The following is a 144179-nucleotide window of genomic DNA, read 5'->3' as shown; positions in this document are numbered from 1 at the left end:
GCATCTCCTGTTGTACTGTCAGTACTTACTTTTCCTTTTGACTTTTCATGCCAGTTTGGTAATTGTGTCAATAATCTTTATTTACTATCAAATATGAAGTTTCAAATTAAATAAACTACAGTAATTAGTGTTATCAGGTAACATAATTTTGATTAGATTGGGAAGATAGAACAGATAAAAATTACTTTAAGTTCAATCTATTCAGTTTTTGGGAGGGGGATCTAAAAATGTTGTGCTCCTAGTATAATTTTTTTCTTCTATAAATTACAAATAACACACTTTCTGATTGTTTTGAATCATTGATGCTACTCAAAATATAGTTCTGTAGTGAACATCTCCTATTCTGGTATTATTGTAATATTACACTGATAAATGAGAAAAAAATCATTGCCTTATGTATATTTATTTATCATATTTGTATTTAACAAATACCACATTATCATAAAAGAATAAATACACAATAAAAAAGATAGAGTGCTTTCAAACATAAGTAAAAAAATGGAATGAAATAAAATTCTGTGTATTAAAATAAACTTTTGCAGTTTTTTTTAAATCACTTAAATATTAAAAGGGTAAGGAAATTAAAAGAAATGAAAATATTTGAAGTTATATGAATACCATTCAATTACAGCAGCTCAGTGCATGCAATATCTCTTTTAAGTGTTCGGTATAACATGATATTGCATGCATCAAGCTGACATACTTGTTTTATTAAATTTATAATTAATTTATAAAAAATTTAAATGTAGAAATTTTAAGAATTTTCCACCGAGTGCTTTTCTCTTCATCACGATGTAAACGAAAATATTTCGGTATACATTAAATTTGATCAAGTCAAGTATAACCAATTTTTTTTATGTATTTTTTTTATGTCCCCTTTTTTAAGTGAGCAAATTTAGGCAAACACTTAGATATATTTGACCAATTGTTAATTTTGCTACATAAATCACGTGTGAATATAAACAGCTGACATCAGCCGTGCAATCTCACTTGTAGTCAAAACATCAAGTCTGCTATATCACAAAATATGGGTATCTCAGAAATACATTGTTTAAATGGAAACTACAAAATACGAAATCTAATATTTGAAGTTATATGTTGAAAACATTTCTATGCTCATTTATTCACTACAAGATATTCATTACCATTAAAAGAGAAAAACAGTAACCCTTAAGTAGCTGTCTTTGTAAGAATCATGGAAAATCTGAAAAAATGTGATACACCCCAAAAATATTTTTATTTTTGTATTTAAGTTGTTTTATGGGTCTATACAATGAAATGTGTAATTATTCATTCAAATCTGCCTGCTCTTACAAGATAATCAACATTGAAAATCCAATGATTCTATTGTATTTGAGTGTCATTTACAGAGTTATCTCCCTTAATTTTGAAATATACAGTGCATTCTATATAACTTTTATCTCCTAAGAACACAGGTTATATGAAAAATTGAATGTTTATTTCTGTATGCTATGGCAATTCAAACAAAATATCAAAAAAAAAAATATGTAGGCTTTTCACCCATGAATCACATTTTACATGATTCTTCGCTGGAGTGCTACTTAAAATCTTCTATTTTGTAAATCTTAAAAGTAACTATCAAGTTTTATTTGCGAAAAGGGGACCTCCAAATGTTGTGTTCCTATGTATAAATTACAAAAAAATACTTTGTCTGTTTTTGATAGTATATACTGTTCAAAATGTAATTCTTTGTCTTCTCCTAAATTCTGGTATTATTGTAATATTACAGACTGGTAAATAAGAAAAGATTAAATGCATTACATATAAATTTGTATTCAACAAATTCAACATAAAAGAAGAAATACACAATAAAAAATGATGGAATGCTTTCAGATTTAAGCATAAAATAAGTCAGAAATTTAACTACATGTACATACTCTTCACAACACTGTTGGCAAGGGACAGTAAATAAATAATTTTCTAGAAACTCAAAATGAGACGTCTGCAAAAAACCCTGACATATGAATCAACAACGAACTATCAGTGAAAGTATTAGAGAATTTTGTAAGTATGTAATAAGTAACATATACACACAACCAAAAAAATTTTAGGGTTTTTTTTATCTGTAAAATTTGATTCCCACAAGTAATTCTGAAAGAAATTTCTGGATCCCCTAGTCGTCTTTGACATATTGGAGGGCATCATACAAAAGCTCATACATTTAAAACTCTTTATAAGACAAAAGGATGACAAAATACAACTATATCAGTGTTAAAAAAACTGAAAAAGACTTGTCATGTGTGTATAAGTAAAATATACTGTGTAAGTAAACTTAACTTTAATGTCCAAATTGAATGATTTACATTACTTTACTCTCAATGTTGGTTTCTTAGAAACAAATTCAAAGTCATGAAATTATTATATTCAAAAGGTTGGTTAATAGTGTAGATTTATACACTTTGTTGTTCATAGATTGTGTTATGTCTAAAAACTGCAGTCAAATTGGAATTCATTGATCAGTGTTGTCTCAGTCCAATGCATCTGATCAGTGTTGTCGCAGGCCAATGCATCTGATCAGTGTTGTCACAGTCCAATGCATCTGATCAGTGTTGTTGCAGTCCAATGCATCTGATCAGTGTTGTCTCAGTCCAATACATCTATCTCTTTAATCTAAAAGGACTTGTTCACCAACAAGGTCAATATGAAAAACAAATTCTCAATTATTTGCATTAATCAGCTGTGTGAAATAAAAACCATATAAGTATATGTACAAATACTGCTACAATTTACAGTTTTTTTTGGGTTTTTTTGGTATTGGTCTTGTTTTCCAATATTGGACCTGTTTGCCAAGAATTGTCCAATCATTGAATTTTAATGGCTTTTAAATTGTAAAATGGACAACTATATATATATTTTTCACCAATTGAGTTAATAAATATGAATATTTGGAACTATAAAAATACTAAAGGATCAAAATTCACAGTGTCAAAATTACATAACAAGTTATTGACAGTTGTACTTTACAAGTTAAAGTCAAGTTGTCAGTACAATCAATCTGTATCTACAATATTATGATATAATAAACAATAAATTTACAACTCAATTAAATTATCAGCATATGAGAAAACTAAAAACAAAAATCATTATTTACCTGCATCAATATAGCCCTTACTTGCCCACCAAACTCATATTGGCTCTGATTATCATGGAATATTGTACATAGATTGAGAAATTGCTTTAAATATCTGATTAACAAATATTTCAAAATGATAAAAGTAATTTAAATAGTTTATAATATTGTGTATATACTGTAAACAAATGTGAGGTGTAACAAAATATGGAATGTAGTTAATGGTCAAAAGAGAACTATCAGTGGTGTAGTCTGGTACAGCAGACACGGCCAGCACTGTACCAATATTTTTCGTTGGTACCCAAAGTTCTCGTCAATTTTTTTTACAAACAGGGTATTTTACCATAGCCCAGAACCCCTGCCAAGGTGTCATTTTAGCCATACCAATCCAGATTGGGATGTGTACACCTGAACTATATATATATTTAATCAATAACTAATGCATATTTTGATTGACAACTTGAAATTACAATAAAAACTGCATTAATGTTTTTTTTCGAATTTTGAAAATACTTCAATTATATTCTGATTACACAATATTGATCTGAATAAGTTTTATATACTGTAAATATGTATACTACCTTTATTCAAGGTACCCTGTAATTATAATATAACAATAATTACAACCTACTACAATGTCACAACCTTGTATACATTTATGGCACTGACTGGAAAATGTTAACACACAGTTCTAAACCACTGCAGTAATTAAGTAGCTGTCTTTGTAAGAACCATGCCAAATCTGAAAAATGTGACACACCCCAAAAAAGCTACATATTTTTTTTTGTAATTTAAGCTGTATTATGGGTCTATATTATGAAATGTGTAATTATTCATTCATATCTGTCTGCTCTTAGGCGATAATAAACGAAAAATCAAACTGACTCTATTGTATCCGAGTGTCATTTACAGAGTTTTCTCCCTTAATTTTGAATTCTACAGTGTTAATTTCTGTTTACTATGGCAATACAAACAAAATATAAAAAATTAAAATATGTGGGCTATTCACCCATGAATCACATTTTGGATGATTCTTAGTTGGAGTGCTACTTAATTACTAAAGTCTAGTACAGTGAACTACTGAAGACTATGAACAGTCACACTTTTTTACAAAACAATTCTAAATTCATGATGTGATAATATTTTTACTAGACAATAGAACCAAAGATCTGTATACAAGAAGATCCATTTTTTAACCTGATAGAAACTATTTTGGATTTACAGTAAATGGAATGAGAAAAGAGGTGAATACAAGATCTCAGAAAGATGAGGATGGATTTTCTTTGAAAGAAAAGAAGTAACTAGATAGGAATGTCTGGATTGATGATAGGAATGTAATGAAGTCCCTGGAGATAAATCAATGAGCTGGGTGGGCTGTAAGCTGTCATCTAGATCCACCTTCTAACTCTAACTCCTCCATATCTACAGCATCACGGTACTCTGTTAATTCCTTAGATATCTTTAACCTAGTATAGTTTGTTCCCAAAGTCAGAAGAAAATTTGTCTGAAAAAAAGAAAATTTGGCTAAAGTTTTTCAAGCGAGTTTCTTTAATAATATTTATACTATTTTTTTAATTGCTGCATAATGGAAAAATGGTTAAAATAATTGGTTAACTATAAAAATCTGTCATGGCTACAACGTACTGATAACACAACTGTGTATATAAATTGTAATAATAGTTTTTAAAGTCTGCCCAAAAAAGGGAATTAATTCTAACACTCTAAACATTAACTAAATTGCCTTTTAAAGGTGGTAAAATTTAAACCCAAAACCAAAAATGAAAATTTCTATTGAAACAGAAAAAAAACCCAGGACACATTATCACAGTGTTTGCACTGATATAAGTGAATGATGCTTTGTAGAGTCAAAACAAAGAAGAATAACTCAGATCAACAAAATACATAATCAATTCTTAATTTGCTGATATCAATAATATAGTATGCATATTTGTTGAAATTAAAAAAATGTGAAAAACAGTTTGTAATTAATATGCTTCAAATCAGACCATCATAAAAAACAGATTTGAGAAAAAATTGTCAGCCATTTTTTTTCTGTAAGAACACCAAAAATACAAAATTTGAAATAAAATTAAAGAACCTCACATACCCCACGCGTCCCAATGTTGGATAGTCAAGTAAATTTGTTTGTAAGAGAAATACAAGTAGAAGGACCCCCATTAAAGAAAGGAATAAGAGTGTTTTTAGGCTTTAGACCTTTATTTTCTAATTAAATTCTGTTACTCAAAATGGTTGTTTCAAACTCCAGACTGTGATTTCTTTGAGTTTTAGTAATCCAAAGTAAATATCATCGTAGCAGAACAAAACGTACACTTGACGTCTAACTTATCATGGTGAACTAATATACCAAAGATCAAGTCATAATCTGCAAGCGTTTAAAAAAAAAAGATAGAGAAACAGTTATTTCTGCGAATTAAGCTGAGTTCAAGACCTGTAATTTTGGTAAAAACCATCAGAGCGGAATCAACTACAAACATGTCTTGTAACTTATCATGGTGAATTTATATACTAAAAATCATGTCAATATCTGCAAGCATTTAGAAAAAAGGTCCAGAAAACTGAAGATGGACCGATGGACGGACAGGTCAAAACTATTATACCCTTCGCAACTTCATTACATGGGGTATAATTATTTATTTGAATAGTTGCACTGAATAGTTGAGGGAAATGTATTATTTCCTAACAGTTGAAAACATGTAAAAATAACCATCGGATATATATAGTGATTTATCTCATTCTAAGCAAGTAATTAAATTAAATTTCTTGAAAGGGGAGATAAAAGTTGGTAGAAATTTAGAAATATATAAAATGAATATTTTTACCATTCCCATGATAATGACAACTGCACCAGCACATGCCACACAGAATAAGGGACCAGCTTCTGCTACCTGAAGAAGTAAAACAACTTTGTTAAGACATTCACAACAAAGAAAACTTATCAAATTAAAAGAAATAGAGGCCAATCATGCTTAGGACTTCAAATAATTCATATTGACATAGTCAAGGGATCACTTTGGGAGTGGTTCATGGGCCACTGGCCCTAAAATGCAAACAAGAGGTTCACGCGAGCCTGAATAGCTCAACTCAGTTACTGGTCAAATTTTTGCCTTTCACAGGCAATAGTTCCTTCAAGGAAATGTCCAACAATTTTGACTCATGAAGACTTGGTAGGACTTGATAAGGAATATTCCATCAATTGAAAGTTTCTTTCAGTCTATTATTGTATTCAAGATATTGGCTAAAAACTGTTTCAAGGGCAATAATTAACAATGGGTTGTCTAACAACTTTGATCAAATGCAGACTTGTGGGCATTATCATGAGTATCATTTTGGAAATGAAAGTTTCTTTCCATCTATCACAATTTTGAAGATATTGACTGAAAATTGTAAAAAAAAGTAATGTTCTACCTTTCAAGGGCAACAACTCTAACAAGGAGACAACTTTGATTCCTTGCAGACTTTGGAATGCCTTACAATAAGGATCATTTAGACATTCGAAAGAAGACTAATGGTTTTGGAGATTTATTAATAAAAAAATCTGACTGACCACTATTTTTAGTAATAGTGGCCATGTTTTTTATGAAGATTCCCCACATTTGATCTATGCAGAACACCATAGGAAACATTCGTATTAAGTTTGGTTCTAACTGGTCTGATAGTTTCCGACGAGAAGATATTTGAAAGAAATAACATTTGGAAAAGGGATAAAACGTCGAAAAACAGCAATAACTCTAACATGGATTAACAAACAAAAACAAAAATTTGACCAGTGACTGATCTTCTCATGCTATACACTTTTACATTTTAAATTTTAGGTTAAAGTTTAGCTTAACCTAACAGTTGTAGAGATATATGGGAAAAACTTCTGTCTGACCCTCTGTTCTTCTTTTCGTAACAGTAACCATGTTTTTCGACACATCAAAAATCCCCACATGAATTTGATACAAAATATCCTAAGAAATATTAACACAGAAATATTGTTCAAATTAATCAAGTAATGTCAGAGGAGAAGATGTTTGAAAGAAAAAACATTAAAAAGAGCTAAATTCATTGAAAAATTGCAATTACTCCAACATAGCTTGACAGATTAAAACAAAAATTTGAATATAGATAGATCTCATCATACTGAACACTTTTACATATTGTCAGAATCTGGCTAAACCTAACAGTTTTGGAGATGATGATGAAAGCCAAGCGATGGAAATAGCTCACAAGGCCTTCAACCAGGCGAGCTAAAAATGGCACATGGAAAATAGGCAGGAACGGGTCAATGGCCCATTTTTTTAATGAAAATAATGTAGTTTTTGAAAAATCTGTTTCAGGGACCATTATGCCTACATCAGGTGACGAATCATTTAAAAAATTTTGGCATAGGTACATAATTTCATGGTGAACATAATATCATCTTCATCAGAATTTTGCTAAATTCAACAGTTTTTGAGGTATTTGCAAAAACTGTATTTTGATCCCTATGTTCTACTTCTAAAAATGATGGCCATGTTTTTTACGGATCAAAAATCCAGATGTTCATTTCGTGCAGGATACCCTACAAATCAGCAAACTAAATTTCATTATATTCTGCACAGTAGTTTCTGAAGAGATTTTTGAAAGCAATAACAGACAGCAAAAATGTCCGAAAAGGGCACTGACTTCAACATGGGTCAACAGATTTTCACCAAAATTTGACAACAGATACATTGTGTAGATATCTCCATACTGAATATTTTTCCAAGTCAGAATTTGGCTAAATCTAATGGTTTTTCAAGATATATGTCTTACCACTGTTTTATTTTTCGTAATGATGGCCATGTTTTTCCATGGATCAAAAATCCAAATATTCATTTTGTGCAGGATACCCTAAGAATCAATCCTACCAACACTCATTGAATTCTTTACAGTAGTATATGAGGAAATGATTTTTAAAAGTAAAAACATCAAAAACAACAAAAATCGTCCAAAGAGGGCAATAACTCCAACACGGGTAGACAGATTTTCACCAAATTTGACCAAAGATAGATCATGCTGAACACTTTAACCCTATCAGAGTTTAGCTAAACCTGATGGTTTGAAAATATATGAGAACAAAATTTGTGCAGGAACAATCACGCTAAGTTTGATCCAAATACATTCAGTAGTTTCAGAGGAGAAGATGTTTGAAAAATTGTTAACAACAACGATGAACACCAAGTGACTGCAATAACTCACATGGCTTACAACCAGGTGAGGTAAAAAGAAAAGTAGATCTAAGCTGGCCCTATATAAGTGGTTAAAATAAATAAAGTAATACCATACCCTATCACACAGTCTCCTAAGTTCTGCTGAGTCACATATTTTCTCTTTCCCAGGAGGGAGCTGTCCTACTGCTAAGTAACTCTGATTTCTATAAATACCTACAATACAATACAGGATCATAGGTTATATTTTTGGCAGTTTAGCTCATGTGTACATCAAAGCAGTAACAGATAATTTTAAAAATAAGATAAATCTGGTAAGAGGAATGTAAATGAGAATAAATGAGAATACTACAAAATAATACCGATAAATTGTTTGAGGTGCATGTCTTTCTGTTGGACAAAACTTAAGCCTCCCAAATGACATCCCAGTTGAACCCCACCATATTAAGAATTTTTATTATATGGACCAAGCATGGGTCTGGAAACGGTCAAAAGTGACGGTCATTGACCGACAAATTTTGCAAATGTCTGACGACCATTTTCCAATATCGAATATAAAAAATTGTCAACCCTTATAAATTTCAGTCTGCATGGTTTTATTAGTATATGAACATCCTGTCTACCTGTCCCCTAATTGTTTATTGGAAATTAATTGACAGGTGCATGTCAAATTCTAACCAATGTGCAGCCACCTGTGACTGTGATTTACCTGTCACTGATTAGTTGATTGCATAATTGAATTAATGGTACACATGCAGCACCATTGCGTAAATGAATTAATTGAAGTGACACGGACAATTTTCATACATTTATTCTCTACATGTTGAGGTACTCCCAAACAGTTAAGAGTGGAGAAACACTCTCAGACCAGCGTGGGGTCTGGGAGTAAGCCAGAGCATCAAAAAAGCAGCCCAACCGCTAGTAGGACAAACTATGTCCGAGTTCTTCCATCAGGTATCCCCAAGGCTGGGCTTTACTACCTCCAACCACTAACAGACATCTACTAACACAATGGCCACAAGGGGCGTTGTGCGAGATCCACAAGGATAGTCAAGACCATATAAACCACCAATGGGTTCTGCTTTCATACATTTATTACTTGATTTATTAAGAAAAAGATTAAGATGTCCATCGGTCATTTTCCCACTGATCTTTCAGAGGTAACGAAAGCACATATGGTGCTGAAACTACAAATCAGTCATAGTTTGTTATTTTTAATTTGCCGATTGAATCTTTTTAACACAGAATTCAACAGCCCATTTAAATCAATAAACAGAATGTATTCAAGATTTTCTTTTATAAATAATCAACTTCTTTTTTTCATCACACAGAAGTTTTTGGCTGTTTGCCGATGAGATGAAAAAGTCAGAGAGATACAACGTTTTGTTTACATGTTGGAATGTCCATGTGTGGTTGAAACCTAACTCGTTTACTTGTTCAGATATTTTATAAAAGACTGAATATGTGATGAAATAACACAAATTCCAATATTTATCTTAAAATAACTACATTTACATTAACAAGTTTTTTATTAAAAGTTTTTCAATCTGAGCAAGACTGACACAGACGTCTGCTGAAGTTTGATAAAATGACTGGCATGGGCTGTCAAAATTTCCGGACCCTTGAGACCAAGTATATATATACAATGTGCTTGCTATTTACAATATACCCAAGTTTGAAAAAAAAATCCTCACCATAATGATTGAGATTGATACAATCACAGGGTCCCGGGGACTGGGTTTGATATTTATTATAAACACTGTTATCACATCGTGATGACACCATCAAGTATGTCACAACTGGTACCATACCTACACCAAGCATACCAATCCATACCAGGTTCAGGAGATATGATATACACATAAACTGAAATATAAAAATAAACATGATGAAATAGTCATCCACCAGCACTACTGATCTAAGAAATGCAAGATTAAGGAGATATAAATTATACACATGATGAAACTACACCACATATTTTTTCTATCAAATTTTATTTATCTATATACAGTGAAACTTCTCCAAACTGGCCACCACTAGGACAAGAAAAAATGGCTGGTCTATAAGGGTAGCCAGTTTTGCGAAAAATAGCAATGCATTCTAAGAGCTGTTTCCATTAATGTGTTCTAAAACCCTACACCTTTTCAGTTTGTTGGTCGAGACACGTTTAATGTCAATTCAGAATTTTTGGCCTTTTATTACATTTCAAAGCCTGCATCATTTGTAAATGATTTGATTTTACAAACGGTACTGCCGACAAAATTATGTTCACGGTTTTGAAAAAAAAGTGTATTTAATAAAGGTCAAAGGGCTATTGATGGTAATTAATTATTTGTATTGTTTTTGTAAATTACCTATCAACAAAGTCTAATAATTTCAACCCTATGTTGTTTTGGCTTGGGTACAGGTCACATTAATTGACAATTAAAAGATCGTACTATTAAATGACCCCAGTTGCCTGACGTGTGTACACACCAATTAACAGCCAACCAGTGACAAAATGTAATGTCTGAATTAAATTTGTTGACAAAACACACAGATTTCAAAGTATATCCGCCAGGACTTCTGAAAACAGCCGGTTTGAAGGGGACTGGTTTTCTGAGGGTCCGGTTTGGATAAATTTCACTGTACAAATATAAAATGTTTTTGCCAGGCATTGCAAATCCAAAACTGTTTCTATCAGGTATATATTGTCAAATTTGCTCATATTCAACTGATTTAAAACAAAGTTTGTGCTTGTAATGTTTTACAAAAGCATAATGAATTAGTCTGAATCAATAGCATGCATAGACCCCTTTTTTCTATGCTAGTACGTTGGAGACAAAAACACTATTTTCTATACATATATTACTTGTACAAATGTACATGTACTTCAACAATAAATGCATAATCAAAAGATTCCTCATACTTACAAATGCTGCTGATACTCTTCCTCCCATAATACACTTATTACCAGAGTAAACATTTTTCCTGGTAGCTCCTGTTGCTAGGAAACCAAAAATCAACAAAACAATGGCAAATATTCCCATGACAACACCAATTACAACAAACACAACCTGAATCACTTCTAACCTGCAATAGAAGAAATGTTTACTCAGATGTTATAAACTGAGAAAAGGTTTCTGTTTTCACAATTCTGTCCTTTAATGCATGGCATGACAGCAAGGGTATAATTTTGTAAGGAGAATCATTCTCTTTAGTTTAATCTATTACACTTAACTGGGTTTAACACCATCCTGCATTTCCTTAAGAAAACTGAAAAAAATATCATAAAAAGTTGGGGTTTTTTATTTGATTTTCTTCTAAAGCAGACAAATGCTTTTACATCTCAATTTTAAAAGGAAAAGATAAAGATAAAAGTGTGTTTAAAAGTTACGAAGGTTTTGGTTTTCCATTTTGTACTCAAGGTGAAATTGAAAAAAAAAAATAGAACAATTAATTAATCAAATCCAAAATAAAAAGTAAAAATTTATACTGTATACTCAGTCAAAATGTAGCAAATATTATGTCATTTTCTTCTCAGGAGTCAAGACTTTCTTTTTTTAATAAAAATGCAATATTGTAAAATAATTTCATATGGATACATTACAAAGTAAAATAATCTTATACATCTAATAAGTTGTAACACCTATCATGCCTATTGATTTGCCTTTCAGTCCATTCTGTGTAATCAGTGACTGTGTTTATGACATTTTTCTCATCATGTCAACCTGGCTCTAAATTCTAAATTACATAAACACTGGAGGTAGAGTCTGAATCTGAATCTATCAGAAAATCTCAACCAGTAAATTTCTCAAGATATTTAAAATTTGAACAGTTTATTTTGCAATATAAAATCTTAAATCTGTTACAATATACGAAAATAAATACATGTACTCAAATTTCCTATCTTGATTTTTGTTAAACTTTAGCATCCAAATTGAATATAATTTTAAAGGAGTATGTTCAGAAAGTATCAAAATCAGACCCAAAAAACAAAATGTTTATATACATGTATATAGTGCATAATGCAATTTTCAAAATTACTAAAACTTTAAGTAAATTTGAAAATTGCATTATGCACTCCATGTAGTTGAATGTGGGCCTTAATTAAAAACAATTTTTTTTTTTATTTCAGTTCATCTAGGTGTTGCATTTAAATTAAAGATGAAAATAAAGCAAAGTAGAAACAACAACGCTACATGTAGCCATATGTCCCCCGCCGCTGTAGAAAGAGTTGAATAACAAATATTTGACACTTGTATAAATAGCAGATTCAAAACTCATGTGCTGCCATAAGTTCATGTGGCTATTCAAGGTTAATGTATCTTAATGAATCAAATTAAGTTAGGTTAAAAATTCTTCATACAACAACAAAAATCTGCAAAAAAAGAACGTGAAAAATGAACAAAGTCCCATAACTCCCAAAAAAATTGACGAATCAAAATAGCAGTGAAGTACAATGAACTACATATGGTGACAAACAATCCTACAAAATTTGGTCAAATTCCATTCAGCAGTTTCTAAGGAGTTGCGTCCACAAGGTGTTCCTATTGCGAATAATGTGAAAAATGAACAAAGTCCCATAACTCCCATAAAAATTGTCGAATCCAAATAGCAGTTAAGTATGATCAACTACATATGGTGACAAACACTCCTACAAAATTTGGTCGAATTCTGTTCAGTGGTTTCTGAGGAGTTGCATCCACAAGGTGTTCCTATTGTGAATAATGTGAAAAATGAACAAAGTCCCATAACTCCAATAAAAATTGTTGAATCACAATAGCGGTTAAGTATGGTGAACTACATATGGTGACAAACAATCCTACAAAATTTTGTCAAATTCCGTTCAGCCGTTTCTGAGGAGTTGCGTCCACAAGCTTCGGACACACAGACGGACGGACACCAGTATTTCTATGTCCCCACTCTGCATTGCGGTGGGGGACAAAAAATGCCAACTTCTAATGAAATCGCTTTTCTAATGAGACCTTTTTAAGTAGAAAATGTAGAGTGAAATTGTCGAAATTCTTATATATATATATATACAAAAAGAGCCTTCAGCATCATTTCAACCAAAGATTTTGTTGTTCAAAGCTTGTGCTAAATGTGTTTTAAGTATAACTTATTTGAAAACTGCACAGAAGCATTACTTTTTTTACCTTAATAAAACTCAATTATGACACAACAGTTTGTATTTTCTGAATAATAGGATTCATATATCATTTAAGCTTTTGAATATGCATACAGGAAATTTCAGAAAGTAAATTGAACCCCTTTAATTTTTTAAGTGTTTTTTTTTTCAGGCATGACAGTCTTTACTTGGGGTAATTATTATTAAACATGAAATATTTCACTTACTGCACTGTTTATTTGTAGAATTTATTGAGCAACATTTTTCTCCTATTTTTAATTCATTATTTTTATTCTTTAAGTGACACCTATTACAGAGGGGAGTCATTTGTTGAAGAAAGGTTTTACCTGTACTAGTTAGTTAATTAGTCACTTCCTGTTGTATATTAGAACCACTAGTGATGCTGTGGAATGGGATCCTGTTAATTACAGGACAATAAGTAATAAATACCTGGGATTGGATGCCAGGTATTTATCAGACTATGTTGTGAGTTGTACTGTAAATATACTCTTACAATTTTAAATACCTTCAGACGACAAGGACAAAATATTTTCATCCGATTTTCACATGATTTTCACCTAAATCAAGCACATAAATTTTGAAATACTCCAAGTACACATGTACGTTAGATTCATGTGAATTGAGCCTTAACATGAATTTCCTATGAAATAATGTGCACTTAACAAGGCCTTCACCAGGATGTGCTATGGATGCAATCACATGAATTTCATATTAAGTTCATGAGAATTTCATGTAAAAGCTCAATTAATTCACATTAGTGTTATGTAATCAATATTTGCAAAAGTAAGTGAATTTTTATGCACTCAATATACTAATACTGCACATACATACCATGGTACATTAAATCCAAATATTTCCTCTAATACTTGTGTAATAATTATCTGTAAAGCTCTGTACAATGTTCCACAGTAAACACTAACACCAAAAAATACCAACAATGCTGAGATTAATGAGGCAAAAGGACAGTTTCCAATCTTCTCACAGGCTGTCAAAACAAACATCAATATAATGTTGGATATATACATAGATAACTATTTTGTTACTTAATGAAACAGCCTATGACATAGTTGACAAGATTTTCACCTTTAGCTCTCTATGTCTCTTCAACTTCAGTTCTATAACATCCATTGTAAATTTGTTACTGAAACCAAGGCCTTCAATAACATGTACATTTAGTACACAGCTATACTATGTACAAATAATTTTGTTTTTCAAATAGGTATAAAATGTACTAATTTTTTTTCAACGACTCGGATGTTTTAAAATTTTGAAAAAGTTTCATATATGAAATTAATTGGTTTACAACAGCTAATTTTAGGGATAATTTATACAAACATGAACAAAATCAATAGTAATATGACAGGGTATGTGATGTTACACCATAACGGCCGAGTGCTTTTTCTTCATACATTTAGAATGTATTGAACATTGTTAGTGGTGAAAGTGTTACTTCAGGAAGTACTCATACTAAGTAAGCCAAAACAATGAACAAAAAAAGTCTAGTTGTGTTGATACAGGGCGAACTGTATAGATGATTGTTGATCACGTGTGAGAGTGAAAATGTGGACAGTTAGTACATTTTTGAGGTGGCCACCGTGGGGTGCTAAAGCTTTGACCCTTTCGAAACAAATTTCTAAGCCATCGACATTTATATACATGTACAAGCATAACTGTTTTTGTTTTGAATGGTAAAAAGAAAGCACTTTCGAAATATATAATTGTTATTTCGGCTATCTTTAACCGATCATGATCTCCTTACCCATTATTCAACGTTTTTTCTGTAGCTAGATTTTTCAATATTTATATCAAGTCTCGGCAATCAGTATTTGAATCATTACACGGGTGTTTAACTTTTCGTATTTCTCGCATATTTACTCATGCTTCCTGTACAGGTGTCGCTGCAATAATTACAGGTATGTTTACCTTTCTAATCAATACTGTGTTACGACGGGTTAATTGAAATCCCCTAACAAAAAACGCTAAAAAGAACAGGATTGCAGGTGTGCTGAGCGAAAATTCAAAAACTTTCATACGATTAGATTTACCTATTTTGTTACTTTCAAAGCTTTTAAACTGAATTAGACGCAGTCTACATCGAACTAAAATTTGTAAATATCTTCACATCCCCCCACAAAAAATGGTTCTCGAGAGTTACTCTGTCCATGGTGTGCATCATATATTCGCGCCAATCGCAATTGCAACTTCTCGGCCAATCTCGTTGATTCCGTGCATTGCCGGGACGGGCCGAGGATGTACCGATTGATATTTGCGCGAAATTTCCACTATACAAATACAAAAGCTTTATTTTAACGTCGATATCACTCTACACGTTGACGTAATCCCAAATAGTTGGAGTGGGTAAACGCTCTCGAACCCACGTGGGGGCTGGGAGTAGGTCAGAGCGTCAACAAAACAGCCCAGCCGCTAGTAGGACATACTCTGACGGAGTTCTTCGGTCAGGTATCCCGAAGGCTGGGCTCCGCTACCTTCTACTACTAACTGGCATTACTAACAGAATCCCCGTAAGGGGCGGTCGTGCGAGATCCGTAAGGATAGTCAAGACCGTAAAAACCCCCAATCATCATAACGTCTATATTTTAAAATAATACAACATAAGTTCCTGGGAGCTTTAAAAATCGACATACATGCACTACAATAAATAACATTTACATCACAAGTACAATACATGGTAACTATCTAATCCTTTTCATGCAAACATACATAAATCATCAGTCAACATATATATAAGGCAAATAGTAGCAAATTAAAGAGCAGCAGTATAAAATAGTCAACAATGTAAAAGCATAAAGCAGAGCTGTTATGAATAGCAAGCAGAACAATTGCATGACCTCCGTTCCATGAGTTTTAGAAGATTCTTAAATTGAGTAAAAGATGATTCTCTACGAAAGTGACCTGACAGGTCTTTCCAGGCTTTTTTGCAGCAAAATATTTAAAGGAGTTTGACCCTTACCTTGATGTTCTGACGCTGGGTAGTTTTGCTGTGTTCTGATATCTGAAATTATATTCATTTCCCTTTATTTCAATTAGGTCATGTAGATATACTGGGTCTGTCCATTTGTTATCTTGAAAGTTTCAATTGCAATATTTCTAATTCTTCGTACTTTCAGTGATGGCATTTTTGATTTTAACAAAAGCTCCTCATATGTGCTAGTATAGTCGTTATAGATGAATTTAAGGGCCCTTTCTTGATTTTTTCCCATTTTACTAGTATTGGCCTCACTACCGAAGTGCCAAGTGACAGGACAATAATTAAAATTGGACAAAATAAAAGAGTGGTAAATTGTGTTGAGGCCTTTTTGCAAATGTTGGCTGTATGAGTATCAAATTTCAACTGGTAATCTATTTGTCACTCCTTAAAGTTTTACTTCATCCTCACATTTTATAGTATTATCACCAAGATCGAAATAAATGTTTTTATTATAAGTTTTTCGGCCAATGGCAAGTGCCTGAAATTTATCAGGGTTTGCTTTCATCTGATTCACTGCAAACCAATCTATCAAATTTAAGCTATCTGACTCCAATTTTGTTTTGACATCATCGATATTGTATTTAGCATAAGAAAGAGTATTGTCATCAGCGTAGTTATAGAAAGAAGAATCCTGAATGAAATAAATAAAATTTAGAAAAATATTAAATAATACCGGGTCTAGAATTGACCCTTGTGACACCCCTTTATAAATTTTCTCCCACTTACTAAATGAGGATCCTAGTTTGACAGATAATCTCGGAGAAGATTAACACCCTTATCTGAAACACCATTTTATCTAGCAGAAGATTACGTGGAAGGCAATCAAATGCTTTGCTTAAACCCATCAAAATTGAAGCTATAAATTTATTATCATCCAATGCTTTATTTCCAGTCTTCCACTATTTTCAATAATGCAGTTTGACAACTATAGCCAGCCCTAAAAGCTTAAAGATAGGGATGGAAAAAAAATGGCTAAAAATTCGGTCAATTGAACATCTATGGCCTTTAAAAAAAAGGAAATATAGGGAAGAATACTTACAGGTCTATAATTAGACTTATCTTGGGCATTATTTTTCTTATAGCATGGCACAACTTGGGCCTCTGTTAGTTTTTCTGGAAATTTAAAAGTTAAAATTATATTTATCAAGTGTGTGATGGGTTGAGCAATGGCTAGTTCAGCAAGTTTTAGCAATTTTTTTTAGGATATACCATCTATGTCTGTTTCTTTCTTAACATTAGCTCTATCTATTTGTTTTTCTACAAAATTACACTCAATTTCTATCAATTTTAACGGTTCAATATCTTCTTTTTGTTTTCGTTTATATTTGTTTTGCTTGGGTGTCGTTCTTCATTGATAACTAACTCTGATCCTATATCCTTTGCCACATTTATGAAAAAGTTGTTAAATTCTGTGGCTACTTGTGCTTGGTCATTAATGATTTGATAATATTCTTCCAGTGTTCTTCCACGTATTCTTCTTCCAGTTTTCTACTGTCCTTTCGCTGTCGAAGATCATACACCGAACGTCTAACATGAATTTACAAAATGATGATGATGTTTGATGATAAAGTTTAAGTTTATTCCATTGTGTAATTGTTTGGGGGAAAGAACGAGTATTTGCAGCTTATTGGTTGCTGTGTCTTGGTCTAATGTCTGATGGAATGAGTAAATTTGATGATGGTATTGCTACACTATTAAGAGTAATTTTTTTAAAGAAAACCAATATGTATCTTAAACGCCTGACTTGTGTAAATGGTATCAATTTAAATTTGATAGCATGTCTATGAAAAACTGGCACTTTATTAAATTTTGCGTGGCATTGTTGATTTTTGAGATAGATAACCTTTCATAATTTGATGATCATAATTATAATCTCCATTATCATAATCCAATTTTGTAAATGAAACTGAGGTGTGCCAGTATGATAACTAAACACTATGTGCTGATTACTATGATGTATTACTCATAATGCAAGTAAAAGCTAAAAAAATGTGACAATTATTTAGTTTGTAAATTAACTGTTGATATTATATGTCATTATATGTGTTCAATCAAAACTGTTGTACGTAAAAAAAAAATTGTATTGTAATCATGCCCTTTATGGACCCTTAATTGGTGAATAAACAATTCTAATGAATTGAAATGTTTTTATTGTCGGTTTTAAAAGGAATTTTAGGCATCTTTTCAATGATAATATACATTGCTGGTGTTGTTTTTGGTTTGGTTTTCCTAGTACTGTGAGACGGTGTCTTCCCATTTATCCAACTTTTGAAAATTGCCTAATCCCATTTATCCAACATTAGTTTTGGGTTAATTAAGGTGTTGTTTGTTAACTACTAATAGGTGTTTTCAGAATAAATGACAAGAAATATGTTCCTGTATGATATTCCAACACAATAGGAAATTATGCTTATATTGATTAATATTTCAAACTTATTGGGAATAAAATTAAATATTTTATTTATGCCAACGTATATGAAAAATGTAGAGACTCTTGGCCTGACAGGGCAATTACAATACAAGCTAGAACAACCCGACTCTCCATCATCATGTACGACGAGTATCAGCACTTCCTCTTGTACCACCACACCAAGTACTAGACGTATGGTTCCATGCACTAGACAACTACCAAATAGACGACACTAAAGTAGCCAGCTTCAACGACTACGTGACAGAACAGTGGGTTGACAGAGAACCAAACCGTTGGAACCACTATTCACTAACATGAAAATTCAAATTAAACAATTGCGAATTCAACAAGGTAGAAATATAATCACTAGATTCACACAGAGAAGAACAAAATACAATATCTTGCAAAAAAAGAAACGGTACTTTACCAAGATCACAATATTGGAGTTCCTGGACACTTGAAAAAATACAACTTCTCCATTAAATGAATATACAAATAGAACAGCTTAATGTAATCATACAAAATTATTACTCTAATGTATTAAAAGTACAAAAAAAAAAAAAAAATCTGAGAAAAGACATAAAAAATCACACTCGATTGTAACTTCGTGTACAATGTTAAAAAGTACAGAAAAAATATCCTGAAAAATATTTATGCTTTATTTAAGAGTAGTCATATTTGAATAGTCACCTAACCCAAGCTCTTAATAAGAAGCTCTTAATTACCTTTAATCTCATTTATCCACCTTTTATTTTTTACCTGTATTACCTGAAATTTCAAAAAGTTGGATAAATCTAGGTTATAGACCACCAATTCAACCAATGAGCATTTGGAACGTAGGCAAAAATAGTCCTACGCAGAAATTACCCCTGTTCCTGATAGTGCTGTGAAAAAAGTTCTCATCGCATTTAAAACATTTAAACAGTTTCTGAAAGGAAAACATTTCTGTACATTTCATAAGTGCATTTTGCTTCTTGTGATGTGAAGCCTAATCTCCATAATGATCTCTAAATATAACACTATCTTGTGAAAACACTGGGCGTTCCCATGCTATTTATAGACTCTTCACTTCCGGTGACCAGTACTGCACTGCAAGTCTGCTAACCCCACATGCCATTCTGAGGATTGTGAGCTGACATATGTAGAATCATGCTGATGTGTATTCCTCTGCAGGTTAAAGTTAAGGTAAAGTCCAGAGAAGCCATTGAATATTGTGAAATTAGCATAGAAGCCTATGGGAAGTGGAATTAGTGGTTTCTAGCCTAAATGGGAAAGAGTAATCAAGGGAACCAAGGTTATAGCGGTAATCAAAAGAATGTAATCCAGGAACGAAGACCAGACATTGGAAAACAGACATACACAACAAAGAACATAAAGTAACTAAAATCATACATACAAAGTAACAAAAGTAAATGAGCAACTAACGAACCCTTTGAGACTCCCAGTTTATGTGGCCTAACTTGAAATCACCGCCAATTATAAAAACTGATTTGGAGTTGAGATTTATTTAAGTGACTCATTAAGTGGCCCAAGTGAGACATCATCGTCTAGATGAGGGCTGCAGTAAGCATGTGCGTAACATTTGCAAGCATTTGGGATTGACAGTTTTGCATATAATTTCACAAATGGTTTGGTGTTTTTTAACTTCAATGGATAAATAATTGTTTGATATGCAATTGAGTACTCCTCCATAGCAAAGACCCTTTTTAGTTGGAGGTCTATCTCTCCAGTATAAAATGTAAAGATTTTTCGATATATATATTCATATGCTGATGTCTTTGGGTCATACCATGTTTCTGTATCAATGATGTCGTGTGGTTGTGTTGTATTTATTAGAATATCAAGTTCTGTTTTTTTTTATTCTTTAATGATTGGAAATTTACATTAATAATTTCCAGCGGTTTTGCGCTATGTTGTTTGTTTGGTTTGGTAAGCAGCTTGTACTTTTTTAGGCAATAAATGATGAGCTGGCTTTTGGTTTACAAGGGTTGCTAATCTGACCGATGGGAAAATGTGCAGCAATCTAGACCTCTTTATTTTTATATTGGTATGAAACTAGATTTTTACAAGGATACAATGGCTACTGCAGAAAAAAAAAGAAACGACTTGAACTTCGTTCTCCCATTTCAGTTTCCGTTACATCTCAGAATAATTCTAGTTTAATTTCAATTCGAGGATTTACCCATCCTCACAGTGACATGGTTCCTGTGTCCATTTGTGTCGATCGGACATCTGAATTCTGCCCTTGGTTTGCGATACCCTTGCTTATTTTGTGATGCGCTTTTAAACTCATCATATTAAATACATATACTGAATCCTCTATATTCTTTTCATTACTTCACAATACAGATTTTCAAATAAAAGTTTTTACTCCAGCTGATGGAAAAATTATTCTGACTCAAAATAAAACATCAGCCCCCAACGTAACCCCCTCGAGGAGGAAACGATCTTCTGTGCCTAAAGATTCTAACGGAAATCCAATTAAAGAATATAATTCAAGAATAAAGGCTGGACAGTGAAAACAGAGAGACACAACAAAGACATGAAATAACCAAAACAACACGTACAAAGAAACAAAAGTAATGACCACCTCGGGCTCAACTAAAAAATGGGAGCATGGACCAGGTGCACCGGTAGGGTAAGCGTCCTCCGCTTTTCCAAAAATCCCGCCGAGTAAAAATAAGGTTGTAAATTATAGGGGTACAGATTCAACTTTTAGTTTGTTGTAGTTGTATGTAAATATACTAAACATGTTATAGTTTCAACGTAATATTATAGGCTTTCTAGAACTACTATGCAAGGTCTCTGTTTTATGACATTGTTATTTCTTTTCACCATTTAAATCAACTGAATTTTAAGAAATTCACTTTGATATCTGATTATGAATTTCTTGTTTTCAAAGTTTTTTATCCTACTTAAATGCATGAAATATTTCCCATGTGAGTAAAGCCACAATCAAGCAGAGGTCGAACCTTGCACAGGCAGGGCAAATATGGACACCGTGCAGTTAGATAAGCATGCAGAGGTAGAACCCTGAACAGATGGGGCAAAAAATGGACACCAAATCAAGCTTGATAGAGCCAGGGGCTTATTTACACTCTCTGATAAAGCTCAGAATTCTGATTGTGATTAAATGCATGTTTGACACAGGATAAGATTTTGACCAGAATGGAAAAGGTCAAATAACAAATGCTTGAAATAAGACTTGTAAATAAAAAAGACTATACGGACAGACTTTACGAATTCTATATAATTATCTTAAAATTTTACTTCTTCAGAATGATAAATAAAAATCAAAATCCAACATCAAAGAATATAAAAGCATTTTTGTGTTATTGTCGGAAGACGAGAAATTGAAGAGTTTTGTATGAATAAATATTGTAAAATCCGAAATATATAAAATCAAAAGAGGCTTACACTAAAATTTCATGAATATAAGATAAACATTTCAATAAAGTGTGTTGAAATTTACAACAAGCATTTTATGTTATTGTGCAAATATTGTGGGTAAAGCTCCACAATCTAAAAACATACAGTCAAAAATATGTTATATTTGAATAGAGAGCTTACATCAATCCATAGTTTCATGAAAATGGGTTCAACCATTATAGATTAATAACCCCATAATTCCTTGGAAGGAATAGTTGCAAGGTTTTTGAGTTATATAAGAAAACAGAAAATCACCCCATTTTGTAAAAACAAAGTCCCATTATTCAAAAATTCATAAAAAATCAAGAGATTTCTCATTAATAGGAAGAAACAATTTACTAAAGCTTCAGGAAAGTTGGTATCAGTATTATGGGTACTGTGAATGAGAAATGGATGGAGGGACAGATGGACACCAGTAAACCACAATATACCACTTCTATAAAGAGGGATTATAAAAAAAAAATGAGTACTTAATGAAAACAATACACAGAAACAAAAACAACTAATATTTTAATCTCATTTCAACTTGTATAGAACTTAGAACTTCATTTGTTCGTTCATGATTTATATACATATACATACTATGATTCAAATGAAGGTCACAATTACTTGGAACACAGGGACAAAGCTTTCATCAAATTTCGCCTCTATTTAAAACATTTAGATTTTGGAACTGAAAATTAAACTTAAAATGCCCTTTCATGCCCTTTCAAAACAGTAACAGCAATGACAGTACAATTTCAAAATCCAAATGAATCATTTAGAAAAAAGGAGGGTCAAACTATTCCCTGTTACCAAGTAAACAAACAAGAAAGTCCTAACAATAGGATTTGAATGGTTAATATGATCATCTGAAATAAAATAAACATTTCAACATTTAACAAAATAAATACTGACAATAAAGTTTGCAGGATGCCAATAATTCTGTGGTGTTTATAATGAAATTTATCAATAAAAAATAACACTATTATGCTCAAGTTTCTTAAATTAGTCTCTGTAGTCACACATCTTAATGTGACCTCAAACTTTGATCACATTTTATCCGTTAAAAAAAGGACAAAACAAATACATAAACAAACATAACTATAGCTTCAACAACATGGTGTATTCAAGGGAGATAATAATATAAAGGTACTCAAGGGAGATAATAACATAAAGTAAATAACAGAAAAATAAAAATAAATAGATATTGAAAGTACACACATTAAATATTTCACCACAAAGCAATAAATAATATGTAATTATATCCTAGAAATGAAGGTTACATTAAAACGGAGGTATTTTTTCATTATTGTAATGTGAAGAAATAGTCATAGATTCTTAAAAACTTAAAAACATGTACATAAAATATAGAAATAAAAGTTTAAAAATAAAATATCTCATATAGACCAACTATATTGCACTATCCCATACACATCAAGGATTTTTATAGTAGAAAAATCCTTATACACATACAATCAAGGCTTGCAGAATTTTGCAATTTTATCTTTATCTGCTATAATTAAAGAAAAAAATACTTGAAATAACTTGGAAATCAGCTTCCTTTAAAAAATATTTCAACTGTTTAGTCATTAGATAAAGCATTTATCACTGCAATTTGATTTTTTTAAGAGATAATGCAAATTTATAAAATCCAGAAAAACTCAACCTGTGAATTTACTTATTCAGAGGTTACATTTTAAGTACAGTGTTTTTTGTTTTTTGTTTTTTTTTTTTAAAGTTAACAAAAACCTCATTACATATTCTATATCATGAAGACATGATTAATACATAAAAATCAAAACTTTTTTATCAAATTTACTTCATGTCTCAAATGAACCCTTTGACCATGATTTTAATAGACCCTTCTATGGTTAATGAGCATGCTTAGTACACACTTCTGCAATGAAAATTTACCCCAAAACCTATCTCTCTGAAGTTTACCTCACATATGCTCATCAACTGTATAACAGTTAACACAAACGGGTCTATTGCCCAAATGTTTTGTCCTGTTCTATGCAGCATTAAATTAATTAATTACATTGAAACAAAAACATTGAGAATGTCGTTCACAATGTATGTATTTTCCGTACAATTATTTACATTAGAGAAACAAAAACCATCATTTAAAAACAAAACAGCTACCCTAATTCAAAATAAACAATTTTGACTATAATGTTTCGGAAAAAAAAAACATTTGAATTTGCTTAATTTTAAGAAAATTACAATTCAATTCAAATAACTTAAACAAGAAGAATATTGTTTTCCATAAAAAAAGCTGACAAAAATAGAAATTTGATTGTTTATTTATTTATCTATAAAATTCAAATTGCTAAATTGTATTACTTGTATCATCTAGCAATCACCATGGAAACTGAAAGACATATTTATCACAATTAACATGATAACAAGAATATAGTAAACTTCCATTATTTGGTGTATTTCACTTCATGTCAAGCACAAATATCATGCAAAAACCTCTTTGAGGCCTTAATTTTTACTTTACTACTCTAATTTCTTTTAAAAATGTTGGATTATCTCCCCTGGAAAAAACGTAAATACCTTGCTGAATTTTGCATTACTGCTTGTTAGATTTAAATGAAGAAACAAAATAGTTTCAGGAGGTAGACCTAGGGTAAGGGACATAACTCTTGAAATCAGAGATAGGTCTGAATCATATTCAATTTCACCAAACCCTATCAAGCTTTCATTTGTAACAGAATGAAATAATTCAAGTTACTTTGATGCTTACATGGGATTAATGTAAAATGCAGAATACAAACGTTCCAATGATTTGTAAGTTTTGTCCCTAATCTTAGATTTACCTCCTTAAATATGATAGTGACTACAACATTTCTACATTGCAGAATTAATTGGATGGATTGTAATTACAATGGTCCAGAAATATTATAATAACTGGGAATAATTTCTGTACAAATTAAAATTCCAAGACCACAAAATAACAGGAAAACACAAATACAGTGAAATATGTGTAAACCAAACCCTGTATAATCCAAATACCTGTCTAAAGCAGACACTTTTCTAAAGTCCCTATATATCATTCTAAATGTACTTTGAACCTTGGAATATTGAACACCTATGTAATCTGAACCAATATTAGGGGCTGATCCAGGATTTTAGATTAGTGGGGACGCATAGTTAAATTTTACCCAAGCAGAGTGAGGCGAAAATTTTTTGAGGTTAAATTTTTGAAATATTCTCCTTGAGTGGGTGCAATGTAGATATCTTTTGTGTTAAAATTAGCGAGATATTAAAGTTTCAACCTAAAACCGCCTACATCTACCCCTGACAACCCATGCTTTGCAAATTTTTGGGGGTCGCACGCCCGCCATGCCCCCGGCTGAATCCGCCCCCTAATATTAAAGTCCAAATGCAGTTCAGTTTAGGCAGGTTTCACTGTAACATCTGCAGTTAGGTTGGTTACAAAACAAAACCAATCATCATGGTACATCATGGAAGGAAACAATTCCAATTCTATGGTCAGCCTACATTACTATGGAAACACACATTCTTTAATTAGTCAGTATGGTACAAACCTATGGATGGACAAAGTAACCACAATACAACCGCTGCCTTTACAGTAAGTACCTAAAATTAGTGAAGTAAAAAACAAGGAGTAACAATCATATACACTGTATACTATAATGACAAATTATGACATAACAGAATGATATTAGACAGCAAACAAATATCACAAAAATGTCACTCTCTTTGATGGTTTTCCATCTGCCGGGTCATCACTGAACAGTTCTGAGAAAAAGTCAAAACTACAAGATGGCTGATCAACAGGATCTAAAATATCATCATGATCATCAGTTGGAACCTGTAGCCGTGACATGGTGTCAATACTATCTGTTCCAAACTTGTCACTGATTTTAGGACTGCCACTACTTTGTTCTGAGTTTAAATCCAGTGATTCACCAAGGCCTTCATCCCCTTTCAGAGTACTGAGACGGAAAACTGATTTGTGGTTATTAGATCTATCCTCTGATATGTGCTTTGTTTGCTCACGTAGTCTCTCCTGTTCGTGAATATGATCCCGCTCCAAATCATATCTGTTTTTCTTATCACTATTCCCTTGGGAATCTGGCCTTTCCTCGACTATTGTGTCAGTGTAGAGTCTGATGGGGGACAAAGGCTTCGGTGACAGAGGCTCGGAGGACGTTATCACAGTAGTAGGGACTGTCATAGAGACGCTAGTAATTGTGTTGTCTTTTTCTTTAATTGTCCCCATAGTAAATGAGCGTTTTAATCTTTCCATTGACATCTGGCTGCGCTTTCTAGATAACCTTCGATCTGAAATGAAGTCATGGTTGAGTTATCAATGTAAAACAAAATTAACACTAACACACCAACAGCATACATGTACAAAGCTCTTAAAGATATCTTAATAACATTTACTATTAAAATCATTCCTGATTACATATCCAAAAATTCTTTTCTTCTTGCATTTTGCTTAATTTGTTTCATTTGTATATTAATTAAATTTTAATTTTTATTCATTTACACTAATTGTGCTAATATTATGAAATTATCATTATCAAACCTAAAATCATGATAATGAATTTGCCACAGCAATACTAAAAGCCAAGTTTTCCCTCTGAGTGCCACTACCATAAGCATACCAAGCTGATGCTTTGTTTCCCTTTATCCACAGCGCATGTCCAAATAAGGGATAAAAAACAAGTAAAACACAACATTAAAAGCACATTGAAAGCTGTGAACAAATTGCAATATGAAGCTAGGTAATGTAAGTTTCAAACACTAATATGCTACATGTGCTTCCATGTTAATACAAAAAAAAAACATGAGGTGGAGAAGGTACTGTTTGGCTCACTCAGCAGGCTCCTGAAGCATGAACTACAAGTAATGTAGCATGTTGTGTATTGATTGGTAATTGCAAAAGTTTGAAAGTTAATGAAAAAGGTGTTTTTTTTTTTTTTTAATTTTTTATAAAGCCCTTACTGGTCTATTGTTTCTAAAGAGAAATTAAATATTCAAATGTAAATCTTATTCCTCTTTTAACTCTATAGATTATTTTGTGCTAACTGTAGGATTGTTATAAGTATGTGGGGAGCATGCTCAATGTACACTTCCAGGAGGAAAATTCTTTACTTCTACCCAAGCCCTACCTCCTGGAGGGGTATATTGAGCATGCCCATAACTTAATACTAAAGGGTATATTAACCTATTAACATCTTTTTCCACAATATGGAAATGGACAAAAAATAAATAAGAAAACATCAACAAAAGATAGAAATAAATGCAGTGTAATGCTTGGATGTCTCCAAATTTTTGTAAAAATTATAAGAAATTCAGAATAATGAATGAAATAATTTTAGACTTTGCATAGTTCAAGTGATGCAAAATCGTTGATAGCAAACTTACATGTAAATAGTGACAGATGAAGTTAAAAAAATGTGATTGAATAAATGTTAGGTCCTTTAAAAAAATATTCATGAAAGTTCCAATTCCAGTTAACAAAAGGCTCTTGAATAGCCTGAATCACTCACCTGGCAAACCATGACCTATTAAATAATTAAGTAAAGGTATCATGCTTTGTTACCATGTTTTACAAAAAATTGCTGGAAAAGAGGAATTGATGAATGCTGTAAGTTCAACTGAGTGCCTAAGGCACTGTAAAATGTTGGAAATACCTTCAAAGTGTTTTTAAAACCTTTGGAAAAAAATTGGGCAGGGTTCCCACTATGCCCTGTTATCCCATCAGGTGGTGAAAGATTAGCCTGCTATACATTCATCAAGAAAGAACATAAAATAGAGTTAAAAATGACTATACAACATTTTCATCATCATTATTCAACTTAGGAGACCATACTATATCAACCATATATTGTTGAAATCAAGCAAATTTGAGGGAAAATGGCAGCCGTTTTAAAAAAAAAGGCCGTTAAGAACAAATTTTCATCATCACCATTCACTATTTAACTAGAATACCATGTTTCCTAGAGAAACCAAAAAGAATTCGAATCCAAGCAACTGGTGAAAATGGCCTAAAATGATATTTCAATACTGCCAGTCAATTCAGAACATCATATTTATCTTATGAGTAGCTTTATCTTCATTATTCTTCTATAGTTGAAGAAAAAATAGCAAAAAAAAAAGTATTTTGATACCTATGTTTTATTTTTAGTAATGACTGCCATGCCAACTAGTGAACATTTTTAAACAATCAGTTTGTGCAGGATACCCTACAAAATAATTATGCTAACTTTCATTAAATTATGTCATATGGTTTCAGAGAAAAACGACAAAAAAAAATCTGTTTTAAGGGACATTACTCCTATATTGGGTGACAAATCATTTGAAAATTTTGGCATAGGTCTGTAATCTGATAGTGCATTATATCTAGTTCTATCAGAATTTTGCTAAATTCAATAGTTTTTGTATTATTTGCAAAAAATATTTTGCCCATTTGTTAGTAACTGCAGGCAGGCTTTTCAAATATTTAAAATAATCAGTTGGGTCAAACAGTTTCAGAGGAGAAGATGTTTGAAAAAATCTAACGACAGATGATGACAGTTGATGACAGATACAAAGTGATGACAATAGCTCACACGGCCTTTAAGAGGTAATTTAAGGCAAACAATATCACTGCACTGCATACCTTTGTAAAACTTTTGTTAAAAAATCAAGTGGCTATCATTTGCAGATGCACATGCTGACTGAACAAAGTGGGGGTGTGCGCAGTGAGGCTTCAGTGATTTTCTTTTATTTCAACCAATTTTTTTCTGAATAACAGGAGGGCACATGCCTGGTGTACCAGGCCTGGATCTGCTCTTGAGTGTATCCTGATTCATGATATGACCTTATTTTACATGAAAATAAAAAGCATGAACAGATACTGTATACGAGATGTAATAGATAGACAGAGAGAACCTGTATACCTCATAGCACATGGATTAATACAATGAGTAGCCATAGAATGTTTTAACATAAAAAAGAGTTACTGCATAAGATCTCAATATTAAATGCCTCACATTAAGGCTATAATGTTTTTTTTAATATTATCTCAACGAACTATAGTTTAACTGCCTTCACTCTGTAATCACAAATGTAAAAAAAACAAGTGAAATGCAGTGAAACAAATATACAATTCCCAAAAATGAATATTAGTAGATGGCAGAATAAAATATCTATAATGGAGAAATATTAGGTACCATAGTCCAATTAATACAAAAGAAAAGGTAAAGGGAAATAGAATACTAAAAGAATGAAGACACATTTTTGTAAAGAAAGTATGAAATTTTATAAGAAAATTTTTTAAAAAATGTATAAAATATTGAAATATCTAGACTATGATTAAAAAAGAAAATCTTACCATTTAATAGGAATTATCTAATCTATAAGATTTCAACACATTTTTCATGTAAATACTAAACATTCTCCTTTCAAGATGAAATGATCATATCAGTAGTAAATATGTTATTTTTGTTAGTACCTTAAGGAGCAACCATTTGATTTCTAAAGGGTCTAGGATAAAATTTTGAGTCCTTTTTTTCAGTGTAATTTCTAATCTGTCTTTTTACTTCTTACTCTATTATCTCCTGGATTTACCCAATAGACCAATCTGGATTTATTTTAACCATTCATCATCGTCTTGATTTGACCGTCCTCTCCACAAAAATCAAATAGTTGCTCCCTTACAGTGAACTTGAAAAGTGAAGTAGCATGATTTCTTTAGAGTATGTAAATTGAAGGTTTCAATTGTGGACTTAAGACAGCCTATTCTACAAGTCAGTGAAGCATGACATTGAATATAATTGTCTTTAGGCCATTCAAAATCAGTGAAGTATGACATTGAATATAATTGTCTTCTGTAGGCCATTCAAAGTTCATTCTCGTTTTTCAGGCCATTACAATTGTATTTGAGAGGGATCATATCTGTTAACCTTTGGAACAATTCACGTGGAAGATTCTCACCATTGACACTGCCTCATGTATCGTGTGGGAGATTATCAGTATTACGTAAAAGCAAATTTTAAATGTAAAAATTCTTTTTAAATATTTTTCACAAAAAATATTTTAAATTTTAACCAAAAACCTCCCACTAATCTTTCATTCTTATGTTGGAGATTCTAAATTTTTAACAGATTTTTTGGGCATCTTTCCCTAATTAGGGAAGGTTAGTTAACAGGTATGAGGATAGTTGTTTCTTTTTAGCTTTTAACTTATTTACTTCTGAACAAATGTGGTGAGAATGCTTTTTATGTTGCTCATTGGCAGGAAAAAATAGAAAGAGGTGCTTTAATATGGTGATATAAATGTATAATGAGACGCACACCTTTGAAAGAGATGAGGTAGGTCCTGAGTAACAAGAAATGACATTTGACGTTTAAGTGTTTCTATTTTAACTTCAATACTTTACAATTTATCGTTGGAAACTAGAACAAAATTAGAAATTGTCAAAATTAATATTAGTTTCTAGATAGAATAGGAAATCTATGTTACTTTACTATATTATGAAGTTGTTGTGATTATGAACATACCAAATTGTTCCACCAAAGTAATTTTTGAACAAAACTTTCAAAGATAGTATAACCCAACATGATGAATATTAATAACAAAGTACCAGGAAAGTTTCCAAGTTTTGGAAAACTTGTTGCAGACTGGTCATTAGCATAATCATATTATAACTCACCCCTACACTGGTAAATCAAATATTCATTGGTAGAACAATATGTTATGGCCAATTTCTGAAGAAATGACTTTGACAAAATGACTGTTAGTAAATGCTGTTGTTAGTAGAAGCTGCTCAATACCTCATTCTTGTGTTATAAAGAGTTGCAATACCAGTATATTAGTGGGACATGGTCAAGGAGAAGGGGGAATGATTAAAACAGCAGAGTTACCTGGGTCAAGGAGAAGGACGGGAACGATTAAAACAGCCGAGTCACCATCTTCAACTCACACAACACTCCGACATTCTACATTTTTTCAGTTTTTAAGTTATCTTGCTATAATTGTGAATGTATACATAAAAAATCTTCCTGTTCAACGATGTTAGAACTGTCAAATTTGTGAAGCAAATTTTTGGTTGTTCCCTCCGCAGGACTAAAACTCGTACCTCTTTGACATCTGTGGCAACACCACCTGCACTAAGTCCAGTGCCCTAGACCACTAGGTGGACTTAGTGCAGGTGGTGTTGCCATAGATGTCATAAAGGTACAAGTTTGAGTCCCACAAAGGGAACCACCAAACATTTGCTTCCCAAATTTGACAGTTCAAACATCGTTAAGTTTACGTTATCTTCCCTGTATCAATTTGATCCAATGGAGCAGTGTAGCGAATAGAGTCGTCACATTCTGAGACGTTCTACATATATATATATATATATATATATATATATATAATTATATGTCATAATATAATTGAATTACCTCCCCTTAAAAAATTGAAATATAACAAAAACTCTCATACTAATTTTATCAAGGTGTAAAACTGTACTTCAGTCTTGAAAATGATTGTAAAATTCAACTCAGTTGTTCAAAGACTGTGTTTACCACAGAATTGAGTTATTTCGCCTTATTTATTACTTATTTACCCTAAGTTGTTTGCCCCTGTATTTTCTTTGAATTGCAAAATAAAATATTTAGCACAATTCTGGAGTTCAAAACATTTAGTTACAACAATTTTACGTATACATAAAGTTATACTTCTAAAACAATATGTAAAACTTCTCGATCTTTCCATTCAACACAATTTTTCATTCAGAAAAAAGCAAAACTATATGTTAAAGTTTACACCAGGTAAAATGACAAAGGGCATACAGGAAATAGGGTGAGATAGCTCACATAGTGAACAAGGTTCAAAGTAAACATTACTCAGATTATATGTATAATTTCCAACATTTCGATAGTATAGTAGGAAATAATTGTATTGATGGCACTAGTGAAATGTTTCACATTTAAAATAAAATTTACTTTCTAGCTGCACTGGGCCATTTGCAATTTATAGAATTGTTTATTTATATAAGCCTATATAGTTAAATGTACAGAGAATACTCATGATTATCATGAGATTGAATTACCTTCCTTAGAAATGCTTATGCAGAAAGCATTTTTTTTTTAAATTAAGGAAACAACAGTAAGAGAAAAAAACAATGAATAGAGTTCTCTCTTTCATCCTAGTTTTGGCTGATAATACTAAAAAATTCACAATTTCAATTGGACTTGCAAGGACAAAAAAGATTATATGCAAATGAAGCATGAAAATATCATTTAGATTATACATGAAAAATGTTAAGCATTGCAGACCTGAGAAGGAAAAAAAAATGACAAAAATAAATGTTTCCGGAAGTGTTAAAGTTGATTCAAACAATTACTACATTTATTTGAATTCAAAAAAATTTTAAAGTCAGGACAGAATGTCAACTTTTTAGAACCTTATTTTTCACATGCAAATGCCCAATTTTTGTAATAATGATTTGTTTTTACAACATGATTTAGCAAAAACAAATCTGTCACTGATTTGTCATCATTTGGAAAATGATATTGCAACTCTTTATCAGCAAAATTGGTAGTTTTGTTATATTCACCTTTTTTCATTTATACTGTTACATGACCACTCCATACCAATCCAATATGGCAATCCACACTCACGGCAAACCCTATAAATACTCAATTGCTGGTTAGTTGACGTTATCATCCTTTAACTGACCACTTTTAAACACACATGAAAAACTACTGTGCGAAAATTTGTGACATTAGAGAATTGTGCAGAAAAAACAACACCAAAGTAAAAAGGAATGAACAATATGACACGAAAACAACATCTTTTATGTACAATATTTTAAAATTTCTATCACAGTTCCATTTCATTTGTTGATTCTATGCAACAAATAATCTCACAAAGGGACATAACTCCACAAGACTGTCTAGCAACAAAGGGAGATAAGCAGTGTAAAAACAAAAAGCTAAGCTATCCAAAATCAGTTTTGATACTGTTGGAAGAATCAAAACTCTCAGAAAAGCTCTCCATTATGCTTTTCCACATTCTCTTCTTCTTACTTGAAGTCTTTCCTTGATTTAAGTTTGGAGTTTTCATTCCATTGTTTTTCAATATTTCTAGCAGTTCATATCTAAATGATGATATATCTTGTTTAATCTCCGATATATCATCCTCGGTTACTCCTTCTCCTCTCATTGGACCCCTCTGCTTCTGCATAATGTATCTTTTCACAAGGTCTTTCATCACAGCCTTAAAAAAGTATTACCGGTACATGCAATATATATATATATGTTAAGGAATTTATTGATACTGTAAATTCAGAAATGTATTTTGTGCATAACTCTTTGCAATGTTTTCATCTTTAGCAGGTTATGCATTATTATTAATTATTATTAACAAAGTAAAATAAATTTCAGTTTTTGGCGGTATTGGCCACGGTTATAATTAAATTATACACTAACAAATAATATAAAACAACACTTGAAATTGAAAAGATGCAAGAACTGTTCAATGTAAATTTAAAGAATTATTTGTTTATTAAACCGGAAGTTGGGTAATCCTGGTATACAGAGATTCCCCGTATCACTGTCAGTTAATGTTGAATAGGTATAATCTGTATTCTTGTTGATAAGGGTAAATTGTCAAATAGATCACTGAATATTTAACCGGAAGTGTCAGAATGAAATGTTGGACCCTGGGGTACAGAGGTCCAGTTATACTGTTTCCACAAAATTATGTCACTGCGCGAAGTACCCTATGGTTGTACTTTGACAATCATCAGCTTTATGATTCCTTTAGATCCCGGGGTGAAGAAGCCCATTTTGCAGTATGAAGTTTAATAATCTTTAGCAAATAGTACGCTTCCAGCTTGAAATCTAGCGTGAAAGAGGAATTATGCTGATTTGATGTCACTAAGGATGCATAAAATTACCAATTCCAAGGTCAATGTGGCATATCAACGCACAATAACGAACCACAAATACCAGCCCTTGTATAACTCAATTTTTGTTTCATAGTACAAAAATTGTATTATTATTTTTAGTTGTTGTTATTTAGGGCTGTTCCAGTAAAACATTTATGAGACAGGGTCAGGTCTCCAAGCAAAGTATAAGGTTTAATACAAAACATCAATAGAGCTTCTATGGGTGGCTCCCCTGGTGAAAAAGTGCCTTTTTCGGGTGGCTCATATCTTTTAATGGAAAAGCCTTTAACAGAAAAATCCTGCATCAAAATATATATTCACAAATCAATTTTGTGAGTTATAATTATTGGGATTTTAAGTCATTCATATCTTACAATGATAAAGAAAACCTTAATATTCTGCAAGATATAAAACCCATTACATTTTCTGTTTTAAGTTTTGTTGCTTTTTGATATGGTTTATTGGCTTTTCACCATTTTAACCCAGTGATGCACGTGATTTTTTAACCACTGGATGGGGATGATGATTTAAATTCTGTCAGAGTTTTCTTGCCATTTAACAGTTCCAAGTTTTCTTCATGGGAGAAACAAATTCTCCTTCCATATTCTGGAGATTTGCAAGATTTCTCCACTCTTGATACTTAAATTTTAGACTTAACCCACATGCTGAGTTTCATGGGTTGAAATCTCAAATACAACTATCGCGAAAGGAGAAATCTTGTAATTCCCTTGAGACTGAAAGAAAATCTATATTTATTCCAATGTGTGGTTTAGATCTCCACCAAAATCAAATGTAGGCTGCTGTTCATTAATGTAACTTTTTATACACACCTGATATCTTATTTCTTTCTCATTTAATTTCTTCACAATTTTCTGTAAAAGAGAAAAAGGAGAAATTTTGAAATTCTCTTTCGTAATGCATATTTGCTTATGTGAATAAATCTTCACATTGAGTTAAGGACATTTTTGTACCATTGAAAACATTATAATCCATGAAACATTAATGTTTCCCATTTTAGCAATACATGCATCATTTATCGTGCGTTTGGTGAGCGCTTCTATGTGTTTTGAACACACAATTACACACAATAAAGGTGTTCATTTCAACCCAAAATATGAATAATCATTTAAACCCACCATATGAGTGTTCGTTTAAATGCACAAAAGGAGAGTTCATTTAATTGCAAGATAAAAACATTTGTTTATTTGGTGAGCATTTTGCATGCATTTAGGTATCATGAGTGTGGGAAACCTTAACGTCTCAAGGCATGTACTATACAGAAGTAAAATCATAAAATATTTTAAAAATAAAATTTAAATGTTTGAACACATTTACCACTATTAGCAATCGTAATTAGTGTTTGACTTGACATGGTCAGACCAATCAGCAACCAGCACTCAAATAAGCCAACATTTGATTGGATACCTAATGCTTGTTGTAAAATAATGCTTACCTTGTTTTGCAAAGACATTTTCCTGCATAGATTGACCATGACATTTACAAAGAAGCCATTTATATTTGTAGACTGTACAGTCTTTCATCTGTGATTGGCTGTTACATTATCACTAACAGAGAAGAGCTAAGGATTTACTGAGACAACTATATAATACAGAAAAACAGCACTTCTGAAGCCATGACAGAAAATATGAAAGCCTATTAGTATGAGATGTGATGTCAGGCACCAAAACTGACATTATTCTGTTTATTGGCAACATCACAGGCAATTTGACGTAATATTGACATTGGAGATATTGCCAATATTTTTTAGTACAATAGCAGTATCCTGAGATAGAAAATATCAGGCAATAGAAAAAAAAGTTAATAAAACACAATACATCTTCTCAGTGAAACTTACCCGTATACTCTGCCAACGATTTCTCTTCTGTTGTTTTGAGCATGTGTACAACAATTTATTTCTAAACCAACTGACTAAGTAGAAAAATGTTTTTGGACTTGGTATGATATTAAACGGACATGGTAATGTCCCACTATCCTCAAAGTAACTCATCCATAGTTTGGACCGGGCAAACTTCCACTCTTCATCTGCCTGGCTCTGGTAAAGGAACATATACCATGGTTAAGTTATTTGCAAAGTGAAATGTCAGATGTCCTTGGCTACAGAAGGAAATAAAATTTTATTGCAATAAGACTTAGATGCAGAACTCTGCTTGATTAACATTTATTAGAATATTTCTTGAACACAAGTTTTCCAATCTCTCCAAAGATTAATCAAACCTTACATGTGTAGGTAATAATGATTTTTCAAGACATTTAACAATTATTGTCTTTTATTCTTAGCTTATATTTGCAGCTGGAACTATTCTTGTAAATACTAGGTGGCAAACTTCAACAACTAAATAGCAGTCATAATCTAGCATTGCTTACAAATGAAGTAAAAATAGGGCATTTATGGGACATTAAATGATACCGTGAAACATTGCAAAAAAAACAACTTAAAATAGCCATAACTTCTGTGTAAATATTTCAATCAAACTGGAATTTATACTTGATCTGTATTAAATGATACTCAAAAACTATAATGTTTGAAAAAGATCCTTCAATGTCTTTTAAGCTGCTACGGTGGGGGGGGAGGTGGGGTGGGGGGGCTGGGGGGGGCATTGCTTTCAATGTGAATCACTGAGTGGTCAAGTAAAATTCTTACTATATTCACAAGCTGAAAACACACCATGTAAAAAATACAAGCAAGGGGCAATTCGAAACCAACACAATTCACCAAAATGCACACAAACACAATCTAAACTTTTGTAACATACTTTTGTCTTTGGTATCATTGACAACTGAGGAACACATAGTAGTACAATATATGCAGAAGATAAGATAATATAACGTTATTCAGAAACAGGACTTGACATGGCATCAATGTATCAAACCATCGCTTGTCAATGTATCAAACCATCGCTTGTCAATGTATCAAACCATAGCTTGTCAATGTATCAAACCATCGCTTGCCAATGTATCGAACCATCGCTTGTCAATGTATCGAACCATCCCTTGTCAATGTATCAAACCATAGCTTGTCAATGTATCAAACCATCGCTTGTCAATGTATCAAACCATTGCTTGTCAATGTATCAAAATGTTGCATGTTTTATTACTGAGTATAATGAAAAATAACAAAGTACAATGAGAATGGATATGGTGAATATGTCAAAGAGACAACAACCTGGGATGAAAAATGTTAGCTCAAGGTCACCAATGGGTCTTCAATTATTAATGAGGAAACACTCACACCACAAGGCAGACTGACAACACTGCTACTAATCCTTTCTTTAGTCAATAGAGTGGACTGGCTGTTGTACCAGTACAGAAAACAGGGGAGGCAATCTAGAGTTGAGAATGGAAACAAGAATTTTGTGCTTCAATCAGCACCTCTCCCTTTAATCCATGAAGCCATAGCATAGCCTACTCTTTCTTAACTCTATAAAGGACTTTAACAAGGAAGAGACAGTGTTCTCTTAATTTATTGTCAATAATTAAATGCATCCTTAATAAGATAGATTCTCTTTGCTTTGAAGATTGATTTATAGCAACTACTGGAGTAAAGCTCAGCAAAAACATAGCAACCCTTCTCATTTGTTTTCATTAAGGATTAAGTTTTTTGTAGAGATTAATTAGGAATGCTCCTATAAATGTATAATGGGAGAGAACACATCTTGACTCACAAAACTGTACTATTGACAAAGGGGATTCAACCCTAGATAGACCCCTTAGTCTGTTCGGTAACAGACCAGTGACAAACCAATTCCATAAAGAATTAATCCTATAGCCAAGTTGATTAACTGACTATTTAAATCTACTACCTAATATAACACAGGTAGGCCATCTTGCCACAAATAACAAAAACATATCAAGCCATTTAAATTCTAAAAGCTGTGAAAGAGGAATAGACTAGGGACGAATCATAACTGGCAGGAAACAATAAAACACTGCAAGCTTAATAGGGACGAATCATAACTGGCAGGAAACAATAAAACACTGCAAGCATAATGCTAAAGAATCAAAACTCACATTTACAGACAAACCAACCGCGACAACAGAACAGAACAGAATGATACAGCCAAAATCCAAACAACAAACCACACGTGCCATGTACTTACATAGATGTTTATGTATGAGCTGCTCATCATAGCGATTAGAAGGTTTAACAACACTATGAAAGCTATAAAACTATAACTGCCAAACATTAATTTGCCGGCGAATTCTGTAAATTTGTGTTTTACTCCTTTTAGTTCAGCATGTAGCAAGTCGACTAATCCATACATTGCCCAATATAAACTCTGTATGATTTCAAACAAACTGAAAAAGATGATAATAAGACAGTACTTACGGAAATATTCTGGTAGGAGTTACTCATCATTGCGATTAACAGATTTAATAATACGATAAATTCTATGAAACTGTAACTCCCAAACATTAACTTCCCAATAAGTTCAGTGATTTCATGTTTTTCCTCTAACTCAGCATGCTCTAAATCCACCAGCCCGTACATAGACCAATATAAAGTCTGTATAATTTCAAACATACTGCAAGAGATGAAAAATTATTCAGTAAACGTGAATTGACTGGTAATAAGTGTCTGAAAGAAATTAGTAGGGTGAACTTGACTGGTAGTAAGTGTCTAAAAGTTTAACTTGACTGGTAAAACAGGGCATATAATGGAACATTAAATGATACCACCCACATTGAGATATCTGGACTCTATAATCACGTTCAAAATTTCCTTAATAGTCAAAAAATATAACTCCAATTCATAAAAAAAAATTGAGTTAAAAGCAAATTAAATGGCTGTAACTTTAGTGAAATTCTTAATTAATCTGTATTTTATGATACTCAATAATCATACAAAGTTTGAAAAAGATCAATAAATTCTACAGTTATCATCTGGAAAAGACAGACAGACAGATGGATGGATGGACATGCAACTTTTTGGAGGGTATCACAAAATACCTCACCATTTCCTGTGGCAGGGTATAAATATAAGGCAATATAGTATCTATTGGATAAATAAGAGTGAACAAAATTCAAATGATAAAATATGATTCTAACAATCCAACAAAAAAATCTCTTCCATGAAACACAATTTCTTGGATTAGTAAATGAAACTATTATTTAAACTTTACATATTAACAAAAACCTCTGAAAAATGAATTGATATTTGTAAATTGCTAAAAATGTTATTGCATTCATCTTGTTCATCTACAATATGATTATTTCAGCTATAACTCTGAGTATTGGGGAATATTTTCAAGACTGAAATTATCCAAAATCAAGACAAGGTCTTTAAAATGCTTAATAATCCAAACATATGTGAAGGAAATTCATTTCTTAGCAGGTAAGGATGTAAATAAAGTATCTTATTTAAGGCTAATAATAATAAGGCTAAAATTTACAAGGCAACAATAAAATGAGATCATATCAGTAGGGGATGGGTATATAGATTAAGGGCAACTTCAAGATTACACAATAAAAACACCATAATCATTATATAGGTCCTTTCATATTGGTTGAGGAGTAGTCTTTGTTCATGAACCAATATATACTTCCATGAGGAAAATACTTCTGTTCTACTCAAAGTCCAACCAAACCTATTATGGATTGATACTTCTGTAGCCTATTGTACTAAATTATGACTGGACTAGGTACATGTATAAGACTATAGAAAGTTTAATTTTAATTAATTTTGGCTGACCTGAAAACAAATATGTACATGTGAATACATCATAATATCAATAAAGTACAATAAAACATATATATTATATACAAAGTGATATTGGATTGTTGGGGGAAAATTCATATCAATTCAAACAATGGCCACCTAGATTTCCTGTGGCGGGAAATCCTACTGTTGATTACTCAACCGTGAACTTAGACAGACAACCAATCAAACAACAATTTGAAATTGAAGTTTATTCCCACGTCAGCATAACTACTTGTTTTAATATGGGATATCAAAACTGTCCTTTGGTTAACACACATTTGGAAGCCAGATAACGTACTTCAATGACTTCATGAAGAGTTTTGGAGGATATTTAAATTTATTTATGATATGAAATATTTAAATGTGCTTTCACTGTAATCATAATTGCCTCTTAATGTTTTTACAGACAATCAATATGACCAAACTGGTTTTGAAATAGAGTTATCTCCCATGAGATGAATTTGTTCGGTTCTAAAAGGATAATTATTAGTAGAGTATAATTATGAAAAAAAAAACACTAGTATACATATCAACATGAAAAATACATTTGAAATTTAGAAATTGATCAAATTCAAATTGAATTCTAATATAAATTGTAGAATTGTAGCAGTTTTTTCATGTTTTTGTTTGTTGCATTTTATTTTTTCAATTTTAATTTGTGGTCATAAAATAAAAGCACACACAGGATAAAAAAATGTTCCTAATATTCATCCTTACATATAGAATGGTTTTCATCTTAAAAGAGAGGACAAACCATAGCTAATCTATTAATAACTTACTTGGCAAAACTTTTGTACTTCCTATCACATGATTCGCTCTTTCCCGATGGGTCAGCTGCACATTCTTGAGCACGCAATGTTGCATAATACCAGTAAAGATGGTTAAGTCCACAGGCAAACGAGAACAAGACTAACATATACACACCACAGAATTTAAGGATGTCTAAAATCATACGCCCAAGTGATATCTGTAATGGTCCTAAATGGGGATTTACGGTAAAAATGTATATGAGCTTCAATGAACTAAATATATTAGCAGCTGCAAAAAGGGCCTCTGCGATTAAATTTGGGTCATAAGCATTCCAGTCCTTCCGCTGTTGTTCGGCTAAGTCCATACGACCCATTTCTATCTCTCTCTGAACCTGAAAATAGGTTATGTTTACAGGTGAGTTAAGAGAAATGCCAGTATATAATGTAGCATTCAACTGAAAATAAACATTGATACTACCCTACATATATGGTCAAAATTTTTAAAAACATATTTATTAAGGACGGTTCACAAGGATGATACAAACAGATGGACATAAGAAAGTGTTTCTTTATACACATTTTAAAGCTAGCTAGTGAAACCAAATATCATGTAATAATATACCTAACATTAGTGGCAAATTTGAAAATGGACTGGTATCACAGTTATATTATCAAGATTGCCCTAGCGAGATCACCTGATATAACCCTGATAAAGTACTTCACCTTTGTTTGCATAATCTAAATCAAGAATCTTTTTTTAAGCTTCTGCTGAACTACAAATATTTCAAGAAAAGCTTATTACCAGAACCTAAATTAAGGAGTAATCAACGGAACCAAGATTCTAGTGGAAATCAAAAGAATGTAGTCAAGGGACAAAGACCAGAGATGGAAAACAAACACAACAAAGAACATAAAATTACCAAAAAAATACATACAAAGTAAATGGGCAACTAGTACTCCACTAAAACCTGGGGGCATGGACCAGGTGTACCAGTAGAGTAAGTGTCCTCTGCTTTTCTAGAAACAATCACTGAATTGCTCATTAAAAGTCAAGTCCAGAGTAGATGAAAGAGGAAAGGAAAACTATGACATGTTGAACAAATCAGTTTTCATGGTGCAGATGCAAATACCTTAACGATCCGTGAGTTCATGATGACAACCATATACGTTTGTAATTTCTGCCGCAACATAACCCTGTTCCAGGATCCTATTTGTAAGAAGTTTGCATGATTCAAAAGTCTGCATAGTAACGGCAAACTCTGGCATAACATATGAGTTGTGGTATGAAAACCATGTACTATTGAAGGGATATTGCCTCAGATGAAAGGGAAGTTGACAATTTGGTATGAAAAGTCATCGTATTTGTCGTATAGTTTGGTCAATAATTTTCCTTGACCACCCATCTCTAAGTGTAGGTCAAGATATGAGGCTGACTTCACAGTGTCTGTAGTATCCTTCATCTCAAGTTCTTTGGGGTAGATGCAATGAATAAAATCCCCGAAACTAGAAATGTTTAATGACAATACTTCATCTATATAACAGAAACTGAGATTAAAGGATCTAACCAAACGATGTCCCTTCTTTTGGATCAGCAAGTAGAGGAGCACAATTTGTTCCCATTGGAATGCTGACCGTTTGTTGAAAAACGTGTCCACCCCACTGGACAATATGTTGTCAATAAAAAATTTCAGTATTTTGAAAACATCTTCTTCTGTATATTTGAAAGATGATTTGAAATTGTTTTTTACAAAGTATGAAGAATCTCTACCAAGAATTACATATTTGCATTTAGGTATACCATGTTTTTTGGAGTAACAACGTGTAATGTTTTTGAGTGGGATTTTAACTGAGTATGGGGAATAGAAGTGTAAAGAGTTGCAAAATCATAGGTTTTAAGGCTGTTGTCTTCTGATAATAATCTTGAATTGAGAGTATCCAGAAGAAATTTTAATTTTTTCAGGTTCCACATTGAATTAATACCACTACAGGAGTAACAAGTGTCATGGTAGGACTGAAGACCCTCTTTAACAGCTGTGAGTATAGAAGTTAAAAGTTTTGAAAGAGGTTTGGTGGTACATTTTGCAGATCCAGCTATGTAGCATTGTTTCTTTGGATTCTTCTGGAATTTAGGAATCCAGTACATAGACAGTAGATCACAATCATCATCTTTGGTAGAGAGACCAAAAGAGGATAGCACAGGTTTATGGTTTTCCACTATCTCTTCTTTGGAGAGTGTGGTAGCAATACAGATCTTATCACTGCTATTATTTTCTATGTCTACCTCTGATAATAAACATTGGATGTAATACTTTTTGCAGACAAAACCAATGATGAAAACAAGATGATTAAAATAAATGCCCCAACTTAGCATACTGTAGTAAGTACATATGTCCTTATCACTTCCATTTCCCAATAAGTAAAAAGAATGACCTTTAACCTATAGAACAGTTTCGGGCAGTAACTATTAGAAAATAGCAGTTTATGTAATAATATTTCCTTGATATATCAGAAAATAGCATGAAAGTAAGCCTCTGGCAAAGCTCAAAGTTTAATTAATGAAGACTTGTTACACAATAACTGAAAAGAGAAGACATTAGAGATTCTCATTTCACAGTTATACAGCTGTTCTGTTGTTTCTCATGCTGATAGTTTATTGGCAAAACATTTTAAAAATTGTGCATTGTTAAAGTAATAAAAATCATACCACTATACGTTACAATATAATTTGTTCTACTTTTCTGATTAAATGAAGTACAGAATGGGATGAGTATTAACAGACTTTAACACACAATCATGTGTCTTTATTACATGTCAGTATGTTATTTTACTTGATATCTATTATCAATGACAGAGATTTTTATTTTTTCTAAATATAAATCTTGCAGCATAAACAGTACATGGAACTATCAATTCCACTACTACTGTTAATTAATCAAATATATTAAAACCATGTTGAACCAAAACTGCCATACATCTTTTTTTTTTAATTTTAAAAACAAAAACACATAAGCTTACATCTTAGTTATAGAGACACATAAGCTTACATCTTAGTTATAGAGACACCTAAACTTACATATTGGCAAAAGAGATACTAAAACTTTTGAGGTTTAAGATCAGTTACCCTAACAAGGATAGAAATAACATTTGAACTCACACAAGTTCAGACATTGATAGTTATGAGTCTTTTCTATAGTAAAATAATACAAAATGCAAGCAGATAAGCTATCATCCCGAGTGTGAAAGTACATATAGTTAAATAATACTAGTACCTGCAAATAAGCTATCATCCGGAGTGTGAAAGTATCTATAGTTAAATAACACTAGTACCTGTAGATAAACTATCATTCCGAGTGTGAAAGTATCTATAGTTAAATAATACTAGTACCTGCAAATAAGCTATCATCCCGAGTGTGAAAGTATCTATAGTTAAATAACACTAGTACCTGTAGATAAACTATCATCCCGAGTGTGAAAGTACCTATAGTTAAATAATACTAGTACCTGTAGATAAACTATCATCCCAAGTGTGAAAGTATCTATAGTAAGATAATTCTAGTACCTGCAAATAAGCTATCATCCCGAGTGTGAAAGTATCTATAGTTAAATAACACTAGTACCTGTAGATAAACTATCATCCTGAGTGTGAAAGTACCTATAGTTAAATAATACTAGTATCTGTAGATAAACTATCATCCCGAGTGTGAAAGTATCTATAGTAAGATAATTCTAGTACCTGCAAATAAGCTATCATCCCGAGTGTGAAAGTATCTATAGTAAAATGGAACTAGTACCTGCAGATAAACTATCATACCAAGTATGAAAGTATCTATAGTTAAATAACACTAGTACCTGCAGATAAGCTATCATCCCGAGTGTGAAAGTATCTATAGTTAAATAATACTAGTACCTGCAGATAAGCTACCATCCCGAGTGTGAAAGTATCTATAGTAAAATAATACTAGTACCTGCAGATAAGCTATAATCCTGAGTGTGAAAGTAGCTATGTAAAGTGAGTTAGTAACAAAATCTAATATATTCCACATGTCATGGACGTACTCATGGGCACCCTCATCCCACAGCTGTTTGATTTCTGTCCATATGTAGCCTAAAACAGTTAAAATAGATTCTGTGTGATAAATATCAATCCAATAAGGTATTTACTTTAATGAATTCATATACTGTGAAAGCACTTTATTTCATGGATATCAATTTTTGTGGACTACACACAAATTGTTGGTTTGTGGATTCTTTAATTTGTGGTTTGACATTTCACACAGTACAAATAAATGGAAAACATGTATTTCATTGAGAATTTTATTTCATTTTTTCAGTCAACAAAAAATCCAAAAAAATTAGACCCCCACTAATTTTAAGTACTTCCACAGAACTTTGGACATATTCTGAAATGAATAAAAACAAATTTGTCACTTAGAAATGCTTACAGTCCAACTGCACTTTATTTTCCCAAGCCAAACTTTTTTTCTGTGTTTATCCTCTCCATATATATTACATAAGTATCTTAAATTCCACTAAGTAAATACCCAGGCCTGCACCACTGAGGGACTTTTAAAATAATTTAATTTAATCCCATGAACAATTAATAAGAACAATGTGTTTCCATAAAATTTATGTCTTCATATTTACAATCTGTTACATTATTTGTAGAATTCCACTGCTCGTTCTCAGGGTAATTATAGAAAAAAGCAGAGACACTGTTTATGTTAACATGCAAAAAAATACACCAAATATCTATGGATTCCCCCCAAAACAGACTGAGAATTCTGCTACAGAAAAGTTTAACAGATGGATGGATGAACAGACTGACAGACAAGGTGATTGTAATATAGCCTCACTTTAATTAGCAGGGTTATAACAAGTTGTTAAACAGTTGGTAATACTACCTGCTACATAGGCCAGAATCATCCACTCTATAATGGTGGCTGGTGCCCCTCGTCTTTCTTGGTAAATCTTGGCATAATCATAATTGGCAGATGATGGGTGTGGAGCATCAGGATTGTTAATGCCAACTCGTTGGGATACTAGAATGAGCAAAACTGAAAAAGAAAAGCAGGTCAAGATTGTAAAACTGACATTAAACTTTTCCTCTCCAATCAATGTTCTTTGTCTGTGATCCCAGTTGTTCTATACAGTCAAATCTTCTTAATAAATTTGAGTTTTCTACATGTTATCTTCAATTGTTGTTTATCAATATTATGGCTAATTTTTTATAAACTTGTACCTAAATATATCAATATTTTAAACTATAATAAAAAAAAAACAGTTTTCATGATCACACTTGAAGCCTTTGAAAACTTCAGTATTTCTACTTCTTCTTTTAATGAAACAAAATACCTCATATCTTTCCATGATGTGACATAATGTAAATGCCTACATCAAAGTAACATTTGATATTAATAGCTCCACCTAATCTCTTACTAAAGTCATATCTTGTTGATTAATGGAGAATACTTTACACTGGGATAATCCCGCTGCTGATGATGGTTTTTATTAGACTTAAGTCTGATTTTACTTTCCTTAGTGATATAAGAGAAAAACTATCTTAGTTTCATGGCTAAGCTGTTACATCAAGTTTCTAAATTTACCAGCCATTTCAAACAAGATGTTATATTTGGTACTACATTTATCTTTTCCAAATATAGCATTGCACAGATTTATTTTAAAGACATCTATTTTTGTTTAATCAAAGCCCTCTACTAATTGATCAGCTGAAACCCATTAAAATTCCCACAAATCATCAGTTCAAAGGTGACAACTATGGGCTTCTTTGATGTCAGTGAAGAGTTATCTCCTCTTAGTTGTCACATCTACAAGGAATAGAAATGATAACACGATTTATCTTGAGATCTTAGCAATTACACAAGAATTTAATGAGTCTTTTATGAAGCCATTAGATATTATGAAACATCAGGAACTGTTAAGAAATCTTTTCAGTATTGATTTCGGTCAGACTTCCAACCTTAGTCCACTATTGAAAGTCTTAATCAACATACCTAAGTAACTTGCTACATCCCATTGTAATAGTAATTCTCTTTAAAATCCAAGGCATGGCAAATTTGTAGTACAAAAGTAAATTCAAGGGTTCTAATTAGCTTTCAAGAGTGATGTGTCTAAGATTTTTTCTAATTTAAAATTAAAATGTCCACTTAAGGAAAATGACAGGTCCTCAATAAACAGTTAGTGTATGAGATGGAAGATTTTGGACTTCACTGATCATAAGTTTAAAAACAAGAACTCAAAGTTCCTGGTTCAGAAATCATGAGCTCTGCACTTTTAACCACTACTAATATGAACACATGAAAATATGTTAGACAGTAATGCATCAAAGATTTTTAATGATCATTTTTGAATAATAAATCTTCTAATCCCCAACAAAGATTCCTAATCATCAATTCAGATCCATACAAAGACCTTTTCTCTTCTTTTAGTGAAATGACTGCACAATATTTGTTTTAAATCTGTGAACATTTTATACAGTATGACCTGAAAGTTTCTGGAGTCTGAACTCTTATTAATCATCCTAAGTGTATATTATGTCATCACATTTTTTTTTAAAAACCTTTTTTTCCAAAAGTAACAAGTATTGTATGAAGTGTATAAGCCATTTATTCCAAACAACATGTAATTTCAGCTTATTTAGTTGTCTAAAAGCAGAAATGATCTGTTGAGGAATGTCAATTTTCACTTAACTATGATACAAATGAACTTGACTGAAATGTTTCTAATTAACTTCTTTGGTGAGAAAATTAAAATATTTCATGTTAGCTGAATGACAGTTAACGACTCCTTGATAGGTTATATAATACTCACCTAAAAAGGTTAAATATGATGCACTGTGACACATGAACTTGATGAAAGGTTTCCGCAGCATGTTGCCAGGGAAACTCTTTGGAGCTATCAGGTAAAAAATGGACAGAATCGGGAAAGATAAACCAATGCTGATTGTTAACATGGTTCGGGAAACTATGTGTGTTCGACGGAATCCTGGAAGACCTTCATACCATAGTGAGGCTAGAAGTTGCTGGCAGTTAGGATGAGCTACAAACTGAAACAAAAAAGAAAAAAAAAGATGCAAATAATTATTTAAATCAAAATAACTTTTTTTAAAGATACTGACTTTCAATTAATTAATATTTTCATAAGCCAATTAAAATAGTTTGCTTTACTAGTATCCCCTAATTAAAAGTTTGTAAAATGAAATTACTTTTCAGCATAGCCACAGTCATAATACATGTACATGTATAGACAATGTATCTCCTAAAATAGCAAGCTATACCATTTATATAAATAAAGAAGTTGGCAAAATAGAAGAAAATATGTGGCAGACTCAATCATAGTAAATGTGGAACAAAATAATAAGCTTTAAAGTGAATAATATAAAAACAGTTTTTAAGCAGGTAGAGAGAAGAGAATAATCAAATTTGATTCAGACAGACAGACAGACACTTAACACCAGGATAATTTTTTATCAACTCATTTCTAAAAAAGGTTTTTTCTACTGACATGTTTATTGTCTTCATATAGTATGTACAAGCTATTGGTTGGTCATTTCAGTACTTTTTACTGGTTTAAAGTAATATAAATATTTTAGTATCGTTCCCTTTTTTTATGTTCAAACTGCAGTTAAGATGTATTTTGCCCCAATATTATTAAGTTTTTTCCAGATGATGTATAGTAATGAACAAGAATGCATTAACATCCTGTTATTCTCTCCATGTTCTAGTCTGTAATGATTCACCAGTCTCCACAAAAATTGTAAAAGGAAGCAAATCTACAATTTTATCGATGGAACAAGCACTTAACGTTGCAGTAATTGAGGCAATGAATGTTTCAGCAAAATTTACTCACCTTTTTCTGTTTATATTTAATGGCAAGTTTTAACCGACTGAGCTTCATCTTGTCTGTGATCGGAGTTTCTATATTAGGTGGTTCCACTGTGTTACATCCGGGATTATTGTCCTGATTGAGAACTATCTCCAATTCTTTTGATCCTCGTGTCTGGTCCAACAGATCAACAGCGAAATCCTGACACTTCTTACACAGATTCTCATACTCATTTTTAAACTCATTTTCCAAGTTACTCAACCTACGTAATTCCCAACTCAGTTCAAATGCTGTCAATATAGGGTCTTTACTAGATAGAGCGATGAGAGACGGACTAGCTAAAGCACGGTACGCATTAATCCTTGACCTAGAATGCCGTAGACAGTCTTCCTGGCTCTCAGTTAAACAGTGTTTACAAGTACAACGTAGATTATGAGGTTTTGGTATTCTATATCCTCGGTCCAATAATAGTTTGATGATTTCATAGTTGTCACGGTGAGCAGCAAGTATAATTGGTGTGATATCAGGTGTGAATGAACTACTGGGAACACTCTGATGTAAAGCCTACAGTAGAAAAAGGAATTATCTTTACATCATATACTGTAAGCATATTTTTTTTTCTGTTATGTGAACATGTTCACTGGTATCAATTTTCACAGTTTCAAAAATGACAAGAGTTAAAAGTGTCAAAAATTATTTTCACAGCTACTATCTTTCGTGTTTTTCTGTCCACAGCGAAAATAGGGAAATTAAGTAATCCCGGAAATTGATTCTTTTACAGTAGTCACAACATATCTTCAACTGGTCATTAACAGCCAATTTTAAAACAAAAAAAAATGCCTGTATTTCATTAAAAAAAATTTTTCGAATTGAGATTTTGCACCATTCTTTGAGGTTTTTTCCCTAAAAACTTAAATTTCAATCTACCTGATTGGACAAAATTTAAACTTTGAAGAATTTGAGGAACATCTCAATTTGAGATTATCTATGAAATTGGGTTTGCCACATGAAGGACCAAGTCATTGCCCCAAGCTGCTTAAATATGATGCACCAAATACTCTTCAGTCAAACTGATATGATACATTTGTATAAAGTATTAACAGCTAAATGTTGAAGAGGATGAAAACCAATGATATCCATAAGCATATTAGAGATAGAAGTTTATATAGTTAGCATATAAAAGAGATAAACCTATTGGGGTCTATTACAAAAAAATCAAGAATATAAATAATTCAACCTCTTGTGATTTTTTACACCATACTTAATGTCAAATTTCTGGACAGTACAATTACTTGTTGTAAGCCTATACCTGTTTAGACCCAAAATAGATTTATCAAATATGACAAACAAAGTTTACAATTAACCCCACAAATCTCTGGAGTCACAATGTCAACAAAAAATAACAAATAGGATGACTCAGTCATGTCAGTAGTTATTAATCATTTTCCAATATAAGTCATGATCTGAGATGAAATTTTAAATGACAGCTTCATGCCCACAGAAACAAGATGTTGCATGCTACATCCTGCTAAAAATATCCCCACTCAACAAATTTTGTAAAATACCTGGAAAGGTGAGACATGGAACAAGTCATCATCATAATACATGTATACCAAATATCCTAGCATTCCCTCCAATAGAAACAGAAAAATTACAAAAATGTCCATCATACTAATAAGTCATATGATAAACAGGAAGTAGATGAGATGAACCTGAAAAGGGGAGACACTGTGTAAGTCATTATTCAAAAGCAATATACCAAAGAAGCTGAGATAACTGCTACTGAAAAGCGTACTAGACAGACTGACTGACTGACTAAGACACTGACAGATGGATGACAAGGTGAATGCAATAAAGCCCCAATTCTAATGAGGGGGGTATAAAGTGTAATGAACAAACAGACTGATGGATGTAAAAGGGAACAGCAATAGAAACCTCATACATGAGAGTGAGAGTACATAAAACATCTACGAATCAATGTATATGATCCTCATAACTCTAAGCCCTACATACCATAATAGAACTACAATGGCTTTATGATCTTACCAGTATGACACATATGATGTACTAGCACAGAGTACCACACTGATATTAGATTAAAATGGATAACAAAGCCAAATTTTATTGAAGAAAGCCTTCAGAAGTAAAGTTTAAGAAGAAGATGCTGGGTCTAAAAGCCATTTTGGAATTAGGTCATATGTATATTTTTTTTAAACTGATCAGATAAATTTGACATGTGCGGAGTTTATAATTTGTTTCAACCAAAATTAAAGGTAGGGAATGAAAAAAATTATTATTTCAGCACATAATGATTATATAATTATTTTACCCAATTTTTTACTAAGGAAATAAGCAAGTCAGAAAATTTATAATAAGCAAGCAACCCAAGGCATTTTGCCACAACTCCTAGTACTTTGCCAGTCATCATCTCTGTACAACCAAGCCAAGCCGTTATCTAGTTATTTCTTTTCTACACTATTCATTTTAATCTCGATTAAATTGATTTCACAAAAAAAATTAATAAAAGTATAATTCTTACTTAAATGATAATCAAATCATTAAATTAGGTGACAATTTACAATTAGTAGCGATCAATTTCTAAATTGCATCTCTTTGAGCTGAAATCCCACAGTATACAATTGGTAAATGAGGAACTGCATGTATTTATCAATATGGGTCTTCCATTCCATAGCGGTAATTAATCTAAACGCCAACCAATATTGACACAGACCAAGATTCATCACCATTTCAATTTACAGAGTGTTAGCAGTGTAATGACCTCCACTGTTTTTCATCATGGCTCCTATTGCAGTGTAGATTTTATCAAGTACCTTTTCAACTGATCTAAAATCAATTACATGTCTAAATCTGATCATATCAGTTTAACACAGGCAGGATGTTGACAGGCTGATATAATCCAATCAACGCCACTATCACACTCCAAGATAGAGTTACAGTATATTGCTTAATGGTTTCCTCAATTATGACCTAATTTGGACCAAGAATGCTGATTTGTGAAACTTCCTTATACAATATTAACAGATTCTGGTTTATAAAATGTGATGCTTCATAAAGCCTTGAGACACTTAGTGGTGGTACACCATAGAAGTCATTCAGTTTACTTGTTATGTCATGGAAAAAAGCAAGTAATTAACAGCCACATCTCTCTTTTTTTCTCAACCATTGAAAGTTAAGTTCAAAACAAGAGCAGATAGTCATATATTAAATACCTTACTGAAAGGAAAAACATTAATTCTATATAAAGGATGGATCAGACTCCTTTATAGATATTGAACTGTGAAAGTACTTATATTCATGGGTAGCAATTTTTCTGGTTTACAAAAAAAAAAAAACAGTTCTTGGATTCTTGAATTTGTGGATTCAACAACTCTTTCATACAAATGAATGGAAAATTTCCATTATGTTGGGTACTGAATTTCATGGATTACCAAATCCACGAAAACCACGAAAATTGGTACCCCAAGATCAGTAATACTTTCACAATACTTCATGATCAAACAGACTTTGTATCATGACAGTCCTATGTTTTTGACTACAAGATACTAGAAACAACACATTAAAACTGAAGCTGTGAGAGAGTTCACTTGGTGATAAGCCCTGTTTACAACATATAAGACCCTTCAGATAAGTTATTTTACTTACCGGTAACTAAAACTATAAACTTTAAAAAATATCTTGTTTTTCCTATTCCCATGCAAAGATTTGGCAGTATTATCTTACTCCTTGTACATAGTCAAATTATGCCTAAACTTCCTGTAAAGTTTCATCAAAATCCATCAAGCACTTACAGGGTATGTTGACCAACTGATAGACATGGTAATTATAATACTTCCCAACCTTTATTTGCCAGTACCGTAAAATGAAATGGAAATGTGTCAATGAGAGTATGGTGTCTTGCTCAGAGCACCCAAGCCTTCATAAAAACCATATATATATCAAAATTTAAAAGATGTCATGAGTGGCAGTTGTAACATGATATTGAGATTCAATTACTCACAGCAAAAATGTTAAAATATGAGCCTTAGCACAAGGCAGGATGAAGGACTGACAATGTAATCAAGGGATAGACAATATGATAAATATAGGATCTACATCATATCAATTCTAATATTCAGACAAAATAAAAAGCTTAGCCAAGTACAGCATGATACAACCAAAGTGGTTGAACCCAGAACAATTCAGGCAAGTGTGGACAAAAAAATAGTTTTAGCATAAAGACTTACAATTTATGATGGACACAACAAATGATTAGGACACTATATCACACAAAATTTAAAATTCAATTAAAAATTTTCAAAATCAGACCAAAAATAAAAAAGTTGATTTTTTCGGTTGTGGCCCTTATACCACTTGCAACTCGAAAACCATAAGAGATATCTGTAAACTGATAGAAAAATGCAGGCAGGGATTTTTATGAGTAATCCAATAAAAAGAAATTTTTGATATCAGACCAAAAATAAAAAAGTTGATTTTTTTAAGAATTGCCCAACTTTACCCCAACAATTTGAAAACAGTTAAAAAAAAACATAAAATCTGCTGATACATTTCTTAACCAGAATTAAATTAGGAACACAATAAAAAAAGAATTATTAAAACTCGAAAAAACAAACCATTCTATTAAAACACCTATTTTTACCCTTTAACTAAATTTGTCAGGGCTACAGAGTCCAAATTTAAATAGGAACCTTCCTTCGGTGAATAGTAAAATCATATCGAAATTTCAGAACAATTGGTTCACCACAACTAAAGTTATTGCACTGACAACTGCACCATTACATCATATGACCCAAATTTTTTGTGGTCATATAGTGATTATTTAAACAGCTAAAATCTTTTTTTTTTCGAAATTTGAATTTTCAATATATGAATTTAGTGGTCCTTTACAGGTTGATACAGGCATGACAAAAAGAATATTGTTCTCTATTGATCATCTTCCATTAAACAAATATGGCCATTAGCAGTACTGGAATACATGTGATAATTTCTGTCTCCCCATTTTAAATGCTGTTATCATTATCTGAAACCAACTGTAATATCAAGCCATCATTTCATCCTTTCTAATAAGGAATCGGTAGTCGACTGATGTACCGAGGTAGGACAGGTCATTGCTCTACAGATTGTCTGTTCCCATCCTTTAAATTAAAACATCGAACAGGCAATTTATAGTTTACATATAAATATTGACTTTTCCCTTTTCCTTCATGAAGAATAAGTAACCATGACAAAAGGAAGATTTTAAATGTCACAAAAGACATCCCTTATATAATGATTTTTTTTTACAGCAAGAAACTTAACACCGTCAGTGTAAGATTTTCTGTACAGTTGAATGGCAGAAGCCAATGAGAAATGTCAGACTTCTTTAACTATTCTGCTAGTGTGATAATCAACTTCAACACCACAAACATTTTAACAAAAAGGCATTTTCTAAATGTCATAGGCACATGGTGGTAAGCAGTGTCGTAATAAGCTTGATCAGTATAAATCTCCATGATACAGAGAAAAACAGGATTATGTCGTTCTGTTTAATGGAGAATGAATTGAGGATACAATACAAATGAAGTGCTTCATTAATATTTCTACATTTATTTCTATAGTGGTAATATCTTTGTTGGGTAACACCAGTGTTTTGTTTTAAGACTAATCAAGGGAACCAAGGTTATAGCGGTAATCAAAAGAATGTAATCCAGGGACAAAGACCAGACATGGAAAACAGACATAAACAACAAAGAACATCAAGTAACTAAGATCATGCATACAAAGCAACAAAAGCAAATGAGCAACTCGGACGCCACTAAAAACTGGGGGCATGGACCAGGCACACAGGTAGGGTAAGCGTCCTCTGTTTTTCTAGAAACACCCGCCAAGTTGCTCATAAAAAGTCAAGTCCGGGGTAGACAAACAAGGAAAGGAAACCTATTACCCGTTGAATAAATCAGTTTTCATGGTGCAGATGGATACACCATAACGATCCACAAGTTCATGATGACAACCATAAAACTTCTGTAGTGATGACTTCAATCTTGTAGCAACGATACAAAAAGTGTGCATGGTTTCAGCAAGCTGTGGCATAATGTATGAGTTGTGATATGACCACTCCATATGCAGTTGCTGAAGGGATGTTGTCACAGATGAAAGGAAAGTTGACAATTCTGAATGAAAAGTCATCATGTTTGTCGTAAAGTTTGGTCAGTAGTTTTCCTTTACCATCGATTTCTAAGTGTAGGTTAAGATATGAGGCTGACCTCACAGTGTCTGTAGTATCCTTTACCTCAAGTACTTTGGAGTAGATGCAATGTATCAAATCTCCAAAATTAGGATTGTTTAAAGATAATATGTCATCTATATAGTGGAAACTGAGATTAAAGGATCTAGTCAAACAATATTCTTTCTTTTGGATCAGATCAGCTATAAAGTCAGCCTCATAAGAGTGAAGCAATAGGTCAGCAAGTAAAGGAGCACAATTTGTTCCCATTAGAATGCCAACCATTTGTTGAAAAACACATCCAACACACAAAACCAATTAAATAAGCTTATAATCAAAGACAAAATTTACTTAAGTTGTTCCTCATGAAATTTATGTCGTGAAAACTTAATATGTTTTGAAACAAGGAACTGAAATCAATAGTTTTAAATATTAAGCAGACTATACATAATCCAATTGTTTTCTGGGATGTTGTGGACCTGCAGTACCTTATTCCTATTGGAATTTATCTTAGGTGCCCCAACTAAAGTTGGTCAAAACAAAAGGAAAAAAAAAACATCTCCAGCACCCAACTGCCATAATATAGGAATAATTGGAACTTTTTACAAAAATAATAATTCAATTTTTAAGGTTTATGTATGAATGAAGCAAGACGTTTTTTAATCTGCAAAAATTAAAATCCCAGCTTGGTCAAAACTGGCAAAATAAAAAATTTGTATGTGTGTATGTGTGAAAAACTGTCCAAATTAGTGTAGAACAATTGCTTATCATTACAATTTTAAACTAAGTCGACCATCATCATTAGATAAAAGCTTGACATTATACTTTAGAAATTTTGGTGTTAAAGGAATAGCTTGTTGTGCAGTCAGCAGGACATGGCAATAGGCAATTTTGATTGGTAAGAAATGTACTGCAATCAATTATTTATTGGGATTTTTATTTTTTAAGATATATTGTGCCATATATTATTTACAATTCATTTTCACAATAATTGTTTGAATTTGCAGAAATCAACATAATTCTGAATGGTTGAAAATGACTTCCAGTGATAACTGACAGCAAGGAATGTTAAAAGTGCTATGAAAAATCCATGAAAAATCATATCAGATGCAAAAGACAAAAAAGAACAATCACTCAACCTAATTTATGAAAGAATTACAATTACCGAATTTTTAAAGTCTGGTAATTGTTTTTAAATAACAATGGCATATCTAAATATACAGTATATATCAATTGATCAGATAAGATTAGAATGGTACATTAGACAAATTCCAGTAATTCTGGGTGATTTCCAAAGTTTAACACTGATTATAAAAACAGTAGCAGGGTTAGGTAGGTTTAGATAGGAACCTAGACTATGTATGTTAGTCTGTTACAGAATTATTATGACAGACACACTTCAGATAGGTCAGATCATTAAGTATAAAGCACATGGTATAAACTAAAGATAATATCTATATATTGTATACATATCAGATAGAATTGAATCAAAAGGATGAAGTCAAATTCTTCATTTGATAAAAAAATAGAAAAAGTATCAGTCACTTGGTTTTTCCTAGTGTATGTAATTCATATTGTTATTTATATCTGTCTCAGCATGTTGGTGGTTCTGAGTTACATTATCTTGGTAGAAATGGCATACTCTAAAAAAGCCTTGATATGGGTTGGTCACCCCAATAAGGTTGGACTGGCCTGGATATTTAGATAGTTAGGATTGTCTAGCTATAGTTCAGATAATAGTGTTGAATTGGTCTGACTATTTTGATAGCTTTGGTTGCCTGAGGATTTTAGTTTTTGCCTTGAACAATCTCTGACAATAACTATATTCATTCGTGCATAAATGTACTGATACCCAACCTTCATACACTATATAAAGCTTCATCCAAGCTCCATAATTGTAAATCATAAACATAAAATACCGGCCTCTTTTATGAAATGGTTGGGACCTTGATCAGTAAACGGTCGTAAGTCGTACAATTTACAACCTTTTATGAAACAATCCCCTGTTTAGGAGCAGTTTATTATGCTTACATGGTACATATGGAGGAACACACAGGTGGCTGGACACACAGGCTGATGGATGTGGTGATTCTGATATGCCCAAAACTTCATTTGAGAGAATATACAAAAGTAATTTAAAGGACAAATTTCTATTCAAGAATATACAAAATACACTTACAGTTATGATAGCTTCAATTGAATTTTAAACTAATTTTTTTCTACACCACTCCCAGGTAAAAGATAATGGCCATACTTTGATGAGGAGTTTCTTTTTCCAGTTAATTCACCTGATTGCCATACTGTTTCCCGATTGGCCAAATACTGATAACTCAGTGGTGTAAAAAAAAAAGAAAAACGGTATCGAAAAATTGAAATAGCGTTCAAAAACTGTATCAAAAATTTGAATTACATACCATGTGTTATTTTCTTGAAAGAAATGTAGAAACATAGAAGTAAAATTTTACTGTGTTGGCTATCTTTATTTAAAAGATAGCACTTGTTTCTCATATAATTAAGATATCAAGGAATAATTTTGTTATGGTAAATCCTGGGTCAAAAGTTCGTTTCTAGTTAATCCATAATTCTATGCCAATAAATCAAACTCAATCAAGCCATGAACTTCATGTAAACAGTCTCCATTAATCATCTACTGCAGGTTGAAAATATACTAGGCAATGAACACTCAGTCATTGCTCATTAAACTGATAGAGGACAAAGTCCAAATAACTGTAATCAATACTTTTTTTAACCTTTGACCTTAGACACTGAGGGCCCAATTTCAGTCTCTGTAATCTTTTGCATCTTTAACAAAAACAAATTTTTAGCTGTTTATAGCTCACATTTTAAAGCTTTAATAATTATTAAGAAAAGTAAATCTTAGTAAAAATAAAAGGTGTGATTATTTCAATATATTCAATTTCATCTTCTTACAGGTTACACATGCCTTATATAGCCTGAGTTGGCAAGATAAACAAAATATATCTATGGAAATGTAAAAATATCATATAATTATTTAAAGTGTGACAGAAATATTGGATAAAAACATTAAAACAGACCTACGTTAACCGTGAGTCAAATATAGGTCATTAAAACAGACCTACGTTAACCGTGAGTCAAATATAGGTCATTAAAACAGACCTACGTTAACAGTGAGTCAAATATAAGTCATTAAAACAGACCTACGTTAACCGTGGGTCAAATATAAGTCATTAAAACAGACCTACGTTAACCGTGAGTCAAATATAAGTCATTAAAACAGACCTACATTAACCGTGAGTCAAATATAGGTCATTCACTGAAAGTTGACGCATTATATTCTAAAATAAAGCAAACTAATTCAAAGCTTCAATTTAAGTTGTAGTCTTGGTAAGAATCATCATATTCTGTAATATGCGATACACCCCCCACCAAAAAAAAAAGCTACACATCTTTATTTTTTGTTATCTAGTTGCTTTATTCATCTATATGATGAAATGTATAATTATTCATTCCAATCTGTTTGCTGTTAGGAGACAATCAACAATGAAAATCTAACAGTACCTATTGTATTTTAGTGTCATTTACCCTTAATTTTGAATTCTACAGTACATTCTAAATAATTTTTATCTCCTAAAAACAAGGGTTAGATGAAAAGCCACATGTAAATTTCTGTTTACTAATGCATTTGAAATAAAATGTAAAAAACAAAAATATGTAGGCTTTCCAACCATGAATCACATTTTGCATGATTCTAAGCTGGAGTGATACTAAAATACTGAGTCACTAAATTAAAAGTTGCAAAGAAAAATGTAATAGTTCTACTTATACAGATGGACAGACAGACAGACACACACATACGTACAGAACTACCAACCCCTTCTCCCCTTCTAGCAGGGACATTATTATACCAATTAGACAAATACTTTTTCAACAAAAATATGACTACCTCTCATAATATACTTAGATTTGTATTTTTTGTAAAAACTGAATTCAACCGAGTTCTTTCTTCAACTGTTTTTTCAAGGAATGTTTATTAGTTGGGCAGCCTTGAGTTCTTGAGTTTACAAGACAAATGGGGGAAAATGACCCACAACCTTTTTTACTTTTCACACACACAGATTTGACAATATACATTTAAAAATAAACATGTTAATTCACTCTTCCATGCTTTTGTTATATCACTTCACTGCATAGCTTTTCCTTCTACTTATCATAGAATTGAAGCAAATATTTATACAGTACCAAGTTCTCCCTTATGGACAAAGACTCTTTAGTTAAACCACTGTTGAATCCTATGTTCCTGTGTCAAAGCATGTAAATTTGCCATTTTTGCTGTCTAACTACTTTCAAAATGAATTATGACCATACAATCAGACCAGAGCATCAATATAGTAGTTCACCCAAAACCAAGGTTCTTTCACCTCTACTAAATAGAGCTTCTAACAGAGTCATACAATGGAGTAGTCCTGAGAGACACAAAAAGGGTATTTAAGACTGTGATAGAAACAATCTATAATTTCATGTCATTCAAACAACTTGTATCTTTCAGTACTATTGGACCACATATATTTGTTTAATGGCTAAATCAGATAACTAATAAGTCCCATCCTTATTAAATGCAATGCTTTCAAAATATTCTGAATAAACAGAAACTGAAGACTTTTGGTAAAAAATATTTTTACTATCTATTCTAAACTTGGACAAAAACAAGTATGTTACACAGTTTTCAACATGTGTTGTTAATTGTAAATATGTGTATATGTATTAAAGAGACAAACAATGATATGAATACATCAACTGAAACTAGGTTTTTGTACTGTTTACAAGTAACACACTGTAAACAAGTCTTATCTTTAAAAAAAAAAGATAGCCAACACAGTAAAATTTGTTCTTTTTACTTATAATTTTCTACATTTCATTCTGGAAATAACTGTGTCGGAAAAAGAATACATGTTACAAGTATTTGTTGGTACATATATGTATGTATAGCATGCAATACCTGTACTTTAACTGTTGTTGCATAATTATAAACTGATCCAAATAGTTCAAACCTTCTTAAGTTTGTAACATGAATATAATCATACATTACACAGCAAAAAAGGGTAAATTATCAGGACTATGAGCTTACGATAGATTCATACCTATTTATCATAAACTAACACAGTACAAAGAACAATTTACAAATTATGTACATCAACAATATAAAAAAATTAAACAGGATTAATTCAGAAGATTTGACATGATGCTCATCTGTTAAGATGCATATTGGGTGTCACGAAAGTACTGTACTAATGGATTGATTGGCAGAAAAAAAGGATTAATGTTCCCTTCAATATTAAAATATATAAAACTTTGTCTCTCGAATACTATTTTCAACTATTTTAAGTCTACATCTACAAATTGTTAGGCAAATTAAAGAATATATTAATATTTGTCATGATGCTGAACTGAAAAAATCCAAGATGGTGGGATGACGCTAGGGTACTAGCGGGGGCTACAGATACAGAAAAAAATATCCATTCTTTCCCTCAAGATAATCAAAACTTGTTCGCAAAAAGTATCTGTAGTGCAGGAATTTTTGTCTACATTAGGGAGTGCTTTCATGCAGTAACCCACCTTATTCAATCAAACTATTTCCCATTTGGCATCCCCTTCAGCTTCAGAAACTTTTCTTCTAAGGTCACGTGAGATATTCATACGCATGAGATAGCCGGTGACTGCAACAGTATTTCACCATGTGATCAACAGTCCGAAGAAACAAGTCATTAAATAGTGCATAAATATTACACGGATTTCTAAATAAAATGGAAGATGCGGAATTTTTCCTTGCTTGCTGTTTGATTAACTATCGATTTCATGGTTATTTTTACTCCTTTCCATTTCATGTTTCACTCTTTTCCATTCATAATAGTATTGATCGCGGATGCACGTGAGTGATACCGCAAATTATGATATTTAGCAAGATTTTCATGTGATGCCTAGGTCAATTTCAGCCACTGTTGTTGCTTCATTGACAAAAAGTGTTTTGTGATATTAGAAATCTAATTTGTAATATTAGAAAATGAATTTGTAATATCAAAAAAACCTTTTTTAATATTAGAAAACACGTACATTTTCTAATATTACAAATTCATTTTCTAACATTACAAATTCCAGATTTAATAATATTATTAAATATCACACATTTTGTAATATTACAAATTGAATTTTTAATATTAGAAAATGAATTTGTAATATTAGAAAATCAGTCACATTTTTCAATATTACAAAATGATTTCCTAATATTAAAAAATTGTTATTGAAATACGATAAATCCATTTTCTAATATTAGAAAATCATTTTCTAATATTTAAAAATAGTTTTTTAATACAAGAAATTCATTTGAATTTCAAATATATAAAAAAAATGATTTTTTAATATTAAAAATGTGTTTTGTGATATCAGAAATCTAATTTGTAATATTAAAAAATGCTCATTTTCATCCACTTTGGCTTGACATATTTCTTTTATGAAATCTTAATTTTGCACAATTCTATTCACAACATTTTCTTGCCTCATTTCGTTCTCTATTTCAAACTCCTTACCTGAATCGACTCCCCCCCAACCCCGTCCCCCTGGTGTAAACATCAATGGCCATATGTTACCACTTTTTAATGAAATTGTGTGCAGAAACCTAGAAACGACTAAGCTACTGTTATCTCTATTAGAAGTACTTATAGTCACCTCAAAACTCATGACAGATTAATGTGTATACTCCACCACAGCATGTGACTGCTCTAAAACCAATTATTTACCTCAGTGTTTGTTGTTTTGTGGTAAAGAAAATAAACTTTATTTCCTATGTAAACATATATAAATGTTCACCTGGTATGATCCTTTGTAGTAATTGACATTTTCAGAATGTTTTAGGTTTACATGCACTTAAGAACCATTAATTCTGATCAGTTCAATTTCAAAGAGGTATCTGCCCAGAAAATTAGTTTCCCACCTATCTAAATGCCAAGTTGAAAAAAATGTGTGAATATTTGCAAGGCAAAGACAAAAGTGTATTGTTCTATGCGAATAATAGAGAAAAAAATTTGCTCTTGAAATTTAAGCATACAGCTAGTAACTAGCCATGATATTAATAATGACATTTAATTCATTCCTAAAGAGAATTATTTCTATTTTATTAGCTAATAATGTCAATTATTCTTTTTGAAAACATGATAATTAAGTACTAGTCCATCTAAACTTCAGACACTGCAATGATAGTCAGAAGAATCATGGTACAAATAACACACCAATAAACAATGTTTTTTTTTGTGTATTTTTAAAATGCTGTATTTTTATGTTACAATAGTCTTTTTCTGTATTCAAATTCGTATTTTTGAGAAAACCATACATTCATCTCACACTAAAATCGACTAAATCAAAGCAAATAAAGAACGATAACTCTTGCAAAGTGCTAATTTTATGTACAATCTACATAAATTTTATCTCAAAACCACAACAACCAAATGAAAAACTAAGACTGGTAACTGATTCTGATTAAGAAATAAAATTCAGTGGGTTTTTGAAATGCACAAATTCATCTTGCCTAACTTTTATAAACATTGGTACTCAACAGAACATTAAAGAAATATATCTGATGTCACTATTTTGTTGTTAGTGGTATAAATTTGATCACTGATATGTCATTACTTTCCACCAGGTATGTCAGATGTAAATATTTTAACATATATATGACAATTAATTTTTCCAATATGTTAGTAAGCTAGTACAATTAATAATAATTTAATTAGATTTGTAATTAAAGCCTTTTGATTGGTTATTTCTCTTCAGGACAATTTGATTAAGATAGTTTATTTTCTATAGATTTACTATGTACTGTGACTGATTAACCTCAAATGGTTTGCATATAATTCCAAAGTCTTTAATGAAGAAACAAATCTTAATTTTGACTTGAATTGTATTTAATGTTTGACCAGGATATGTTTATATAACCAACTTAGGGAGGGTTTAAGTTTCCTTGATTTATGAAGTGTCAACTGCCTCAAAGTTTGTTATTTTGCATAACTCAGTCAAAACTTAAAAACAATCTTCAAATAACCAAACAATATTCTTCTTAAGTATCAGTCTTTCTAAAAATCAGACAGGAGGTGATTCATGCAAGTCAAAAACCCAAGGAATTCACTTTTATTTCTTATTCAGAATCAGTTAAAGACCAAATAACCGTTCACAGTTTTTCATTTGGATGTTGTGCTTTAGAGATAAAATCTATATAGATTGAACATGAAATTAGCACCTTGTAAGAGTTATCGTTCTTGATTTTGTTAAATTTGGATGATTATAGTGGGAGATAAATGTATGATTTTCTAAAAAGTACAGATCTGAATATGGAAAGGACAACTATTACGTAAAAATATAACTAAGTAGATTGAAAAAGCATTGTTTGTTTCGTGGGTTTTTCTTCATCATGAATCACTTTAATATGGATAGTGTCTGAATTTTAAGTGGATTGGTACTTAAACATTGAAGTTTTACTGACAGGTATATAAAGAATATCTTAATGCAGCAATGTTCAGGTGTTATATACTGTGTACTGATCATACTGTATACTGATCATACTGTGTACTGATCATACTGTTTTCAATGTTCAGGTGTTATGTACTGTGTACTGATCATACTGTTTTTCAATGTTTCGGTGTTATATACTGGTATGTGTACTGATCATACTGTTTTTCAATGTTCAGGTGTTATATACTGTGTACTGATCATACTGTTTTTCAATGTTCAGGTGTTATATACTGTGTACTGATCATACTGTTTTTCAATGTTCAGGTGTTATATACTGTCTAATGATCATACTGTTTTTCAATGTTCCGGTGTTATATACTGGTATGTGTACTGATCATACTGTTTTTCAATGTTCAGGTGTTATATACTGTGTACTGTTCATACTGTTTTTTTTCTGTTTTATATATATGATATATTACTGTGTCAATGGATTCATTGTCTTTTATCAGCTTGTCACCCTGGATATTTGATGGAAATACAGTATGTAAGTCTCGTTCTAGTTTCATTTTCTTTACCGGAATTCACGACATAGAACGTATTAAAAACCTTAAACCGATCTGCATTTTATTGTTTACTTGCGGGTACTCCAAACGCTGTATAACAATGCAAAATCTTCTATTTCATATTTTTTTTTGATAACTTTATCATATAGAAACAGATATTAGTAATTTTTTGTCGGTATTTTTTACACAAAAAGATGTTTTGCTCTCAACACTGAACTAAACGCTTTCTAAATGACAAGTCTCCATGCTTTTGAATGGTAGTCTATGACCCATTCTTGTGAAATCACGGGGTCACATGACGAGACTTACATACCCTATAGCTCATCCAATTATGATTTAATAGCATATTTAACATTTTAAAATGGACCAAACCCTGGCAAAAATATAAATGATCTGTTACATTACCTGTCAAAATCTAGACACAATTAGAACTTCCATGCAACTTTCAATGATTCATTATGAAATATTGTGAAAATATTTTAATTTGTGGATACCAATTTTCATGGATTAGCGAAGAAATACTAATTTGTGGATTCTTGAATTCATGATTTTGATATTTTCAGTTCACACATCAATGAAAATTTCCTTTTCATCGGGGACCAAATTACGTGATTTAGTCTATCCACAAAAACCATGAAAATTAGTATCCCATGAACAATAGTACTTTCACAGTAGTGAATTTTGCCAGTGGTTTTTTTTCTATTCTAAACTATTGGCTTCCAAAAACTAAATATTTTGGAAAATGTTGTTTTTATAGTTGAAAATATTCAGTTGTTAGTCAAAACTGCCAATTTTCCTAAATAGAGATATGGCATAAAATCCAATATTATCACTGATACGGCCATCTGCATCTTGCACTGTGGTTTCAATGTTTCCTACATGCACAAAATGTAAAAAAGTTTTGTTAATAAAGTAATTACTGGTATTGATTTAAATATAATTGTATTGATCTGAAGCTTTTCTTCAAAGCCAAATTTGATATAAACCAAATCTACCCTTTTGCCAAATTAAAGTCATTATAGGAGTTAATATTCAAAGACTAACTCCACATATACTGCTTGTAAAACTTTATTTGGTGAGGCTCTCTAAAGACTGACTAAGACCATAAAAATGGCAAACGCTATGGGGAGGCTCTCTAAAGACTGATTCACACCACACAGACTGTAAATAAAACCTGATATACTGAGCCTCTCTAAAGATTAACTTAAACCACATAGACTGCATGCAACACTTGATATGGTGATGCTCTCTAAAGACTGACTGACACCAAGTAGACTCTATGTAAAACTTGATATGGTGATGCTCTCTAAAGACTGACTGACACCAAGTAGACTCTATGTAAAGCTTGATATGGTGATGCTCTCTAAAGACTGACTGACACCAAGTAGACTCTATGTAAAACTTGATATGGTGATGCTCTCTAAAGACTGACTGACACCAAGTAGACTCTATGTAAAGCTTGATATGGTGATGCTCTCTAAAGACTGACTGACACCAAGTAGACTCTATGTAAAGCTTGATATGGTGATGCTCTTTAAAGACTGACTCACACCAAATAGACTCTATGTAAAACTTGATATGGTGATGCTCTCTAAAGACTGACTAACACCACATAATCTGCATGTAACGCTATATATATTGAGCCACTCTAAAGATTGACTGACACCACATAAACTGCATGTAACACTTGATATGGAGAAGGCTTTCTAAAGAAAACATGACAATTGGTAATTATTTTACAGTTTGAAATCACAAGACAGATCGTTACTGCACTTCTAAAGATTCATTAGTTAATTCTTTGACAGCAGAGGAAGTGGTAGCTATAATTGTAAGTTAAATTCCAGGAGTTGTCATTTCATTGTAATCTGTCAGATTATGTTTGACTGTCATTAAGGTTGTTAAAACTTCCAACGCTCAACTTAAGTTTTTTTAATCAAAATCTTAATCAAGGTTTCTAAAATCGATTTCAGGAAGCTTTAAACATGGAAAGTTTTCAATATCAAGACACTTCACCAAATTTACCTTTGAAAGAGTAATCATGGGAACCAAGGTTATAGCGGTAATCAGAAGAATGTAATCCAGGGACAAAGACCAGACATGGAAAACAGACATACACAACAAAGAACACAAAGTAACTAGAATCATACATACAAAGTAACAAAAGCTTATTGTCAGAGTACAGACTGACAAAGGTAAAACAGCAAAAGTCTGAAATCTAACCCTAAAGTATATTGTATATAGTATTTGTAGACTTCTGGAATGACTTAAATGCTTTTGGTAAAATGTAACTGAAAATTTTGTTTTCATGGTGTACCTATTTCAATTTTTTTAAAATTTTTGTACATTTTTAATGTAAAAATTGACCAATACATGTATAATCTCATCCTCTCTGGATCTGCCATCTAATCTAAGTAACTGCATTAAGTTTAGTCTTCAGTTTTTATCACATCTTATATATGCTGTTGTTTATAATTCTGTAATTATAGGCTATGGATCCAATTTGTCCCAAAATTTAAATTGTTTAACAAGGGCATCATGCCCCTTCATTCAATACAACTGACAGCTTGGATGAACCTTTACTTCTGGGAGATCTGTGTTGCTCAATAACTCATTTAAACATTACACAACCTAAAAGATATCTTTGACAAGCTGTACCATGGGAATACAAACTCTTATAACTCATCACTGAGTTATACAACCTATTCTTATCACCTGACAAACTCTGACAGATGGGAGAATTCACACCAAACCATCCCATTGATTTGGTCTGACCCAGCCATGATGAATAAATATACAGTACATCCTTACAGAAATTTGTCTGATTAGAATAGATTTGTTACCAATATTACATACATGACATGAATACTAAGCACAAGACAATAGGTGGAAAAAAGAGAAATTCAAACTAGTTTGAAACATTATAAGGCAATTCATCTTCTTCTTATTTTTCATAAATCAAAAGTGATCTATAATTAGTATATTATCTCTGATGGTCTGCGTTTTGTTTGTTTACTACAAATTAACTATTTTAAAATTTTAGTATAATTTTTTTAAGGTCACTGAATGATTTTGTGGACCAAGCCATATACTCTTTATGATAATATTATGACAAAGTGACATACTGGGTAAGAATAACAGGAAGAGGTACTCTAAAACACCATTTGGACAGTACAGTGAACTTGTTTTAACGAAATCCTGAATAAACCAGAACCCTGTCTAAACCAAACACTGAATAAAACAGAACCCTGTCTAAACCAAACACTGAGTAAACCAGAACACTGTCTAAACCAAACCTTGAATAAACCAGAACACTGTCTAAACCAAACCCTGAATAAACCAGAACACTGTCTAAACCAAACTATTAAGACAGTTCTTTTGTTTAAATTGTAATTCAATTTGAACTTGTGTAATTCCAAACACCTGTCTGAACAGAACACCTGTTTAAACAGAACCCTTGTCTAAACAGAACAACTGTCTAAACTAACCATCTGTCTAAACAGAACACTTGTCTAAACTAAACCCCTGTCTAAACAGAACAACTGTCTAAACCAAACATCTGTCTAAACAGAACAACTGTCTAAACCAAACAACTGTCTAAACAGAATCCCAGTCCTAACAGAAAAACTGTCTAAACCAAATCCCTGTATAAACAGAACAACTGTCTAAACAGAACCCCAGTCCTAACAGAACAACTGTCTAAACCAAACATCTGTCTAGACAGAATAACTGTTTACACAGAACCCTTGTCTAAACAGAATAACTGTCTAAACCAAACATCTGTCTAAACAGAACACCTGTCTAAACTGAAACCCTGTCTATACAGAACACCTGTCTAAACCAAACATCTGTCTAAACAGAACAACTGTCTAAACCAAACAACTGTCTAAACAGAACCCCAGTCCTAACAGAAAAACTGTCTTAACCAAACCCCTGTGTAAACAGAACACCTGTTTAAACAGAACACTTGTCTAAACTGAACCCCTGTTTAAAACTGTCTTAACCAAACCCCTGTGTAAACAGAACACCTGTCTAAACAGAACCCCAGTCCTAACAGAACAACTGTCTAAACCAAACATCTGTCTAGACAGAATAACTGTCTACACAGAACCATTGTCTAAACAGAACAACTGTCTAAACCAAACAACTGTCTAAACAGAACCCCAGTCCTAACAGGAAAACTGTCTTAACCAAACCCCTGTGTAAACAGACCACCTGTCTAAACAGAACAACTGTCTAAACAGAACCCAAGTCCTAACAGAACAACTGTCTAAACCAAACATCTGTCTAGACAGAATAACTGTCTACACAGAACCCTTGTCTAAACAGAACAACTGTCTAAACCAAACATCTGTCTAAACAGAACACCTGTCTAAACTGAACCCATGTCCATACAGAACACCTGTCTAAACAGAACACTTGTCTAAATCAATTATCTGTCTAAACAGAACACTTGTCTAAACAGAACCATTGTCTAAACAGAACAACGGTCTAAACCCACCATCTGTCTAAACAGAACATCTGTCTAAACTGAACCCCTGTCTAAACAGAACTATCTAAACATCTGTCTAAACAGAACAACTGTCTAAACAGAACCCCTGTCCAAACAGAACTGACTAAACCAAACATCTGTCTAAACAGAATAACTGTCTACACAGAACACCTGTCTTAACCAAACACCTGTCTAAACAGAACACCTATCTAAACCAAACATCTGTCTAAACAGAACCCCAGTCTAAACAAACACCTGTCTAAACAAAACACCTGTCTAAACAGAATACTTGTCTAAATGGAACAACTGTCTAAGTAGAACACCTGCTAAACCAAACACCTACCTAAACAGAACAACTGTCTAAACAGAACAATGGTCTAAACCAAACATGTGTCTAAACATCTGTAGTGCTGGTCTTGTATTGTTTTATTTACACCCAATACACAATATGATAAAATGTCTATTGTCTTCTAAACTGTCATGATTCTTTCATAAGTCCAGAAATAAAGGATCAATAGTAACATAATGAGAATTTTACAGAGGAGCATATGACCTTCAATAAGTATACAGGATAAATATGACCTTCAATCACAATCTAATGCATCACTTCTTCAATAAAGTAATCAGGGTAAAAGCTTCAGTCATTTTGTAAATAGGCTTTAAATGCATTTCCATCATTAGTAGTCTGCATCTAAAACTTTTTCAGCTAGAAGACTAAACTGTAAATTTCAAGCATTTTCTAAGAGTCAAATGACAGCAGAGAACAAGTAAAAGTGTAATCAAGGGAACCAGGGTTCTAGCAACCGAAAGAATGTAATCCAGGGACAAATACCAGACAGGGAAAACAGACACACACAACAAAAAACATCAAGTAACTAAAATAATACATACAAAGTAACACAAGTAAATGAGCTACTCAGACTCCACTAAAACTGGGAGCATTTTAAATATAAAATTTGAGACAAAAAATAAAATCAGGGAACAAAGTGTATACAATGGGCAGCTGGTGAGGGAGGGGGTGGGGCTACTGTTAGGGAATAGGGTGAGGCTGCTGGAGAGGGAGGGGTGGGGCTGTTAAATAAAACTACTTGTCTGAGATGTTTTGCAATCATCCAAGGTATACTCTTTCAAAGTTTAAAATTTTAATCTAGTTCAGGATTATAGACAAGCTTTTAATCATATTGGGTTAGGTAATGTCCACACTACCTGATTCTTCTTGGGTATGTGCACACCATAATGTATATAATACTTGAAAAAAGTTGGCAGATCCAGAAATTCTGAAAAGGGGGTTCCCAGCTGGCCTAATGGGGGCCTGCTCCAGTGATTTACAGTTTTCCAAAATAATCAGCCAAATGGTGGTGCCCAGGCCTTTCTGGGCCCTCCTATAGGCTTATGACTGCATTATAGTATGTAAATTATTTACTGTCATGCTCTATCATAATCTCCTGTGATTGTGAGGACATATATGTAAAACTACACCTCTGCCATTCTCAATATTAAAGCCTTTCCGTTTATGCTAATTAGTATAGTACAAACTATATACCTTCCAAGGTTTGTGATGAGTAGTTCTCTTGCCTTCTGAAAAGTATAGTGGGGCCTATATAAGCTAGTGGAGTGATACTTAGTAATTCAGGAAGCAGTTATGTGGAGGAGATAATGTCTTTATCACTGGACTTGTCATTATGATAAATGATAGCCTTGATTTCAACTACTGTTCTATCAAGTTACAACTGTACCAAGTTTACCATTTACTCAGACCGCATGAAGTTTGAAAAAGATGACATTTGCATATAAAATGCAGTTAACTGCAGAACACTTTAAAAGAAAATAAACAAGGTCTCCCATAATTTAATACTAAAAAATGCATGTGAACTATACTATCTCCAAACAATAACATGAATAAAATATTCAGAAAAACTCTATGCTTGACTCAGTGTAATTGTGTGACAATTTATCTGTCACAACACTTAATGAAAACCCAAAGATTCTCAGAAACCTATTATTGACCTGTGGCCATTCAATTACAATGTCCAGAATCTGGTCCAAGTCAGCCTATTAAATAAGACTTCCCCAAGACTGGTCAGCTTTTGATAGTCCATGACAGTCTAGCCATGATAAAAATCCCTTTAATTATAGACATTTCAAACTAACATTAATGGAATCAGAAACAGTTCCAGCTTTTAATTACAATTCATTCTCCTAAAATCCCTTTCAATAATAGATTCCTTACTGTCGCAACAGAATTTTCCATCCACAACATGCGGGTTTATTTTATGTTGTTAAATAAGAAATTTAGAAAGAAACATCATTCAGAACTTGAGGAAACATAAGAATTCTATTTGATTCTAATACTCTCCAAGCTTTAACCATCTCCAGAAACACAATAACAGCAATCTAAAACAAACAATACTAAGAGAACTTGTCAAGAGACAAGTGTACTAATTGGATTAATTTGATCAGAAAATAAGGGCACTTTACAAGAATAGTTTTTATGTTGGAGGCAACTTCTATATGTAACAACCCACTTTCATCAAGTAAAACCACTCTAGTTTCTATATTAGCTATTCACAAAGATAATTTATTTGTTCACAGAAACAGAGCCATTTACTGTCTGAATTTTAAAGTACCATTTTGTGTAAGAATCTGGCAATGAGTTGCACATCATTTTTCTTAATTTGGTGTTTTATGCCTCAAATACATTCCATACATCTGGAAATCAACTGAAAACCTATTTAAATTTACCCTGAAGCATCTTTGACATAGATATTTTTTGACTGCTTGTATAAGCAAAAAGTGCTGGAAAATTTTCCCACCATTTTTCCATTGTACATATCAACTAAATTTGACCCAATCAATATCTTAAAAAGGCAAACCTTACAAACCCTTGAATGGTTATTTCTGGAGATCATGAGGTATAAATACTTAGATAATGCCATAAAATCTCAACATTTTTTCCTTCATGTGCCACACCTTATGCACATTTTGCCTGATTCTTTGACAGACAAGTACTAAATTATTGCTGTTCTAAATTTTAAACTTACAGCAGCATGTAACACAGAATTAGTGGATTGCAGAAGTTTGGAGTGATCTTATATCCTCTATTTCAAGGCATACTTAACTGGAAGTTTGTTCAAAGAATGCTCTTCAAATAAAAGTTTGCTTATTTAGGCATATTGCTTTATCTGCTAAACAATTAACGGTATGCTAAAACCTGAGCATGCTCAACCACTCTTTAAACAAAAAATATTCAACTATTACAAAATAATGGTGTACAGTTATAAATTTCATTCATTTACATACCAAAGGACTATCCAGAAGGAGTTACAAATAAGAGAGTGGGGATTAGGATATTTCAGAGAAGGGGTAATATAAATACATAATAAATCTTACCTCCTCTCCTCTCGTATTTAACTCATGGTTTAGCAATAATTCCACTGCCTCAACATTTTCTTCATTAATTGCCTGAAGTAACGAGTCTCCAACTTCAACATTGTGACTGAGTAACAACTCAATCATTTCTATATTTTCATTTTCTATAGATATGAGTAAGGCGGTACGTCCTAAAGGGTCCACACAGTTAATATTAAGTCCATTGTGTATTGCCACATTTAAAAATTGTCTCGTCGAAGGAATATCACCTCTTTCGACGGCAAGAAGATACTGTTTTTCGTCATTAGTTAAATCCATTTCTTTACGTATGACTCCCATGCCGAGGCTATCCTCTTCCATATCAGTATCTATGTCATTGTTGGCTCGGGATGTCGACATCAAGTTGCGACGGTACTCATAATAAACCTTGTCCATCTTCGGTTCCTGGGTACTGTTGGACAAGTCTGACCTTGAGTCTGACCCTGAGGCTGTTGAGAGCCCCTGAAAATGGAAAATACAAAATATACACAAGAAGACCAATAGAATAAACAATTATAGGGTATCATCATAGCCATGTTTAGATTGTTTAACATCATGTAGTTGGATGTGATATATGGTCAGCAGTTAAGATAGACTATGCGTATTTCAATATATACTTATATACAATGCTTTTATTTGACACATGTGTGCTCATTGAAGTTGTTTGACCAAAATCAGACTGCAGACATGATTTTATGATGCATAAAAAATCAGAAGTCGGTGAAAGTAAGTCCACAATCGAAAAAAAAAACTCTGGAATAAAAATGTTAAATATAAATTGGAAATCATACAAATACACAACAATGCAAAATTAAATCTAAAATTCACAGTTTCTTCCACCAAGATATCTCATTAAACATATAAGAAGCAATCTGCCTTGAATGGAAAGGAACCTCTTATTTTAATTTTATTAACTATTAATACTCATGTCTTCACATAAAATACACAGTGCAAATATAATGGGATGACAAAGGTGACAATGATAGCCAATGCTAGCATAAGTGTCATATTGTACAACTGCTTATGTTTTGTGATCACTTCCTTTGTCATTTGATTCAAGTCTTAAGCAAAAAGTGAATTCAGTCATTGACGCTTCACATTTTTCTATTAGACTGTTTAAAATTTTGGCAACTAAATCATTTTAGCTACTCATAATAATACAGCCTTGTATGACTAGAGATCAGAAAAATTTTAGACAGGAATTCAAATTTCTATTCAAAAGTCCTAGACTTTTTTGCATCAAAAATGAAAGGTCCAATAGTGTAAAGTGAAAGTAAATATAAAGTATGGTGGTCAATGACTTAGGTAATGAAATTTCGATGGTTCTGCAACAGAAATTGAGGGTCCTTTACCTGGCACCACTGCTAATTTGAACTCCTGCTTAAAAGTAAAAGTGTCAACTAAACTTAATAAATTTCAAATCAGTCTGTGGATGATTCAAGGAAAAAAGTCTTACATTTTTACCATTGAACTACATATATTTTCATCTTGATAGTTAATTTAATAAATGTATTCCCCAAGGCTCCCCTAAAAAATATACATAACAAATTACCATAAAGTATTTAATCTATAATTTTGAATCAACCACCTTATTTCTCTTCATTGTAATCCAGATACAATCTTGTACCACCCAAGATATTTTACACTTCACAGTACGAAAACCAATTAAACAGAATTTACATATCCACCCACCATAACTAAAAGATTGAGTTTCACATAAAATAAATTCTAATTCAATGAAAAAATCAATTGAACAGAATATTCAAATGCTCAGAAAACTGTTTCAGTGCAACACTGTTTACATTGCCAATAGCTAAGCACAGATTTTGTCGATGAAAACATGTTACCATGGATGAAAAATAATGATACAAGTTCAAATTGGAATTATAGTGTAAATAGAGTATATATGGGATAAGGATAGTTGGGTTTATCTTGGGCTATGTTTTGGTTTCAGTTACTACTACAGGTGTTTGGTCTCATTAAAGAAGATAAATTTGATGAAACATTCTTTTCAAATCAAGAGAACAAAATTCATAATTGAAATATGTAATAACATGTACAAGTATTGCTCGAATTATACAGGAAACTGATGTATCAGGTTTTTCAATATAATTTCTTCAGACAAAAGCAATTATTTTCCTGGTAACAAAAACAAAACCAGAGGTATATCATTTTAAACCTCAATCTTTATGTTATTTCTATCATATTAAATTTTCCAATTCTTAAGTACAAATAATTTGTTGATAGCAAATTACTCCCTATTTTTTTTCCAGAATTTATGAAGAGACTCTTATGACTGTAAACAAAGTAAGCAGTGAAATTGCCCTTAAAACTATGGGTCCTTTAGATAATCATGGACAAACTGAGTCCCCATGGTAGGCTACATGTTATATTTCCAATTTCCTGCTCTCAGAACTGAATTATTCTAATAATAATCCACAGACAACGTGAGACATATGTTTATAGACACAATCCTAGTTAAAAATGACATTTTCTTGTTACAAATCAATCATAAAGCCATAAATCTTGGTCCATATTTCTTTTTTCAATTTCCTGTTATTAGAATTCAATAATCTTTCAAAAGCTTTCTCATATTAAATTCCTTACAGATTTGAATCTATTAAAGTTTATTTGTAGTATCAGGCAGATTACATTATTAATGTCCCTAGATAAAAAAGTGAAAAAAATACATTCCCTGAAAGTAAGAAGAATAAAGATTCTAACTAAATGGCCAGTGGTTGATTTCACTTTTTTAAATCAGCACATATTGGGATTTATTTTACAAATTTAAGCCTATATCATGATTTATTGGTTACAATTCCTAGAATTTCCTTTTGTCTGAAAAGACTGAAAGGTTGCTGATAAATTTAGATAATTAAGAAAATTACCAGAGAAGTCTGCATTAGATACAAGGTGTTTACTAAGCACTATCTACTTTTTTCAGCAAGCTAATGAAAGTACACAGTGAATGCAGGCAGAACTGTTACAACACACAACAGTTTTGGATTGATCAAACCTCAAACAATAAACAGAGCTTGTGTTATGTATTTTATTATTATAAGGTAAAATGTACTATTTAGCAATATTTTAAAACATGCTTTAATTTTATATTAAAGCATGTTTTTATTCATTAAATTACCATAATAATGGAGAAACAATTTCATTTTGCATTTAATTGGGACTTATATCAAATTTAATATGAAACTTTCCCTACATGCCTCACCTGATATAGGGAGTGTATATCAGACAATATAGTAGTCTATTCTTGATATAAACAATCACCAACAATTACTTATCCCATCAGTACAGTTGCACCTACCAGTAGTGTCACTGCCTTATCAAGGCATATACAAGGATCAAGACCAAGTATTTGAAAATTTAAAATTAAAGAGCTATATGGATTACAGTGTGATACAATTGCAGAATTTGAAATCTATTAACTTGGGGCAAGTGTGCTCACAATATTAGTTTTTGACACAGTAAAGCATAGGGATTTACAGTTCATTATGGACACAACAACTTGTTTGAACACAATAATAATAGGACAAAATTTGAAATTAAAGATGAATTAACATTTGGAGGCATCAACATGGATTTGATGGCTGCATATTGAGTTTACTGGGGATGCAATATAATAAAGAAGAGCCAGTAAATGGATCTGATCTAAATAGACAACAACAACTCTTTGAATAGAATACAGTAACATAAATTCTAATGCAACTGTCAAATATATCACTGAAAACTTTAAAAATAAATACCAGTATGCACATGTGTAAACAATTTCAGACAGCCAATCATAGATTTGAAGTCCTGTTTTATGTTATCCAATAAAATTCCTCATTACAATGAATGTTGCATTAGCATTCTAAAGAAACTTAATATCTTAAACTCAAGCAGTAGTAAATAGTACAACTATCTTGTTTTTCCTGCCTAATCATTATAAAGACCTCTACATCTCCTTACCACACTACTTATAATTACAAGGACACATGACTTGATATTAATTTCCAAATGAATAAGCTATGGAAATAAGTTAATACAATATGACAAGTTTGCTATAGACATTCTCTACTCTGGCATTCTATGAGAATCTTATGCTTTAATAGGTTTCAAAGAAACTCAGATATTACAAACCAGAATTTAATGGATATTTCCCATGTTAGATAAGTCTCTGAGTAAAAGCAATTTTCTCAAATTCTTGAAGTTGGTTTCTAGACCAAATAATTATCCAATGTAACCCCAATTCCCCTAGAAATACAGGCTTTATGGTTAAATAGTATTGGCTTCTATTCCAATGAAATTTATAGCTTTCTTATTCAAAGACTACTTGTTTCTGTGAAACAAGCAAATTTGGAAAAAAACTTAAAACTAATTTGAAAATTTACAGGCATGCATCAAATTTGCAAAAAAGGTACCAGCAACCACAAAAAGTTATAAGTTCTTAAAGTTTTACTCTATCCATAGTATAATTAAGGTAGTAGACTAAGGGTAAAGGACACAACCCTTACAAATCATCGGAACGTTTGTATTCAGCATTTTACATCAATGTCATGTAAGCATCAAAGTAACTTAGATTAATTTCATTCTGTGTCAAATGAAAGCTTGATAGCCTTTGATGAAATTGAATATGATACAAACATATCACTGACTTCATGAGTTATGTCCCTTACCCTAGGTCTACCTTCTTAAGTTATTGTTTAGCAAATATGGAACAATTCAATGCAAAAATTCAAATTTGTATCCAAAACACATACAACCACAAACAGCCATTTAAAACACAGACAAGAAAACCACAGTAACATGTAACATCACATGATTAAAATAATAACTGCAGACCAAAAACGTCAGTGGATGTAGTATATTGCCCCTTTTCGTTAAACAAATGTAAAGACTGATTTCATCAAAGTCACAGTGGAAGTAAAACATTATTTAAGTCAATAATAAAACCTAGATGGTGTACTTAATGAAATAGTTCTCAATACACCAACATATTCAGATTACCACATTCTTTAATACCAGTCTGCATGTTAGACTAACCAAGAATGCTATAATTGCACTTTACATGTAAACATCTTATACCTTATAAACAAACCATTGCTTTTGAAATATAAACAACCCATTTCTCTCTTCCGTCTAATGATCTAACATCAGTGTAACTTCCCAGCTGAATATTTTTAACATGCAACATAACATGTTCGTTTGGTATTTGTATAATGCTGCTTCTGATGTTTGATTCAGTTACCAAATAAAAGCAAGGTCTCAAATGATATATTGTTCTAGTATAGTGCTTTTGATGGTGACAGTATTTGTCTAAGGATGATATATACTCCAACAGAAAGTTTCATTTCAATTTTCAAACCATAATTTTTTTTTTCATTTTTGGATTAAATAACCTTTTTGAAATGTTTCTGTAATCATACAAAATATCAAAACAAAAATACTGAAGCATCATAACAAAAAAACAAAACTTGTAAATAAGAAACAGAGACGATCTACATTATAACACATGTAACCAACAGAACAAAATGTAATTTCATATATAAAACTAAAGATAAGGAAAATAAGACAGCTGCTGAGACTATTCTGGGAAAGAATAATCAAGGGAACCAAGGTTATAGTGGTAATCAAAAGAATGTAATCAAGGGACAAAAACCAGACATGGAAAACAGACATACACAACAAAGAACATAAAGTAATTAAAATCATACATACAAAGTAACAAAAGCATGAATGAGCAACTCAGACTCCACTAAAAACTGGGAGCATGGACCAGATGCACCGGTAGGGTAAGCATCCTCTGGAAACTATCATTCATACCTTTATAAAATGCTTTTGTTGACATTGATACTGACTTGGAGAAAGTAGAAAAATAATGAAAATCATCTACTAGGCATGAATAACTTACAAAACACATATTACAGCACATAAAAAGAACTAAAGCACTTCCTATATCAACTACAACGAACAGTAATATTGATATACAGGTAGAAATCTCCATCTCCTCAGTGTTAACCATGATAGTTCTACTGATATGTTTAGGATAGTCCTTGGTGGTACCACAATGACATTAATTCAGTCAACAACTAATTCACCTCAATTATCTCTCAGCAATTACATCTAGAAACAATGATAACAATAGATATACCATACCCAACCATATAATATTAACATATTTTAAACCTGGTGAAAAAATGGAAGAAAAATATTGAATTTGAAAAAATTTGGTTGGATCTAAATGACAAAATTCCAATAATAAATGCAAAAAAATAATTTCTGAATTTAATGAGTGATTATGATGTAACATTTTCCATACTGTTGGCCAATGTAACAAACCAAGATTTGGATTTCAAACTCCAGAGTTTTTTTTCTATGATAGATATTGGTAAAGGTTTAATAAATGAATCAAATTGCTATGTAATCAATCCCCTGCACATAGGTTATATTCACTATTTCAAGGCTTTTACACCTCTGCCACACTAAGAAAACAGAAGCAGTTTCATGGATTAGTAATGAGTATGGCAGTGCTCATACTTGTTATATTTTTCACATCCAGTATAGCAGATCCTATAACCTTACGTGGGGTGATACTTAATAAAGCGGGAAGTGATAATTGTCCATGTTCAGAGGAGATTGCTATGTAATAAGCTTTTAAGTAGCACTCCAGATAAAAATCATGCAAAATGTGAATCATGGTTGGAAAGCCTACATATTTATATTTTTGATATTTTGTTAAAATGTTATAGAAAACAGAAATTAACATATGGCTTTTCATATAACACTTGTTCTTAGGAGACAAACATTATACAGAATGTACCATAGAATTCAAAATTAAGGGAGATAATTCTGTAAAATTTAATAGAAACTGTTGGATTTTTAGTGTGGATTATCTCCTAAGAGCAGACAGATTGGAATGAATAGTTATATTTTTCATCATATAGACATATAAAGCAACTTAATAACAAAAATTAAAATATGTAGCCTTTTTTGGGGTGTATCACATATTACAAAACTTGCAAGATTCTTACAAGGACTAGTACTTAATTGCATATTTAACAAGATCAGAGACTACAATTATTTCTCTCCCTGACAAAGGCCGAAAGGCCGAAAGTTTGGGCCCATATTCTTTAATATTTTAATGTTTTATTTATATTTTATTTGTATTAAGTTTCTTTTACCTTTTAAACATGGCTACTGTTAACTCATTCATTATTTTCATTTAGAATTATTTCATTCCATTCTGTTATCACTATTTTATCATTTTCCCAGATTTTGAAGAGAATTGATGTGATTAGCAATTTCCTATGACTAAAGACATGCCAGTTAGCATGGACCGTAGGATGGTAGGGTATTGGTTATCAGCCTTGGAGTGTTTAATGACATCATTTGTCTTGGCAGGCCACACACGGAAGAATATTATGCTGTCTATTAAAGTTTCTATTTCTGTCCCTCGTCATTTACTGACATCCAATCAAAACCCAAGTATCTGGCAATTTTCTCAGATTCACAATTTTTATTGCTGTAATGATCAACTACATTGTTATTATTTAGTCCCTTTGAAGCCATGAAGTCAAGAAAATTATCCAACTAGTCCCGATGATAAGAGAGATCATGACTGAACAAGTAGAGAAAAATTCCCTAAAAAGGGAAGGAATTTTATACTGCAATCTTATATGAAATCATTAAAGTAAAACTTTTTTTTAAAGTTAAACCCCTTTCTGAATATTAGATAAAGATATTGTACAATTTTATAAATTAAAACAAGTAAGGTATTTCTTAATTCTATCCTAAATATGACATACTCCTTGACAATACACCCTAAAAAAAAGGAAACTGATGCTAAATACATCCTTACAGAAAAAAATTTTTGAAAAATTAAGCCCTTTTTCATTTTTCTGGATCTCTCCAGTATGTTTCTATACATAGTTATTTCTGGTATTTAAATCTCAGCACTTCACTGTACAACACATTTTTTGCTATGGCAGAAATTGACTAAACAATAAAATAAACTGGCGATAAATAGCTACGATACAATAGTAATAAAATCCCATTAGAGATCAAGTATAACAATGGAAGTATTACAGCAATTCAAGATGTTGTGCCGTATTGAGTATAGCTCTTGCTAAAAACCAATCATTTGTGTTTTATGACTAAAAACAATATATAGTGAGAAGTGAAGCATTTGTTTTTGAATAGGGAAGGTACAGAAGCAATTTTTTATGCCAGCTTTTTTTTAATTATTTACATTTTCACTTTTTTTGTTTTCCATTTTAAGCTCTTGGTAATAGGACAAATTATTCTTTCTGAATTTTTTTCCAATAATTCTGAACTATAAAGCTTAACAGATAACTCATTGTCCTAAGTTCTGATTAAGCTTACTGAATACCCATGTTACAGGGGAGGGTGGGGGACCTCGACAATGAGAAAGTTTCATACTATCGTAAAGTAAGATTACTAATGAAATTTTACTCAACACCCGACTTTAGTTATGTTGAATAATAGAAAAACAAGCTTTAAATTCTAAGCTTGGTTCTATATAACAATAAATCAATTTGAGATAAATACTGTAATCTGATTGGTTAAAATAATTTTGTTATATCTCAATGGATAAAAAAATATTGACATGCCCCTATTCAGTTAAATTCAGAGCTACTTTTCTCATGTTTAAAGATAAAACTATGTTTTAAAATTAATTTATAAGAATTGGCAATAATAAAAATTTTGTCTATTGAAAAATAACAATTTTCCATGTGCTTATTGTTTATTGCGTGAAGTGTTTTATTCAAATTATACTGGTTATTTATATTCAACATCAAAACAAATGATCCTTGACAAGTTTGTTAAGATAAAGCAAGTTGACATTTTGCAATTATTAAATTCTACTAGTTATAAAACCCTTTTCTCTATGATAACTTTAGCATATTTGGCCACTTGATATTTAACAACTGCGGTGGAAATCCTATCAATTGCCCATCTATGACATTGCCAGTTATGGGAAAACGATGTAAGAAGCATCACGTTACTTTTGACCTATCAGATATTCTAGTCAATTCAATACAAAAACCATCCACAAGAACAGTCATTTTTATATCGCTTGTTCATATAACAATATCCCATAGTGTGCGATCACAAAATAATTAGTTGTCCAAGTAGTGGATAAAACAACCAAATCATAGAGAATAGTATTACACAATGTGAACTGGTTTGATGATGTTAAAAAAAAGCCAGATTTTGAATTGCAAGTATAACTTCAAGCATTATTTGGTAAACATTAAATTAGGAAACTACCATCAAACTGTAGGTACCAGTGCTTATAAACCTTACTATACTATTACATTTTCCATAATTAAAGGGAGTTTTTCATCTAAATATTACCTCCATATAAGGTGTAAGTATTTAGAAAGAGATATACTGCCATTTCTACATTAAAAGGGCATAACACATCAAATACAAAATATCTATACAACATACCTCATATCAAGTCCATTTCTAATTCACTAAGTTTACAAAATTCTTTCATAAAGGCCTTCTAAATCATGGTTAATGTAAAATATCCATTTACTAAACATAATTGATGTTGCTGCAGATGACAAACCACTTAAAGATTAATTTGAAATTTATTTTTATCATAAGAAAACTTTAAAAATCTGTTGACCTGCTCCATCACTACAACTTGCTCTCAGCAATGACAATAATATACATCCTCTAATGTTTATAATCAAACCAAAACTGAAGCAAAATTAAAGGGAACCAGTTTAATATATAAAGTTACTTCTTTTAGGGGGGAGCAGTTTACAGGGTTAGGAGCCAAATTCTTTATAACAAACATTCAACTCTGAAAAGATTGGTATCGTTCTAAAAAGAAAAAAAATATACATTTGATTTCTGATTATTCTGTGTTTCAAAACAGGAATAAGACTGAAATTACAAACACATCCTTTATCAAATATTTTAAAAACAATTTCTTATTCATTTTTTTTGTTCATTCCATGAAGTCATATGATGTAATTTTGACGTTAGAAGTCATATTTTTTATCACAGACATGCCTTTGATAACTTCACAACTAAAGTATCTATACAAAACCTACTGTCTGATTTACCAGTTATCTTCAATGTTATCATCACACCACAGTGTGATATAGTGTAATCTTTCTTATTGAAAATAATCAGACAAATAAGGCTCATTTACAATCGTACTGATGTACTCGTATGAGGCTGACTTTATAGCTGATCTGATCCGAAAGAAAGAATATCGTTTGGCTAGATCCTTTAATCTCAGTTTCCGCTATATAGATGACGTATTATCTTTAAACAATCCTAATTTCAGCGATTTGATACATCGCATCTACCCAAAAGAACTTGAGATAAAGGATACTACAGACACTGTGCAGTCAGCCTAATATCTTGACCTACATTTAGAAATCGATGGTAAAGGAAAATTATTGACCAAACTTTACGACAAACGTGATAACTTTTCATTCAAAATTGTCAACTTTCCTTTTATCTGTGGCAACATCCCTTCTGCACCTGCATATAGAGTGTTCATATCACAATTCATACATTATGCCAGAGCTTGCCGAAACTATGCAGAATTTTTGTATCATGCTAGAACTCAAACAAATAGGCTTCTGGAACAGGGTTATGTTGCTACAACATTGAAGTCATCACTACAGAAGTTTTATGGTCGTCATCATGAACTCGTGGATTGCTATGTGGACTTTTTATGAGCAACTCCGCAGGTGTTTCCAGAAAAGCAGAGAACGCCTGCCCTACCAGTGCACCTGGTCCATGCTCCCAGTTTTTAGTGGAGTTGGAGTTGCTCATTTGCTTTTGTTACTTTGTATGTATGATCTTAGTTACTTTATGTTCTTTGTTGTGTATGTCTGTTTTCCATGTCTGGTCTTTGTCCCTGGATTACATTCTTTTGATTACCATTATAACCCTGGTTCCCTTGATTACTCTTTCACCAAAATGCAACAGGTTCAGGAAATACTGACATACATGTACTTACCAAAACACAACAGGTTCTGGAAATACAGACATACATGTACTTACCAAACACAACAGGTTCAGGAAATACAGACATACATGTACTTACCAAAACAAAACAGGTTCAGGGAATATTGACATACATGTACTAACCAAAACACGACAGGTTCAGGAAATATTGACATACATGTACTTACCAAAACTTGACAGATTCAGGAAATACCAACATACATGTACTTATCAAAACACAACAGGTTCAGGAAATATTGACATACATGTACATGGCTGTAACAGTTGGACAATATGGTAAATCAGAAATAATTGGGGGCATAAATTGGGGGCATCTGTACTTTTAAATAAAATAATGTTCAAACTTTAGAAAGTAGTCCCCTTTAAAAAACATTTACCCCCATTACTACATTGAAATTAAAACTGAGATCAATGTTTTATTTTTTCTTTCTAGCAATTCTTTTGAGAAAATATAATATCACAACACTAAAAGCACCAAAACACTTCAGTCATGGATACATTTACCCTCACCTGTATAAAATAAATGTATACAGAAGCAATACTGACAATTACTTTGCATTTGTTAATGTCCCATTAAATAAAGCTAAAAAGCAAAATTTTATTGAATTTTCTAACATGATATTATTTGCAATTTCAATTTATGACAAGAAGTTAACTATGCTTTCTTCATCTAACATTGTACTAACTACAACTTGTGAAGATTTTACACCTTCTGTAACTATTAACAGTTTCTGAGTTAATTAGCTGCAATATCTCAGCACCATGACAAGAAAGTATAAAGGTGTTGAAACTATAATTACCTCAGCATGTGCAGTATGTTGCAGACATGAAAGATGTAGCATATATGCCTCACATGTGTAACATTAAAGGTATAGAACACATGTGTAACATCTTCATTTCATTCTTTTCATTTTGAAAATTAAATTTTATTTACAAACTACTTCAAGTTGAAACAGAATTGTTCTTCACACCTGGCTAAACTTTGCCCTGATATATTAAATTTATGTTATAAATATGACTACAAGGTTTTAGTAGAACAAATTTCATAAACATTTTTTTTTATAAAATCAGGCTGCTTCACACAAGGAATAATGGTGCCACAGTCTCCTGCTGGATTACATTTAAAGAACAGCTACATTTTGTATACAATATGAAAAGAAGATAGTTTTCTATGGTGCTTCATATACATGTATTGTCTTGCTACATTGGTCAGACAATGGGTCATTCTTGGCTTTTTGTCATTTTTTAGAGTAAAATAAAATGCCAAGTATGTATTTCCAGCAAAACAAACCCAGATCACATCAAGAAGGTTGAAATCAGATTTACAGAAAAAAACATCTTACTAAATCTGATAATGAAACAGACTTTCTAACATTAGGGTTCAAGTATCCATCAAGTCTGAGGTAAAATCATTATAACTCTCACAAAACATTTGTATATAAATTTTAATTGCAAAACATTTTAACAAGAAAAGAGAAAATATGCATGTAAAAACATATCAGTAAGTACAAATGTACTAAGGGTGAAATCAATAATTCTACAAGTAAAATCTCTTTCATGTGGCTTTTGCAGGTATTCATAGAGAATGTTTATCTCTAACTACAGATAAGTGAAAAGATGACCATAGCCTATATATATAAAATATGAATGGTTCCAAAAGCACTTTCTAATACAGCAAATACCGAACCTACATGTAGATAATGATCCATATATTGCATGCTGTACAGTCATTAGTTCCTCATAATCTCTCAATATTAAAGAATTAAAACAATGCTTGAATCTCTCTTGTATCCTAGTACACTGTTGTCTAGGAATAATTTGAAATTTGATGAGAGACTGTCTGTTCAGACTATAGTTGGTGTACAAGTATAGAAATAACCTATAGAACAGAATTTGCAGCAGCCAAGCACAACAGATCCCCCTACAGCAAGGAAGGTACATGTAGAGGTGTTACTGAAGCCAAGCATTACAGACAGAGTATTTCCCCTACAGCAAAATAGAAACATGTAGAATTATCTAACAATACATCAATCCATGCCTTCTGTATATATATTTCACAACATAACATGTTCTGTCCCCACACAAGAAACAATAGTCATATTCCCAATGAACAACAGGTGTCTCTGTTCTGTAGGAAAGAACACAGTGTACTAAATTTTTGTTCCTTTAAGGAAATATGAGGTACCGTTGTAATATCCAACAATAAATCACACCTCATAATACCACTAACAAGACCAGTCGCAGTATATCATGGGGAAATCAAAAATGATATCAGCAGTGCACCATAGAAGTATCAAAGCCTCCCCCTGCCTTTATCAATTTGCAAAAATAAAAATAGCTCATTAATGTGTGCAAATGAGTGCATTAAAATGTATTTATCAAGAAATTCTTTGCATCCCCCCCAACAGGTAATTCTCTGGATCTGCCACTGAAGCAACATTTGATACTCAAAGATGAAGGGACAAGCAGAGAACTCATGCAAAAAAAAAACAACCACATTCTAACGTGCCTTAACTTATAGAGTAAATGTGCATTTGACAAAAAGATCCCATTGTAATCAGATGTAATCATGATTATCTGTCATTGTAATCATTAATTTGATCAATTACATTCAGCAATGCTGTTCTCATCAATTCATTTTAATCATACAATTTGCAAAGTAACTGTGATTTAATCAATTACATTGAGAGTAATTAGGCCCATCTCTGCCCTTAATTTTTTTTTCCTACTTCCAGCTGTCATCAAACATTTAAAACATGAACTATATTGAAAAAATCTTATCATAAATTTGACCCAGAACTTCTATTAGAATCCTTATCAAAAGATAAATAGAAAAAAATAAATTTAGGACCCATTTTTTATCTTCGTAGCAACACATTGAAAAATCCAAAGGATAAGTCATATCTGAAATACCATTTGGAATGGTTTTAAAGAAAAAAGACAGTACAGTGCATGCAGTCACTCCCTTCCAATAAAGAAAAATAAATGTTTTAATTCCAGGGAATCTTAACAGCGAGTAATATTGTTAATTTCAGGGAATTGAGTCAGTCTGTCTTTAGATAGTTTACTGGACAAAGGGATTCAATCTACCAGTATCCATCATTCTATATGTATTTCAATCTAAGTTTTGTAGATTGTTTAAGGAGGTAGACCTAAGGTATGGGATGTAACTAAAGAAGTCAGTGATATGTTTATATTATATTCAATTTCACCAAATCCTCTCAAGCTTTTGTTTGAAGCAGAATAAAATGAATTCAAGTTAATTAGATGATTACATAAGATTGATGTAAAATGCTGAATACAAACATTCCAATGATTTTTAAGAGTTGTGTCCCTTACCCTAGGTCTACCTCCTTAAACCTTTTTGTGAATTGACCAGTTTATTACCTAAGAATACTTATCAATTACAAGTCATTCAATCCATGGAAGACCACACCTTTTCCCTGAAGTCAACTATCAAACTTGCTGTAATTCAACTCTATTGTAAAATATTTTGAATCCATTAGTCTAAATATCACCCCATGAAGACATTAGTCATATACTGCTATGGTTACCATGTAATCAGTTACTTCTATTCATTCAATATGACACCAGAAAGGAATAAAACTACAAGTTACACAATGTCTGAGTTCAACAACTTACGATAGGGGGAGGTAGGATTCCAAGTCTTCTTAAATGACTTTTGCTAATAAAATTATTATTCGTAAATTTCAGTAAATACCTGAAGAACAATCATATCAATTTTCATTAAATTCTGAGCAGCAGTTTCTGAGGAGAAAATTTTTAAAATAATATCATTAAAAATAGCAAAGGGCAATAACTCCCAACATGGCTAAACAGATTTGCATGAAAATTTGAGCACAGATAGATCTCATCATGCTGAACATTATACCCTAGTCAAAAGAAAGTTGGCTAAATCTACCAGTTTTGAAGATATATGCAAAGATCTTCTGTTTGATTCCTATGTTTTTATTTAGTGATGGTGGCCATGTTTTTCAAAGGATGAGAAATCCCCACATTAGTTCTATGCAGAATACCCTAAAGAACATTCATACCAGGCTCAAATTGGCACAGCTGTTTTAGAGTAAAAGAGTTCTGAAAAATTGTTAATGAAGTCGGCAGACGACAATGATGACAACGATGTATGCAAAGTGATGACAATAGCTCACATGGCCTTTTGGCCAGGTGAGCTAAAAAAGGAGGTAGATCTGAAATTTATATTTTCAAGAAGGTTCCATGTCTGATAATGTGAGTTTTTGCTACTTTAATATATATCAGCTTATACACTAAAAAAAAATAAGTCAAATCAGGCTAGAGTATACACAATAAAAGCATTTTTTTTTTAAATCAAGACAGAAATTGTCATAGTGAGTAAAACAGAGCTAGATTAAAATCACAGTCCATTTCACATAAAGCTGCCATTGGAAATTGCAGATATTTTCAGAACCAGGAGATCGGGATAAAAAATATCAGATAGTAAGAAAAACAATGGAAAATGTTGCAGATAAATTACAGGTCAACTACTTATTACGTATCAGTACACATAAAATTCAGACACAGCTAATAGTAAAGTGATTCATGGTATAGAAAAACCCATCAAACAAATGATGCCTTTCCAGTGTACATATGCTTTACTTTCACATAATGATAATTATTTCTGCATTCAGATTTGCACTTTTTAGAAAATCATACACTCATCTCCCACTAAAATCAACCAAATGAAACCAAATTAAGAACAATAACTCTTGCAAAGTGAACTTTCATGTACAATCTATATAATTTTTATCTCAAAAGTGCAACAACCAAATGAAAAACTAGGACTGATTATATGAAGAGTAACTGTTTCTGAACAAGATATAAAAGTGCGATTGGTGAGTTTTTGACATGCATGAATCACCTCTTGTCTGATTTTTATTAAGACTAATACTTAAATGCATTAAATTTGCCTTAGTTACTTTGGTACTACATGTATCTGTTCTATGTAGGATAGTAAGCAAGTAGATCTGTAATTGGCATTTAAAGAAGGTACCATGTCTGGTGAAGTGGGTTTTTATCATACACTCATCAGCAGGTCAAGTCACTGGCTAGATGATATGATAGTTTTCATCCACTGCATTAACAATAGCTGTTATACCCTAAGGATGTATCTATACTGTTTCTAGAGAGTGAGCAGGTAGCCCTGTACGACATATACCAACTGAATCTAGAGAGTGAGCAGGTAGCTACGCACTACATGTACCCACTGAATCTAGAGAGTGAGCAGGTAGCCCTGTACGACATATACCAACCGAATCTAGAGAGTGAGCAGGTAGCCCTGTACGACATATACCAACCGAATCTAGAGAGTGAGCAGGTAGCCCTGTACGACATATACCAACCGAATCTAGAGAGTGAGCAGGTAGCCCTGTACGACATATACCAACCGAATCTAGAGAGTGAGCAGGTAGCCCTGTACGACATATACCAACCGAATCCAGAGAGTGAGCAGGTAGCCCTGTACGACATATACCAACCGAATCTAGAGAGTGAGCAGGTAGCCCTGTACGACATATACCAACCGAATCTAGAGAGTGAGCAGGTAGCCCTGTACGACATATACCAACCGAATCTAGAGAGTGAGCAGGTAGCCCTGTACGACATATACCAACCGAATCTAGAGAGTGAGCAGATAGCCCTGTACAACATATACCAACTGAATCTAGAGAGTGAGCAGGTAGCTACGCACTACATGTACCCACCGAATCTAGAGAGTGAGCAGGTAGCTACGCACTACATGTACCTACTGAATCTAGAGAGTGAGCAGGTAGCCCTGTATGACATATATTAACTGAATCTCGAAAGTGAGCAGGTAGCTACGTACTACATATACCTCTAGAAAGAGAGAAGGTAGATATGTAATACATGTACCTACTGTAGTTAGGGAGTGAGCAAGTAGCTCTGTATTTCATATAACTGCTCTATCAAGGGAATGAGAAAGCAGCTCTGTACTTGACATTCTAATTTCATAAAATCAAAGATAATTAACACTCACCATCATATCAGGGTATGATGCTGTCGACCTGTATGACATTTTGTCACATTAATCCATTATTATTGATAAACTTTCCACAAGAAATGTTTTAATCCTCAGAAAAATAAATAAATGCAACCAGACTCTTCAATTCCTCATCATACTATGATTGGAAAATAAAAATGACGAACCAAATCAATTGTTGTCACTGAGTTATGATATATTATTGATAAAATTCAACCTGTTTAGTTACAATTTAATGAAATTAATCCAGAATTTTACACGGAAGAGTCAAGCAAGAAGATGTTACAGCCACAGGCTTTATAAAAAATCAATGCTTGTTTCCGTACGACATCCAGATAGGTTTTCACAGTCAACTCAGATATCGCTGATCTAAACACATTTCTAAGGTTTTAATAATAACACTGTATTATCTCTGCTCCAAGTCTTAACAAGAGTTGTAAAACGAAGCACTTATTGATTGGTGTTGTAAAAGCTAAAGATATTCCACGTTAATAGTTTCTTCTAAGAAATATTAATGCAAACAACTTTAATCAAATTAGTAGAGTAGCGAAGCAAAAAGTACAACTCTGATCTTATTGGTTACGGAAGTCAAAATAAAATAATATTGTTCACATTACTACTTGGACAATTTTCATTCAATTAACGATGACTGAGATGAAAATCAATTTTGCTGATTTAATGAAAATAATAAGAATTCATCAGTTAGCACAAATCAAAGAAGATTGAATAACTCTCGACATAATCTATGCATGAAACACAGATCTACTGTGAACTTTGATGTATAAAGTAAGTCAGAAATGGCTCAGCAGCATACTGAATATGTACTATTATTTCACAAGATTGCAGCAGCATGGACCAGGTACTCCAGTAGGGTAAGCATCCTCTGCTTTTCTAAAAACAACTGCCAGGTTGCTCGTAATAAGTCAAGTCCAGGGTAGACCAAGGAGGTAAGGAAAACTATGACACATTGAACAAATCAGTTTTCATGGTGCAGATGGATACACTGTACAGTGTAATTTAAATTGATAAAAAGGGACTTTAAAGACAGGTTTTCAGATTGTTCAGGGTTTGGTTTAGACTGGTTTCGATCTAGTATGGAACAAACCAACAATAGAAATGATCAACCATTTACAGTCCTCATTAATTACTATTGTCTGATGTTGATCTATATGATATTATTGGTAGATGCAGCTGATAATGGTCAGAGATGAAAAAATATAATAAAAATAGAATATTGATTCCATGAAAAATAAATATACATTGATTCCAGTCATGTGAACTTCAGTATGATGGGAATATGGGAATATATTTTTTGAAAGTTGAAAATTGGACTTAAAGTTAAAGAAAAATTGTAGAATTGATCCTCTGCAACTTCAAGCTTAATTAAAAAAAAAACATATGATTAGACTATACACTAATTCCATCCATCCTTGCTACTGTATCTTTATATGACAATTAACCTAAGCAGTCTGAATTAGCCTAAGCAGTCTGAATTCACATAAGCAGTCTGAATTCACCTAAGCAGTCTGAATTAGCCTAAGCAGTCTGAATTCATATGAGCAGTCTGAATTCACCTAAGCAGCCTGAATTCACATAAGCAGTCTGAATTCACCTAAGCAGTCTGAATTAGCCTAAGCAGTCTGAATTCACCTAAGCAGTCTGAATTCACCTAAGCAGTCTGAATTCACCTAAGCAGCCTGAATTCACATAAGCAGTCTGAATTCACCTAAGCAGTCTGAATTAGCCTAAGCAGTCTGAATTCACCTAAGCAGTCTGAATTCACCTACACAGTCTGAATTAGCCTAAGCAGTCTGAATTCACCTAAGCAGTCTGAATTAGCCTAAGCAATCTGAATTCACCTAAGCAGTTTGAATTAGCCTAAGCAGTCTGAATTCACATAAGCAGTCTGAATTAGCCTAAGCAGTCTGAATTCACATAAGCAGTCTGAATTAGCCTAAGCAGTCTGAATTCACATAAGCAGTCTGAATTCACATAAGCAGTCTGAATTCACCTAAGCAGTCTGAATTAGCCTAAGCAGTCTGAATTCATATGAGCAGTCTGAATTCACCTAAGCAGCCTGAATTCACATAAGCAGTCTGAATTCACCTAAGCAGTCTGAATTAGCCTAAGCAGTCTGAATTCACCTAAGCAGTCTGAATTCACCTAAGCAGCCTGAATTCACATAAGCAGTCTGAATTCACCTAAGCAGTCTGAATTAGCCTAAGCAGTCTGAATTCACCTAAGCAGTCTGAATTCACCTACACAGTCTGAATTAGCCTAAGCAGTCTGAATTCACCTAAGCAGTCTGAATTAGCCTAAGCAATCTGAATTCACCTAAGCAGTTTGAATTAGCCTAAGCAGTCTGAATTCACATAAGCAGTCTGAATTAGCCTAAGCAGTCTGAATTCACATAAGCAGTCTGAATTAGCCTAAGCAGTCTGAATTCACCTAAGCAGTCTGAATTCACCTAAGCAGTCTGAATTAGCCTAAGCAGTCTGAATTCACATAAGCAGTCTGAATTAGCCTAAGCAGTCTGAATTCACATAAGCAGTCTGAATTAGCCTAAGCAGTCTGAATTCACCTAAGCAGCCTGAATTTGCCTCAACATAGTTGTTGATGCAAGGCATTCATTTCTTCTATTGAACAAATATGTGACTAACAATTTTAACATAGAATTTTACTTAATAAATTATTCATAATTCAATAAAATGAATAGAACTACTTTTGCTGAATGGTATATGCATTAAACATCAGAAATTGTACATATCAAGTTTGCTACATACTATTTAATGCATAAACATTTCTAGTTCATGGGAAAACAAGAGAAAATAATGACGAAAGTTGTAATATCAAGAGATTAAAAAACTGACAAGCTAAAAACTGTTAAAAGTTCTTAGTCAAGTGCCCTCCAGCCATCTCTAAGTTATAAGCTGGTCTAAATGGGATGGAGCCCAGGTCCCTCTTCTGCTGGAAAAGTTTGGTTGATTAAATGGGGGAACAAAACTGGAAATTACTGGATTGCCCCCCTCCCCTCTCTCTAGACTAGCCATTTGTCCCCCCATTTTCAAAATTTCTGGATCTGCCACTCTAAATTAAAATAATTCGGAAACTTGATCAAAAGTAAAAATAAAATGAACTTGACCCTTACCAGTGTTATCATTTGAACAGTGAGAATTAAGATATTTTCTTTTATGGAAACTTATAAATACATAAAATAATTACCATTTTTGAAAACAGATCCGAAATAAATTATGAATAATTGTGAGTTAACTGATAATTGTAAATTTAGATATCTGCTAACTACAATAAATGTTTTAAATTTCACGAATTTCCAATATACACACTTGTATTGAGCTATGATCAGTATACTTATTCAAAAACTTTTTAATTTCAAATTTCACGAAAGAATTTATTGTTATATTCAAATCATTCCTCATTAACAATTTATTTTTTAAGTTGCAAAATTATGCAATAATTCTGACAAAAAAACAACACTAATCTACACATCAGTCTTCTTAAAAGTGTTAACATGTAAATGTACCTTAGGCCTATGAGGGCTGATTTATAAATTTACCAAATACCAAAATTAAAACATTTCCTCCAATAGAGGAAGACAAATCTGTTACAAAAAAAGTGTAACAGATGGACTGACGAAAGGACAAGCTAGATGATTGCAATCACCATAGCCCCACTTATTTTGTGCCATAAAAGTACAAATACTGGTACACAATGTCCACTTGTATGTGACTACTACCATATATATCTGAACCATTGAATATGACAATACTTATTAATTCTACAGGAAATAGTGAAACATGAAGTCAGTTAACAACAAATGGCCATTATGGTCCGTAAAGTATTTAACAATTTATTACAAGATAAACCAATAGTAAACTTGCTGACAATGGACAGAGAACAATACAGACAATGTAATCATCAAGTAATCATTGGCCAATCAATGTCTACAGTAATTACCATATATTGTGTTGGACGAGCTTATTTAACATTACAGTACTGGTGTTACCTTACAATCAACTCCATCCACTTACCAGTAATTAGTGAATTTTATTGATTGATTGATTAACCAATTCACATGCAGAGACATCGGACTATTAGAAAGTTACAACAGAAAGATTGATACATTCCATTTAGGAACAAATGTATTTTAGAGAAGTAACAGCTACCAATCAGATTAAATATACTTTCCATGTAGTATTTTAATGTAAGCCATGCATGCAACTGTATTTTACAAGTAATAATATGTTCCATATTCAAACTGTCCAATTATTTCTCATCCTTTGATTCTTTTCATGTAAGTTAATGAGTATGTTACAAGATAATTTGGTAATTAAACCCCTGAAAATTAATTCAAAAAATTTCATCATAAAAAGATCAAAAATCTTAAAAACAATAACTTTCATAAATAAGTTCTTCATGGTGTAAATAAACACTTAAATTACAATTTTTTTCACAAGGAGTGCTACCACATGTTCTCAAACTGCTAGTGTGTATTTGTCAAAAGGAGAGATAGTTCAATTTTTTCACCTTTTTTCACATATTTGTACATCTGATCATTATAAATTGCTTAACAGATATGAAGGAAACTCCCTGTGATGGTTTATCAATTAATAGTGTAATTTAGTTATTATCTTTCTATCACAAAATTTCAGGATTGAAAAGCAGAAAGCTGTGAAGCCATTTGTACCACAGGTGAAATCTAAGGTATTCTTTATCAGACAGAGGTTTATCAGAGAGCAGACGAACCTTAATGCATGATAAAACAATTAATTAAAATGACTTCCTGCTCTAAAACACTTTTCAATATCTATAATTTTCACTTGCATACAGACTATGTTTCTATGTTTTATCCATAGTTACGAAATCTTAATACATCTGCAGAAAAGATCTTAAAACAATTGCATTATACTAAGGCAGCCTGTGGTATCAGGAGTCTGGCTGCCTGATGAGTTCTCTTCATGAGGTTGTTGATCCTAGTTATTGTAAAATAAGGTTGTAATTACCAAATCATTTATAAGGTGCACCGTTAGGGGTGTTTAGGTACACTATTAACCCAAACCCACAGCCATTATTACAATGAATTAGAAGTTGTTCTTAAGTATCAGTCCTTATAAAAATCAGACAGGAGGTGATTCATGCATGTCAAATAACCTCTAAGTTCACTTATATTTCTTGTTCAGAAACAGTTATTGATCACATAACCAGTTTTAGTTTTTCCTTTTGGCTGTTGCGCTTTTGAGATAAAAATTATATAGATTGTACATGAAATTGGCACTTTGCAAGAGTTATCGTTCATGATTTTGTTAGATTTTGTTGATTTTAGTGGGGGATAAATGTATGATTTTCTCGAAAGTGCAGTCCTGAATACAGAAATAAATATAGTTATGTACATAAATAGCATATTTAGATTGAAAAAGCATTGTTTGTTTGGTGGGTTATTCTTCACCATGAATCACTTTAATATGTACAGTGTCTGAATGTGACAGGGACTGGTACTTAAATTCTCTATATTATATCAGGTAGTTTGTCTTAGACAAAAGACCACTGTACTAGACACTGAAGTAAATTAAGAAAATGCTTTGCAGGGTGCAGCTTGATACAACTGCAGAGGACAACCCTGAATGGGTGGGGCAAATATGGACACATAGTTTTAACTTGATACAGCTCTTCATTTTGATAGTGATTAAACATTTAAAACAAGATAAAAATCTGACTAAAACTGAAGTAGCTCCTGATTGGCTCCATTGAAAAGATCATAACCTCACATTGTTGTAGTCCTGATTGGCTCCACTGAAAAGGTCATAACCTCACATTGTTGTAGTCCTGATTGGCTCCACTGAAAAGGTCATAACCTCACATTGTTGTAGTCCTGATTGGCTCCACTGAAAAGGTCATAACCTAAAATTTTTTTAGTCATATAAAAAATGATGAACATTGATGATATATTATCCTTTTTAAACAAATTGTCTGCACAGCAGTGAGTACAGTTCATACTCTTTAAGCTAGTACATTTTTTCAGGCAGGTACAGCAAACAAAACCAGAATCGTGATCTTTTAGCAAGCGAACACCCTTAAATTATTACAAGGAATTCTTCAGCTGTTGAATATCCAATAAAACAAACTAGTTGTCCTGTATAACTTGTTTATAATGCACTTCAATGTACAAATGAAACTAGAGACTGTTTAATTCATAGGTATAGGAGTCTGTGTCTGGTATACTGGTAAAATATATTTAACAATTTTCCAGATACATATTTTAGACACAATAAATGCAATAAATGATGTGTTAGACCAGTAAAAAATTGAGGTAAATCATGGGTGAAAATTGCCCCTAAAACTGTGAGAATTGATGTACAAGTCAAAGCAAACTTTTACTTGTTATCTTTACCTATTTTAATTTGTTCATTGCAAAAGTTCTGTCACAAACCATGAAAAATATAAGTCTTCATGGTGATTTGAATGAAATGCCCAATGAGTACTTTATTTAAGGTTAAGGCATTTGTAGCATAGAGCTTCAAAGAATAGGACTTGAAATTTTACTTTAGAGATTAAGTCCAATCATATCAGTTCCAGATTTTCCTGACTGTACCATTAGTCAAATATCCTTAGTATTTCACTCTCAGAATAACCAAGTAATAATCAGGTACACATGATGACTAGTCAAAATGTGTGATTTCTTGAAACTCAATTCTGCAAAACCTAGAGGTAAATTACTTTTCGAACATAAAAAACAAGAAGTGTCTCCACCAATATAGATCCATGTAATTTTAAGACATTCTCAAACATTTTTAATTACTCTTTCAAAATATACAATTATTTGATAGGTCAACAATGGTACAAGAATCACCTTTTTTTTCAAAAGTTAACTAGTTTCACAAATCTTGAAATTTTTGCTATTTTTGACTTGCCATCAGGAAAATCTTAAAAGGTAATCATACATGTTAAACTATGTTGAATAAAAATACAGATTTGTTTCATTCTATTACCATGTTCACAAATTCAGACTAGTAAGAGGCCAAAGAACAGCCTAAGTCTATTATGTCCTTTGAATTATTATAGGTGAAGTACTGTCCAGTTGAGTTTTCATATAATTTAAGATGTACAACACAGTTTGGTAAAATATTACGCAAAAAGAAAAAACTGATACAGAAAACTTGATCAATCAGCAAATATATTACATTCAAAATTATTTTCTATTAAGAAGCTGCTCCATAGCCTAAAAAAATGAAGGCATAAAATGTCTAAACTGCAATTATCATTAGCATCACTGAATGGTAAATTAGTCTTACCGATGAGGTTGTTACTCCTGACTGTTAGGTAATAGGTTTGATATGATCAATTAATCGCCCAATTACACTGATTAATGATTATATAAATAAGTACAGATCACTCATTGTCTAGATATATACGGTATATGCTTAGTTTGTTCACTGTGTTTACTAAATATTTTAATTTGACATTGTTATATGACATGATTTTACTGTAATTAAAGTTAAAAAGATACAAGTCATTTCTCTTAATTTTGAGAGCAGACAAGGAAACTACACAAATAAAAGGTCCACATAAATATTGCATTGATTGAAATAATGATTGATTTCCAGTTTCAAAGGACATGAATTGTGTTTCAAACTTGTCTGGGTTATCAGCAATAACAACCTTTGTTCAAATGTGATGGAAAGAAATGTAGGAGTGAGAGCATAAACAATATTCTGACATATGTCCCTGTTGCAGCAAGGGACATAAAAAAAATAAATGACCTAGCAAATTTGTTAAGAAAAGCCAAATGCTTCAAAACTGATAACATAGTCACTTACCGAACCTCCAAATTGGAAATAGTTTTTGAAGACTCTCATATTATTCCATATCAAGAAGTATCTGATCAATCACTATGATGTGACAGTGTATGTCCAAAGTTAACAGTTCAATACTCCCACTGGTGGACACTTAAGTATCCCCCACTGTGTCATCAAACTATAGCTTATTAGATTTCCTCATATCTAAGTTCATATCAATGTCTTAAAGATGGCTCAACAGAAAATCTCTTCCATACAGTGTCATTGTCATATTCCATTAGATGGTTAATAATTTGTGAATTCTTAGAATATGTCCAAAATTAATAATACAAGTCCTCTACATTACAGTCAGATCTGCTACTAGTACATGGAAAGATGGAAAGATTTGCAAAAATTCACACCTAGATGGCAATATATCTTTACAAAACTAATTACTGAAATGGCAACAGCATAACTGACAAGCAATTGATTTTAAAAATTTCAGGAACTGACAGACTATTGCATGCTGCATGATAAATGTTTATTTCCAGAGATCAACACCATGGTACATGGGTATAGGTTAACCACTAAGTCCTTGTTCTCAATATATTCATTACTTTAATTGTAAGCTTTTATAAGAATTACCCATGCCAATTGTAATTACACTCAACTGCTGAAAATTTGCCATCTTGTGTTGATTTTCCAACACGTGTGTTAGTCCCTGGACCAAACAAAGCATATTTCAATATTTATTTCATTTTCATGAATATTTTAGGAGAAAACTTCCCATTTAGTATTCAATTCATCATCTAAAATCACTTTAAAGGCCTGCATTTGGATAAACTGTTCTCAAAGGAATATTAATAGATTTCATTTAGCAATTACAGATTAGTTAGTTATCATTACAGAGAAAATAGAAGCTAGAGGATTCCTAAAGTATTTACTTTAGCCAGAAAAATTATCAAATATATACCATTTAGCTCTCACTATCTACAGAAATCAAATAAATATAATTAAGCATTTATAAAACATCACATATAATTACAGTAGATATTGATGGAAGAAAATTATCTCACTGTTCAAAGGCAGTGCAACCAAGTATCAGTCGGAGCCCCCCCTTTTCTATTTTCTTTTTTGGTGTCTTTCCATTCTCTATAATAAAAGCTTTTTTTTTCAAATTCTTTTATCTGAAGTACACTAGTTTACATATAATGTGTGTAAAAAACAATGTCAAATCAAATTTTTCATTGAGTAGATTGTTAAAAATGCATGTTGTTTTAGACTATTGATTGAAAAGAGCTAGAATGTAACAGAAAACTGAATATAATATCTAAAAAGAGAATTTGCAGGGAAGGTAGATAGATAGTAATATATTAGATATAAAGAAGATAGGGAACTTTTCTACTTTATATAGGCTGATACTCATCAGGTACAACAGTGGAATCTGTCTAAACAGAACCCTAATTCACAACCCAAAAACCTGTTTAAACCAAACTGGTATAATTGACAGTTCTTTCATTTAAATATTTATGCAATTTGAATCTGTATTAATTGAACAATTTTGTCTTAGTAGAACACCATCTTAAGTTCCTTAGACAGGTTTCACTGTACAAAACTTAACATTTTCTCAATCAGTAAGGAACAAAACAATGTGTTTTAAGTAACTGTCTTTGTAAGAATCATGCAAAATCTGAAAAATGTGATACACCCCAAAAAGGCTACATATTTTTATTTTTGTAATTAAGTTGTTTTATCTGTGTATATTATGAAATGTGTAATTATTCATTCCGATTTTTCTGTCTGCTCTTAAGAGATAATCAATATTGAAAATCCAGTAGATTCTATTGTATTTGAGAGTCATTTACAGAGTTATCTCCCTTAATTTTGAAATCTACAGTGCATTTTATATAATTTTTATCTCCTATGAGCACAGGTTATATGAAAAAACAAATGTTAATTACTGTTTACTAAAGCATTTTACACAAAATATCAAAAATAAAAATATGTAGGCTTTCCAACCATGTATCACATTTTGCATGATTCTTAGCTGGAGTGATACTTAACAAATTCTAGAAAATCCCAAAGCTTCACTACAAATTGCAAAACCCTAAGTTGGTAGGCCATTTTATCAGTTCTTATGATAAATTAAGTTACATGACAGCAGTTATTATACAAGCATCAGCTTACATGAAGACACAATGCCATGGTGACTCTGGGGTCTCAACCAGAAAATACATTATACCACAAAGAAATTTTCTGCAAGATACTTATCACAAAAGTCTCCAAATATCGATTCAACTGACAAAGGGGGATACAATAATTTAATAAAAGTACATTCTACCCAAAACTACACAATGAGATGCAGCATGCAAAAAGGTCAACTGTAAAATGTGGAGGAGAGTAGGAATGGCAGATGTGGTGTGGACACTACGTGACCATATTCAATTCAAAATAATAACTGGTAGCAAGAGATGCTAAATTACCAAAAAAAAACAAAAATCTTGTACAATTTTACCCCAAAACATAACATGAAATCATAAAGTATTCCATACCAAGTTTCATAGTATGCCTTTCTAGCAGAACATAAAACCATTATAAATTGTGTAAATATTGATATAGATTCACTCATCATTGATCAAAATCTTTTTGTTTTTAAGGTTTAACAGAAGAGGGAAGCTGTTGTTCCGTAAAAACCATGCCAAGGGCATACTGACCTTGTTAATCATCTTATATTGTATCAAATTATTGTGTCAATTACTTTTTCACGTTTATTTGTTAGGCACGCCTTGGAGCATTCACTTTAGAATAAACTATTTACTTAAATAAAGTCTAAGAGGCTTTTTTTAAATCTTATCACGGTAGAAAACTTGAAAAGAAAAAAACTGGCCTCTAAGTAGATGTATAAAACAATATAGGATATTTATAGCAAATAAAACAGTTAACTCACAGAATAGAGTTGGTCTTCTCTTAATTGAATGACCATAACCTGCATTAGGTAATGCTTTAGGTTCAAATGGAATGATTGTCTACTTAACTACTCATAAAAATTCAACTGGCAACAGTTACTGAATCAAAAGGAGACCAACAATGTCACCTGAAGTTTACCAGTTTACTCCCTGAAGTTTTAACGTGATCAATCTTATATGACTAACAGCTAAACAAACAGACAGACAGACAAAATGTTGATGTTTATTCAATTCATGTTTTGATCACAACCTTTTATATTTGTTAAAGACAAATGAAGACTATGCAAGAACATTCTTCCAATCACATTTCAGAAGTATATCTGCCCTTAGTTGTAATATGTCAAGAGACTATTTAAGAGTTTTCAATCACATCATGAAGTGTTCTACTATTTGCCCAGATAAACCCAAAATTCTTTACAATTTGAATAACAGAGAAAAGATATCTGAGTAGTGGTTCAAACTTGATCTGTTCCTATGTCCTATGCATCATGTCCTTACACAACGGTGCAAACAGAACTCTCACTTAAAAGTCAAGTTCTCAATATCTAAAGATATGGATAAAGAAAATGTTATACTGTGAAAGTACTTTTATTCGTTGATACCAGTTTATGTGGATTTGGAAAGAAACACAAGTTTGTGGATTCTTGAATTCATGGTTTTTGGGGTTTTCAATATAAAATCAATGGGAATCTCCTTTTCGTTACAAAATTTTGTGATTTGGCCTACCCACGAAAGCCATGAAAATTGGTACCCTACAAACAATAGTACTTTCACAGTACTAGGTTCACATAAACTGTCATTCCAGTGTGTATAGTAATTATAAGTAACTAACACAGGGTCAAGTTCTGGCTTAATAAGGTTTTATACTACTTTAGTTACTGTTAACTGTTATAATCGTAAGTACTGATTTTCAAGAATTGATTATTAAAACAGTAAAAAAACTTTTTCAAAGTTATCAATGTTTAAAAAAAGCTACTTGAATTAAGGAATTAAGTGTGGATTCATTTATGAAACAGCTGGTTTTCAGTCAATATCACAGATAAAATCATAATAATGAGGTATAAAGTCAACATACCTTCAACTCTTCAAAGAATTCCTTATTATCACATTGCATACAAATGTTGAATTTTAATGCCACCTGAGAGCAAAAAAATCTCAGCCAAACCAAAAACAACTATTTGTTAACAGTCATACTATTGAACTGAATGAAACGACCTGAACTTAAGAGAATCAACATAGATTGGAGATTATATAACACCTCTAATACCAATCACTTTAAGGATCAGGCAGAGGACAGTAAATCAATGTTATCTTACTGCATTAATACCAATATCACTGCAAGGAATTGGCAGAGAAATCAGAATTTTTGTTATGGCATTTTCAACACAAATTCTAGTACTATTATTCTCAAAACTAAAATCTTAAACATGAAAACATATCAAACTGAAACCAATCAAGATTGCTTTTACTTCTAAGTCATGAAACCCCTTAGATATCATTTTATCTCCCACATCAAAGATTTAATTTTTACATACCCTGTCTTAAGGTTAACAATTAACCCATTTATGTTTAACTAAATCATACAAGTTATCCCTTCAATATTTAGTGCATAATAACTGATGTCCTCCTTAAAGGTATTTAGAAGGTCAGACTAGAAAATGGCAGGGTCATCCTTAAAATATGCCACACGATGATATACATTTTTGTACCACAATCAATCAATCAATCAATCAGAGCTATTTAGTCTCTATCCATAAAATAACATGCAATTTAATTGACATTGAAACTTAACCTGAGACATACTGGACAAAAGTACAAACAAACCAACCCCTTGAAAGCTGGTATGCCCCAAATTACCTGGTATACTGAAAGGGCTACAACATTTCAATTTACACCATTCTAATCTAATTTAAATTAGACCTATCAATTTTTCCATTCAGTCACTGCATGTAGGATCTAACTACACTAGTCTACTTTCTGTTCAGATGACCTATTCAGAATCCTCAGGTTTTTTTAAAGCCTTCAAAATCAAGAAAGATGAAATCTGATTGGTGGATTAGAAAGGTCATGAGAACAGAAATTAAAATGGAGTGTTGTTAGATCTTACATGCAGTGAATGAAACAATTGATAGGTCTAATTTTAATTAGATTGAGACCATTCTAGATCTAAACATTTCATGTTAACTAAAACTAAATCAGGATTTTGAGACTTTCATTGTTCTTAGTAAGACCAATATTTAATAATTTGTTGTATGCATTATTGATGGTAAATAAAATCTTTCACGTAGAAATCTAACAACTTTATAATCCTTCTATTCTTTTCTTGTGGTTCAACCATGCATAAGATAGCAATAACAGACAAATTTGTGTTCTTGAGTGTACATGTAAAACTGCAGTCAACTCTATGGTGAACAGAACAAATTGTTGTATTAAATTAATTATAAATTTTCTACAAAACTTTTTATACATGTAATACATTCTCCAAGGAGACCTGAAAGTTAGCTATAGATAATCATATAATGTCTTTTTGTAATTTTTAAATTCTTTTTTCTTCAAAAAGACAAGCACAATAGTATACCTTTACATATCAAGTCTAGAAAGATGGACGTATAAAAAGTCAATAGCCTGATGATCTACATGCAAATACTTTCAAAAAGGACAATTTACAAGTGTACCATGTAAAACAAAGATGGACAAAGGACCCACACCCACTTTACCCCCACTTTACTCATCCTGTTATAATAGTGGGGAAAATAGTTCAATGTAAATCTGAAGGTATCCCTAACTAAGTGTCACATGAACACCCCAGTTAAAAAATTTCTGCATCTGACATTGTTAAAGTAGTTTTCAGCAGTAAAAGGAGCTTATAATATGGTAAAATGTAATATTAAACATTAACATACAACAGACTATCAAAGCACTTTTATCATTGAGGTCAAAAAGTACACTTTACAGGGGCAGATCCATGATTTTCAGAAGGGGGCGTAAAGTAGAATCTTCGGACATTAGTTTGGTAAAAAAAAAAACATATATAAACTTTATTAAAAAAAATGCAATCAAATGGGTTTGTATGCCCGCTTAGCCTCTTGGATCCACTACTCCTATTGGACAGCAGAGGGCAGGAGCTTTTCAGAGGTACATCATGTCTACAGACCAGAAATCATCATTGTACTTCCTTACCTCTGGTTGTCTGTATAAAACCTCACATTTTCCAGCTGAATATTTCTTTGATGATAGATTTACAACTAAAGGTTTGTAAATACATCATCAAAGAAATCATATTAAGATGTCAATCACCTTACAGTGTAAGAAATCAAACTTTGTTGTTATAGTTTTACACTTGATACAGCGTAACATTAAGTTGTTGCCCATACTTCGCTTGTATGATTTGACTGTGCCCATCTGGCCCATACTTGGCCTGTATGATTTGAATATGCCAATCTGGCCCATAATTGGCTGGTATGATTTGACAGTGCCCATCTGGCCCATACTTGGCTTGTATGATTTGACTGTGCCCATCTGGCCCATACTTGGCCTGTATGATTTGAATATGCCAATCTGGCCCATAATTGGCTGGTATGATTTGACTGTGCCCATCTGGCCCATACTTGGCTTGTATGATTTGACTGTGCCCATCTGGCCCATACTTGGCTTGTATGATTTGAATATGCCCATCTGGCCTATAATTGACTGGTATGATTTGACTGTGCCCATCTGGCCCATACTTGGCTTGTATGATTTGACTGTGCCCATCTGGCCCATAATTGGCTTGTATGATTTGACAGTGCCTATCTGGCCCATACTTGGCTTGTATGATTTGACTGTGCCCATCTGGCCCATAATTGGCTTGTATGATTTGACAGTGCCTATCTGGCCCATACTTGGCTTGTATGATTTGACTGTGCCCATCTGGGTCATACTTGGCTTGTATGATTTGACTGTGCCCATCTGGCCCATAATTGGCTTGTATGATTTGACAGTGCCTATCTGGCCCATACTTGGCTTGTATGATTTGATTGTGCCCATCTGGCCCATATTTGGCTTGTATGATTTGTCTGTGCCCATCTGGGCCATACTTGGCTTGTATGATTTGACAGTGCCCATCTGGGTCATACTTCCTTTGTATCATTTGGCAGTGTCCATCTGGCCCATACTTGGCTTGTATGATTTGACCGTACCAATCTGGTCCATACTTAAGTTGTATGATGTGACTGTGCCCATCTGGGCCATACTTAGCTTGTATGATGTGACTGTGCCCATCTGTCCCATACTTGGCTTGTATGATTTGACTGTGTCCATCTGGCCCATACTTAGCTTGTATGATGTCACAGTGCCAACTGGCCCATACTTGGCTTGTATGATTTAGCTGTGCCCGTCTGGCCCATACTTGGCTTGTATGATGTCACAGTGCCAATTGGCCCATAAGTTATTACCCATACTTGGCTTGTATGATTGGACTGTGCCCATCTGGCCTATACTTGGCTTGTACAATTTGACTGTGCCCATCTGGCCCATAATTGGCTTGTATGATTTGACAGTGCCCATCTGGCCCATGATACTTGGCTGGTATTATTTGACTGTGCCCATCTGGGCCATACTTAGCTTGTATGATTTGACTGTGACAATCTGGCCCAAACTTGGCTTGTATGATCTGACTGTGCCCATTTAGGCCATATTTGGATTGTAGGATGTGACTGCACATAATTGGGCGATACTTGGCTTGTATGATGTGACAGTGCCCAACTGGACCATACACATCAAAAAAGACTACTGTATTACCCCTTCTTAACTAAGAATTTTTTCAACTGTAGTATATATTAAGTTTTGGTAGATGTTTGATTTATACATACTCAAAAAGAATTAATACAAGCCACTAGTAGTTGTACCAGGTGCTGATCCAAGCCTTCAGTAGCTGTACCAGGTGCTGTTCCAAGTCTTCAGTAGCTGTAACAGGTTCTGATCCAAGGCTACAGTAGCCTTTTATAGGTTTTGATCCTAGCCTTCAGTAGTCTAAACCAGGTTCTGAACCAATCCTACAGTAGCCCATACCAGGTTTTGAACAAAGCCTACAGTAATCTTTACCAGGTTCTTATCCAAGCCTACAGTAGCTTATACATGGTTCTAATCCAAGCCTACAGTAGCCTTCCTATACCAGGTTCTAATCCAAGCCTACAGTAGCCTTCCTATACCAGGTTCTAATCCAAGCCCACAGTAGCCTTCCTATACCAGGTTCTAATCCAAGCCTACAGTAGCCTTCCTATACCAGGTTCTAATCCAAGCCCACAGTAGCCTTCCTATACCAGGTTCTAATCCAAGCCCACAGTAGCCTTCCTATACCAGGTTCTAATCAAAGCCTACAGTAGCTTACACATGGTTCCAATCCAAGCCTACAGTAGCCTTCCTATACCAGGTTCTAATCCAAGCCTACAGTAGCCTACTGGTATACCAGGTTCTGATCCAACCTTTCAGTACATCTGACTACCACAGGTTATACTGATAACTAATGATATTAGTCACACTTTTTTCTGCTTTAATCTGATTAACTTTTATCCCTGCTAATCCAGTTACAGTCTTAATAACAAGCATGAAGCATGCAAGAATGCAATTTTCACTCCCATTTACTTTAATCCTCTGCACTTAAAGAGGTGAATACAGTAAAAATAAAAGGTCAAAATATAATATAGTAAGGAATTAGACAGCAAGAAAATGTGTTGCATGTCTATTGATGCCCTGCTAATCTGGTATTTTGAAAATAATGCATATACATGCAACTAAAAAAATCCTTATCAGTAAAGAAACCAGCATTTTAACTAGTAACACCCATATTTTTATTATTTTATTTAATCATAATCAAAATTAATGATACAAAGTTGAATAAATTTATAAGAAAAAAACACTACAGATCATGAGTAAAATCAGTGTGTATAATGCATATGTTGTTATAGTAAATTTAATAGTGTAAAAAAAAATCTGAAGTTACCAAGCAGTTAGTTTGAAAAGAAAATTAGATTTGTAGAAGATGAAATAAAGGACAGTACATCGTAATTATTGATCTGTGACAACATCAGATGCAAATTTGTCCAAAGATAACCATATAAATCTAATTCCACGTCCACTTACAGAGATCACGTCAATAAGCTTGTTGAAGGAGACTTCAAATGAACATAATTTAATCACAGCAAGGCTGCAAGTCACTTCAGTGTCTACTGTGTGAATAACAATCAGCCAAAGACATTTACATTGCTTTAATCTAAAACCTACCAATAAAGAGTAAAGCCAAGACCAGGGGCAGATCAAGAATTTAAGATTGGTTGGGAGCATCAGTAGAATTACCGGCCTAGCGAAGTAAGGCAAGAACATTTTTAGGGTAGTATTTGAGAAAAATCAAAATGATTGAAAAAAAATCCCAATTTTATGGGGTATATAAGCCAGGTCTAACCCCTATGAATCCATACCTAAAGATAAAATTTTATGTGATTTAGTTTTGGTAAATATTTTAGACGTGAAACCTGTCAGCATGTTGACTTTATTATCATATCTTTAATTGTTGCATTCATATTAAAAAATATTGTCATTAATGCTTAAGTGATGATCCAGAGGTGGATCCAGAGATTTTGAAAAAAAGTGATTCCAGCTAATAATTTCTCATTTTCCCCCAAATTCTGTGAAAAATAAAATTTTCCAACAAAAGCTGGTAAGTGGTTTCAGAGGTAAAAACCTCCCCACTCCTATTTGATCCACCACTGATGATCCAAGATATTCGATAGGAATTAAGTTGTTTTTTTATACAAGTTTTCTTTTAAAGATATATAGAACTGTGGGCACCTAAAAACTTAGTAGTAGTAATTCAAAATCCTAGGACTTTTTCTGAAAATCATATGTTGTTGAGAGTAAAGAAGTTAATCCACTAACGTTTTAGGTAAATGTAATGTGGTCTTTAAATTCTTGCAAAAAAACACAATACATGCTCATACTATCTAAAATTAGCAGTCTTGTCATTCATACTGTTGCAATATGTTCACAATTCTAATGTCTGACTCCACCCAAATTTCTTCACTTAATTAAACGTATAGAAAGTGAAAACATAATAAAATATGAGGTAGTATGAAGCTTCAGAATTATTGATTCAAGTGTTACTGGTGTATTTCATAAATCTTATTCATTGCCAAAGTAAAGTTAGATATCCTGACAACAGAATGAAAACTTCAAATTCATATAAACAATAACACACAAACATATGGAAATGTAAATAACATCCTCTCTCGGTTTTTATTCTTTTTTCATGAAATATTATAAACCTACTATACAGGTACAGGAGGATCTACTAAATCTAATTCGATTTATATTTCAGGAATAACACATTTTGTTTCACAATTTCAATTGGTACAGTAATTACGTGTTGAGTGCACATGTCTCTATTTCAATTCCATCAATGTAAACCTTTTTTTTCTATTTAAATCAATTTCAAAAATGTAATATTTTTCAGATAAAAACCAAGTACTTTAAGGGTAAATTGAGACGTTTTCAAGTGAAAAATAACTTAGGAGTTTTGTTAAATACATTAGGCTGTGATCTGGAGATTTTAAAAGAGGGTTGCAGAAACAAGAGGTTCCAGCAGCCTGAATCCCTAACCTGGTTAATTTTTTGCATTTTAAGGGCAAAAACTCTAAGAAGGAGTTGTCCAACAATTTTGATTCAAAGGAAGACTTTGGTAAAACTTATCCTAAGGATCATTTCATCAATGGAAAGTTTCTTTCTGTCTATTATAGTTTTAAAGATATTGGCTTAAAACTGCTAAAAACATCATTTTTCACCTTTCAAGGGCAATAACTCAAACAATGAATCGTCCTACAATTTTGATCCCTTGCAGTTTTTTGTAGGCCTTAAATCAATGATCACTTCAGCAACTGAAAGAATTTAGCTAAACCTATCAGTTTTTGAGTTGTATGGAACAAACTTCTGGCTGACCCCTTAGTTCTATTTTCAATAAAATTGGCCATGTTTTTCGACAAATCAAAAATCCCCACATCAGATCTTTGCAGAATACCCTAAGGAATATTCATACTAAGTTTTATTTTTTACCTGGTCAGGTAGTTTCAGAGGAGAAAATTTTTGAAAGAAATAACATTAAAAACAAGGATAAAACGTCAAAAAAGGGCAACAACTCTGACAAGACTGAACAAATTAAAACAAAAATTTTACCAGATAGATTCCATCATGCTGAACACTTTTATCCATGTCAGAATTTGCCTAAACCTAACAGTTTTGGAGATATATGTGAAAAACTTTTGTCTGACACCTATGTACTATTTTTAGGAACAAGCTAATAAAGGATAGGACCTTTCAAATTGTAAGGCTTGAGTGATCTCCCATTAAAAACATCACCAACTGATCTGCAGAATGGACATCTGTATATGAAGCAAATTTAACCCTTGTTGTGCTACAACCGGACCTGTTTGGCATTGGACCTAGTTCCGAATTATTGGTTCTGGCAGTGTTAATCTTAGTTTAGGAAAGTGCAATTTGTGTTCATCTGCAAGCAGTGTGACTGTGCATTAAAATGAGGCTATCTGATATAGAGTTTGTTAAAAATAATGACTTGAAAGCTTAAAATAGAGGTCACCAGTTTCCGCTGTCAAAAAAAAAATAGATTTATTTGGGGGGTAGGGTTCATTTCTCGGACCCTCGCCACAGCAGAATTAATCTGTAGTGCTCTATTTTGCCTTGAAACTAATAAGAAGGATTTCTGTCACCACCATTTCGATGTCAACCCCTTGTATTAACTACTTCCAGTTTTAGGCCAAACAGAGGCCAAAATTTGGAAAAAATCCTAATTTTTTCACACAAGTGACCCTTCAAGGGACTCCTGACACCCCACTCGTGACTGTAACACACTTTATTTGGCCTTCACAGCACACAGTCTCTAGGATGAATGTACTTTGGTTCCTGATTTGCTCCTGTTAAACCCCATATGTAGCGAAAAATGGCCAGAAATGGACAAAAATGACCATTTTCGAGTGACAGACCCATTTTTCCATGCTGGCCCAACCACCCTCTCACAAAATATGTTTGCATAGGGGCAGGCATAAGAAAATAGATTCACAACAAAATTTTCAAGCCTTTAAGAACTATTTTCATATTGCATTTTTTATATTCAAATAACAACTACAATACTGAAGGTAACAATTATGTTTAAAACACAAGAAAAAGAATAAGTTTTTATTATTGATGATAGGATCAAGACTAAGTAAATTCCAGGACTTTAAATTGGAGTGCCTGCATAAGGAATCTTCCAGAAAGCTCAGGTACTCATCAATAATTTAATTTCAGAATTAACATATTTTCTAATTGGATAAAAAATTTTGTCCATTATCTCATTTTAATGTGATTGTGATGTCATCAACTTTTTTTGCCAGTTTATTCCTAAAATTTTTTTTTATACAAAAATTAAATTATAAGGAATGACTGTTATATGTCTTCAGTCTATTGGAAGTAACCTCAATGTCCATGGTGCACACTTAAAAATAACCTGCATATTTATTTGGTGTGCACCACATGATTGAGGTTGTTTCCTCATAGACAGAAAAAATATAACAGTTATTCCTTTAATATTAGCAAAATTCTCATTTTATAAGAAAGGAAAAACCCTCAATGGTATACAATACTTCTAAAACTTACCTGTTAATATCAGCTGTTAACCATCCAACAGTTTCACCAAATGTTCACAGAGATAACCATCATACTTACACAGGGTTCAATGCAATCACTAGTTCTGAACTTAAAATTAAAAGTACCGATTTCTTAGATCTACAAAAATGCATCAAACGGCCAATTACATGAAAAACAATGACACCTAGTGAGTAATTATTGAGTCTAATTGTTTTATGGAGGTTCATTTAGACTTCAAAGAAAGTAAACAATTCCTTCATTATAATTCCATTTCTAGCAGGAAAATGGTAAAAATGTGGCAAGGAGAACATACATCACTCTTATAATTACAAAACTTTGATTAAAAAAATCTTGTGTGAACTTGAGTGAATGTTGTACACTGATTTTGTATCTTTATTATTATCCTCACCTTTCTATCAAGCCTTACATTTGTTTCTTTAGTACTGACAGGATAATTGATTGGAATTAGTGAATTACTAAAATATAATCAAAACTGCTGAAAAATGCCCACATTTAACTAGCGTGCGTATCTACTAGCATGCGTAACTTGTAGATTTAACTACAGAGTGTAACTTGTTCTAAGCACTACATTTGTTCATCTTATTTATTACACAGATTTTCTTCAAATTTATTGCTAATTTCAACATTAATTTTTTTAATTTTGAAAATTAATTGATTTTGTTAATGAAAGGTTGATATTCATGTTGTGATATTTGGTGAGAGAAAAGGTCAAGATTTAATTTATTACACATGTCATTTATTGAAATTTATTACAAAGGGAACTTTCATCAAAGTGCTGCTATCAATATAAACATAACATATTCTTACTTTTTTTTCTTCTCCTCAAATTTCCTTTGTCTATCAAAATATTGGGAGGAAAGGACATTAATTGTAATTTTTTTTCAATTCGATGAAAACCAAATTGATTTCTTTTATTCTAAATAAAATAAAAGATTTGCCAATCACAACCAATTATTTAAACACACTGGTATACTTCTGTTATAATACTTTATTATGGTATAGAACTACTAGTCATGGCAATTTTATCATCCTACGCAGCAATAAAAACAAAATAATTTTTTATAAAATATGAAGAATAAATAAAAGTGAAAAATTGCCACATTTAAAAGGTGAAAATAGGGCATTAAAAGAATATGAAGTGATACCCAGTCATGTCATGGTGAAAAAAAGAGGGATGGCAAAATGGTCAAAATGGCCTAATTCAAAAACTATAGTTTGGAATAAGCTGAAAAAATTGAACTGAACCTGAATTTTATAGTACTCTAAACAAATGTGAAAGTTTCCAAACAATTCATTAATCCATTCTCAAGTTATCATCTGGAAACCATCAGGGGATGGACAGACCAACGGACACACAACTTTTTAAAAGATATCACATACCGGTAATATCTCATCATTTTGTGTGGCAGGGTATAAAAAAATGATCTAAATACAAATTCATTAAATACAATGTAATAACAGGAAGTCTTATCATTTATTTTTAACTTATATGTGTTAACTAAGTCACGTCATAATTCATATTATTATTTAAAAAAATATAGCTAGGTCTCTCTGTATCAAAGACACTGCAAGTCAACCATAGTTGAACATGTATAACTCCCTCTACTGAAAGCCAAGATTCCCTTGATGGTGATCATGAGTTAATGATCAATAACTATAACTCAAATCCTATCAATGTACACTTAATTTCCCATAAGTACAAATGATTTCTATCAATTTAACACTCTACAAATGATCAAAAATACTTTGCCAGTACCTGAAGGTTTCAAAGTGAGACATACATTATATTTCTTACGTCATAATGAACATTATACTTAGGTTTATAGAAGATTTCCGTTTATTTATGTAGTATAAAACAGCCATACTCCAAATCACGATTCCTTAATATTTCTAAAGCAGCTGAACAAACACATATGGTCCAACATTTGGCAATATCATAATGAACTACAATGCGAATCCCACCACTACATACCACTAACCTTTGATCAAACTATGGAAGTATATTATCTAGATTTATACTTCCATGAGAACAAAAAAATACCATGTCATTTTCCTGCTACCCTACCTACCCTTTTTTGTGCCTACTCTTAACATTTTAAGGCCATTTTCGCTCATGCACCCTTGAAGCATAGTTCATTCCTTATTAACTCAAAGCAAAACGTTTTTGACAGTAAAACAACTTCTCTACCCACCTAACATATTATTTTCTTGCTAGTAACAGGAAACAAGATTAGTATTTCTCTTGGCCTGATCAAACCAAGGTCTTGTCAGTCATGGCTACTCAATAATACAATTACCCCCATGTAGTGCATATGATGGCTGTTATAATACCACAGCCTTTGATGATAATATTTTGTTATTTTTTTTCAGACAAATGAAAACCACTTGAATATACTGGGCAAGGGTTTATCTAAGGTTAGAATGTTAAGTGGACACGTGTAGGATAAAGTTCCTCCCCATCTAGCTTGGTTTAGAGTTCACTATCCAGTTTGCACAGGGATGAATAATGTGATGAGTTTGGATCAGTTTCTAGGATTTACTGTTTAGCCAGTTTTCTCTGTACTTGTTGGGGATTATCCCATCATGAAATCAGAACTAAACCATTCAAAGTTGTCAAAAGTAATATAATTTATTGCTTAACAAACAATTCACTCAATTTGATTAATCAAAATGCATTAGTAATGTCAGTTGTATTTCATTTTGAAGGAGAAGATTTTAAGAGTGTCAAGACCTGATCATAATTCCTTGGAACCATATTGATATTTTACCTCAATGCATCAATTTCAAATTGACTAGTTAACAAATCCTTCCAAAAGGACCTGTACATGTGCAAATATGTCAATTTTATGCTATTTTTACAGTTGGTTTCCATAGAAACCAAGGTTACATGATGATTAAAACAAATTCACCATTAGACAGTAGAGTCCTAACATGAATAAAAGCTATCTTTTAAAACCATAGTAGTTTTAAAGAGTTTAGAAAAGCAATAACACAAAAAAAAACAAAATGACAGAAGTATTATGTAATATTTGATGTTATAATGAGTTATCTGTCACTGTCTTGTACAAGGTGGGGTTCCTTGATTTACACATTAAAAGATCAGACTTTTTTCTCAATGATGAAACCCATTTCATACTTACTAAATCATATAAACACGCCCTTCCTTTTTAATCTATTCCAACTGAAGCAATGAGAAGATCTGTGTTACACACAATCACTGCCTGCATGGAAAAAACGTACAACTAATCAAAAAAAAGATTTAACATGACAAAAGAAATCAATTAAATTTCAAAATCCAGAAAATCTGAATAACAGCTTTACAACAAATGGCACCAGTAGAATCTTATGTAATGGTCTTTAATTAAACACTCTGTCATCTTCTTGTTAAAAAGGGAGATAATTAATGGAACAGAACAGAACATTTAGGTGTAATAATCATTTGTTTGTGTCAACACAGCAATGAAATATAAATCCCTTTCAATATATTATTCTTTGAATAACTTTCATGCCTCTGCCATCTCTAAAGAATCTTTTACATCAATGTAAAATTTTATAGACTTGTTTTTACTGAAAAAAAATGTTGAAGGATCATTGGATGGACAAACATATAACTGAAGGAATGACCAAAGGAACGTATGAATGGAACAATGTACAGACAGACAGACAGATACCACCATCACTATATAAATCTCACTAAGTGGAGGTTTTATTACTTATCCTACAAGTAAAAACGTAGGTGGATTCAAGGGACTGGACAGATGGCCCAGGCCCCCTTAAGAAATTGCATTTTTCCAAAACTCCCGATTATATATGTTCAAAGAAGAAAAATATTCAGAAAGGAATTTCAATCCATAAATAAATTTATTATTGTTTGGAATATTGGATACCAACACAGTTCAGCATCAGCATTTAAGATGTAAAAATTTATATCATTTCATTTTTTACCAATCCTGTCGTTATCATAATGATGGTGTATCTTCCTCATCAGATTGTATAAAATCATATGACTAGAACCTTGAGTACATCCCTTGATCAGTGTGATGATGTATGTAACAGCCTCATTTAACTTTATATTCAATAATCAAAAGTTTTACAAAGTTCTGATCAGTTATTTCCCATCTGCTGAACACATCAGATCTTGATGTGGAGAATCTTTTATAAAAGAAAGTCATAATTCCTTCTTTAAAGCTGACACCTAAAAAACTCTGAAAAAGTCTGAAAATTGAGATTTTCTTCAAATATTTTGTTCAACCAAACAAAATGCTGAAATTTTGCCATGGATTTTTTGTAATAGCAAACATAAAATTCAGACTATTTTTGAAGAACTGCTAATGCATATAATGCTACCTAATATCAGCAAATTAATTCCTCTTAAAAATGAAATATTGCTATGCACTTCAATATACACTTGCTCAAACTTCAATCTGATTAAAACTAGCTCTTGTAATCTGTCCACTACATTCCAGCATTCAACTTAATAGACTAATTACATCAGCTAGATCAAACTTGGGATATAAAACACAGAGTTATCTCCCCTTTGTCAATGATACAGTCCACAAAAGATTACATTTAAAAAAAAATAATTCAAAAATCTATTTATGACAATAGACACATACTGTAAACCAATTTATTTTTATAGATACTTTTTCACTATTTTAGGATGTCAATTCGATTTTGGGGTAATCTTATTTTGAGATTTACATTCTCTCTAACATATATTCCATAGTAAGGAGTCAATATTTTTTTAAGTTATTTACTTCTTTGTGAAATAAGCGAAAATGTATTGCTTATGAAAATAAAAAAAAACAAATTAGAAACAGTCACCAAATAAACAAGGCCATATAACATTAATAATAATGTTGCTCAACACACGCTGTACCCTTGGGAACCAGTTCTAATACAAGATCCTACATTAGAACCCTTCTATATCTCCAAGCCCACACACTGTCACTGGACAAAACAAAATTCAAAAGAACAGAATTGTATTCTTGCATGAGTATTCCACTTCCATGATACACATTTACATGATACATGTATAAACTTCCTTATGCAAAGCCTATATAAATATGTAATTTCCCTCCAATTGTTGCAGTGAAAGAAAATTATCTCCCTTCTTTTAACAATAGTTCAATCTGAAATGTATTTTCTTTGTAGTTTTATCAAAACTAATCCAGTGATTTAAGTTCAAGATATCATTATTTCTATCCCATCTTTTCAAAACCATATCCATTAAAAGTCTATCCTTTATAATTTATTCAAAACTAATGAAGTTAATTTTGAATAAATAAAGTACTATCCTCACACATGAAACTTCAAAACTTCCAAGTGATTTTACAGCAAATCGCATATTTAATATCTTGCTTTGACTGGTAGAAAATTGCTTCCATACACAAATAATGCTCTCATAAGTTCACAAAAAGGCATTGATTCATTTTCATTATGTTATCTTTACAAATATTTCTGGTAGCATACCTTAGCCGACTGAATAGCAGTTTAATAAGCACTGGGCTTTCAGGCTAGAGTAACCCCTCTAAACTTATGGATAAATTTCAGTTTATTTATGGTTTAGAGGGTAATTATACTGGTGCTAAACTGCACAATGTGATAGTGCAACATCTAAGACTTCAAAGGTTTATCTAAATACCAGCTTATAATTAACTTTGACCTGAGAATGACCAATAATTATTATTGATATCATACAGGTGTCTACTGAGAGACTGTTAGATACCAAAGGTAATCATGAGCAGATATACCAAGCAGGAAGATAAGACTTGTCTAGAACAATTACTATAAGTAGATTTTCATAACTTACTAAAAGATTTCTGGTGGCAATGATTTAAGAGGCTGCTTAATACTACCATGCCAAATAGAATATACTGCATAGTGGGTAATTTTTGCAGGGTGCTAATTTTGTTGTATTTTAGCGGTCTGTCTAAAATCCCCCCAAAAAATCTAAAAAATATTTACTCTGGGCTTAAGTAGTTAGCCTACCACTTAGCATACACCAAAACTAGAAACGTCAATTTTTTTTATATACCGTCTGGCCTCAATATTGCAAAATTTTATACTGACCTAAAACTCTCCATACAGTACCCTACTGAACATATACAACACTAGTTCCATTAAAATGGAAAGGAAAGAAAGAAAGATCTAGAATTTTAGATATCCTTCCCAAATATGATCTACTGTTCCTAATGACATTTGATAAATCTGTGATTTTCACCAATCAATAGTTATAAAGCTTCTGTATGTGAACTTGAGTCTCCATTTGTGTCATATTAGCATACTACATCATAATAGTTCCATGAGTTCTACCTAGACTCCACAGAAATTTACATTGTATAAATGTGTAAACTCTAGAGCAATAGCAACTGAACATTTATTAAAATGTACACATGTATTAGATATATGGAAAATACAAAACTTATTTAAAACAAAACCCATAGAATATAGGCATATAAATAACTAGAAAAACTGACAGTGATATCCCCTCCTCCTCTCCCTCCTCCTCTCCCAAGAGCTCAAAAGTCATTCAAAAGTTTCATCAAGTTCCATTAAGGAACAGATGGACAGCAAGGGAGGGATATAAAAAAGAAACTGACAGACTGATGGTGGCAGACAGCAAAAAAATCAACTCTGCTCACAGCTCCATTTATAAATGAATCACAAAGCAGTGACAGATTGCTTGCTAGTCACACACAGAAAAAAAAACAGCCATCATAACCAGGAGTGTTGTTTTAATTCTGTGGACTTATCAGTTTCTGCACCTCAAATCAATCCATAAAAATTGACTCACACCTAAACCATTGAACAAATATACATTACTTAATGAACAATAACCATTAAGTTTATCCCAAATCAGATAAATATATGACTATTACCTAATAAATAATACATACCTTTAATTTTTACATGAACAGAGCATCTGCTACACAGAAAACTCCTTATCTTTCTGGTCTAAATGGTATTTTAATTAGAAAATCATTTCCTATATCTATAGTACATTTTTAATTGTTATAGCTGCATTGACCTCCTGTACAAGATTTCAGAAGTACATACATGAAACATCAACACTCCTAGAAAGATATGACAAAGTCACCAACATCTGTTCCACATTCAAAGATTGACAATTTCCAAGATGTCAAAACTATAATTCCATATCTTTATAATGATCAAATTTTAATTCATAAGTTAGGAAGCAGTAAGAAGGCTGATAAAATTCTATGTCACATCTGCATTCAATCCTTTAAATGTCTACAACTTAATAATTCAGAAAAATCCAAATAAAAATACCTCAGTCACTGCCAATAGATTGTTCATTATTTTCCTGAGAAGTCTAAACACAATCAAACATCAAATTTAGCATTAAAATGTATGTCCAATATGTGTAACCATGAAGAACAAATAGTATTGTGAGGGATGGAACCAGTTTATAACTTGATTATAATCACATCTCCAGATGGTTCATATAAAAAATATTCTCAGCCAATATCTCACCAACCATCAATATGTTGAATATAACAATCAGACTAAAACTTCTCTATTATCATTTTACTGAATTGTTCAGACAAGATTGTAGGGTGATGGAAAGCATCAGTCAAACTTGAAAATCCCAAAGTATGACCCAGGCAACTGACCATCAAGATTGAAACTTCCAATTTAAACAAAATGATGAATTTGTATTAAACTCTATATAAGGTCCGAGATGAAATATTCCATGCTATTTAATGCCACGAGACAACTTATACTTGTCTTTACCAGATTTCTTTATTGAGAAAACAAATAGACAGTCAAGATAGCAATGATATGCACAAATAAACCAACATCAATGACAATTAAACTGAGAGTGTTATTTTGGTCTAGAATAAAACTTCATACACTATATTTCATGTGCATTAATTTAGAATGCACAAGATTGTAAGAGCATAGCATTTTGTTAAAAGTCTTAAGGAAAATAACAAAAAACTACATGGATGTTTTTTTGTTGTTTTTAATAGATTTTTTTCTTTTACCACTTTGACACAAAAACTTGAAATCTTTGCTTTTTATCTTAAGGAGGGAGACCTAGGTAAAGGAACACAACTCTTAAAAATCATTGAAATGTTTGTATTCAGGATTTTTTTATCAATCTCATGTAAGCATCAAAGTAACTTGGATTGATTTCATTTGGTTCAAATGAAAGCTTGAAAGACTTTGGTGAAATTGAATATGACACAAACATATCACTGATTTCAAGAGCTAAGTCCCTTACCCTAGGTCTACAGCCTTAAAGAGACAATAAATAAACCTCAAAATATTTTTTTAAGTTATCTCAAAAGTATATGATATCTTGAAATTTCTTATTAATATGGTCAATTATGTTGGATCCTAGCTTAATTCCTTTAAACTTCAGGAGCCAAATTTTCTCCATTAGAACATTAATTACCAAGCCCAAAAGTACAGTTAACACAAATATACATATGTATACATTGTATACCATCCATTCCTACATTTTTTTATACAGAGGAGCAGAAGATCTTTTACTGTATACAAATGATATAATGAAGGTTACCATGATAAATAAAGTATAGTCTAAGATTCAGAATAACATTGCATGATATGGCCACATTACCCACCAACAATAAAAGTTTGCTGAGTGGAGTTAATTGCTCAGACAAAAACATGGCGAAAAATTGCGAAATAATTGCATCAGTCCGATTGGGAAATCAGATGTTATTTTTAGCCAATTATGATGATGCAGTATCCGTAAACTGAAGCAGATTCAATGGACAATCAATATTCTGATCAGTGGATCTAGCATTTAGCTTAATATCCTTTTACAATAAAACAGTATCAAATGAACCGATTTGAAATACAAGTTTCCGCTAGTCCACCAATCCCTGGAGAGTTTGTCCGTATACATGTTATTATCATTACACCTTTAATGACAAAAAATGCATTGGATCTCTAAATGGAACAGTAAGAAAAATTATATTGAACATCACTACAGAGACCATGATATCATCTATAGACAAACACCTAAAGCACCTAAGGCTGGAGATGTGTTGTGATGAAACTTCCAGTGTTTTCAGAAAAGTTGAAAATTAAAGAGTAAAGGCATCAAAATCATGAAAACAGACAAGAATTAACTTGATTACATTTCCATTAGTCAGAGGTTGTAGGGAAGACTTAGTTAAATTTCAACACCCATGAAAAAAAACACTGACTTCATTGTTATTTAATCTCTTATTATAGAGTTTACAAGTAAAATCAAACCAAACATCCATTCTTTTAATATCCACTATCTACCTATATCATATATTTAGCTTAAAATATAAATTTTCTGTACATGCATTATAGGTGTTTGTGTAAACTCTGTCACATACCCTATATCACACCTCTAGACCTATATCCCATACCCTATATCACACCTCTAGACCTATATCGCATACCCTATATCAAACCCCTAGACCTATATCACAGACCCTATATCACACCTCTAGACCTATATCCCATATCTTATATTGCACCCCTTCAGTAGACCATGCATGAGGTACAGTATGGTTTAAATATATGATATAATGAACATGACATGTCAAAACCTATATCATATGTGGTATTAACCCTAGACCTATATTACTCCACGTGCCAGTGGCCCTTGGGTGATATAGGAGGCTCAGGTTGAGCTTTGCTGATACCACCACTTCCCTACCCAGAAACAATATGAGATACTCCATAATAGATATAAGCATTCAAATGGAGAAAAAAAATAGGAGGTGCACAATGGCTTCATGAAATAAAGAATCTGTGAAAATTTCATCAAATTTCATTCAGTGATGCAGATTAGAACAGGAGATGAACAGATGGATGTATAAACGAACAATGACACTATGATTACTAAATACCTTCCCGTTTTTCAAGCAGGGGGTGTAACAAGATTGGTACATATTAACTACCATTAAAATCATGGTAAAGAATGCACATCTATATCATTTCATTAAAACAATTCTACAAAATATAGAAGCAAATCTGTCACCATGCAAATCCAAAGGAGATGCATCCATAAAGACATCTGTTGAGAAATGTTAAAACTATTCAAAGTCCCATAACTCTTACAAAAGTTGTTAAATCAAAATGGTTGTAAAGTATGCTTCTAAACAATACATCTTACCCAATATGTCAGCCTTTTTTAGAGGGAGATGTCACCACTAGGTTTATCAGTGAGGTATCTTGAAAAAAAGTCTAAGTAAGTTATATACAGTTCTTGAACCAATCCGTGCAATGGTTTGACAGATTGATGACCATTGACTGATTGATCGCTGACAGATCAATAACTGATGACCGGTGATGGATTTTATCGCAATTTTGTTATGTAAAATGACGGTTGATCTGTTAAAAGTATAATAAATGTAAAATAAAAGTATAAATTAATGTTTAAATTTATTGCATTATGTAAATATTTGTAATATTGAGAAAGAAAACACCAGAAACCGTAAAATGTATTGACCGCTCTGTGGTTATGTGATGCGAGCACTGGTTTAATGGATCTGTTTGACAGATCGATGACTGATAGGAAACTGAATCGGTGAGCGATGAACGATCACAAATTTTGTTGCACATATCGGTTCAGGTACTGTAACTCCTACAAAACTTGTTGAACTAAAATGGTCATTCATCTTTCTATATATCTGATTCTAATGCTACTGTGTAAAAATGTGTACAACATATGGAAGTTTGCAATATATATATATGACTGGTATTTTTGTATTTAATATGCACATTTACATTTCATTTAAATACAACAGCCCAAATATGGATATAATTAAAGGAGATGCATTTACAAGGTCTTCTATGATTGAGAAGTGTTGAAAATACTGGTATGTACGAGTAGTCTAAATCCCGTACAAGATAATTTGTCCAATCAAAATAACATCTATATTTCATTGCAATAAAACCTACTGAATTTAAAAGGACTTCAACCAGTGGATTCAGAGGGGATGTAACAACAAAGTTATGGTGATGGATGGATGCCATTGCGGATAATAACAAAAATGTTGCATAACACAATACTGCAGTGTCTTTTTACTGGCAAAAGATAAGAACACCTCCAGTGTTTTATCAGCAGTATGCACAAAAATTCATAAATGTTTGAGGTAATTTATACAAAAACATGTACAAAAAAAGTATATATTCAGCGCTAAAGCATTTTAAAGGGGGCATATCTTGTGCATGATGCACAATCTGACAATCATGTAAAGGAACTCTCTAAGGCAGAACAAGTACATTCTTTATTAACACCTACAAACAATTAACCTTTATCTAAAATACCAATCATTGAAAAAATTATAATAAAGCGTGATTTTCTACAAACTGAACTAAATATCAAAGGTGATTACAGCACTCAGATGTTGCACGATATGCTGAGGGCAATTAAAGCTATCTACCACTTGCTATTGTATTTCAGTATATGTGGAAATATGAAAATCATTAACACTGACTATGTAAAGCATGGAACAACCTTTAATTGAATTTATATAAACTTAAAGGAGTAGGTGCATGAAGCATAATTTTACTGAAAACTCATTAAAGATCAAAAGAAAACTGAAAGTTATAACCACAAAGAGTATATGTATCTACATGTATGTTGCCAATATATCAATACTGATTCAGGTATAAATCAATATAAAAAAGAGAGTAATTATTTTTAGATCTTTTATCAACTGAAAAAATTAAAGAGTCTTATAAGTCAAAACTATTACTAGATAAGTGAGGATCCATTATACCACCAATGAGATGATTGTATATAATCATACTAACCTAATATCATAATGTTCATGTGTGACAAGTATTATGATCAGGTAAAACGTTTTATAGAAAAAAAAGTTAAGTACAAAATAAAAAACTTCATCGTGCACAGCATGATACAACTGTAGCCAGTTGAACTCTGTTCACTTGGGGCAAGTGTCAACACAAAGTTACTTTTATTTTAACATAAGGTCTTACAGTTCATCATGAACACAATAATTGTTTAGGATACAATATTGCACAATATTTTTAAGTTCAATTAAGTAACAAGTTTGGCTTTCAGGGTGCTTTCATGGACCACTTTAGAAAAAAAGTGGAAAAAGTCTACACCTATAGATAGTTACTAAAGCTTCATTCTCCAAACATTCCAGCCGGTTAAGACTAGTATCACTAAAGTCCTGAAATCAAAGTACTGATGTTCACAGTGTTTTGGATTTGTAAAACTTAACTCCAAATTAAAGTTACCTTTCCCACAATCATTACCTGTATACATTGAAACCTGTGTAAACCAAACCCTGAATAATCCAAAAACCTGTCTAAAACAGATACTTATAAAGTTCCTTTATTTCAGTTAAAATATATTTAGAAGCTTAGTATTCCCAACACCTGTCTAAACCAAACAAATCCTAAAGTCCAAATAAGATTCCATTTAGACAAGTTTCACTGTATTTGCAAGAACTAACAAATCCATTTAGAGTGTCAGGTTCTTCGCTTACCAAAAGAAAAGTAAAGAAATGAAAAAGTGCTTCTCCCACTTAAATTTCAATTAATTGTTCTGTAAATCCAAGAAAACCTATGTCATTTCTGATCTCCAATCTTAATTGACTCAAACAGGACATTATTGAAAATGTTCAAAATGATCTTACTCAAGAACTTTAAGATTTTGATGAAAATTGAGCTTAAGCTACTAAACAACTGTGCAAAATTTTTAAAAAATGTTTGATCTGTTCTCAAGTTATTATCTAAAACTGATGGCAGGCAGATGGTCAGACAGAAGGACAGACAGACTGACATGCAACTATTCGGATGGTTTCACTTAATACCTCACCACTTTCTTATGTTAAAGATAAACTATGTAAGGCACACAAATGCCAAAAATTGTTTTATTTTCATCCTCATATTTTTTTCAGATAACCAGGAGACTACTTTCTGCAAAATTAAGAGGCTGTCTATGGAAAACCAAGGCAGTGGGTGAAACATGCCAAATTTCGTTTCCAAAAATTTTAAATCAAAAACTTGAGATAATGTTATCTAAATATTAAATATTGGTTTGTAACTTATTGAAATAGCATGAATGAAATACATTACACAGAGAGCATTAGAAACTAAAATAAAGGGAAGTAACTCTTTGATCTGTTCATAATTTAGTTGATTTGTTAAGGAGCTTTGAACATATATTGCTAGTTAAACACTTTTGAAACAAAGAAATAAACTTGTTCTCTCTGATATCATGATGAGTTTAACATAAATTGGGGAAAAAAAAGTGGGATAAAATTTACACCATCCTACCTATACAATAAGATATACTAGGCGTCAACATGGATAATCTTTTAAGGTACAGATAGGTACTATTTGTGCACAAAGTTTATTTAATAAAATGATCAAGAAGAAAGATTGTTAGTGCCACAGCAACACTTAATAAATCATGAAAGTAATAAACATTAAAGTACCTAATAGAATATTAAATCTATTCCTTTTGTCTTATACATTATGTAATAATTCCAGTACCTATTAACCACTACAGAAGTACAATTACTTCCCTTAAAACTTGAAACAACCAACAAACATGCCATTTACTTCAACATAAATATTTCATGGCATTAGAGTGCTAAATTGATAGACACAAAATAACTTTTTGTCGACAATAACAATATGTTTCACAGAAGACATCAATTGAAAATTTCTGATTTGTCAGAAATAAAAAAAAAAACCCTTTGTTAGCATGAAAATAAGTTTATAAAATGATATACTTACTAAAATTGTTTCCAGGTAATGATTGAAATCTAAAATTCAACTCGTTTAACACCTTCCATGTGTTCACTATAGATCCACCACATCTGAGAATGGCTGATTGGAAGTAGAAATGGTCTCAATTTTTTTGGTAATTTTTAAATGTCTATTATCATCCATAGAAGTCTTGAAAAGAAATATATTGTTTATTAAGTCCATTAAGAGTATTGTAACACTATCCCCCTAAAGTATTTGTCCTGTTTTATTTGTCGGATTAGTTTTTATTGTTGAGTATTGATTCCTTTTATCAACAGGTTTTAATCACATCCTTCGTAATTATCCGTCATTTTTCATCATCTACTCCTTGAAGACTTGTATTCGTCAGTCTCTTTCTTTTACACGATCAATAAAACCCATTTATAAATATATACCTAATGATCGTTTAACTTTGATCTATCTGAGGAGGAAATGATGTCTAGAGGTTAGGAATCGGTGAAGCATAAAATGTAGGTCAATTTATTATAACCCATTTGAAAGGTGGAATAATACATGTTTTTAAGAGTTATTTACCTTACCCAAAGAAAAGAAAGCAGTAATTCCAGGGTTTTTCAAAAGCTTAAATTTTAACTGCTATATTGTCCTCAAATTTTAAAAATTTCCACAAGGAGTAATTATAATAATGGTAGAAATCATAGGGACATTCTCCCTTCTACATATTGTTATTAATAACCTTATTTTAGTAGTCTAAGCAGAATTATAATGATTTAAGGAGTACCAAGCTGCAGCAGTCAATGACCGGACACAGAGGTATGGCCTGCAGTACCATGCTGCCTTGGCTTTTTGCAGTCACCATGGATTTTATTACTTAGGTAGTATGGGCCTTTCAGAGCTTACTTAAAGGTTTGTTTACACTTGTTGAAAACCTTTTGGTGACATCTGAAAGTATTTTTTATTTTGTATTTAGGTTCAGGATTTGACACTAATTTTATTTGTTTGGAGGTCAACAAGACTACTTCACAGGTAAAACAGGTATTCTTTAGACGATAATGACAGTTCTGTTCTTAGATCTTATGAAAAATAATGCAAAATCTAGATAGTCCAATGGACTACCATGAACATTTTTCAAGTAGTCCTCTCCAAAATTAGGGTGGCACAGGACTATCAGACTACTGTTAGTGTCGATCTCTGAGGTTATAAGCATTTGTTGTGTTTCACCATATCCATTCTAGTGTACTAAAGATACTGGTCAACACCATATCCATTCTAGTGTACTAAAGATACTGGTCAACACCATATCCATTCTAGTGTACCAAAGATACTGGTCAACACCATATCCATTCTAGTGTACTAAAGATACTGGTCAACACCATATCCATTCTAGTGTACCAAAGATACTGGTCAACACTATATCCATTCTAGTGTACCAAAGACACTGGCCAACACCATATCCATTCTAGTGTACTAAAGATACTGGTCAACACTATATCCATTCTAGTGTACTAAAGATACTGGTCAACACCATATCCATTCTAGTGTACCAAAGATACTGGTCAACACCATATCCATTCTAGTGTACTAAAGATACTGGCCAACACCATATCCATTCTAGTGTACTAAAGATACTGGTCAACACTATATCCATTCTAGTGTACCAAAGATACTGGTCAACACTATATCCATTCTAGTGTACTAAAGATACTGGTCAACACCACATCCGTTCTAGTGTACCAAAGACACTGGTCAATGTTCTTCATCTGAGAAGCAAACTAGAAAAACTGAGTGCAGAAAAAATATAGTTCATATGTATATACCCATACTTGAAATTAACAATGAGAATTTAAAGTGAGAATTATGTATTTAATGTTAAAACAGCAGTATTTCTAAAACAGAAATTGTTGATTAAAAATGCAGTTAGTTTCTTTCTTTTCAAATTAGAAAAGGGTAAAACAAAGGTAGTCTACCACATTAGAGGCAAATTAGAAAGTACATCATACAGGTATTAATATCTATTCAGAGAAAATTGAAAGGAAAGAGTAGGGAGCTTATAAACCCATCAAAAGGAGCCAAGTGTCCACACCCACCCAAATCCGTCTATAGACAACATTATCACATAAATATTAAGATGTTTAAATGGAACTAGTAAAAACTTGAGTGGAAAGTAATCATAAAACAAGTTATTTTGGCAGCTGTAAAATTTAGCGATTTTGAGGCAAAAAGGATAAAAAAAAATTAGCATTTCTGATTTTGTCAAATGTTTATGCTTAGTGGTGCACTGAGAATTGAAGACCAGAGTTGATATTTTGCTGAATTTAATTATTTTGGCATTATTAGACAGACTGCTAAAATTTGCCAAATTAGCATGCTGTAGAAATTACCAGCTCTACAGCATTTCACTGAGAAAAGTAGCTATATCACCACAATATATAAAAAATAATTTATAGATTGATCTAAATGCCATCTTCTGTCTTAATAAGATTCCAATAAACCTTACTGTATCAATAAATAAATTTCATCCTTTTATCCTTAAATTCAATCAAGAACTAATCTCCTACAAAAGCCAATGAGAGCTCCCAGATGTGTCAAAAGATTGCTCAGTGTTTGTATAGGAATACTGCATGAATAACTCAGCTATTTCCAGACATATAACTCATCCCTTATTTTGTTATATAGTGTCACATGATTGGCAGCAAAAGGCAAATACAAAATTAAGTATTTATTTCTGTAATCAACAGAAATTACCCCTAGGTCATTGGGGTCTGTGATGGATTACAATTTATGTGCGACACCAATGACCAAAATGTGTTGGTGAAAATTATTAATAATATGGTTGGCTGAGTGGAACTATATGTATCTTAAGTGTATTGATTTAAGAGGCTAGACAACGACTTGAGGGTGAGTTAGTGAAGACAATGATACCAAAGATGACCCACATTACAACCGATAATTATTTAGATAAGAGCTTTAAGGTGAAAAAAATCATAGATTCATTTTTAAGTTATCATCTGGAAACCTTTGCGGGATGGACAGATAGAGGGACTGACTTGCATTTTTTCAGAGGATATCACATAATACCGCCACATAAAGTGGTAGGGTATAATATCTTTTTAAACCAGGACATAAGAGCAAGTTAGTAAAGACAATTATACCAGCCATAACACACATATTAACCAATAATTATATTTGGCATAATATATATATTTGGAAATACAAGTTTGTGCATTCTGGTTTCACACTTTGAAATAGGTTTCTCATTATCGATTGATAAATTGTCGTCTCCGTTAGCATATTTTTTGTTGCTTTCAAGACTATTTAACTGGATGAACCCTGACTGAAAATAGTAAATAAACACATACTATCATAAAATTCAAATTAGGTTGCCTCTGGCCAAACCATTTATCATTCTGTATCATACAAAATGCATTCTAAGCAAAATAAAAGGTTTGGAAGTTGTTTATATAGTAAGACTCAACTAGAGATCAAATAAAAACTCAACGACTCCATTGTTTATGTAGCTTCATGAGCAGCATCAACCATGAATACAACTGCTTTATCAATCTTTTTCATGCAGATAGTTGTGGCTTCAGTCAGAAGCTGTTGAAATGGTTAAATCAGAATTTAAGAGAGTCAACCTGGTCATAATTTAAAATTTTGAAACAGTTGCTGAGGTATAAACTGCTTATTAGGCAATTTAGCTGAGAAAAAAATACAGTGTGCCTATATTTTTAGTCATCATTGATTGCATCACACAATGTTGTATACATGGTCTGATACAGTTCTGATCCCTATTGGTACAACTTAAAATATCCTGTATCACTGCAAGGTATAATTTTCTGACAAGAGAAATTTTGCCAGTTAAATTTCTCTCTATGGAGTTTAACAATAAGTGAAACTACAAATTCTGAAGGAAAAACATCACATCAAGTTGTCATAATTTGAAATCTAACAATAATTTATATTGCCTGCATTGATTTATAAAGGAGATGTCTGGCGGCTGTATTATTTTCTAGCATAGTTATGCTTACACACCTTCCTTATTATATGGCAATCATAATGACAATCCTTATTCATAAGCTCAAAACTAACTCAATTCTATCTATTTTTTCTCAAGAAAAACTTTGATAACATGACAGGTCTATTCATATAAAAGTGATATGACAAGGTATTAGACTGATTTTTACATGATTTGATAGTTGGATTTTCATTTTAAAGTAATTTGTCTAATTGATGAGCATTTATAAAAGCATGTAAACTTTTGGTAAAAATTAAATCTCTTATAAATTGTAAATTGTTACTGATTGGTTGAATCCATAGATTTTTGTCAGAACTGTACCAATAAATTGAAATTAGGGGTGGCAAACACTTGCCAAAGAGTACGTATTTTTTCTACCCTAGTAAGATTTTTATGGAAAGGATTGCATACCAAAAAATAAACTAAATCAAAGCTACAAATATTTTCCATCCTTCTGTAACTGTCAATATATAACATGTATATATCACTACAACAGTATTTTGATTAATTCAAAGCAAAATTTCTAAGATTGAGAAAAAGAAGTATTATAAACCAACTAATTTTTCCACGCAATTAATTATCGCTAATTTTGTGTGCAAAAATATTTCAATGAAAATAACATAAAAATAGGATATGTGGTATCTTTGCTAATGAGATAGTTATCCACTAAATGCCAAGCCACAAACATTTAAATTTGTACAGGTCATCACAAGGTCATCAATGATGGGCAAAACCAATACCATAGAGCATGCCATAAAAGGCCAAATAAAATAATTATTATGAAATAGATGTTAGATAGAGTGTAACTTCCAAAAATAATAACACCAAAATTAAACTGATATCCTGAAACACAAAAATAAGTTCAGATAATACTGTCACATTTCTAGAGAATTGACTGTAGAAAGTAAAAAAGCAGTTGCCATAAATATTCCAGCATGTGTCTCAAGATACTTAACTTCTATGTGTTTAACCCCAGACTTCCATTTCCTTATTTCTAAACCTTACTAATTATCTAATATGCTTGGCTGATCCGGTAGGCATTATGTTATAACATTTTATAAGATTTGAGACAAAAAATCAATCTTGAAGAGCAATTTAACATCTAAATTTATATGTTTCAATTGGATGGAAATTGTAAAATCCCATTAGCAGACCCTTGTTTTCATATAAATCTTCAGAAAACTTCAATTCTGCAGTATTTTCAGCAAATTGCTATAAAACTTAATGGAAAAATTTCATAAGACTGAAGACCTAAAGCTATTGAGCATGTCTCTAAAGTTTAAGGATAAATTAAGAGAGGCAGTGCAGTTTATTATACTCATTGGAAATATCCACTGAATATTTAGTTTTCAACTTGTCCAATTTATTCGTGTCAATAATCTTTTGGTGTAAATTTTATCCAAAATCTGCTGAGAAATGTAATTGCGCTTATAATGCAAATTTTGAAAAAAAAAATCAGTTTCCAAGGGGGTTAACTCTCACAATGTTAGCTGGTAAGACGTCTTGAGTTCATGGTATGTCAGAGAGATTCATGGCAGTAACATTTAGTATTCTATCCAAATCTGTTTGGAAATGCAAGCAATTAAAACTCTTAAAAAACAAAATTTTAAAAATTTAAATTTCAATGACAGAAAGCTTACACAAATACCCAACTATTTTTTATTTTTATTTCAAACTTATCCTAGTCACTTTCGATAAAAAAAATTATCAATATAGGTCTAAGATTGCTTCTAAAACAAATTTTGAAAAATTCTATTGGAGACGACTCTAACAATCAGACATTATTAATTTTTCAATTTGTTCACAACAGCATGCATTGAGGTAACCTTTGACACATATTTTTGAAATATATTTGGAAATGTGGGCATGAGAGCACTCTTTAAACAAATTGAAGAAATTTCAATTTTCAAGTGCGGGGGAAATTTCACAATACATATATTTGGTTTTGAGGAGAAAATTTTGAGAAAAACCATTTTCAAGATGATCACAGTTTGGAGGGGCCATTTGATAAGGAACTGTATAATTTTTTTTCAAATAAAGGGGCATGATTCCCAACAACAAAGACCAAACGGCCAATGACCCATTGCTTTCCCTGGCACAATCATTGTTGATTTTCAAACATGACTGAGGGATTCATGGTATAGCAACATACACTTTAATTTCCCAAATATATTGGGAAATTTAGACATGAGAACACTCATTAATCAAATTTAAGAAATATTGATTTCCAAAAGGGGAAACTTCACATATTATTAGTTGTTCAAAGTTGATTTCAAAACTAGTCCAAGAGAATCATGGAAGCAATCTTTGGTTAATATCTAATCCAAATATGTTGAGAAATATAGGTGTGAGAGTAAGGTGTGACTAAAACTGCTGAACTGATGGGGCTGACTGACACACAGTGCAATGGATGATCTGAAAGACAGACTGACACATAGTACAATGGATGAGCTATGGAACTGACTGACACACAGTGCAATGGATGAGCTGGGAAACTAACTGACACACAATGCAATGGATGAGCTGACAGATAGACTGACACACAGTGCAAGAGTGCAAGGGATGAGCTGGGGAACTGACTGATGCACAGAACAATGAATGAGTTGGAAGACTGAGTGACACACAGTAAAATAAATTAGCTGAAAGACAGACTGACACACAGTACAATGAATAAGCTGCAAGACAGACTGATATATATTACAATGCATGAGCTGGGGAACTGACTGACACACAGTACAATGAATAAGGACTTTATTGCACTACAGATATTGTTTGATTCTTTATCAAATGGCAGTGATTTGTCCTCACTAACTTCCCTGTAAATGATATATATATATATCCAGAGAGTCATTCATAATAGATATACATCTCCTTTATCAATATTCCAGTCAATGTTCTAGACCGTAATCTTTCATGTTTATGACAACTATTCAGTGGACCTTCAGTCTTCTAAATGTCACATCAAAAATCCTATTTTTTATTGAGTTTTTGTCTGTTGTGGTTGCTTACAAGCAACTAATACATTCTTAAATGAAGAGGAGGTATTTTTGCCTTAAAACACACCATTCAGTAAGTTGAAAGAATAAAATAACCTTTGGTTTCAATCTATGGCAAGTATCCATGCTGGATAAAAGGATCTTTACTATGACATGTGGCAGTGTTTTTTGGAAGTTGATTTCAAATCATACATGTAATACACTGCTTATAATGTTGTTTTAGGGCCAGCAACAGCCTGCCCTGCAGTGTGCCAGTAAGCTTGTCCTTTATTGAAGACCCATTGGTGGCCTTGGGCTGACATTTTACATCCCAGTGCAGTTGTTATCTCTTTAACATATTCACCATATCCATTCTCCCTATACCAGAGTATCAAATGCAACACTTGGTCCTAAACTTATAAAAACATTAATCCCGAAAAGTAAAAGACAGTTTCATTTTCAATTTTGCAGGACAGGAAAAAACCGCAATGTAAAAATAACAAGTACTATCTTTAAAAAAAGAAAGCCGACGCAGTAAAATATGTTCTTTTTACTTATGATTTTCTACATTTCATTCAGGAAATAACACGTCAAGCAATGTAATTTTTTAATGTTTTTTTTTTCAAACGCCACTTAGTTATCAGTATTTGGCCAACTGGGAAACAGGATTGTGATCAGGTGACTTGCGTTTCCATGGAAGAGCGTCTTTAAGGTCAAAGGGTAAAAGATGAAACTATACGGACTGCATTGGAAAAATATATACTGCATAAAAGAGGACTACTATATAACTTAAATATAACAGCAAAAACTGTCCTTAGTAAGTTGAAATGAAATGAAAAAAAATGGTTTAAAATTCCAAGGAGGACTCTTTTATTGAACAGATTTACTGCCCTGTTTATTCTGATTTCACAGGATGCAATCAAATTCTCTGATTTAATTTACGACTACAGATTGCCTTCAAATTTGTCAAATTCATTTTCCTAGCTGCCAATGTTATTACAGCATGGTTTTCAAAGTAGAGTGCATCAAGATCTACGTAGGACAAATTTTTTAATTAAGGAGGTAGACCTAGGGTAAGGGACATAACTCTTAAAAATCATTGGAATGTTTGTATTCAGCATTTTACATCAATCTTCTGTAAGTACCTAATTAACTTGGATTCATTTTATTCTGCTTCAAACGAAAGCTTAAGAGGCTTTGGTGAAATTGAATAAAATACAAACATATCACTGATTTCATGAGTTATGTCCCTTACCCTTGGTCTACCTCCTTAAAACTATATGCACAATTAAAGGAAATGTGATTAACTGTGATACATTAAGCTACATAAATGGGTTAGTTTTACACTTGTCTGTACTAACAGACAAACATTTTTCAGAAAAATACACATTACTAGAATATAAGCAGTATGTTTCTCTACATGATTTCATCATGTTATTGCCATGTCACATATACTTGATATTTGATATTTAACATTTTTTACTCAACCAAATAACCTACAACAAGGTGGCAAAATGTTGTGATGCATAGCACACCTCCCCCATGTGAGGTAATTGCATCCTAACACTGAATATAAAAATCCATGAAAAAAGAAATAGCTACACAGTATGGATGTCAGTTTACACATAGGAAGCAATACAAGGGACAAATGGTCAATAAAGTTCAACCACCAAAGACAAAGGGCAAACTCTTTTTTTTTAATCAAAATTGAAGTCTGGTAGTGATCAGTCAAAACACAAACATTTCATTTCACCAAATTTGTCAAGCTCCACACAGCAGCTGACTTACTAACTACTGAAGAAAGTACTTTCAAAATTCTCAGGCATAATTCAAATCATATGTCGTTTGACAATCGGATAATGTTGCATGAAATCAATCACTTTTACCCCACTTTGCACGATTCTTGCATTTCTGAGGGGGCTGGCTGCAGTATCTAGAATGAATTTTAAACATCCGACACTGTTCAAAGCTTGCAAATTTGTACAAAATCAAAATATGATAACCATTGTGTTATAAATAGAAATGTCAGAAACGCTTTAAAAAATCTAACTTCAATAACTCCTATTTTGTTGAATCATAATAGTACAGTGGTATGCATATAAAGTCAAATTTGTTTTAAAAACCATCTGTACTCAGCAATAAATGCCTTTAAAGACTATGATTGAATACTCCTATGTAGTGTATTCTATGTAGTAATAACCTGCATGTAAAACCACCTGTCTTATGAGTCCATGACTTTGCTTGCATTTGTCAGGTCAATGAAGACAGAATTGACTGGATCTACATTTTATAACAGCACATCCTACAAAATATGAAAACAATCTACCAAGTAGTTCGAGACAACAAGATGTTGCAGACAGACAGACAGACAGGCACCATTACCAGACATTTTACACAGGCAAATGTGCCACACATGAGAATCATATGGTTTGCATCATATGATTATCATATGAATTGAGCACCATATGATAATCATGTTTCAGTTAACATATGATAATTGCATGGTTATCATATGATAATCACATGTTCTTCACAAACATATGATTATCATGTTTTCAAACCCTTATTATCATATGAGAATCCTATGATAATCATATGACTACCACATGATAAATATCATATAAATTTCATATGATTATCATATGATTGTCATTTGAATCGAGCACCATATGATTATCATATGTGGCAGATTTGGCTGTGTAGCTCTAAGTGATTAAATCTATTCATCACTCCAACATTCAATTAATTGTTACTTTACTGTTGATAGAATATTATTTTATTATGCACTTTATTTTGTCTAATCTATATGCAGCCCGTCAATCATACCATCAGTTGATGCCTGTAATCCAATACATTATCAAGTCACTAATGCACTCTATATCTGTAAAGACATTAAATTGAACTATTCCATGGCATATGTTAGGCAACTCATTCATTTCTTAGATGTATTCTAAAGGCATTCAGTCTTCCATTTATTTTGACCCTAATACAGATGAAAACTTGCGTCTTTTTCCATCTGTCAGGGAAAATAACGAGATCCATTTTATATACCCACTTGATGAAGTTATTCTATATGAAGATAAATGTTCCTACAATGGGGCTAGTTTAGAGACAATCTTGATAAGAGGAATGAGTCCCAAAACCACACGAGAATTTCAATCATTTAGTTAGCTTTCTTCATCGATTTTCCACCTTGTATTGAAATAAATCATCATCGAGTCTTGAATTGATAGTCAAGTTGTAGTGTGTAATCACTGGGCTCCGAGTCTGATACGTCAAACTTGTTCTGTTCCTAAATGTCGCATAAACAAATCACAGTAATGCAACAAGTGTGCGATTACAAAAACTATGAATATTCATAAACATTTGTCGTAGCGACTTATTACAAATAATTTGGACTGAATTTTCTGGCTAGACAGAATTTGTTTTTTCATTAATTTTACTCCAGTGTCTGATGAACTTGCTGCCAATTTGTAATACATCAAGACAAAATAGCTTTTTTTTTTTAAATAAACAGAAATTGGTGTCTTATCCATAAAGTAGGAACCTAAACACAAGCTACCATACAAAAGAATAACAGCTTTCCAAAAAGTCATCACCATATGCTGTGTAAGTATCATTGTTCGTGGGGTACCAATTTTCGTGGTTTTCATTGGTTCATTAAACCATGAAATCTAGTTCCCAATGAAAAGGAAATTAACCATTCATTTGTATGATGAAGTTGTCAAATCCATGAATTCAATAATCCACGAACTGATGATTTTCCCCTAAAACACGAAAATTGGTACCCACGAATAAAAGTACTTTCACAGTACATAGTATTATGTAGTTACTTCAAGTCATATACTTTATTACTTAGAATCATATTTAATAGCTAGGTTTTGATCAATTTAATAACTAGGTTTTGATCAATTTAATAACTAGGTTTTGATCAATTTAATAGCTAGGTTTTGATAAATTTAATAACTAGGTTTTGATCAATTTAATAACTAGGTTTTGATCAATTTAATAACTAGGTTTTGATCAATTTAATAGCTAGGTTTTGATCAATTTAATAACTAGGTTTTGATCAATTTAATAACTAGGTTTTGATCAATTTAATAGCTAGGTTTTGATCAATTTAATAACTAGGTTTGATAAATTTAATAACTAGGTTTTGATCAATTTGATAACTAGGTTTTGATCAATTTAATTACTAGGTTTTGATCAATTTAATAGCTAGGTTTTGATCATATGTAGGTTTTGATCATATTTAATAGCCAGGTTTTGATAAATTGCTATCATAATGTTGCCATTTTGTTGAATGTCTTCAATCACTACTGTTATGTACTTGCTCCTTGAGAGCCCTTAATTGGTCAAAGAAACTTATATTTAGTTATTGATATTAATTGTTGTGGTTTATGAAAAGTGGTAAGTTTGTGTGCATTAACTTTCATGCATTTTGTAATTTTTTAAAGAAAATTTTGACTATTGTAGGAAATTTTAATTCTTGGTTTGACTAAACTATAAACCATAAAAAATGGTTCCCCCATAAAAATAGTACATTCACAATACTCAGTTTTTTTTATCAAGTTTTAAAATATATTTTTCCCTCATTACATGTATATCAATCAATGCTATTGCCCAGTAGGCAATGTGTGCTTTATTTGTATTTGGATCCTTTTATTATATTGATAGGGAAAAAAAGCAGTTAAATTAATCATGGTTGAAACTATATCTAATCATGCAATTTAATGATTATACATAAAAAAGACAAGGTTTTCAATGCACATTCACTTAACACCCTGTAAAGCAGAGATATGTTTTATCCAATCTTAACAAACTACAGATTAGAGAAAGAGAAATCCTATACATTTGAGGATTAACATAGTAAAAGGACAAATTTTATCACTGTATTTTGAACTCTAGTAGGCTTGAAACAGCAGGATATTTTTATTGTCTCAAGAGACAAGGAAAGTCACGAAAAATAACAAAACATCGGAGATTGACAATTTAAATATAATTGACCATAACGCTGGCATGATCAATGTCACTAATATTGTGACTTGCCTTGCTTTCATATTGTGTAAGATAAAAAGGATTTAGATATTGATAATTAAAATGGGAATGGATTCAGCATGGTACTTTTATTGCCCTATATTAAATACATTATTCCACAGTTTCAGCAAAAAAATATCAAAGCATTATAATTAAAGAAAACATCACAGAAATCAGAATTGAAAAGACATGGCCAAAATGTGAAAAAGGAAACACATGTAGACAACATAATAAAATACAATAACATAATATCAAAGACTGAAGTCTTCAAACTCGCTAATCGTCAAATTGTCTATAGCTGTGCCACTAATTTTGGCTTGCCTTCAAAATCTAAAATGGTAAAAACATAAGCGAAGTTGTGATATGCTCTAAAATCGGGTGACTTCAGCTAGAAGATTACTATTTCATAACAATGATGACCCGAATGTTTCTCAAACAAAATAACTGGTAACCAGGAAGTGCAGATAATGTTTTCATGCCGCAATTTCTCTCAGTTGGATGGCTTATGATATTGACCAGGGAACCAGATTAGTAACCAGAACCTCTGAATAGGAGATGACGTTTCTCAGTTATATTACAAAAAGTTCAATGTTAAACAATCATTTCATCTTTAAATGTAAACTTCCCTCTTTCAAACAAGTAAAAAACACACGTAGAATACATGAGTAATGTATTTAAGAGGTATATTTTGACTGTTTTATGGCACCAATCTGCAGCATAAGGTGGTGTACAAACATATATTATGCAAATCATATGCGAATGTACAGTACTGAAATTACGAGTGCAAGAAGTCCCTAATAATATTAAACATTTAAGTAGCTGCCTTTGTAAGAATCATGCAAAATCTGAAAAATGTGATACACCCTAAAAAAGATTACATATTTTCATTTTTGTAATTAAGTTGTTTGATGGGTCTGTATTGTGAAATGTTTAAGTATTCATTTATATCTGTCTGCTCTTAGGAGATAATCAACATTGAAAATCCAATAGATTCTATTGTATTTGAGTGTCATTTAAAGAGTTATCTCCCTTAAATTTGAAATATACAGTGCATTCTATATAATTTTTGTCTCCTATGAAAATGGGTTGTATGAAAACCCACATGTTACTCTCTGTTTACTATGACATTTTAAACAAAATATCAAAAATAAAAATATGTAGGCTTTCCAACCATGAATTACATTTTGCATGATTCTTATGTGGAGTGCTACTTAAAAACTGATTCAGATTAGACTGACAGGACAGCATACCTGCTTTGTAGTAGATTTAAACTGACATTACAAGGACTTGACTAAAATATTAGTTCTTTAACTGGATTGACTTGACACTGGACTGTCCTCCAGTGGTCTAGAGTCTGACCCTTGGAGACCCAATTATAATTTTGTGATTTGAGTCTGGCTCTCCTGCTACACTACACTTAATTCTTTCAAAAACAGATGATTTCAAAATGGCAAAATATCTTCTGCTATTTGCAAAATTATGGTACCCTAAAAAAAGATAGGAATTTATAAAATGTCTTTCAAAGGAGTATAAATATTTTCTTCAATGCAAAAACTGCATTTTGTTCATGTTACTACATAGTGATAAATATGGATTTAATCAATTTTTGATTATATATAGTTATTGTGCAATTTTACCTGAATAATCAATAATGTAACATGTCTCAAATCCTTGATTCTTGTGAATGTAGCAGTTTTTTTCTCAGAAACGCTGATTTACATTTTCTTAATTGAAAATGATAATGTTCATGCAGAAAACTTTCTACTGAATGAAATTAAACCAATGATCGTTGCATATAAACTGCATAACTGGTGCAAGAATATGTCACTGCAGTTTCTCATATAAATGTAATTTATTGCATATCATTCAAAAATAGTTTTTTCATGTATTAAAATGTTCCTTATGAAAACAATTTTGGTTCACAGAAAATTTGTTTTCAACAAATTTCATTAATCAAATTTTTAAATTCAAATAAATTCCTATTCCACTATGAAATCAAAGTTTCAATCCTTAATCACAGGTACAAGAAAAATTGATAGTGAAATAGTGATAGAGTAACAGAAACTCAAAAATCATAGTAAAAGTTGGGAAAACAAGAGATACAAAAACAAACAGTAACTGAAAAAAAAATAAGAAACACCCATTTAACTAAAAATCTGAAAGACTATATAATTGTTGGCATGAGGTAAAAAAAAAGGGGGTAGGAACTAAGGATAACACCAAGGTCAAAACTACAGGCATGGACCAGGTGCACTGTGGGGGTCAAACTAGCAACATGAACCTGATGTACTGGTGGGGTAAAACTAAGGGCATGAACTAGGTGCACTGTCAGGGTAAAACTGGGAACATGGGCCTGGTGTACTGGTGGGATAAAGACTATGAACATTATAACCAGGTGCACTGATGGAGTAAAAACTTCGAGCATAGGCCAGTTAAAAACTTAGCAATATGGACCAAATGCAACAATGGGTAAAAACTTGAGATGATAGAACAGGTACACTATGAAATGATAGAACAGGTACACTATGAAGTGATAGACAAGGTACACTATTAAAGTAAAAACTTTGGAGCAAGGTCAAAGTGCACTGTTAGGGTAGCAAGTGGCTCTAAAGAACCTGATGAACTAACCTGGTTGAAAAGAAGTTTTTTTTTTTGCCCTTAGAACACAACAAATCAAATAAAGAGCCACTATTCAACGTGGAACCTATCATGACCTTTTGTCATTAGGATTATTTATTTCATCAACTGAAAGTTAGTTCTCATCTACATTTTTTTTTTTGTTTTCAAACCATAAAAATCAGAATTTTCAGCATTTTAAGGCCAATAGACCAAGTTCACTGGTAGGGTAATAACTGGGAGCACAAACCAGGTGCACTAGCAAGGAACAACCTGGGAGCACAAACCTGGTGCAATGATAGGGTAAAAGCTGGTAACATGGGCCAGGTGCTTCTGTAATCGATTATTAAAGTTACATGAAGAGGAGAATCAAATTCATAAACAAATGATAACTTTAGAATGCATGCATAGGATAACTACACAAATTACAAACACAACAAGCATCTAACAGTACACTTACCCATCATTTCAGTTACTAGTCCACAGATGTCAATGCTCTACTGCTATTAATGATGATACTACTCCAATCACGGTGCCAATCTAATGTCTACTTAAGGAGAATTTTTTTTTCCAATTCTGACCTTTATGGTGTATTATTGGTACCATATAAAATACATCCAGGGATCGAGAATTTACTACAATCAGATAAATATATAGCTATAAAATATCATGTCCAATTTGACATATTGTAATACAGATATTTAAGAATAAAAAAGGGGGGATGAACCATTAAATGACTAAACAAGTGACACTGATATTACCCTGATATGCTGAACAATTTAATAATTACAGAATCATGTCTCAGTATTTCTTTGAAAATATTCAAAACATGTCTATGGTAATATGATTTGTCATTAAAAGGCATTAGTTAAATTATTTATCATTGCCTCCATTCTTCCAGACATGCCAGAAAACAAATAACAATATATGAAGGTTAATCTAACATAGCCTGAAATCTTTTTTCTTTTTTCCTAAATAAAAGGGATGTTCAATGATTTAGGTTTATGTTTAATCATATCACTCTGATTCTCTCAATATCAGTCAATGTTAAATACTGATTCTCTCAATGTCAGTCTATATTTAATTACGATACTGATTCTCTCAATATCAGTAAATGTTTAATCACACCTCTTATTCTCTCAATATCAGTCACATATTGAAAATCTGGAGCCTTAAACTAATACTTTATTTGCACATTGCCCCTTAACTTTCAATGTTTTAATATATCTTGCACTGTCATTCTATAGGGTTATTATTAGAACTGTCATTTCTTGTATGTTTGGATTTGTGTATTGTGTCTTAACCATTTATTGTAAATGTGTTTGAACGAATAAATATTTGTATTTGTATTTGTAAAATGTAACAGAAGCAACATACAACATACAGAAACTCTTGGGTAGAATACTTGGTATAAGTAAGCAACCATCAAAAGCTAAGTGGATAGACCAGGTGAACCGGTAGGGTAAGTATCTTCTGCCTTTTAGAAAACTGATATCTCTTTTCCCCTAAATATTTGATAAACAATCTGAAAATACAATAAAACCCATATCAAAGACAACTAACTTCCCTAAACACTCCTGATGTTGATATTGCCTAAGTCTAATTTAAATCTTTTACGACAATACCAACTAATTTAATTGATAATTTTTTTACTCTTATCTAAAAATCATGTTAATTAGTAACTTAAATAAAGAAGGAGGGGAGAATAAAATTAAGTACAGTTAAATCACTGAACTCATTAATACTTTTAATCTTGCTAATATTGAAAGCCAAAGAAATTCTTCATTGAAATATTATTTCACATCATGCTATTTTCCATGTATTGACAGACTAATGGGTCTTATTAGTGAGCATGTTTAATGCATGGTGACTGAGCACATCCAAACATTGATGTAAACAGCATAACAGAATTTGAAGACCAAAAATGGAAGGAATAAACTTTAATTACATTGGTACAAGCATAAGACTTGTAGTTTAATGAAAGATAAATCTGGAGTATTATAAATACGACTCATAATAAGCAATTTCATTATTACAATCAAAACACATTAAAGGTGCAACTTAATAAAATGGTTGTATACATGTAAGACCATAATAAATGGTCAAAGATATCTCCTAATTTGACTATAAGGACGGCAAAGGATATGAAATTTAATACTTGTGATCTCAGTTTGTTAGTATTCAAGTACTCGGTCATGATACTTGGAATGTTTGGTGAAAAATTAAATGTTGATATTATGAATTTTTTGCAGTATTTTTGTTATTACCTTTTATACAAAATTTTATCAAAAATCCTTTTAGCAGTTTAGAAGGAGTTGGGCTGACAAGGTTTTAACATGTAAAACCCTTAAGTCGAATTATCTCCCTTTGTAGTCCTCTAACAGTTACTATTTTACTTCATGCACATCTACATATGATAACAAATTTTATCAAAATTCTTCGAGGAGTAGTTGCTTTAACAAGAAATATGGACAGATGGACAAACAGGTGGACAGATGGGGTGATTCCTATATATACCTCCCCAAATTTTGTTTTTTTGGGGGAGGGTAAAATAAAGAGTGTAGCCAAGAGTATATCATGATTTGACCATAGCATGTTAAACTTTGTTCACTTGGAGCTAGTATGGAAACACTATTAGTTTTTGACTAAAACATAAGGACTTACAGTTTATTATGGACACAACAACAGGTTTAGACACATTATAGCACAACATTTGAAATTCAATTAAAGTTGAAAGAAGACCTTTTATCTCTTTAACATAAAAACCATAAAATAAATCTAAAATTTGATTAAAGTAGCAAGTTTGGATTACAATGAGGAATCTAAAATTTCTTAAAAACTCAAATTTCAGAAAAAAAAGTTGATTTTTTGGGTCAAGGCCCAAATGCACTCATATTAAACTCCAAAATGATTAAGGAGAAGTTAAAAATGTTAAAAAAAAAAAAACCTCTTACAATAGAATTTCAAAAGGAACATAGTTAAGGGAGGCCAACATTGAACACAATTTTATACCAATCTATGCCTGCAATTTTTTTACAGCCATATAAGTATGATGAAATTGCTTAACATCTTAATGGAAGACATACATACTATAGCAGAACTCAGATAGAAAAACTAATCCCTGCGGTGGATCGCTTTTCCTGTTTTTTTATCAGTTGTACAATATACAACTGACCACCATTTCTTAAAAAACCTTTCATAATAGTGATTATTATTTGGGAGTTTCTGTACCAAAATTAGAGACATGCCAAAAAGCCATTGATGAGTTAATTTGACACAATAAGTATCATATGTTCAGGTGGAGTTTGTAAGTTTGATATAACCACTTGTCCCATAATTTGTTTACAAAATGATGGACTTCAAATTACTTGTAATAATATATATTATACAATATATTACTAATTGAAGAACATTTATTGTTTATGTCATATCAATTACATTGATTAATAATCGAACATAAGTTTACAGTAAACAAAATGTTTGAGTTTATAATCTGTGAAAGTGTCGTTAGTCACTTTCATCATCTAATTGTAATTAGATTATCAGTAATACATTTTGATGAGTATAATGAAGGGACATTACAAAGTAAAATTTATTGATGGGAACAGTATCAAGATGTTTAAAATGCAATCTAGTATAAAAGTGCTTAAACTGCACTTGAGTACTTGGTTTTCCAAGGGAGAACTTGAGTACTCATTGCTTGAGTTCATGGTATTCCAAAGGAGAACTTGAGTACTCATTGCTAGTAACTAATTAAAAGCCAGAAAGTACTTTCATTTAATTATATGTATATAATCATATATTTGAGGACATCTCACCCTTCCAAAATACCAAAATGATTAGTGTATCTTAGAATCCAGATAAACAATCTAAAAATAGTACAACTATAAATAGTAAAGCAACTCAAAACATTGAGTACCATTCTGTGTAAGAATCAGGCATTGGGTGGAAAATCATTTTCCCATTTGGTGTTTTTTGCTTAAAATACATTCAATATATCTAGAAAACAACCAAAAAGCTTTTTTAAATCTATACATAATCATCTGTAATGTAGATATTTTTACTGCTTATATGAGGAAAAAGTGCAAGAAAATTTTCTCACTATTTTTTCATAGTGCATTTCAACTAAATTTGACATATCAATATCTTAAAAAGGCAAATTTTACAAACACTTTGATGGTTATTGTTGGAGGTTATGAAGTATAAATACTTGGATTATGCACTAAATTTTCTGTGTTTTTTTGTCTTCATATGCCACATCTTTAACACATTTTGCCTGATTATTAGACAGAGAACTATTTAAAAGCAACATAGGATACCTGAATTATCACATAGGAGACACTTATCCAGTATTAATCCATGTCAGCTAATTTAACACAATGTCCCTGTAATCAATCAAAAACAGATTAAAGCTTGTTTGGTATAGAAATGGAAAATGAATGATTTGCCTAAAGATGATAATATTTCACTTAATTGAATGCATTATTTATAAACTGTGAATTTAAAACTTCTGATGACCATAATGGCAGCATAAGTAATTGGCTTTAGATACAATGAAAAACATTGCTGCCTTTCAGGTTCTGATACAAAATAAAAAAAAACAAATGCATTTCATATCTCTTACTCAGTACTCTCCCTTGAGTTTTATATTGCATTTATTATTAAGCTTTATATAAATGTGTGTCTATTCTAAACTCAAATCCTATACCAGCTTTTGAATACTTTTTTTTCAATTCTAATGCTGAAGATTTACATGACTGGAATCACTTGTTACATGTAGCTGACACAGTATACAAGTACTTCTATAGTATTAACTTGAATCATATAGCAGAAAAGGAAGTACTGTTAAAGTACTTTAATTTGTGGATACCAATTTCTGTGGATTAGGAAAAATACACAAGTTCATGGATTCTTGAATTCGTAGTTTTGAGGTTTTCAGTGCACACAATAATAGTAATCTCCTTTTCGTTAGGAACAAACTTTCGTGGTCTGGCTCACCCATGTAAACCATGAAAATTGGTACCCCACAAATCATAACACTTTCACAGTAACCAATAGTAAATGATCTATACCTAGAATACTGCCAGTTACACACTAAATCATGTTAACATAACTAATATTTTAATTTAATAACAAAGGCATAGCCCATTTTTTAGTGTAGTTCATAGCCCCAAGTCTGTGGGTAGGTATTGTCTTATTAGCTTTATTATCTCTTGTATTTCACACACTTTTCCATTAACATTTTAAATATGATGCACTGATATTTCTTTTTTTATGATTAATGTACATGGTTTGATCCATTTTGAATAACAATTATCTGACATTAGATATCACATATACTGTAAAACCCAGGACAAACCTGAATATGCCAGACCTCTTGACCTGACAAGTCCCTTCATACACAACTGTTTAGGGGAGTCTCCCACAAAATCAATTTAAGATTTAGTATTTGGCACATAAAAACTTAAGACTTGTGGGAGGTTTATACACTCCCATAGGGAGCATTTATGGTTGTATTATCAACTTGGTTCTGTATACTTTATGGCAAGAAAAAGCATCAATATCCGGTTTGTACCTGCATTTTCAGGAGCTAAAAAACAGCATAATGGCAGCTTCATTTGCGTATACTTGTGTATGTGCAACTGAGTGCCAAACCAGTCTCGGAAAATATTTGCTAGTTTCAATAATTAAATATAAATTGAATCATAGTTTATCCAAGATAGGGTTGGCCTTATAGTCTGCAGTATGGCTCCCGGATATTTTTGAAAATTACGTCATCAATATTACCCATAATTCTCGGGTCATAAAAATTGCGAAAGGAAAACGAACCAAAACGAAACGAAAATAATTGATGAGAGAAAGAATTGAAATGAAACAGTTCAATAAAATGAATCAAATCGTAATATAAAAAATAATTAAACTATACTAAATGAAACAGAATGCAGCAAAACTAAATGCAATAAAAGAAATCTTTTAAGACGTTTTGCAAATTTTAAGAACAATAATGTTAACCGGTGCCGGACAATTCGACTCAAAGGCATTTATGACCATGAAAACCAATAACTTATGAATGCCGGACATTTCGGCCAATAGACATATCAGACCACGACAATTAGTATAATGCTTAAGGGCAAATATATATCATTACAAAATTTACCATACTTGAAGGTATAACATATCAAATAAGAGCTGACAAAAAATTAGTTTTCATTAATGATTCTTCGGGAGCATTAAAAGGTTTCACCTTCATCATATTAATGGAAATTATATCTTCTGTGAAAAATATTACATAGTTGAATTTTTTGCATAAAAAATGACTTTTACACACAAATCTCCCATATGAGACAGTGTCAATGGGGGAGAAGCCCTCACACGAACTTCTCCAAAGGTTAACAGGTATGCTTCATGTTCTCCAAAGGTTAACAGGTATGCTCCATGTCCATTTTGATGCATTTTGAATAGATGTACACATCTACCTTATCCAAAATAACTGAATTAGTTTGGGTAAAATAGACTCAAATGTATCTGGATGAGATTTTATCATAATCTAGTGTTGTACATGTACATGTATGTAAATATGAGTGAGAAAAGTATAGTAAATCTAACTTACCATTATATGTCCCAGGATCCAAATGTTAAATTATTAAATATGATTCCTACCACTTCCTAATGCTACAAACCATTGATCATCATTTACCCTGAAATCCAG

General features: G+C 32.1%; 2 protein-coding genes across 12 annotated transcripts; both read right to left on the bottom strand.

Annotated features, from left to right (window-relative positions):
• Window positions 1-387: 387 nt before the first annotated feature.
• Window positions 388-15334, bottom strand: LOC148604689 (neuronal membrane glycoprotein M6-b-like). Of its 2 annotated transcripts, XM_088548886.1 has the most exons (8): window positions 15174-15334; window positions 14246-14399; window positions 11196-11355; window positions 9978-10149; window positions 8402-8499; window positions 5932-5997; window positions 4490-4595; window positions 388-3688 (listed from the first exon to the last, which is right to left on the bottom strand). In XM_088548886.1, the coding sequence occupies exons 1-8, from the start codon at window positions 15175-15177 to the stop codon at window positions 3675-3677; spliced, it is 774 nt and encodes a 257-aa protein (XP_088405012.1). In that variant the 5' UTR covers window positions 15178-15334; the 3' UTR covers window positions 388-3674. The 2 variants fall into 2 exon arrangements, with proteins under 2 accessions (XP_088405012.1, XP_088405011.1); XM_088548885.1 differs by having other exon boundaries at window positions 388-4595.
• A 7401-nt stretch (window positions 15335-22735) lies between these two features.
• LOC148604688 (transient receptor potential-gamma protein-like) lies at window positions 22736-138459 on the bottom strand. Of its 10 annotated transcripts, none has more exons than XM_088550003.1 (12): window positions 137931-138459; window positions 71586-72065; window positions 48467-49006; window positions 47429-47663; window positions 45502-45654; window positions 44566-44705; window positions 40631-40992; window positions 38481-38676; window positions 35988-36185; window positions 34963-35004; window positions 33270-33459; window positions 22736-26538 (listed from the first exon to the last, which is right to left on the bottom strand). In XM_088550003.1, the coding sequence occupies exons 2-12, from the start codon at window positions 71997-71999 to the stop codon at window positions 25934-25936; spliced, it is 3075 nt and encodes a 1024-aa protein (XP_088406129.1). In that variant the 5' UTR covers window positions 72000-72065; window positions 137931-138459; the 3' UTR covers window positions 22736-25933. The 10 variants fall into 10 exon arrangements, with proteins under 10 accessions (XP_088406129.1, XP_088406130.1, XP_088406132.1 ...); XM_088550004.1 differs by lacking the exon at window positions 137931-138459 and adding an exon at window positions 122858-123376; XM_088550006.1 differs by lacking the exon at window positions 137931-138459 and adding an exon at window positions 115999-116439.
• Window positions 138460-144179: the final 5720 nt, after the last annotated feature.

Source organism: Perna viridis, chromosome 10, assembly GCF_037379345.1.
Source record: "Perna viridis isolate PV_CMFRI_1.1 ecotype Kerala chromosome 10, ASM3737934v1, whole genome shotgun sequence".
Taxonomy (NCBI): Eukaryota; Metazoa; Mollusca; class Bivalvia; order Mytilida; family Mytilidae; genus Perna; species Perna viridis.
Note: the sequence above shows the minus strand (reverse complement) of the source record. Positions and strands in the feature narration are given on the sequence as shown.

What these genes read in the sequence shown, in the direction of transcription:
- LOC148604688 (XM_088550000.1), bottom strand. Translation starts at nt 100,523, where the DNA reads ATGCAATGTGATAATAAGGAATTCTTTGAAGAGTTGAAG. An exon ending in ATCATATTTAACCTTTTTAG is followed by an intron (nt 45,655 to 47,428) that starts GTGAGTATTATA and finishes TTTCTTTTTCAG; the next exon opens with TTTTGCTCATTCTAGTATCC. An exon ending in GGATTATAGCTTATCTGCAG is followed by an intron (nt 40,993 to 44,565) that starts GTACTAGTATTA and finishes ACCTATTTTCAG; the next exon opens with GTTCAGAGAGAGATAGAAAT.
- LOC148604689 (XM_088548885.1), bottom strand. An exon ending in TTTGGATTTAATGTACCATG is followed by an intron (nt 11,356 to 14,245) that starts GTATGTATGTGC and finishes CTTCTATTGCAG; the next exon opens with GTTAGAAGTGATTCAGGTTG. An exon ending in TTAGGAGACTGTGTGATAGG is followed by an intron (nt 5,998 to 8,401) that starts GTATGGTATTAC and finishes TTACTTCTTCAG; the next exon opens with GTAGCAGAAGCTGGTCCCTT.